Raw genomic sequence first — 131,688 nt, 5'->3', positions numbered from 1 at the left:
GGCAGAATCCAGAACTGTAACCTCTACGTGTCCCTGTTCCTGTCTTCATTTATGGAAAAACTTCCTGATGGCTCTCTGGAACTTGCCCTGCCGCAGGCGTTTTCCAAACGGATGTGGTTCACACTGCAGGTCGCGGACAAAGTCGTGCTGCAGAAGCTCCTCTGCAGTTGGCCTCATCGTAGGGTCCTTAGTCAGAGTCGTGGAATGGTCCAGACCACTTCTACTTCTTCTTCTTAATTGTTGGGGGCTCACTGGTGGCCCAGTGCTCAGAAGTATGTTTTTGAAAGTCAGGTTATTATCATCATTCCCAGGGACCATATGTCAACTTTATGATCGTAGGCTTCCTCTCGATCTACCTTCACCATCTCAGGCGCCATGTAGCCATATGTGCCGTAATTTTCAGTCACTAGACTTTCATGGGTGACGTCACCCAAGTCGGCCAAATCTTCACTTCAGCAGCATCACTGATCAAAATATTTTTGGGTCTGATGTCAGAGTGGAAATACCCGTTACTGTGAATGTGGTGAAGACCTTGAAGCACATTTTTGGCCACATATGCAATTTCAGTTTCTTTATAGGCCCCTGTCTTAGTCCGGATGGTGCATAAATCACCTTGTCCACAGAGTTCTGTGAATATGTACAGCTGGTTCTCCCAGTGGCATTTCCCCACCATTCTGATGACATTTTGGTGCTCGAAGAACTACAAGAAGTTAGACTATTATGGCTCCTTCCCGGGTTCTCAAGTGTGCACGCCTGGATCTTCACTGCAACCAGCTGTCCCGTCTACCGGTTCCTGGCCTTAAAAATCTTGCCATAGTATCCCTTACCAATGCATTTCAGAAACACATAGTCCTCAAGGGGGTCTTTGACTGGCATATCATACATTTTAAGAATATTAACCAATCGTTGGTCAGCAGCTGATAGCTCAGCCGTCTGGCTTTGCTGCTGCAGTACAGCATCAGCCTTATTTTCTGGTTTCTCCATTTCTCCACGTAAAGCCTGAACGGTATAAGCAAGAATGATCAACTTCTGTCTTCTGTCTTCTGAATGATCCTTCCACAATTTGCTGGAGCTCTTTGAATCGCCTGCATCAACTCAGCCAACACTTCAAGTTGTAAGTATACTATTCAGTTGATGATGTCATCAGATCACATCCATTTTATTGGTCGAATCTGATTTATGGACTACACTGTTTGTTCAAACTCTCTTGGTCGCATGATTGGTCGCATTTAACTGATTGAATCACATCAGGACCAAGATGGCGGCCCGGCGCTAACTGAAGTTTAAATGGTGTTATTTTGTACGGTTTTGTCTCAGAACGGCAAGTCCATGTCTGCAATGGGATAAAATTCCTCCAGCGTTGCCATCTTACTAACCTCCATGATGATCTGCGAAACAAACTACAAGCGGACTGCTGCGGAGAGCAGGCCTCCAGGCCCCGGTGTCACCTGGTGCCTGTGCCTGAGGAAACTGTCGCTCTGTATAGGAAACCTAGGGTCACAGCCGCAGGGTTGTGCATTCTAGTAGTTGCCACATAATCATGCTCTGTGGAGCAATTAATCAATATTTGGCCAACTGTAGTTTACACAACAGACTTTACCACATATCAAATCGTGCCATCTGGCTTTGGGCAAAGCAGAGATCATGGAACCACTGTCCACAAATGTCACATTTGGGCTGTAATGAAATAAAATCCAAGGTTCAATACTCTTTGTTACATAACAGAAAACTTCTAACTTTATCTCATGTAACATGTAACATGTATATCTGTGCCGTGCCACAATTCTGTCTCTGAGCTCTTTAGGCGGTTCCTTTGACCTCTTGATTCTCATTTGCTCTGACGTGCATTGTGAGCTGTAAGGCCTTATATAGACAGGGGCGTGGCTTCCTAATCATGTCCAACCAGTATAATCAAACACAGCTGGACTCTAATGAAGGTGTAGAACCATCTCAAGGACGATCAGAAGAAAGGGACAGAACCGGAGTTAAATATATGAGTGTCAGGGTCTGAATACTTAGGACCGTGTGATATTTCAGTTTTTCTTTGTTAATAAATCTGCAAAAATGTCAACAATTCTGCATTTTTCTGGCAATATGGGGTGCTGTGTGAAAAATGGACAAATGATTTTAGTAAATTGCTGCAATATAACACAGTGAAAAATTGAAGTGGGTCTGAATACTTTCCGTACTGGACAGTATATAAGTATTAGGAATGTGCGAATTGATCCTAAATATCCATACTATCGATACCAAGTTGGTATCAGTATTGGATCGTTATTTTCATGTTTGGAAGCAGAAACAAATAGAACAAAGCAAAATGGTATCTGTGGAGATCAAGGGATTTAACAATGTTGGGGCAGAAGTCCTATCAGCTCTATCCTTCCTGGCAGCTACATTCCCATTTACAGCAGCATTTATCAGAAGCTCTTATCCAGAGTGATTTACAGTCAGTAGTTACAGGGACAGTCCCCCCTTGGGGACACTCAGGGTTAAGTGTCTTGCTCAGGGACATGATGGTAGTAAGTGGGGTTTGAACCTGGGTCTTCTGGTTCATAGGCGAGTGTGTTAACCACTAGGCTACTACAACCCACTGTTCCCGATACCAAGAAGATCTGTGGAGAACATTCAGAGGGAAATGTTCTGGTTTATATGGGGAGGGTAAAGAGAGGGTACGGAGAGATGTTATGTATAAAGCAGAATATTTGGGAGGCAGGGCCGTCCCTAATATAGGGAACATGTTCAAGGCCACAGATTCTGAATGAATGGAGAAGAAAGACGAGTGTTAATCATGATAAGAGAATATTTTACAAGGGAAAGGAAAGAATATGAGGTTGAGGAAATGGAGGAAAAATGGAAATTGCTTCATGAAGATCATTTAAAAAAAAAACTAATGTACGTTAGATATGGTTGGTTCTTTATGTGCATTTTGTCAGTTGTTTTATGTTCTTCGTTTGAAAATATTTTTGCCTAATTGTTGTTTTTCTAAATTGATTTTGATTTATGATATTTACGTGGAAAGGTTCTTTTCTTTTGCTGCGACCTTCTGTGAAAAGGTTAAATGTTTTGGTCGTTCCCTACTTTGTCACAATCACCACACAATGTTGTCTGCTGCAGGTGATTTTAGAGCCTTTTTGATATGAGATTTTAACTTTGAATGCTCTACATGCAGTTGTATTTGTATTATCAATTTAAACCCGTTAATGGAAATGGAAACCCGTTTCCAGTCGCCACTCATTTTGTTGCACACGTCTTCTTCTTCTTCTGCTTCCAATGCGCTCATATTGTTCATGTAGTGTGAGCTACACAGAGTGCGCACATAAATCCTGAGATTTTTTTTATCTTGCAATTTATTTGTACAGTTTGAGCTGACCAGAAACTGTACAAATTTCTTGATCTTGATCCCACAAGCACCACTGTCAGCCTGTCTGCTGGACTGGAGGACCCAGACCCAAAGTAAAGCTTATTCACTTTCCACCCCAGCAGCTCACAAAGTGAAAGTTAATGCTGTGAGATACATCCCTTTTTCCAACGAGACATCAGACATAAAACATTAGACATGAGACATAAAACATCAGACATAAAACAAATCAGATCTGCAGAAGAAGGGCTTTTTTCCAACCATGCCATCCTTATGCCAGTGTTGTTAATATTGGCACCTCACCCATTTCCCACCTTCGATGCCACCATGTGCCCCCTTCACATTTCTGTCTGCTCCCTCATATTTGCCTGTCTAGAACTGGCCCTGATCAACAAAGATGGTCCAAATATATACTTTAATCCCCAGAGTAGATGGAAATGGAGGAGTGCAGATACCGACTAAGCACCAAATTAACCTGATTTTAACCTGTCTTTGTAAAAGGTCTAAGCTCGGGCTCATCAACATTCAGAACAAACCATAATGCAGACTCAGTTGCTGATTCTTGTAATTATTCTATGTTTTTTATGAAATATTCTGTTAAAATAAGCGAAACATTACAATAATACTAATTATGCTTTTAATAAACCCCCTTGCAGACTCTGACCGTTAATAGAATGGAGACTGTGCAGCTTCTCAGTCCAGGGGTTTGGGACCAAGACTGAAATATCTACATCTCTTGGCCTTTCCTAATGATAAATAAGATAATTAAGGTCTGGAAACTTGATAGACCCTTACCTGTGAAGACCAGCAAAATAGCCAGGTTATTTGCAATGTCAAATATGACACATTATAGAGTAAATCATAATAAAAAAAAAAATAAAAAAAAAACAATTTTTGTGAATGCAATAAAACTTTAATAAACTTCAAACATAAGGCATTCAAAACATCAGAACTTAAACATAAGATAAGAGACATCAGTCATAAAACATTAGACATCAGACATAAAACATTAGACATCAGACATAAAACATTAGACATAAAACATTAGACATGACACATATAAGGTCTGCAGAAGAAGGGCTACTCCTGATTGTGTCCACTTGGATGGGCTTTCTTTGGTCTTCAGGTTGAAAGTCCAGACGTAGGTGGGCCCACGCTGTCTGGACTTGTAGACAGGACATGGGTAGACATTGCGGTTGTCTTGCTTATCTGCAGGGATATTTCATGATGGACCACAGGTTCTCAATGGGGTTCAGATCAGGTGAACCAGGAGGCCATGTCATTAGTTTTTCTTCTTTTATACCCTTTCTTGCCAGCCACGCTGTGGAGTACTTGGACGCGTGTGATGGAGCATTGTCCTGCATGAAAATCATGTTTTTCTTGAAGGATGCAGACTTCTTCCTGTACCACTGCTTGAAGAAGGTGTCTTCCAGAAACTGGCAGTAGGACTGGGAGTTGAGCTTGACTCCATCCTCAACCCGAAAAGGCCCCACTAGCTCATCTTTGATGATACCAGCCAAAACCAGTACTCCACCTCCACCTTGCTGGCGTCTGAGTCGGACTGGAGCTCCTGCCCTTACCAATCCAGCCACGGGCCCATCCATCTGGCTCATCAAGACTCACTCTCATTTCATCAGTCCATAAAACCTTAGAAAAATCAGTCTTGAGATATTTCTTGGCCCAGTCTAGACCTTTCAGCTTGTGTGTCTTGTTCAGTGGTGGTCTTCTTTCAGCCTTTCTTACCTTGGCCATGTCTCTGAGTATTGCACACCTTGTGCTTTTGGGCACTCCAGTGATGTTGCAGCTCTGAAATATGGCCAAACTGGTGGCAAGTGGCATCTTGGCAGCTGCACGCTTGACTTTTCTCAGTTCATGGGCAGTTATTTTGCGCCTTGGTTTTTCCACACGCTTCTTGCGACCCTGTTGACTATTTTGAATGAAACGCTTGATTGTTCGATGATCACGCTTCAGAAGCTTTGCAATTTTAAGAGTGCTGCATCCCTCTGCAAGATATCTCACTATTTTTGACTTTTCTGAGCCTGTCAAGTCCTTCTTTTGACCCATTTTGCCAAAGGAAAGGAAGTTGCCTAATAATTATGCACACCTGATATAGGGTGTTGATGTCATTAGACCACACCCCTTCTCAGATGATGTGTCAAGTACAGCGGCTTGTAGTGTGGTGTTGTTGGTTGTAATGTGTTTTGGTTTTTGCTGACTGGTGCTCGTTTTGTGGGTCCTGGACTAAATGAACACTAATAATAACTGGCTATGTTCCTACCAGGGTCTGGTGTGTTGAATCAGCCTGGTTTTCAATGACTCTGGTGGACTAATTGATGGAGACTGGGTATTGGTTGTGGGTAGGTTTGTATGCCTTATAAATAGGGCCCACCTTGCATCGTGAGGGGGGCGGGAGAGAACGGTGACGAGGAACTGGAACCGGGACTCGTGACGTCACCAGCGGCGTGAACGGCGGCGACGCGACCAGACGCCGGACGGTGACCGCCGGCGAAGTGGAGGGCGGAGCGGCCAGCGGCACTACAGCCAGTAACCGACAACGCGAGCTAAGTACCCCGCAAAGGGACGTCGGAGTTGTAATTTCCGGTTAACGCGTTATTGTATGTGGACCTGAATCATTCCATCGAACAGCCCGACGGTGTTTGTGTTGCAGCGGGATCGGCATATAGCGACGGCGGCCGACGGAAGAAGGAAGCGTGGACTTCGTGGAACGGCGCCTACTCTTGTCACGTTTTCAGTCATACGGCCTGGCCGGGAACTGGGCGGAGCTTGTCGCCTGGCCGGGAACTGGGCGGAGCTTGTCGCCTGGCCGGGAACTGGGCGGAGCTTGTCGCCTGGCCGGGAACTGGGCGGAGCTTGTCGCCTGGCCGGGAACTGGGCGGAGCTTGTCGCCTGGCCGGGAACTGGGCGGAGCTTGTCGCCTGGCCGGGAACTGGGCGGAGCTTGTCGCCGAGCATTCCGGAGGGCGACGTGGGCGTGTTCGCGGGGTCCTGGACTGCGTGATCCGGCGCAGCTGCGGAGTGGAGCGCTTGGAGACCGACGTGCGAACACTTCTGGTTTGACAAGTCGTGCGACCATTCGTTTCGTGGGTTTGGGTAGACTAGTTTTCATACTGGTCGGGGGGTGCCGACCAGTATTTTTAAGATCTTTTTCTTATTGGATAGGTATTTTTATATAGGTATATGTTATTAGATCACCATATAAGATAAGATAACCAGCCTGGATTGTCACCATACTGATTTTATTACCCACCCAACCCTCTTAAAATGTGCATTTGTGGTGCTTCACTTGCGGTTTGAAAACATGTGTTTGGTGCGATCTCCGATTTCTGATGAATTGTGGGTTTGTACATGTGCTCTGAATTGTCACGATTTGCGGTGTGTACCGGGGAGGGTGGCATTAACCCTGCAGTACTAGTGAGGTGTAACCGTTCCTGGCAGTGTTATTCTCATACGCCCCCAACATGCATCTTGTTTGATTTTATTTAAACAACAAATAGTGTACGGTTTGAATTATACTTTGCATGTTGCCTGTGTCTGGGGTGGACAAAGTGGGAGCAATAAGTAACCTTACGGTCACGACAGATGCACATCACCTAATATGCTTAATTGGTAGTAGGCTCTTGAGCCTACACAGCTTGGAGTAAGACAACATGCATGAAGAGGATGATGTGGACAAAATACTCATTTGCCTAATAATTCTGCACTCCCTGTAATGATGCAAGCTAATGGTTTGCACTCACCTCAAAAAACTGTTTCACCATTTCTGCCTGTAGCTTGTCAAAGGTGGAGAAGTCCTTCTCTTCAACCATCTTATCTTGGTATACCCTGTTAGACTCATGCAGGTAAATTTTCAGCAGATCCTGCGGGGTCTTCAGACACTCGTGGGTGCAAAAAAGGATGCCAAAAGAAGCCAAAGAAATCAGACAATGGTCATGATCAAATTTAAGGTAAGCCTAAGCCAAAAGGTTCTCTAGAACAATCACATGAACCTACAAAACTACGTATCCAATGTCAAATCATGCAAACATTCACATCTGTCAACAAACTTCTGCTTTCAAGTACACTAATACTGGGACACATGTTATGTTCCATTCAAACCCATTTGTATAAAACTAAGCACTAGCTATAAAGTATGTATAAAGAGCTATGAAGCGCTTAGTGAATTCAGGCATGGTGCTGACATAGGATCGGACCTTTTGCACTACACCAGATTATAAAATTTCACTGTGTAATTATTGCAGAGTCCAGTACCTGGCATAACCAAACACATAGAATTTTTTATCATGTCATTTGCATAAATAAAAACTAACCCTAACCTGAGACAAAGGTTAATATCCAGAGTGACTTACACTCAGTAGTTAAAGGGACCGTCCCCCTGGAGATACTCGGGGTTAAGTGTCCCGCTCAGAGACACAATGGTACTAGATTGTGACAGACTATGACAGACTTGCCTGTGCCAGCGGTGCCCACAAGCATGACTGGCCGCCCCCAGTCCAGCAGTCGGTCCATCAGGTAGCTCAAGCGCACTGTTTCTGTGGTGGGCACTAAACAGGCCTGGACAACAATTAGCAGAAAAACCCATTACCATCAGATATTCACACATTTTGTCAAGGTAATTTCTTGTGCGTAAACTAAAATGCTCGAACAAACAGTGGATGCATACAGTACTGACAGTGTTTGTGGGTCTAGGCTCCAGTTCCATGTGTTAATTATATGTAATTACATTACAGTAGTCCATGGTGCTGATGTATGTTGTGTTTAGGGATTATACTATGGTCTGACTAAATACCAGGTTTTGATTGCTTGATACCTGGGAACAAATGCGCAGTGAAATGAAATGTAATGAAATGAAGAAAGTGAAAATGCAAATACCAACCTGCATCGGAACATTTGGGTCCAGCTTAAATTTAGGGACCATTTTTGACCAGGGTTCAAACGTCTTGGTAACAGGGTCAATGCCCTCTGATGGGAACTTGATGGTGTCGAACTCAGTCACCCACCACTTACTGAACTCAACTCTGTAGTCAACCAACTGAAAAGAAAAACAGCAGATTAGAGTATAATGGTAACGAATCATATAAATGTAAACCTATATCCATCCATCCCACGTGGTCCTAGAAACATTTCTCACCTGGTCCTGGAACATGGTTCCACCGAATGCCCAGATAGCGGCAAAGACAAAATAGAGCTCGTACAGCTCCTTGGGGGAACCAGGCGGCGCCTGCTCTGGGGTGAGCAGACTCTCCAGCAGATAGCAGAGCGTCTGCACCATGCTCTGCTCTGGGACTGGAATGATCTTCTTAAACCTGCACATCACATAAGCAGTGATTAAAGCAATAATTGTAGATGTTTTTATCTGAAATTGAACATCCTCATGTGGCTACTCATGTGCTTATAGAAATCCAACATTGTGAAAGAAGAACAGAAAAGAATAAAAAGGATCATTGGTCTGTTTTGTCTTAACATGATAATCTGCTAATTTGTAATTGTATGGATGATTGTAACCTTCACATGTACGATCTTATCTGGTTCTAGTCATAGTATAGTGTGTCTGAGCAACACACAGGAAAGTCAGAATGTGTGGAGTTTGCTTTGCAAAGGAAGTGTTAGTGACAGAGGAAACATGGTTGAAGATAATGTGAAAATACAATAAGATTGCATAGTACTACTATTAATTCATATTATTTATAGTTACTTCTACATTTATGGCATTTATCAAACGCATTACCCTACAGGTCGTTACCTTAATCTAAGTGTCTCCAGGCATGGAGGTAGGTATTTGTCAAACAGAACGGTCAGGTTATCCTTCTCTGACTGGACTTCTCTGCTGTTAATCCAGCTGGAGACTGGGGGATTCCACCCCAAATCTGCTGGATTGATGTACAGAATTCCTGTGGAACACCAATAAAAGCAGTGATTCTTAGTCTTGTCGAAAATAGAATTCACAATATATCCACATTGAGTCGCGCCCAACTCAACCTTTTCCATGCAAATTTTCAGTCATTCTGTGAGATTATGATGTTATTAGGTATTATTGTGCATACATGTATTATGTTTTGGATACTGAGTGTATGTATGTTTGTGGGTTGCCTGTGCAATTTGTCAAAAAGTCAGTGGTTGTTGAAAAATGAGTTAGAAATGAGAATTAAAATTTTGTGTGAGACAGACAGGCCAATAGTAATTTGTTTAATGAAAAGTAACTTATTAAATGAAAGTCTTTACTATACCCTTAAATTAAAACAGCTAATTAGGAGCACTGATCTACTATGTTTGGATCTATAGGTGTGTATGTGGTGTGTGTGTGTGTGTGTGTGCGCGTTCAATACTGACCTGCGCGGGACACTGTGGCGGGACACAACATCTCAAAAACCAGCCGCATTGTGGGGTTCAGTGGAATTCGCTCATTACTGGCTAAGGTGAGAATCTAAATGTGTACACACACACACACACACACACACACACAGCATTAACAGACCGAATAGATACATGCACATGCTGAATACAACAGTCCTACATTAAACAGACACACAAACACAATCTTAAAATACCAAAGTAAAAAAAAACTGCACACATGTATCTGTACCTTGTTATCATCCATGACTGTGTTCAGAGACTCAATCCACATGGGATCAATATCACCATCCAGCACAATCCACTTTGGCCCAGCATGTCTGACGTTAGACAGTTCACGCATGATGCACGAGAAGAGACCTGCCACAACAGACACAGGGTAGAAGTCAGACAACATTTTCCTTACCTGTTTATGCCATGTTTTAGAGAACTTAAGTTAAAAGCAAAGTTATCATACACATTACATCATACACATTTTCAAAGAGTTATCAGAAGAAATGCACACCATCTTTCCACTCGCGCGTGGCCGGGTTTATGATGCCGAACAGCTCGTCGTTGGTGACAGCTTTGGGGTTCAGGTCAGCCCACACTGGTCGGCGCTTCATGTTGTGGTAGGTCTTATTCAGAGACTTTAGCACTTGTGACTTCCCAGTGCCAGCGTTGCCAATAATAAACACTGAGTGGCGGACGGCCAGCAACTCCTCCAGTTGAACTACCTGAAAGAAAGATCGAAACAAAGAGAAAAGATGAAGGAATTTCCTAAACGTTCACAGGTACAGTTTTCACTGACAGACTCATTGATTGCAGGGTCAGTATAATTTGAATAAGCTTTTAAACACTTTTGAGATGATGACCACTACATAGAGACAAATTACAGGACCGCAGGAATTTAGGGGACCCACAGTCCTGCAGTTTCTGGAATTGACTGCCCCTTTACCCCTTTATCAATCTTTACTGAAAAAAGGTGACTGGCTGACAACAAGACTGGTGGCAGAAACCACAGGATACCTTCATATATCTTATGGAATTAACTGATTATTGGACATAAAAAATACTATGCAGGTGGTTTCTATTGCGGACTATTGGTGTAGATGTTAGAAAAAGACAAAAACCACCAACACTGTAAACTATCAAAATCTCTAATGTCAATTCAAAATAATTTATATTTACGGCATTTATCAGACGTCCTTATCCAGAGCAACTTACTATCAGTCCACCTGAATAGTTACATATTGAAACTACCATCGGTTCAAGACTTACCTTCGCCAGCACTTTCTCCATGGCCATCTCCTGCACGGCTCGTTCCACAATGGTCCGTAATTCATCGTCATAGTTATGCAACTCCAGACGCATGATATCCGCCAGCGTGGTGTTCTCATCTGTAGTCAGATGAACTCGGACGGCAGGTTTCTGCATCTCTGCCACAGCCGAGAGGGAGGTGAGCGTGTTCCGCACTGTTCCTTCCAGTCCAGCGTACGTGTCCCAAGTACGAACCTCTTTGACCAGTGCAAGCAATTCTTTGAGCATCTTCTTGAACTCTGTCTCTATCTGTTCCAAGTCCACTTCCTTATAGCGACTGCTAGTCCAATCCTTCAAGCTAGTCTGTACCACAGTAACCAGGTCCCACAGGCCCTTGAGCAGTGCCAACTCTTTCCGGCACTGCCGCAGTTGCTGAAAGTCTTGGATGTTCACATCAAACAAGTAGTTCGGAGTTCTCATCACCAAAAAGAACATAAAGAAAAAAAATAATCATACCTGTGTTTTTGATGAAGAACATCATTGAACACTCAATGCTGCAGGAGAATCCATAGACAAGCATTTCATCTATATAATCCACGTACGACTTCCACTCCGGCGATGTGCTGTCAGCTTTGAATAGCTCCAAATTACTCTGAAATACCACGTTGAAACATGTCCATTACAAACAGAAAGCAATTTCTAAAAAAATGTAGGAGAACAGCATGTTTTTATGATACTAAATGTTTGGGTCCTGACCTCAAGCAGACTCTGGATCTGGGCACCATCGTTCCGAATGCCATCATAGAGCTTCTCCAGTCTTTCCCTCCTGTCCTCCAGACACAACAAAGTACCTGCCCAGCTCTCCATTCTCTCAAACACAGGGCTGACCCACTTCTTCATGATCTCCTGGATCTGCTCTACATTGTCCTTGGCGCTTTGCAGGTTCTCCTCCAGCTACTGAACATGGTCACGGATATTCTCGATATACTCCCCAATTCCTGTCAAATTCAAAGGCAGGTCTCAATAGGACTATAGGATTTTATGTGTTTCACTAAACTGATAATAATTTCAGAAGGCTTAACAGCATTTCTTTTAGATTTTTCAAGAGTATATCTGTGATTGAAAGTAAAATGCAAACACGTTGCAGCTAGTAGGCAAAGAAACATTTTTCTGAAATGGCATTAGATAAGGACACAAAACAAAGGCTCACCATCACTGGTCCAGACGATTGACTTCTCAGCTTTGCAGAGCTCATTATTGATGTAGCTGAACTGAACCCGGATCAATGGGCGTTCTACCTCCAGTACGGAGCGAACAATCTTGTTGTACCATTTGGTCACCTGCTCCAGGTCGGTCACATAGTTCCAGAACACTTCCTTTTTGGAGAAGACCTCTGCTGCAAAATCTGGGATGTCCATTTGCTGCTCCTTTAGGTACTTGATCTCCACCAGAACTGAAACCAACTACAGCAAAAGCACCAATATTAGTGTACGTTACAGCTAATTTAAGTATGTGTCCAGATTTGTCGGGAAAATGAACAGACAAATGACTTATTTGTACATCTGACCCACACCTCTGCTGACAGAATCTTAACACTGTTGCTCACCTGTGGACTGAAGTTGACTGAGATGAGCTGCGTTCTCTGGTCTCTCTGTATGAGCGGTTGACTGAGGTTGTACTCCGATATCATGTCTGTTCTCCGTTGTTGTCCCTGGCTGGTGGAACAACCTGCCCTCCTCCACACGACTAGCCGAGACTATCACCACTTTTAAGAAGAAGGTGAAAACCCTCTTATTCCAAAAATATTACAGACAAATTTAACACATACACATGCATACACATTGAACAAACAAATACAAAATGTATAAATACATTATAATTTTTCTTAGTCTAGCACCCAACACTCTCCGAGCATGTTCTTCAATGACAAGTCTAAGCCTTATCAGGGCTCTTAGTTTGTATACTTGATATTCTATAGAAATCGAACGAGAATTGCTGGTGTCTTCCCATTGTAAGTCGCTTTGGATAAAAGCGTCTGCCAAATAAAGTAAAGTAAAGTAAAGTAAAGTATATCTCCCTGACGGACGTGGTCCACGTCTCGTACAGTTTACCTGAGTAACTGTGAGAAACAATTCAGCAGCACCAAATTAAAAACCATAATGTCAACTCCACAAACCAGTGATTAATACATATGCATTTAAAGTTGATCCAGGGTATTGAAAGGAAAATTTGTATCATGGAAATATTGATTTAACATCAGTATGTTAACTGCAGCAGCTAATGTACATTTACAATTGCTCTGTGAAATATGACATTTCATTTCCAATTACTCTCTGTCTTTATGGAATAATTCATTTAAAACATGTGGCTGTGGTTGGTGATTGTTGTCTTGTGTTTGGCTCGCTCTTATGCTGGTAACTGGAAGTTCAACATGTCAAAAACTGGGGTAGTTCAATGAGGGAACCATGAATACCATCAACCATCAATACACGTACTGTGTCACGTCTTCGGTGTTGCCTTCCCAGGGAGGTACTGCATATATGTGACTATTATTTTCGACTGTATTATACACGCGTATACTACTCACCTTTTAAGAAGATTCTCAATTTCCTCATACTTCTGGAATGTTTCCTTTGCTTCACCTGCCTCCATACACCTAATCATATTAGAGCAAAAGAGAGTCAGTCAGTACTACTGTTAACAGTCAGCACAGAAACTCTAGTGAATCCTACTGCATCATCAACTTACGGGTCCGAGACGAATCGGAAGTTGTTGAAGGAAATGTGAATACGCTCCTGCAACTGCTGGGCCCATTTTAAACCTCCAGAGACAGCTGGCATGTTCTTACTCACAGCTGCATAACCTACGTGAACAAAAATTGAGGAAAAATATTAAATTTGATGAAATTTCCGCTCTCCAATGGATAATTCTTTAACACTGTAGGTTGTCCCAAATTCCATTATTCTGACATTATCTTAGGCTTGTGATTAATTTATAGAATTGATGGCAGTGTGATGGTGGTTTGGTGTGTTTGTGGTTCGATCTATAATTTGGTTCTGGTTTTAGAGGATGAATTTAAACAAAAAGCTTATAAAGTTTTCAACACAATTCATATGTGAAATGACTACTTGATCATTTAGAATTGAAGTCTCCTCACCAGGTTGCTCCTCCAGCTGCATGCGTTCTCTGAAAAGCTGTAGGCAGGTGTCCATCTCAGCACTGAACATGCGAATCAGAATGGGGTATTTCTCCCGAGCTTTGCAAGCCACCATAGGCCGGGCGAGCAAGGTGCCAAACATTTCCAACACCTGGAAAATGCAAATTCAACTTAAAAACGTTACCAACATGTCCACAATGTTTTAAATGTTCTGTTTCTTCCATTCAAAAATCTTATAAATACATTTACAGTGCGTGTAACAAGACAGACCAAACACCACAGACATGGCAGCCTGCACTTACCTTGAAGGCCTGCTCAAGGCCTGAAGCAAGATTAAAGGCCTGTTCAAACACTGCGCCAAGAGACCGCTCTGCATTCTCCACTTTTTGGAGGAAACAACAAGCATCCACTTCAAAATCCTGCAAAACAGTGAAAGAGTTACATTTCGTTAGAGAAGAGTTCACTCGGCACCACGTACAACTCCTACAAACATTCAAGTACCTTGTTTGAAACGTCCAGGCAGTCAGATGTCTTCTCACAGAAAACACTGAACGTCTCTGTGAAGTCCTGGTGTAGCAACTGCGCTATTTGTGTGTGGGTCCTCCCCTTGACGCCCGAAAACTCCATCTTCTTCAGTCTCTTCAGTTCCACCACAGTCTGCAGTATTCTCTGCAACAGGACAGGATTTAACGCGTGAACAATTAGTAACAAAAATCAAAAATGAACCAAGATACAGACCATGCGATCATAAAGCCTCACCTCAACAGTCTGCAGTCTTTGAACGAAGCGGTCCAGTTCAGCAAATACCATTTTGGTGGGAAAGGCCCAGGGCTTGACCTGCCTGTCGCCAGTCTGGTACTGACTGAGGCAGCCCCTGTGCTCCTCAAACACCATCTTGATGTGCTCCAGGTAGTCCAGGGCTGTCCTGACCTGAGTTAGATTTTCTAGAGTATCGCCTCTGAGGATATCCTGAGAGTTCAGCTGTTTTATAGCCTATCAAGAGGGCAACATTAGATAAATGTAAGCAATCATATTTTTTTAAAAATCATTCACAAAATGTTCATTTATCAGTGCTTTTTTAGGTATTAATGTCTGATTATTTAAATAACATAACACTTGGTTCAAATTTACTGGTCAAAATTTTACACGAATTCAATTCAAATTCAACAAACGCTATTTATCCAAGAGGGACCCTTAAAGGCACACAGGGCAGTTGAACAAGGCACGGATGAAGAAGATTCTTTAAGAACGGAATCAAGCAATTTTTTGACTGTATCGTTGTACCATACAGATAAAAGATTTATTTATTTTATATAATAAGAGAAGCTCTTGTCACGTATTACTTTACAGACAGAGGAGAATAAACCATCGTAAAAGACAACTGGATTGTGCTCCTTTGAATTCATCAACACATCAAAAAAGGGTCTGTATACCTTTGAATACACGGATAAGAAAGCCAAGGTTGTTAAGCCATTACAGGCCACTTTAATCTGATTTAAGACCCTTCATTACTGAGATCAATACTGCGATATGCGATATGATAAATGCCACTTGCTTTAGTCAATAAGAACTCACATCAGGACCAAGGTGGTGGTGCGGAGCTAGCTCGCGGCGGTCTCTCCGAATTTTAAATGGTGCTATTCTGTACGGTTTTATCTCAGAACCATCTCAGAAGTCCATGTCTACAGTCGGAAAAATTCCTCCAGCTTTGCCATCCTACTGACTTCCACGATGATCTGCGAAACAAACTATGAGCGGACTTGTGCGGTCCATGCTATGCTAAGTGCTAATCCTAGCTGGTCAAGACCTTCCTCTTTAAAGAATATTTAGATTAAATTGTAATTTTCTTGTCGAACTTGTGTACAGAATCTACAACAGAGTGAATAAAATAGATTTATTCATAGTTGGGGTCCTAGTGAACCAGAATTGATCTCTTCATCGATGGTAACTTAAGCACGTTGTAATTCGCTCTGGATAAGGGCGTCTGCCAAATGCCATAAATGTAAATGTAAATGTAAATGTCGTCTCTCCCGTACCGTGAATTGAAATAATGTTTCACACAGACCCCCCCAAAGTGAAAAATATATACGTATATACACACTAAACTAAACTATACTAACAAAAGATAAAACTTAAATACTGTACAGTATCTCTATAGGAGAAAAGTAAAACTTTTCTGTACAAAACAGGTAGAACAGGACATAACTGGACAACATCTGGGGCAGTGGTGGCCTAGTGGTTAAGGAAGCGGCCCCATAATCAGAAGGTTGCCGGTTCGAATCCCGATCCGCCAAGGTGCCACTGAGGTGCCACTGAGCAAAGCACCGTCCCCACACACTGCTCCCCGGGCGCCTGTCATGGCTGTCCACTGCTCACTCAGGGTGATGGGTTAAATGCAGAGGACAAAGTTCACTGTGTGCACCGTGTGCTGTGTATCACATGTGACAATCATTTCACTTTAACTTTAACGAAGCTGAAGCAGTGGCTACCTCACTGTTTGCTAGGATAGTTGTGCATGGTCAGTATGTCGCCAGGATGTTATGGAAAAACATTATATGTATGTTTTCTGTGTAATTGTCGGTGGGAACGAAAATTTTGGTTCCACCATGCTTGTGTGTTCAGAGAGGGGTGAGACGCGCGCAGTGTTCTTCATATTATCTGTTGTGTATATTGGTGTATTAAGGTTATTAGTTTTATGTTATGTGGTTGGTATTATGATTTGTTGTGCCGCACACACGGTTCAGAAAAGAAAGAAGAAACTTTACTCGCTGCCACATGTTAGAAGAAGCATGTGTCTTGTAGGATGAGAGGAAAGCCGCGACGCGTGTGAACGTTAGCCATTGATTGTACCCTGCTGTGTTCCCACAGAAATAAAATCTCCCTTTTTGACACCAACTGATGTGCATAGGTCATTTACAAATAAATGAAACTTTAGGAAGGCTAAGCTAATGACGGCCACGTGTGATGTGTAGTCAGTGTAAGTGATGTGTAGTTTGTACCTGTGCACATGACAGACACTTTTTAAACCAACTCGGTGTGTCTGTTTTAATCACGCTGCAATGTGGTGTAGCCTGTAGGCTAAGAAATAGTACTAAAAGTTATGTAGCTCTAATCCTCCTTTGTCCTTGCTTCTTTGCAGCGTTTATAGGCTAATACGCTAATATCTTTCTCTGGGAACTTTCTCTGCCCACTGTTCACTCAGGGTGATGGGATAAATGCAGAGGACAAATTTCACTGTGTGCACCGTGTGCTGTGTGACATTCACTTCACTTTACTTTACTTACTTTAATTGTTGTCCCCTTTTGTCAAGGATCCATATTATAAATAACTTTTTTTTGAGAACCATGACCTTAATGACTGAGAACCATCACACAAATTCATGATGTGGTTAATTTTCTTTTATTAGCTGCTCTGTTAGCACTTTTACTTGACATTTTTATTTCGCATTTCTGTGTCTGTGTATGTTCGTTGCTGACTGGCCTTCTGTGTTTCCTCAGAAAACAACTCGACTAACCGATCCGCTACTCATCCCGCACTTCCTTTTGGCTTCTCGCTCTCGCATTTGGCTATTTGCCTGTCTTTCATTTTGGAGCTCATGTTCAAGCGCTTCTCTTAGCTGTTGCTCTTTGCTTAATTGCTCCTCAAAATTGACCCACACTTCGTCCAGTCTATTCTCGTAATCCGTAAGCATCTTTTGCAGCCGAGTAATTTCTCCAAGGCACCTTTTGGCTTCTTGCTCTTGCTTTTGGGTATTTGCCTGTTTTTCATTTTGGAGCTCATGTTTAAGCGATTCTCTTAACTGTCGCTCTTCCTATAATTGGTCCTTAAGATTGTTATTGAAATTTCTGAGCATTTCTAGTTTAGCCACTGTAATTTCATAGTCCACCGGGGTTTTTTGATTCTGCTCATCAAGGCCTTTTTTAAGATGAGCAGTATAGGCCTGCTGTTCCTCCAGTATAAGCCTACAATCCCCAAGCTCCTTGTGCAGCCAAATTATTTCTTCCTCAAGGCACCTTTTGGCTTCTTTCTCTTTCTTTTTGGTGGTTGCATTTCTTTCACTTCGGACCTCATGTTCAAGCATTTCTCTTAACTCTTGCTCTTCCTTTAATCGATCCTTAAGATTGTGATTGAGATCTCTGAGCTTTTCTAGTTTGGCCAATGTGAGTTCATGGTCCACCATTTTTTTTTTATACTGCTCATCAAGACCTTTTTTAATACGAGCAGTATAGGCCTGCTGTTCCTCCAGTCTATGCCTACAATCCTCAAGCTCCTTGTGCAGCAGAGTATTTTCTTCCTCAAGGCACCTTTTGGCTTCTTTCTCTTGCTTTTGGGTATTTGCATGTCTTTCATTTTGGAGCTCATATTCAAGCGCTTCTCTTAGCTGTTGCTCTCCCTTTAATTGACCCTTAAGATTGTGATTGAGATCTCTGAGCTTTTCTATTTTGGCAAACGTGAGTTCATGGTCCACCAGTTTTTTTTGATACTGCACATCAAGGGCCTTTTTAATACGAACAGTATAGTCCTGCTGTTCCTCCAGTCTATGCATACAATCCTCAAGCTCCTTGTGCAGCAGAATAATATCTTGTTCGTGGCACCTTTCGGCTTCTTGCTCTCGTTCTCGCATTTGGCTATTTGCCTGTCTTTCATTTTGGAGCTCATGTTCAAGCGCTTCTCTTAGCTGTTGCTCTTCAGTTAATTGATCCTTCAAATCCACAATATTCTTGTGCAGCATTCTTTTTCTGAGGGACCTTTTGGCTTCCAGCTCTACATCCAGCATTTGGGTATTTGCCTGTCTTTCATTTTGGAGCTCATGTTCAAGGCCTTCTCTTAGCTGTTGCTCTTCCTTTAATCGATCTTTAAGATTGTGATTGAGATCTCTGAGCTTTTCTAGTTTGGCCAATGTGAGTTCATGGTCCACCAGTTTTTTTTGATACTGCTCATTAAGGCCTGTAAGACTAGCAGTACAGTCCTGCTGTTCCTCCAGTCTATGCCTACAATCCTCAAGCTCCTTGTGCAGCAGAATAATATCTTGTTGGCGGCACCTTTCGGCTTCTTGCTCTCGTTCTCGCATTTGGCTATTTGCCTGTCTTTCATTTTGGAGCTCATATTCAAGCTCTTCTCTTCGCTGTTGCTCTTTAAGATCGACCTGAACTTCCGGTCTATGCTCGAAATTTTCCTCTTGGATGCACCTTTTGTCTTCCAGCTCTCTTTGGAGCTCTTCTCTTTTAGGAATCTCATTGTCTTCTGTGTCTTTTTGGGTGCGCAATTTTTTTTTTATTTTGGCTGAAAATTTACTCAAGCTACTGAACTTGAGCGGCCGTTTGTCTTTCAGTACAGCTTTGGGTTTTTTTCTCTTTGACTCATTCATTTCTGTATTTAACATACTGCTATCGGTTTGGGACATATTGAAGAATCTCCACCCATCAAAGGTTTTGTGTTCTTAAATATGCAACATTGTTAAAGAAGTTACTTCATAATGATGAGGTCAGAGTAATAAGAACATTCCTTCTCCATTCATTGGCCAAAATTAGTCTCACCACTTCTTCAGCATTCCAATAACTTCTTTATGAAGTAAAAAACAAAAGTACTAAGATTGGAACCACTGCTTACAGTAAAGCTCTCCAAAGGAAGAGTTCTGAGAATCTTCCAAATGCTTTAAACAACTATTATGTGTTACTGGAATACAGCACCCTTAGTGTATCCATTGCCATTTGCACTGCACATTGTCTTGTCTTGTTGAGTTGTTTCTGTTTGCACTTGTCTGCTCTGACCTGTCCATTAGCATTTACATTGTCAGCAGTAGCATTAATCTGAGTAATAAACTGATGATTGATGAATTTGGTGAGCAAGAAGTTAACCCTGCTTAATTACAGATTAATTACATTGGATTTTAAACAATGATTCTGCTGCCTTTTGGTAAGTAAATCCTCGAAAGGTTAAAAAATGATTTCACCTCTAATGTCACAGAGACATCAAAAGTGTTGTTATAGGATCGACATATGACGATTGATCAGCCCACAGAAAAGAGAATATACTTTTTAACAAATAAATTTAATGCAGTTGTGGATAGCAGTATAAATCGAATGGACTTGTCAGACCATGCACCAGTCGAAATCTGTGTACATATACAGAGGAAGATGGAGAACGAATGCTTCTCTATTAAAAGACAAAATATTTTAAAATGATTTGGCATAGGATCTATCATCATTCTTTGAGATTAATCTGGGATAATCACAGATAATCTGGGAGTGGTCTGGGTGGCATCAAAGGCATATATTAGGGTCAAAATGATTGCACATAATTTTCCTCGAAAAGGAAAAAAGAACACGCCCATGTTATAAGAAAATTGGAAGCAGAATTTGACGAAATGGAACATTATTCTGATTATTTATTCAATCATATTTGCAAATGTAAATGTAAAATACCTTAAATATTTAATAAGAAAGCTGACTATGCTCTGTTTAGACTTAAAAAAACATTTTATGAGTCGGTAAACGGTAGACTCTTGGCAAGGCAGATAAAAGAACAAAGTTCTGCTCATTTAATTCCTGCAATAAGAACAGGAAGCTCATTGGAAGCATCCTGCAATACAATCTTTAATAAAGAACTTCTTCTTTATGAATATAACTCTTCCAACTCTATGACCTGAACAGATAGCAATTCCTGATAGGCCAGTGTCCCAGAGGTGAGAAAGGCCATACAATCTCTGAAAACAGGAAAATCACCTGGACCAGATGGGTTCCAAGATGAATATTATAAAGATTACATAGACATAATTACTGGTAGAATTTTACCCAATGTATATAAAGAGGCTTTTCAGACTGGTGCAATGCCACTCTCAATGAATGAGGCCCTTTTTTCATTGATACCTAATACAGGCAGGGACCTCACAGATACTGCTAATTACAGACCAATTACTTTAATTAATGTAGATAGCAAGATACTGGCCAAAGTGTTATCCCTACTGTAATCAGAAGGTTGCCGGTTTGAATCCCGAGGTGCCACCTACATACCGATGTGTGTTTTTCACATTGCTGAACCCAGAGCTTTGAACAGCTGGGGTCTGTAGGCGTCTACGTTTATGATTGAAAGACTCAGAGGATCTACTGCTCTTAGCATAAAGAACTATTGCAGAGATGAGAAGCTCTATGTCTACATTCCTTCTGAAAATGCTATTAAAAGAGAAAAGACACTTTTCACCAATAACAGTAAGTACTTTTAATGTTTAATTCCTAAAATTCAACAGAAATAAACATATAAACTTGTATATCACTGCTAGGTACATAGAATGTTCGTCTAAGTTTTATTTTCTCTGTAGTTTGATCATTGGAGCACTTCGAGGAACAATGCTATATTGACAATCCAGCGTAGTTTATGTAGCTGCGGGAAAACGCCGATTAATGCTCTGTCGGGTTTGTGAGGGAAAATGTATGGTCTGATCTTTAGTCATGGAACAGTTAGAAGACAGCTGTATCTTTTGACCTTGTTGACGTACAAAGCTGGACATAAGCTGATAAAAGGAAGTTGATCACTCTGACATCTGGTGGTGGTGTGGTGGTAAAACACTGCGCTCCATTTCACCTAGGAACTGGTCAGGTGTCTGCACTCCGTCTACTCTTACGGAAGTCCCGGCCTCTTTCTCCTATGTTCACTCTCCTATATTGACAGAATCAATTACATTCATTACAACATGCAGCGCTTATCAAACTTCACAAGAGACGGGTTTGAAGCTGTACATGAACAACTTGAAGCCACCTCACTTCCAGAACCGCATCACTGTTGATATGCTCTTAGCAGAGAAAAGTGGAATTTGCTCAATTTTCGCTGACCAATGCTGCTCCCTTATCCCCAATAACTGGGCTCCCCTGGGGAAGCTGACCTCAGAACCCTCAGTGCTAAATTGAAAGAACTCTACAATATGTTTGGGAAATATAAAGCTGTCTAGCCCTTGCTGTATTCTCCTCTGTTTTAATTCTCTGTGGATGTTGTTGCATCCCCTGTCTTAGAGAATTGTTAGTCAGGATTACTGATAACGTCATAGATGAAAAAGTTCCTCACCTATTCTTAACAGAACCCCAACAGACCCCAGACCCCTGATCCACGCTAAGAACGAAGGCCTGATCTCTCCGCACAATATGACATATTGTTTCATTTGATAGGTCGTACGGTCCGCCAACAAATCGGGTTCAAAGTGTAAAAAGTACGGCTTACTATTGTGCAGAGAAAGAGGGGTTCAGATCCCTGTGACCAGCCGTAAAAGCTAGTGACACGGGAGTCGAGGTGAGGCCACACAATCTGACATATTCAATGTGTCGCTACCCCCAACAGGGGTTTTTCAGGTCAGAAAAACCTGAAAATTTAGGAAAAAAGCAAACAAGGCCATGTCATGCATTTGTGACTGCAACGCTAAGACCTTGAAATGCACAAAAAAAAGAGAGGGACGCCCCTCTCTGCTAATTTTTAAACATGTTCCAAACGTCTCCAAATTTAACATGACACATCTTGGCCACGACCTGTTTGCATTTTTGATATTAGCATGCTAACATTAGCATGCTAACATGCAAATTTTTAAACATGCTCCAAACGTCACCAAATTTAACGTGAGGCATCTTGGCCATGCGCTGTTAGCATTTTTCATATTAGCATGCTAGCATTTGCATGCTAACATGCAAATTTTTAAACATGCTCCAAACATCACCAAATTTAATGTCACGCATGTTGGCCACGCCCTGTTAGCATTTTTAATGTTAACATGCTAGCATTAACATTCTCTATTACAACACAACATACTTCTCTAATGATAATCGTAGCTGAACACAGGCATAGCTGACAATAATTAACATAGGCCAAAATAGGTCAAACAAAGTGTGACAGTAACCACAAAAACATGACCTTGTGATATGTGAAAACATTTGAATAACTTAATAAATTTACAGATTCACAACTTATTATATTATAAAGTTTTAATATTTTATATTCAGAAATACAATTAGAAAAATATAGAAAGTCCACAAAACTGCAAACTGTTCTTTATTTCAAGTAGAAAACAGTAAATTAGAGTAAAGTTTTTGGGGGGTTTTCACAGACTGGGTCACATTTTTAAGATAATTTTTTTATAGATGAATTAATATTGTTTTCACGTCCCCGTCTAGGGTTTGGGAAACATGACAACAAAAGAGGAGAATATGTGCGGTGGGAATACACAGGTACCTGGCCCAAGTGAGCGGTGAACAACAATCTAAACCTGAAGTGCTATATACAACAACACAACAATCCACAGGAGGACAACACACCTTGAAAGGAGAGACTATACAAATACACAACAAAGCCACAACTAACCACACTAATGAGCCTGGACTGGTGGTTGGAATGGTCCTTAAGAGCTCCCTCCCTGTGCCTGATTGGATGCCAGTTGACGAGGGAATCGGTGGGCGGAACCATAATCCCAATCTCCGCCCAGCAGACAGAATAAAAGGGAAACGCACATATACAAAGCACATTCTATGGCCCAGCTGTAATAGAACTATAATATAGACTGGAAAATATTTTCTGAACATAAGAGGTTGTGTGTATGTGTGCGTCAGTTTAAAGTGGAAAGTCCCTGAGTGTTCAGGTGTCTGATGGTCTGAGGGATGAAGCTGTTGGACAGTCTGGCAGTGAGGGCCTAAATGCTTCCATACTTTTTTTCCAATAGTAGGAGGATGAAGAGTGCATGTGAGGGGTGTTTAGAGTCCTTCACAAGGCTGCTGGCTTTCCTGATGCAGTGTCTTGCTCAGGGACACGGTGGTAGTAAGTGGGGTTTGAACCTGTTACAGTTTGTGGTCTTCTGGTTTATATGCGAGTGTGTTATCCACTAGGCTACTTACACCCTCTGTTTCATCTGAACTGGAGGACTTAACATCAAGAGAATAATACAGAATTTGGAAAAAGTGACATTGCTGACTAATGACGTCATCATGACGATAATCATGACACCACTCTGATATTTTATTTGATATTAATCACTGTAATATAAATAAGAATTATTCTAATTACAAAAACAGTTATGAAAAGTGAATGAAAATTAAAAGTGGATGTTTTTAATTCATCATGAAACACGTTTTAATCTCCAGGAGAAAAACAACTTCCAAACAACAATATAAGCATAAATACATAATGACTGTAATATTCTGATGTATCATCATGTTTCTTCCAGTCTGCAGTGCTGTAAACTCTCAGCTGGTTGCTGTTCAGTTCTGTCTTCAGCTCTCAGATCAAACTCCTCACGTCTGAGACTCCTGGACCTGAGTAGCAATAATCTGCAGGATTCAGGAGTGGAACTTCTCTCTACAGCACTGGAGGATCCACACTGTAAACTGGAGGATCTACAGTGAGTGTTGATATCAGGACTGAAGAATAATTACAGGTGTTTATGTGTGTGTGTGTGTGTGTGTTTAATATTTACTAATAAATTCATATTATTAAACCAAGTATTATGTCCTGATCAGTAGAGAGCAACAAAGATCCGGTCTAACTGGAACACATTTAGATGTAATGTAGCCCTTTTATATTTAATTTAGATTTAGTATAGTAGCAACACTGACTATACAGTAACAACGAAGACGGCTTCGCTGCAGCGAACTGACACAGATACGAACGGAAACAAGAACATCTTCACACTTCAAGCAGCAAACATACAGCAATGTCTTCAGCCTCGGATTAAGATCAGTTATAACATTTTCTCTTTTTGTACAAAATTAATATTTTGGGTTAGTTGTTCAAGTTGTTTGTAAGTTGTCTTTGCATTTTAACACACTAAACTATTGGACACCAAAAGCTTGAAAATAAGATATTAATGTGCCCAGTCAGTTATTGTCACGTCCCTGTCTAGGGGTCAGGAGACGCGACAACAAACGAGGGGAATGTGTGCAGTGGCAAGACACAGATACCAAACCCAAGTGAAATATTGTGCTTTTATTTACAGTGAGTAGTGAACAACCAACCAAACCTAAAGTGCTATATATAACAACAACTCAACAATCCACAGGAGGACAACACACCATGAAAGGAGAGACAAAACAACTACACAACAAAGCCACAACTAAGGCTGGTGTGGTGCTTGTAGAGGACTGAGCTGAAATGTAACTATATATGAAAAATAAAGTCCATATACGCACAGACGCTTGTTATCATCTCTGAATACTGTGAAAATTAAAGAAAATAAAATGTTGAAAATAAAAAATGTTGTAAATGATCTCAAATATTATTTGCATGTAACCACATTACCCCCCTACACAGTACCTGAAAGTGAAGATGGTACACACACACACTCACAACAAAATGTGTCACTGACAGACACCGGGGAGCATTGTGTGGGGTCAGTACTTTGCTCAGTTACACCTCAGTTACATCTCAGTGGCCCCACGGCAGATAAAGTGAAGTGATTGTCACATGTGATACACAGCAGCACAGCACACACAGTGAAATTTGTCCTCTGCATTTAAAAAATCTTCCTGAATGAACAGTGGGCAGCCATGACAGGCACCTGGAGAGCAGTGTGTGGGGACAGTGCTTTGCTCAGTGGCACTTTGGCAGGTCGGGATTCGAACCAGCAACCTTCTAACTACGGGGCCACTTCCTTAACCGCTAGGCCACCACTGCCCCAGTTAGCTTATCATTCACCACTAGACAATTCAAACCGCATTCAACAATAAGAAATATGTACCTGTCTTCCATCTAATGAAGTTAAACTACTGAAAATGGTGACGGTGAAACCGCACCTGATTCCACTCAAGAACTGGGTGGTAACGGGTTGAGTGGTGGAACCAGCTGTGCTAAATGAGGGTAAAACCAAAAACATGCAGGATTATTTTACTCCAGAACCGGTTTTGTAGACCTCAATCTAGTCTTTGTACAACTGGTACTAGTTATCTAATGAGTGCCAGACTTGGCAGGTCTAGAAGGTCATTAATGGTAATTATGTGTCCTATAAAAGTGGAAGCCATAGATGATGCTGACTGTAATGTGGCATCATGGGTTGGTGGTCAGTGGCAGTGTTGCTGTGGGGAGGTCTTGTAGGGGTTTGTATGGGAGCAGTGCTGCTGGATGTTAAAGGTGTACCAGGACCTGCTCCAGCTTCTGGTCAACCATTTCCAAGACCTGCAATGAATCCGCCTCGGGTGCCTGCCGGTCCCCCCTTTGTCCCTGGGGTGCTGCCGCCGCCTCGGGTGCCTGCCGGTCCCCCCTTTGTCCCTGGGGTGCTGCCGCCGCCTCGGGTGCCTGCCGGTCCCCCCTTTGTCCCTGGGGTGCTGCCGCCGCCTCGGGTGCCTGCCGGTCCCCCCTTTGTCCCTGGGGTGCTGCCGCCGCCTCGGGTGCCTGCCGGCCCCCCCTTTGTCCCCGGGTTTGTGCCACCTCAGGTGCCTGCCGGCCCCCCCTTTGTCCCTGGGTTTGTGCCACCACCGCTGCCGCAGGTGCCCGCCCGCCCCCCGTTTGTCCCCGGCATGCCGCCTCAGGTGCCCGCCCGCCCCCCGTTTGTCCCCGGCATGCCGCCTCAGGTGCCCGCCCGCCCCCCGTTTGTCCCCGGCATGCCGCCTCAGGTGCCCGCCCGCCCCCCGTTTGTCCCCGGCATGCCGCCTCAGGTGCCCGCCCGCCCCCCGTTTGTCCCCGGCATGCCGCCTCAGGTGCCCGCCAGTCCCCCGTTTGTCCCCGGGTTTGTGCCACCACCGCTGCCGCAGGTGCCCGCCAGTCCCCCCTTTGTCCCCGGGATGCCTCAGGTTCCTGCACGTCCCCCATTTGTCCCTGGGTTTGTGCCACCACCACTGCCTCAGGTGCCTGCCAGTCCCCCCTTTGTCCCTGGGATGCCTCAGGTTCCTGCACGTCCCCCATTTGCTCCTTCGCCTCAGGGAACAGGGGGGCAGCTTCAAGATCCTGGAAGTGTCCAGCAGCAGCTGCTTGGCCCAGTAAAGGAGCTGACCTGGAAGTTTCCTCAGATGCCAGTAGAACCCACGTCCCCACCAGTGCAGTTCCAGCTGAGGGAGCCGGTATCGGTCAGCAGTGTGGCAGCTACCTGTGACGAGAATATGGTGCACGTGCAGGTTAAGAAGGACCTGTTTGGTTCTGGAGAGCTCATCCAGGCATCAGACATCTCACTAGGAGGCTGTGGGGTGACTGGAGAAGATTCTGTGGCTCAGCTGCTGTATTTTCAGTCCTATTTGCAGGCCTGTGGCAGCCAAGTAGTGGTGAGTTCTGGTTCCTCTTCGGTCAGGAATCTGTTGGACTTTCTCCAGTAACTCTGGCTTTTCCCCCTTCAAACACAGATGACCAACGATTCCCTGGTTTATTCCTTTTCTCTGACCTACATCCCAAGAGCCATTTCTGACTCTTCTGCTCCAATAGTCAGAACCAGTGGTGCTGTAATTAGGATTGAATGCCACTATTTGAGGTGAGCTCTAGCTGATCTGCTCTCCCATGTCTCTCTGTATTTAGATGCTTTTTGATATCGGTTTCTTCTTGCATGTGACCAGGCTTCACAATGTGAGTAGCAATGCCCTGCAGCCTGCCTGGGTCCCATATGCTGCTACTAAAACTGCAGAGGAGCTGCTGGTCTTCTCTCTCAAGCTCATGACTGGTAGGTACAGTTGTGGTCCACTGTTCCACTGTGTTGGCTGTTCCTAACATTTGCGTTTCTCTTCAGATGATTGGAAGTTTGAGAGGCCTTCCAACGTCTATTACATGGGAGATCTGATCCATTTTGAGGCTTCTGTCAAGCAGTACAACCATGTCCCCCTCCGGGTGTTTGTTGATACCTGTGTGGTCACCGCTGTCCCTGATGCAGCTGCTGCTCCCAGTTATCTCTTCATTCAGAACCATGGGTGAGGAGCAGCTTCGTTTCTTTATGGCTTTGTTTACGATGTGCTGTAGTCTCATGTTGCTCTCCTTTTTATTATAGATGTCTGGTTGATTCCAAGCTCACTGGCTCATCTTCTCGCTTCCTGCCCCGTACACAGGATTTCAAGCTCCAGTTCCAGCTGGAGGCTTTCAGGTTTCAGCAGGGGGACACTGGCTCTGTACGTGTCTCAAGCTAGCCCTTCGCTCTCATGGTTCCACCACCTTGGTATGGTGGCTGATAGTCCGTATCTCTCTTGTTCCAGCTGTTCATCACTTGTTTGCTGAAGGCAACAGCGGCTGCTTCCCCGACTGATGCTGAGCACAAGGCCTGTTCTTTTGTAGGACACAAGTAGGTCTGGACTAGACGGCTACATTACAAACATCCACATGTACTTTTTATTCAGGCCCTGATCTTTCTATGAAGGTGGGCTGGTGCAGGTGGAGAGGACCAACTGTGTAGCTGCTGTGATGGTTCTTGTGGGTCGAGGAAGGCAAGAGAGCTGACCTCTGTCTCAGGTATGTGGACATTTTTAGGCTCTTTATCTGTTTGTGCTGATTTTATAAATTTTTTTTAATCCTGTTCCTTTTCCTTTCAGATTCTGGATGGGAGAAAGAAATATCTTTGGGACCGTTGTTCATCCGGGGTTGACCAGCCTGTGTCTCTTTATGACGTTCTCTTTTTAATGGCAAAATAAATGCTGAAATGGATTGTCGTGTGTAAAGAAGTCCTGTCTCTCCTTTTCAAGCATGCACCATTTACAACTACAGGTCCTCTTTACTAAATACACTTCAGATTGGGGGGGGGTCTGAGGAACCAGGCATCTGTAACAATTTATTCTAATACATGTTTGGAGATGGCGTTCTGATTCATGAAGTGGTCATTTTTAGTTAATTGGTCTTACGCCCCCTCCCCAGAGGTTCCTATTCCTGTGTCCACAGTACATATCTGAACTGTCCCTCACATGGACCCCCTTCATGTGTAAGTGCCACTGAGCAAAGCACAGTCCCCACACACTGCTCCCCCGGCGCCTGTCATGGCTGCCCAATTGCTCACTCTGGGTGATGGGTTAAATGCAGAGGACAAATTTCACTGTGTGCATTGTGTGCTGTGCTACTGTGTAACATGTGACAATCAATACACATTAAGTGGCGCTATAACTCTGGTCTCACCCAGAATGCTTCTTGTCTAGTTCTGTATTAAACCAAGCAAACACGTTCTCTTGTATTGTGACTAGAAGTGTTGCTTTATGATATTCTACTTTTTTTTTTTTTTTTTTTTTTTGTAGAATCTCATATTACTATTACTAAATAGTATTACTAAAAATCCCATTTGCTGTACACGTGGTACAAAAAAAAAAATCAGTTCTGGACTAGTTGTAGAAAGTAACCACTGGGTTTCCGTGTGGATACAAGGCCAGATTTAATAGAAATTTAACCATGTAAAGACTAACATTTTGTCTAGATGGGCCTTTGTGATGCCCATACTCATTTTAGTCTGAACATTTTAGTCAGGATTATCTGTGACTTTTTGTCAATGAAAATAGTCTTTTAGTCTCATAGACTCAAGAATACTTTATATCTTTTCGTGTGGTCGCGTTTTGTGTAGGAAAGAATGTGTAGGCCTGGACACTCCACGTGTTTCACCTTAGGTCTAGGAACAGTCAGAAAGCAACGGTATCTCACGTTAAACTTTGAATGTACAAGGCTGAGACGTTTTCCAAACATAGCGTGTTATGTTGGACACAAGAGAGATTCTGGTGTCCTTGTCCAGGCGCCCATGACGAAGTTGGCATGATTCTGCTGTCCTGCGTTATAAATATGCTTTTGAACTTACTAACAGTGAGACTTCTCTTGCGAGTCCCCCCGTGTACGGTAAATTAAACTTGGAAAATCAACTCAGTTGACATTCCCAAAAAAAATTCTACTTGTGTCATTCAACACATTCTGTTTTCTGCTCCACTTCATTTTAGTCTTATTGTCTCAACCATCTGTTAACCCACCACCATCAATCTATGACCCACCATAAGCATTCTGAAATCGGGGAAGTGACGTCATCTGTTCGACCGGATGGGAGACACGGGAAACAGAAAAATTGCATTTAAATTAATGCAATTAAACAAGAGGAAATAACATCTAATTTACATTTACTCTTGTTTTTATTCATCAGACAATATTACATGATATATTTTGTTATAAATGGCAGCCTTCTGATTTCTCTCATACTTTCTTTGTTGTTGTTTCTTTTCTGTGTCTTTGGTCACTGGGACCACACAACTTTTTCCAGCCATGAACTGCTTGTCATCAGGCAGTCGTCTCAAAATACTTTCTACAGGCAAAACATGGATGACTGCATCAAGAACAACATCCCTGAAGAAATCAAGCAACTGTGAGAGGAACCACTACTCTTCAGGTCAGCACCGGATCACCCGTAGTCAGGCCTCAGTCATAGCCTTAAATACACCCAGGAATTGTCGTGGTAGTGTGGTCACTGCAGAGAACATTATTTGGAGTCTCATGATGTTACATGGCTTCAGGTGAGATGTCCCATCCATATCCAAGTGGTGTGTACAGAATTAATAAGTGAAGGCTGTACACATAGGACAATATGAATTATTGCAGTGTTGTATATAACACTTGTCCTCTTCAGCACACAAGGATAAACTCCACCAAAAATTTCTGGAGAAAAGACCTCGGGAAAGAGTGGGTCCAAGGGTGGTACTAGGGTGGTAGTAGCCTAGTGGGTAACACACTCGCCTATGAACCAGAAGACCCAGGTTCAAATCCCACTTACTACCATTGTCTCCCTGAGCAAGACACTTAACCCTGAGTTGCTCCAGGGGGGGACTGTAACTACTGATTGTAAGTCGCCCTGGATAAGGGCGTCTGATAAATGCTGTAAATGTCCGAGACGGACCCCCTTCCAGGATAGAATGAGGGTGCATTAGTTGTCAGAGCAGGCTTGACATTAATTTGGTCAAGATAGCAGTGCAATAGGTGTAAAGACAACGTTGGTATTAAAATAGTCAAAAAGTGTCCATTAGAAAGTCCATGTTTGAGGTAACTGCAACCAGTCCAAATATGGTCCACAGTGTACGTCCATTATGACGAACCTGGTCCAGCTGAAGATCCCTCTAGTGTACACAGTTATGGTGTTGGTGGGCTGTGGTGGCACTCTGGTACATTTCATGCTGGTACGTCTCAGCAGCAGCTGAGTGTCAAGAACCAGGATCTAGAGTTGCTCTGAGAAATACAGAATAAACTCAGCTGGATGGATCTGAGTGGTTATGGTAGATGCCTGGGTACATCTCAAGAGCAACAAGGACCCCAATGGTCTATCTAAGACAGCCTAGGTGAGATGATTGGTCATAGTGTATGTGAGTTTAACTGATATTGAATGGTTGGTGAAAAAAACATTTTATTTACCTCTATATTTTGGAGGAATTTCCTATATAATAATAAGAATGGTGAAAACCAGAAACCAGAGAGAGAAGTGGGATTGGAACAAAAATGAATTTGAGCTGGAACTGCATATTGTTAGAAAGTAGAAAGTGAAAAAAACCCTAACACATATAGTCACTGCTTGGGCTGATTTTTCACTAGTAAGTTTTATTATTGCCTTTTCCTGAATACTAACTACCATTTACTTGTCACACAAAGCTTATTTAAGGCCTCTCAAATGTTCATTTTCACACAGTTGGGTTGGTGAATGTGAAGTGATTCTGCTCTGTGACACCTCAGAGGATCCAGAGTCAAACCTGCAACCTCCTGATTACGAGGCTGCTTCCTTAACCGCAAAGCCACCACTACCCCACTTGGTTTGTTATTCATTCACAACAAGACAATTTAACCATGTGAAACATGTACCTGTCTGCCATCTAATGAAGTTAAACTACTGAAAATGGTGACGGTGAAACCGCACCTGATTCAACTCAAGAACTGGGTGGTAACGGGTTGAGTGGTGGAACCAGCTGTGCTAAATGAGGGTAAAACCAAAAACATGCAGGATCATTTTACTCCAGAACCGGTTTTGTAGACCTCAATCTAGTCTTTGTACAACTGGTACTAGTTATCTAATGAGTGCCAGACTTGGCAGGTCTAGAAGGTCATTAATGGTAATTATGTGTCCTATAAAAGTGGAAGCCATAGATGATGCTGACTGTAATGTGGCATCATGGGTTGGTGGTCAGTGGCAGTGTTGCTGTGGGGAGGTCTTGTAGGAGTTTGTATGGGAGCAGTGCTGCTGGATGTTAAAGGTGTACCAGGACCTGCTCCAGCTTCTGGTCAACCTCTTCCAAGACCTGCAATGAATCCACCTCGGGTGCCTGCCGGTCCCCCCTTTGTCCCTGGGGTGCTGCCACCGCCTCAGGTGCCTGCCGGTCCCCCCTTTGTCCCTGGGGTGCTGCCACCGCCTCAGGTGCCTGCCGGTCCCCCCTTTGTCCCTGGGGTGCTCCCGCCGCCTCAGGTGCCCGCCAGTCCCCCGTTTGTCCCCGGCATGCCGCCTCAGGTGCCTGCCAGTCCCCCGTTTGTCCCCGGCATGCCGCCTCAGGTGCCCGCCAGTCCCCCGTTTGTCCCCGGCATGCCGCCTCAGGTGCCCGCCAGTCCCCCGCTTGTCCCCGGGTTTGTGCCACCACCGCTGCCGCAGGTGCCCGCCAGTCCCCCCTTTGTCCCCGGGTTTGTGCCACCACCGCTGCCGCAGGTGCCCGCCAGTCCCCCCTTTGTCCCCGGGTTTGTGCCACCACCGCTGCCTCAGGTTCCTGCACGTCCCCCATTTGTCCCCGGGATGCCTCAGGTTCCTGCACGTCCCCCATTTGTCCCCGGGATGCCTCAGGTTCCTGCACGTCCCCCATTTGTCCCTGGGTTTGTGCCACCACCGCTGCCTCAGGTGCCTGCCGGTCCCCCCTTTGTCCCTGGGGTGCTGCCACCGCCTCAGGTGCCTGCCCGCCCCCCGTTTGTCCCCGGCATGCCGCCTCATGTGCCTGCCAGTCCCCCCTTTGTCCCTGGGATGCCTCAGGTTCCTGCACGTCCCCCATTTGCTCCTTCGCCTCAGGGAACAGGTGGGCAGCTTCAAGATCCTGGAAGTGTCCAGCAGCAGCTGCTTGGCCCAGTAAAGGAGCTGACCTGGAAGTTTCCTCAGATGCCAGTAGAACCCACGTCCCCCCCAGTGCAGTTCCAGCTGAGGGAGCCGGTATCGGTCAGCAGTGTGGCAGCTACCTGTGACGAGAATATGGTGCACGTGCAGGTTAAGAAGGACCTGTTTGGTTCTGGAGAGCTCATCCAGGCATCAGACATCTCACTAGGAGGCTGTGGGGTGACTGGAGAAGATTCTGTGGCTCAGCTGCTGTATTTTCAGTCCTATTTGCAGGCCTGTGGGAGCCAAGTAGTGGTGAGTTCTGGTTCCTCTTCGGTCAGGAATCTGTTGGACTTTCTCCAGTAACTCTGGCTTTTTCCCCCTTCAAACACAGATGACCAACGATTCCCTGGTTTATTCCTTTTCTCTGACCTACATCCCAAGAGCCATTTCTGACTCTTCTGCTCCAATAGTCAGAACCAGTGGTGCTGTAATTAGGATTGAATGCCACTATTTGAGGTGAGCTCTAGCTGATCTGCTCTCCCATGTCTCTCTGTATTTAGATGCTTTTTGATATCGGTTTCTTCTTGCACGTGACCAGGCTTCACAATGTGAGTAGCAATGCCCTGCAGCCTGCCTGGATCCCATATGCTGCTACTAAAACTGCAGAGGAGCTGCTGGTCTTCTCTCTCAAGCTCATGACTGGTAGGTACAGTTGTGGTCCACTGTTTCACTGTGTTGGCTGTTCCTAACATTTGCTTTTGTCTTCAGATGATTGGAAGTTTGAGAGGCCTTCCAACGTCTATTACATGGGAGATCTGATCCATTTTGAGGCTTCTGTCAAGCAGTACAACCATGTCCCCCTCCGGGTGTTTGTTGATACCTGTGTGGTCACCGCTGTCCCTGATGCAGCTGCTGCTCCCAGTTATCTCTTCATTCAGAACCATGGGTGAGGAGCAGCTTCATTTCTTTATGGCTTTGTTTTACGATGTGCTGTAGTCTCATGTTGCTCTCCTTTTTATTATAGATGTCTGGTTGATTCCAAGCTCACTGGCTCATCTTCTCGCTTCCTGCCCCGTACACAGGATTTCAAGCTCCAGTTCCAGCTGGAGGCTTTCAGGTTTCAGCAGGGGGACACCGGCTCTGTACGTGTCTCAAGCTAGCCCTTCGCTCTCATGGTTCCACCTTGGCATGGTGGCTGACCGTCCGTATCTCTCTTGTTCCAGCTGTTCATCACTTGCTTGCTGAAGGCAACAGCGGCTGCTTCCCCGACTGATGCTGAGCACAAAGCCTGTTCTTTTGTAGGACACAAGTAGGTCTGGACTAGACGGCTGCATTACAAACATCCACATGTACTTTTTATTCAGGCCCTGATCTTTCTATGAAGGTGGGCTGGTGCAGGTGGAGAGGACCAACTGTGTAGCTGCTGTGATGGTTCTTGTGGGTCGAGGAAGGCAAGAGAGCTGACCTCTGTCTCAGGTATGTGGACATTTTTAGGCTCTTTATCTGTTTGCGCTGATTTTATACATTTTTAATCCTTTTCCTCTTCCTTTCAGATTCTGGATGGGAGAAAGAAATCTCTTTGGGACCGTTGTTCATCCGGGGTTGACCAGCCTGTGTCTCTTTATGACGTTCTCTTTTTAATGGCAAAATAAATGCTGAAATGGATTGTCGTGTGTAAAGAAGTCCTGTCTCTCCTTTTCAAGCATGCACCATTTACAACTACAGGTCCTCTTTACTAAATACACTTCAGATTGGGGGGGGGTCTGAGGAACCAGGCATCTGTAACAGTTTATTCTAATACATGTTTGGAGATGGCGTTCTGATTCATGAAGTGGTCATTTTTAGTTAATTGGTCTTACGCCCCCTCCCCAGAGGTTCCTATTCCTGTGTCCACAGTACATATCTGAACTGTCCCTCACATGGACCCCCTTCATGTGTAAGTGCCACTGAGCAAAGCACAGTCCCCACACACTGCTCCCCGGGCGCCTGTCATGGCTGCCCAATTGCTCACTCTGGGTGATGGGTTAAATGCAGAGGACAAATTTCACTGTGTGCATTGTGTGCTGTGCTACTGTGTAACATGTGACAATCAATACACATTAAGTGGCGCTATAACTCTGGTCTCACCCAGAATGCTTCTTGTCTAGTTCTGTATTAAACCAAGCAAACACGTTCTCTTGTATTGTGACTAGAAGTGTTGCTTTATGAGATTCTACTTTTTTTTTTTTTTTTTTTTTTTTTTTTTTTTTTTTTTTTGTAGAATCTCATATTACTATTACTAAATAGTATTACTAAAAATCCCATTTGCTGTACACGTGGTTTAAAAAAAAAAAAATCAGTTCTGGACTAGTTGTAGAAAGTAACCACTGGGTTTCCGTGTGGATACAAGGCCAGATTTAATAGAAATTTAACCATTTAAAGACTAACATTTTGTCTAGATGGGCCTTTGTGATGCCCATACTCATTTTAGTCTGAACATTTTAGTCAGGATTATCTGTGACTTTTTGTCAATGAAAATAGTCTTTTAGTCTCATAGACTCAAGAATACTTTATATCTTTTCGTGTGGTCGCGTTTTGTGAAGAATGTGTAGGCCTGGACACTCCACGTGTTTCACCTTAGGTCTAGGAACAGTCAGAAAGCAACGGTATCTCATGTTAAACCTTGAATGTACAAGGCTGAGACGTTTTCCAAACATAGCGTGTTATGTTGGACACAAGAGAGATTCTGGTGTCCTTGTCCAGGCGCCCATGACGAAGTTGGCATGATTCTGCTGTCCTGCGTTACCCACATATAAATATGCTTTTGAACTTACTAACAGTGAGAGTTCTCTTGCGAGTCCCCCCGTGTACGGTAAATAAACTTGGAAAATCAACTCAGTTGACATTCCCAAAAAAAATTCTACTTGTGTCATTCAACACATTCTGTTTTCTGCTCCACTTCATTTTAGTCTTATTGTCTCAACCATCTGTTAACCCACCACCATCAATCTATGACCCACCATAAGCATTCTGAAATCGGAATAGTGACGTCATCTGTTCGACCGGATGGGAGACACGGGAAACAGAAAAATTGTGAAATAATGCAATAAACAAGAGGAAATAACGTCTAATTTACATTTAGTCTTGTTTTTATTCATCAGACAATATTACATGATATATTTTGTTATAAATGGCAGCCTTCTGATTTCTCTCATACTTTCTTTGTTGTTGTTTCTTTTCTGTGTCTTTGGTCACTGGGACCACACAACTTTTTCCAGCCATGAACTGCTTGTCATCAGGCAGTCGTCTCAAAATGAATACAATCTTTTTTTTCACTCTGTTGTCTCTAAAGAGGAAGATCTTGAGCTGCCGTTTGAAAATAGTCAGTGACTGAGCTGATTTGACCTCGAGGGAAAGTTCATTCCACCACTGAGGGGCCAAGACAGAGAAGAGTCTAGATGATTGATAAGAACACTTTATTGCTATATATACCATGTCAAAAGTTCAAGTTCTACTGAAAAGTCTGGCCATCAACCTGACCATACCTACTTAAAAACAATTCAGTACATTCAGAAGGGTGGACAGATCAGGAGGAAAGATAGATAAGAAAATCAGGCGGGGGTTATATGAGGAGAAAAAAGAGAATTTAAAAAAAAACAACCCCCAGACGGTGCTCTAATGGGGAGTACGTTGTGGGGAGGGAACTGGGGACGGAAACAGGACCGGGGACGAGCATCAGTCTGGTTCCGATGCCAAATGGCGCTCACACAGACCAACCAGTTCACGCCCAGGGGTTCGAAGTGGGCGGAGGCGTGGGGTGGGGGTGAGTATATATGTGTGAAAGTGAAGTGATTGTCATTGTGAAACACAGCACAGCGCACAGTGACACATTGAAATGTGTCCTCTGTATTTAACCATCACCCTTGATGAGCAGTGGGCAGCCATGACAGGCACCCGGGGAGCAGTGTGCAGGGACGGTGCTTTTTCAGTGGCACCTCAGTGGCACTTTGGTGGTTCAGTGAGTCCAACCGGCAACCTTCTCATTGTCGATATTATACTGCATGAGCAGACTCCAGGAAAACATGGATGACTGCATCAAGAACAACATCCCTGAAGAAATCAAGCATCCGTGAGAGGAACCACTTCTCTTCAGGTCAGCACCGGATCACCCGTAGTCAGGCCTAAGTCATAGCGTTTTTTTTACACCCAGGAATTGTCGTGGTAGTGACATTTTATTTACCTCTATATTTTGGAGGAATTTCCTATATAATAATAAGAATGGTGAAAACCAGAAACCAGAGAGAGAAGTGGGATTGGAACAAAAATGAATTTGAGCTGGAACTGCATATTGTTAGAAAGTAGAAAGTGAAAAAAACCCTAACACATATAGTCACTGCTTGGGCTAATTTTTCACTAGTAAGTTTTATTATCGCCTTTTCCTGAATACTAACTACCATTTACTTGTCACACAAAGCTTATTTAAGGCCTCTCAAATGTTCATTTTCACACAGTTGGGTTGGTGAATGTGAAGTGATTCTGCTCTGTGACACCTCAGAGGATCCAGAGTCAAACCTGCAACCTCCTGATTACGAGGCTGCTTCCTTAACCGCAAAGCCACCACTACCCCACTTGGTTTGTTATTCATTCACAACAAGACAATTTAACCATGTGAAACATGTACCTGTCTGCCATCTAATGAAGTTAAACTACTGAAAATGGTGACGGTGAAACCGCACCTGATTCAACTCAAGAACTGGGTGGTAACGGGTTGAGTGGTGGAACCAGCTGTGCTAAATGAGGGTAAAACCAAAAACATGCAGGATTATTTTACTCCAGAACCGGTTTTGTAGACCTCAATCTAGTCTTTGTACAACTGGTACTAGTTATCTAACGAGTGCCAGACTTGGCAGGTCTAGAAGGTCATTAATGGTAATTATGTGTCCTATAAAAGTGGAAGCCATAGATGATGCTGACTGTAATGTGGCATCATGGGTTGGTGGTCAGTGGCAGTGTTGCTGTGGGGAGGTGTTGTAGGAGTTTGTATGGGAGCAGTGCTGCTGGATGTTAAAGGTGTACCAGGACCTGCTCCAGCTTCTGGTCAAGCATTTCCAAGACCTGCAATGAATCCACCTCGGGTGCCTGCCGGTCCCCCCTTTGTCCCTGGGGTGCTGCCACCGCCTCAGGTGCCTGCCGGTCCCCCCTTTGTCCCTGGGGTGCTGCCACCGCCTCAGGTGCCCGCCCGCCCCCCGTTTGTCCCCGGCATGCCGCCTCAGGTGCCCGCCAGTCCCCCGTTTGTCCCCGGCGTGCCGCCTCAGGTGCCCGCCAGTCCCCCCTTTGTCCCTGGGTTTGTGCCACCACCGCTGCCGCAGGTGCCCGCCAGTCCCCCCTTTGTCCCCGGGATGCCTCAGGTTCCTGCACGTCCCCCCTTTGTCCCCGGGTTTGTGCCGCCTCAGGTGCCTGCCGCCCCCCCCCTTTGTCCCCGCGGTGCTGCCGCTGCCTCAGACGCCTGGCCATCCTCCCTTTGTCCCTGGGTTTGTGCCGCCACTGCCGCCTCAGGTGCCCGCCAGTCCCCCGTTTGTCCCCGGCATGCGTCCTCAGGTGCCCGCCAGTCCCCCGTTTGTCCCCGGCATGCGTCCTCAGGTGCCCGCCAGTCCCCCGTTTGTCCCCGGCATGCGTCCTCAGGTGCCCGCCAGTCCCCCGTTTGTCCCCGGGTTTGTGCCACCACCGCTGCCGCAGGTGCCTGCCAGTCCCCCCTTTGTCCCTGGGATGCCTCAGGTTCCTGCACGTCCCCCATTTGTCCCTGGGTTTGTGCCACCACCACTGCCTCAGGTGCCTGCCAGTCCCCCCTTTGTCCCTGGGATGCCTCAGGTTCCTGCACGTCCCCCATTTGCTCCTTTGCCTCAGGGAACAGGGGGGCAGCTTCAAGATCCTGGAAGCATCCAGCAGCAGCTGCTTGGCCCAGTAAAGGAGCTGACCTGGAAGTTTCCTCAGATGCCAGTAGAGCCCACGTCCCCCCCAGTGCAGTTCCAGCTGAGGGAGCCGGTATCGGTCAGCAGTGTGGCAGCTACCTGTGACGAGAATATGGTGCACGTGGAGGTTAAGAAGGACCTGTTTGGTTCTGGAGAGCTCATCCAGGCATCAGACATCTCACTAGGAGGCTGTGGGGTGACTGGAGAAGATTCTGTGGCTCAGCTGCTGTATTTTCAGTCCTATTTGCAGGCCTGTGGCAGCCAAGTAGTGGTGAGTTCTGGTTCCTCTTCGGTCAGGAATCTGTTGGACTTTCTCCAGTAACTCTGGCTTTTTCCCCCTTCAAACACAGATGACCAACGATTCCCTGGTTTATTCCTTTTCTCTGACCTACATCCCAAGAGCCATTTCTAACGCTTCTGCTCCAATAGTCAGAACCAGTGGTGCTGTAATTGGGATTGAATGCCACTATTTGAGGTGAGCTCTAGCTGATCTGCTCTCCCATGTCTCTCTGTATTTAGAGATGCTTTTTGATATCGGTTTCTTCTTGCATGTGACCAGGCTTCACAATGTGAGCAGCAATGCCCTGCAGCCTGCCTGGATCCCATATGCTGCTACTAAAACTGCAGAGGAGCTGCTGGTCTTCTCTCTCAAGCTCATGACTGGTAGGTACAGTTGTGGTCCACTGTTCCACTGTGTTGGCTGTTCCTAACATTTGCTTTTGTCTTCAGATGATTGGAAGTTTGAGAGGCCTTCCAACATCTTTTACATGGGAGATCTGATCCATTTTGAGGCTTCTGTCAAGCAGTACAACCATGTCCCCCTCCGGGTGTTTGTTGATACCTGTGTGGTCACCGCTGTCCCTGATGCAGCTGCTGCTCCCAGTTATCTCTTCATTCAGAACCATGGGTGAGGAGCAGCTTCATTTCTTTATGGCTTTGTTTTATGATGTGCTGTAGTCTCATGTTGCTCTCCTTTTTATTATAGATGTCTGGTTGATTCCAAGCTCACTGGCTCATCTTCTCGCTTCCTGCCCCGTACACAGGATTTCAAGCTCCAGTTCCAGCTGGAGGCTTTCAGGTTTCAGCAGGGGGACACCGGCTCTGTACGTGTCTCAAGCTAGCCCTTCGCTCTCATGGTTCCACCTTGGCATGGTGGCTGACCGTCCGTATCTCTCTTGTTCCAGCTGTTCATCACTTGCTTGCTGAAGGCAACAGCGGCTGCTTCCCCGACTGATGCTGAGCACAAAGCCTGTTCTTTTGTAGGACACAAGTAGGTCTGGACTAGATGCTGCATTACAAACATCCACATGTACTTTTTATTCAGGCCCTGATCTTTCTATGAAGGTGGGCTGGTGCGGGTGGAGAGGACCAACTGTGTAGCTGCTGTGATGGTTCTTGTGGGTCCAGGAAGGCAAGAGAGCTGACCTCTGTCTCAGGTATGTGGACATTTTTAGGCTCTATCTGTTTGCGCTGATTTTATACATTTTTAATCCTGTTCCTTTTCCTTTCTTTCAGATTCTGGATGGGAGAAAGAAATATCTTTGGGACCGTTGTTCATCCGGGGATGACCAGCCTGTGTCTCTTTATGACGTTCTCTTTTAATGGCAAAATAAATGCTGAAATGGATTGTTGTGTGTAAAGAAGTCCTGTCTCTCCTTTTCAAGCATGCACCATTTACAACTACAGGTCCTCTTTACTAAATACACTTCAGATTGGGGGGGGGTCTGAGGAACCAGGCATCTGTAACTGTTTATTCTAATACATGTTTGGAGATGGCGTTCTGATTCATGAAGTGGTCATTTTTAGTTAATTGGTCTTATGCCCCCTCCAGAGGTTCCTATTGCTATGTCCACAGGACATATCTGAACTGTCCCTCACATGGAGACTCTCCTATGCTCTTAACTCCCTCCACGTGTAAGTGCCACAGTCCCCACCCACTACTTCCCGGGTGCCTGTCATGGCTGCCCACTGCTCGCTCTGGGTGATGGGTTAAATGCAGAGGACAAATTTCACTGTGTGCATCGTGTGCTGTGCAAGACGTGACAATCAATTCACATTAAGTGGCGCTATAACTCTGGTATCACTCAGCATGCTTCTTGTCTCATGTCTAGTTCTGTATTAAACAGCGAACACATCGCTCTCTTGTATAGTCATTAGAAATGTTGCTTTATGAGATTCTGCATCTGAACCATGAATGTTAATTCCCCATTGTTGTATGTGTGAAATGTTTAAGGTTCTAGGTCAGGTTTGAATAAGTCAGCATTATTACAAAAATCCCATTTGCTGTACACGTGGTACAAAAAAAAAATTCATTTCTGGACTAGTTGTAGAAAGTAACCGCTTTGGGTTTCCGTGTGGATACAAGGCCAGATTTATTAGAAATGTAACCATTTAAACACTAACATTTTGTCTAGCTGGGCCTTTGTCATGCCCATAATCATTTTAGTCTAGTTAGATTTCAGTCAACAAAGTCTGAACATTTTAGTCAGGATTATCTGTGACTTTTTGTCAATGAAAATAGTCTTTTAGTCTCATAGGAAAGAATGTGTAGGCCTGGACGCTCCATGTGTTTGCCTGTGTTTGAATGTACAAGGCTAAGACGTTTTCCAAACATAGGGTGTTATGCTGGACACAAGACAGATTCTGGTGTCCTTGTCCCGGCCTATGATGAAGCTGATTCTGCTTTCCTACCTTGCGTTACCCACAGTGGAATAAATATGCTTTTGAATTTACTAACGGTGAGAGTTCTCTTGCCAGTCCCCCCGTGTACGGTAAATTAAACTTGGAAAATCAACTCAGTTGACATTATTTATTGCAGAAAATTCCCACAATAATTTCTACTTGTGTCATTCAACACATTCTGTATTCTGCTCGCTGCTGCAGTGTGTACAATGTGCAATCATTCTGAATATTGTTAATAATTTAACATAATCTGCCCAATTCACCCAAACTGCCACGGTTTATCCCTCCCACATCACCTCCTCCTCTTTCCCCCAAACCTGTCCAGACTCATGGTGTTCGGACAATGGTGTCATGTCCAGGTGTCTCCCACGTGACGTGATCTGAGGGCTTGGGACAGAGCTGAAGAGGCTACAGCCGTAAGTACATTTCAGACACGATAATACAGACAGGTAACAAACTGAAGAAGAAATCTGAAGAACCAAAATGTAGAGCATTCTACCTCAATGATCCCTCACTGTTGCAGCTGTAATAGTTTTTTGTATCATAAATACATGAGAAACGTGTATTTCATTTCATGGATATATGTGCATTTGGTTGAATTTGGTTAGAGCAGTTTCAAAACCAGTCACCCCATTTCCATCAAATACTAATAGGAATAAAAAGGTCAAATAACTGAGCCGATCAGAAAAGATGTTTATTTGACAGTGTTGTGTCGAGCTTCTAAATCCTGTTGGGTATGATATGAATTTGTAAAACATGTTAAAAATCGTATCGTATGTGTTAACGCTACGTAAAAAACAGTCTCTGTAATCCCTGGGACAGAAGCGCTATTTTAGTGTCTCCCAGGTTACGTTTGTGTAGGCGTGGCGTAGAGCAGCACGCCGCTGAATGAAGAAAGGATCTCACTGGACGCCGCCAACATGCCGGACCTCAGCTGCAGCCCCACCCTGTTGGACCGCTTGAGCTCCAGAACCAGGCTGAAGGAGGCGGAGCCGCCACAGACGCAGCTGTCTGTGGCCCCTCCTCCAGGGACGGCCGTGTCCAGCTTATGCACGCTCCGATTGGACACCATCAGCACCACTTCCACTCGCTCCACCCTCTGGGCTGTTACCACAGCGCTGAGCAGGTACCGCCCATCGATGGGTGCAGTGAAAAGACCTTAAAAATCGCACATGCTTAAAAAAATTACCATCATGCACCACGCATGCGCTGTAGTAGCACGCCGTCTTGTTACCTGTATGGGGATCGTAATGTCCTCCGTCGTTCAGCAGGACCTTGTTGAAGCAGATCGTCCCCACGGCATCAGAAAATGGCCGCATGGTCAGACCTGCTGAGAACGAGGCCGTATCCGATGCACGCCGCGCCCCGCCTGGACACACATGCAAACAAGGCCATTTGATTGCAATACTTTATGTGCAAACAGTGCTGTTGAGGTGTTGTTAAAACCATGACCTAATGCTAGCAGTGGAATCCGAACCGTCGTCTGAGGATCCCCTGCTGCGGAGAAGGGCGGAGAAAGGGCGTGTGTTAGTACAGTCTAATAAAATATAACATTTCAACAAGCTTGCTGACCTGAAGGAACCTCGTGGGCGAAGGACACAGGAACAACGGGAGGGTAACCTGTGGAATGAAATAGAGTTCAGCGTTCAGACAGCTTTGACCACCAGGTGGCGCTGCAGGCCAGAGTGCGGGAGAGGTGCGATGTGTCCACCTGGAGCGCCAGCGTAGCCCTTGACCAAGGTCGTGCTGCCATTTTCACCTTGTGGAAGGCGGGACGCCAGCTTGGTGCCCGGAGGCCCCGCCTCTCCCGTCTCCATCACGGCAGGCAGGGGGCGGGCGGAGCCAGAAGACACTGCGGTGCCAGGGTCTGAAAAGGAAAGGGGAGGAGTGGGAGTGGCCCGAGGCTCGTAAAAGAGACGCTTCAGGGGTCCGGCCGACAGATGTTTCGCCTCCTCACACCCCCGACAGCTGGAGCAGAAGCTCCACAGCCCGCGGCAAACCACCGCAGCTTCACATGCGCGTCTCCTTCAGCTTCATAACAGGAAGGGGAATGAAATATCGCTTTAACCAGACAGACAGAAAAGGGCTTTTCCCCCAAACACCAGTAAAACACCAGATTATCATATAATATTGTAATTTTTAGATAAATATGTACCGAGTACTGAGAGTTTTCTCCTTTTCTCTCATTAGTTTGGCTTGGGAAGGCGAAGTCTTCTTCTTTTATTTTTTAGTCCTACAGTTGTCATCACACATCCTCGAAACTTTACATGTTTTCCGGCCCACACCGCAGAAGTGTGCTTTATAACCAATCTGCAACTCCGCCAACGTGCCACACCCATTTTTCAGACCGTTTTCCCATTGACTTAAAATGGGACCAAGTGCTCACGTCCACAATTTTTATTGTAGACACCCGTAAATCAACATAGCGATTCTCCATGACCCCTCTTTGAGTTTATTCGCCTTTTTCCCAGGTGGCCATGCCCTAACACCTCTTTTTCATCCCTTGCTTTTTTCCCATTCACTTACAATGGGAAAATGAACCTGTTCTTGGTTCCTCACATTTCAACATATTGACATGAAACTTGGTACACACATCCATCTAAGGCCAACTTAATTTCCTCTTTCACTTTTCACCCACACTCCTTGTTTATCACTCTTTGGTTTTATCCCTCCTTCCTTCCATTCACCACCATGAATTTTATAGAGCAACAGTGGTCACATTTTCAGCCTTTCAACCACCACACATTTCACCCATTCAACAAACTTAACATGTTCAACCACATTCAACCTCTTACCACTCATACCCCTAACCTCTTCTTCTCTTTTTTATCCCTCCATCCTCCCATTAAAGCCCATTTATTTTACAGAGGTACAATGGTAACATTTTCAGCCTTCCAAATAAATGTCCCAAATGTCAGTAAATTTAACGTGACGCATCGTGGCCATGCCCTTTTAGATTTTTTTATGTTAGCATGCTAGCACTTGCATTGCTTACATGCTAATTTTCAACATGGTCTAAACATCACCAAATTTCACGTGATGCAATGTGGCCTCGCCCTGTTAGCATTTTAATGCTAGCATGCTAACTGTTGTTGTTAGTAGCTTTGTTAGTAGTAACTAACATGCTACTTTTTCATCTCGCTCCAAACGTCACAAAAGTGACACATTGTGGCCATGCCCCGTTAGCATTTTTTATGTTAGCATGCTAACATTATTAGCATGCTAATTTTTAAACCTTCCAAATGTCACCAAATTTCACATGACTCATTGTGACCACACCCTCTTAGCATTTTGACGTTAGTATGCTAACACGCTAATTTTTAAACATGCTCCAAAATTTCACGTGTTACCTGATTTCACTTTCTCTTTCTTCCTTTTTTTAAAAATTTTACCAATTCAACAATAATTTCACTCTTCCCCTTCATCCTTTCATCCTCTTGTCTTTTAACCTTTCATTTTTTTCCATGCCAAAATTGAAGCTTGTTCACAAACCTCCCTTTTCCAGTTTCTAATTTATGTCAGTGTAAAAGAAGGTGTGTTGGAAATTAATTCTGGGAAACGGCTGCATTTTTTGTTAACAATCTTCGTTTTACATCAGTTTAACCAGAGACCCTCTGGTAAGTCGCTTTGGATAAAAGCGTCTGCTAAATAAAGAAAGAGTAAAGTAAAGTAAAGACCCTCTTTTAACAGAGTATGTGTGAATTCTGAGAATTCTTTCTAAAGACTTTATACTAAACTATGGACTTATTCCACGAGACATTGCCTCCAGAATATTAAATCATGTGATAAACTCACAGCACCGTTCTTTTTATTGCTTCACACCGACCAACTGGCATATAATTGAAATGTTTTCCAGAAATGTCTGGCTGTTCATGCCCTGAATGTCCTGTCCTTTTATATAGCCACGCCCCACGTAGGTGCTTTTCAAATAATTACAATCCACCAACAAACTAAATTGTGGTTTCTGCTCAACTCTCCTCATAAATCAGATGTTTCCAGGTGTCCTAACTGCTGCTGTCCCGCCATAAATGTGGACATGTTGGTTTCTCCACCATCTGGCCGAGTTCCGGGAGGGGCCTGATATGGACTAAGTGGTTGTGGACAGAGAGTGGGTGAGAGGGCCGTTAAAAACCCCTCTCTAGCTCTGACTGGTTCATTTACTGTTAGCTGTCTGTCTGTGTGTCATTACCTGATAACATTTAAGCATTTCTGTGAAGCCTAAATAATTCGTCTACAAACTGTTCTTGTAGAGGGGGCCACAGACACTTTTCCTCCGGGGCCATTACCGGGTTTTTTTGGTGAGTGTGTGTGTGTGTGTGTGTGTGTGGGTTTATAAGGGGGAGGGCTGCGTGGTACTGAAATGGACTCCACATGTGCCGCTGATCACAGTTGATCCCGCTGTTATGATTAAAGGACGCGGTTGAACCCCCTGTAGCGGCTGCCCTCCCCTCTGTGTGTGTGTGTGTGTGTGTGTGTGGGAAGTGAAAGTCTCCTAAACGCCGTTAAACAGACGAGCGAAACGTGCTGAGGAACACGAGACCGTGGACCAGCGTCCCTTCACGTCTAAAAAGAGATGAATCCACAGTTCTGCTGGGTGCCTGTGAATTGGTCAGGGTTCCAGCACGGCCACCCCAACAAAAGTCCTGCCTCACACGATAAAGTTCCGCCGATGGTGTCAGAGTCTAACCAAGGTGACGTTTCTCATGAAACGTTGAATGATAAGAGAACAAAACTCTTCAAAGTAGAAAGAACAAAGACAGACAGAAGATAGGCGAGATGAATGAACACAAGACAATGGTTCTAAAGGTTTCCACCTCAGTCAGATAGTTATCAGTTATCCACTCCCTACGGCATTGAGGACGAGAGGACGACAAATTTCAACCAGTTGAAGGTACAGCTCCTCCAAATCCAAGTCTGCATTAGAACCTGCAGTGGCCATCATGTGGCCAGAGGACACGAATTTCTGCAGACGAGTCCCCCAGGGCAAGGCGGTGGTCATGAAAAGTCACCGTCGGAGACGTGTAGCGGGTAAGGACGAGGACCTGTAATAGGAATGTTGTCCTCCAAGGTGCCACTGAGGTCCCCTTGATGAAGGTCCCGTCCACACACGCTGCTCACCGGGAGCCTGTCATGGCTGCCCACTGTCACCAAGGGTGATGGTTAAAAGGGACACAGAGGACACATTTATCTGTTTTATCTGTTCCTAAACAAAGTCATTCGGCAGCAGCTGGTCACATGACCTTTTGACCATAAAACCAGTGCGTAGAGTTTTTTTTTTTTCTTTGGTGTAGTGATTGTCACATGTGATACACAGCAGCACAGCACACGGTGCACACAGTGAAATTTGTCCTCTGCATTTAACCCATCACCCTTGGTGAGCAGTGGGCACCATGACAGGCGCCCGGGGAGCAGTGTGTGGGGACGCTTACGGGGCCGCTTCCTTAACCGCTAGGCCACCACCGGTGTGTGTGTAACTGGGCAACGTTTTCCTTGAAGTGACCAGCTTCCCCAGCCAGACCTCCACAAGCTTCTCCATGACCTCATGTGCCTGAGCTCAGCACCTGGTGCCGAAAAAGGTCCGAGTCAGTCGTTCCCAGGGAAAATCGGCCCCTTTATTGGCTCTTTATCTTCAGGAGGTTTTGATAAGCCGCTGGCCGCGCCGCCTCTGCCGGTTTCAGCCGAATCGACACTCTCGCCTCACTCCAGATAGCGTGTGTATATTTAACCAATCACGTGACGGGTCAGTCGCTGCAACTGGCCACAGGTCAAATGTCAACGTGGAGAGGAGAGCTGGCAAAGCAGACATGTCCCCCTGTTTTCATCAGGCATGAACACACACACACACACACACACACACACACTGACCAGTTTGGGTTGATCTCTGGCTCTGTTATGACATGTTATTGAGAAATTTCTGGAAACTCAAGTAGGACGTCAACTCAATAAATTCACAGGGTGTGTGTCCCGGGCCTGGCCGCGAATGTGTGTTTCATTGTGTGGGTGTGTGTGTGTGGGGAGGGGACGGTACTAATCCAGAAGGCCCATGGGAGGGTCTTCTCAAAAACAAACAGCAACAACAAGAAAAACCTCCAGAAAAAACAGGCAAATAAAGACCACTGACTCGCACACACACACACACACACTCACACACACACACACACATCCCCATGAAATCAGAGCTCACATTTCCCCAACAGACATGTGTGTCCAATCAGAGAACACAGGGAGCCAGAGAGCAGTTGTCCCCTGGGACACAAATCACCGCGCGCACAGGAAGTCCCGCTTTAAACAGGGTGGCCGAGAGGCAGACCTGCAGACACGGCTGGACGCTAAACAGGCAACCTGAATCTGTGGAGTCACATAACTTCACATATTCTTAAATATTGCTCTCGTGTAGTCATAATCAGTCAGAACATATTTTAGTTCATATTTTTCTGAACCTAACCTACAACTCAAATTTTGTGCAATTATTTCTGACGTTTTTATGAACACAGACTGGAAAGGGGAGGAGCCCGTAGGCATGATTGACGGCTCTTGCACACCCTACTTCCTTTAAACCCCTCCAGCCAGTTCGTCACAGATGCGAGTGTTGCCAGATATCTGATGGTTTCTGCCAAAAATGCCCCAGAACCAGCTGAAACTTCCATATAAGTATTTGACTCCCTATTTCCTCTCTAAACGGTCCAATCTGGCAACACTGAGCCCTTCTTTCTCTGTTTAGCTCCGGCTTCTCTCCCCGTCTGTTCTTTTCGCCTCGTACCTGTGCGCCCGGGTACACCGGTGTCCTCCAGGCGAGCGGCGATCTCGCCGAGGTCTCGTGAGTGGGCGCGGAGGGTGCCGTTCAGCTGCTTGACGCAGGTCCACAAGCTGGTGACGTGTCTGTTGAGGCCGTCCCTGATCCTCAGCAGACTGTCCGACATCGGCTCCAGCCTGCCGCAGACACCTTCGACCCTCGCAACCCGTCCGCCCACGCCCAGCAATGTCCCCTCCAAAATGGCCAACCGTTCCACCAAGTCCTCCTCCCCAGCTGCTCTGCTGCTACAGTTCTGATGGCAGGTGACATTCGGGCGGCCAGAAATGAAGGTCTCCAAGGAACCTACCCGCTGCATGAGAGACCTCACCTCCCCCTGGGGACTCCAGGGACCTTTGCTGTCGTTCCATGTCCTGAAGCTGTCAGTTAGCATCTCCAGGGCTGCGAGACGTCCATCCTGAGAGTCCAGCCCTCTACTGCAGCGTTCCACCTGCTTCCTTGTGTTCTCCAAGCTTGTGTTTAATGCATCCTCCAAGTCCTCCATAGCGGACCTGTTCCCAACCACTCGGCTCCAAGCCGATGCCTCCTCCTGCCTGTCCTTCTCTATCTCTCCACGTATCTTCTGCTCCAGGGAGAGGCAGTTTTCCTCCACGCTCTTCTCTACAAGACCTAAGCGCTCCTCCAGAGCGGTCCTCCTGTCCGCCTCCTGCTTTAGGGTGTGGTTCTGCCGCTCCAGAGTTAGCAGGAAGCCTTGTTGTGCCTCCTGTAGTATTCGGAGCTCTTCTCGCGCCTGGTCGTTCTCAGACACGGGGCTGTGGCCTGAGTCTGGAGGCGAAACGCGGAGATCCTGGATCTCCTTGCGGAGGTCAGCCTCCTTGGTGTCCAGTAGCTCGAGCAGACTGAGGTAGGAGGAGTCCTGCTCCTCGCAGTGCTCCTGAACAGACATCATCTTATACTCACAAGAGTTCTTCAGGTCGGCCATCTTGATCTCCAGGCCCTCCAGCATCTCCGAGCGGACGGCTGCGATTTGCTCGTCCACGTACGCCTTGAGCGAGGTCCGACTGGGCCAATCAGGTGCATGGGGCGGGGCTGACGTGCCTCGACTCACTTCGGTCAGCAGGCGCAGCTGTCCTTCATGCTGCTGGACCTGCTCCTGCAGCTCCTGGAGGATTTGCGCGTTGGAGGTGACCGAGTTTGCGAGGTGTGCAAGCTGGCTGTGGAACTGGCCTGTAATGGGGTCACCAGATATCACCGGGAGCACGAAGCTTTCGGTGGCGCCGGCCAGGGCGCTGTCGGGCTGCCGCTGGTTCCCCAGCATGCCCAGGAAGATCCTGCTGGCCTCTTCCTGCAGATCCTGCCGCAGGTTGACATTCACGCCCGTCATGGCGGCCTGCATGTCCAGCAGGCCCTGGGACAAGCGCTGGACTTCCCGCTCCAGCTGCTGGACCTTGGGAGTTTCCACCTGAGCCCTCTGAGGGCCGCCGCTCTGCAGCCATGGGTGGCTGTGTTGTCCCCAACTGGGAAGACGAGTCTCCGCCTGTCCTCCCCGGGGGCCTGAGATAAGATCCATCTGCTCTGGGCCTGAGAGGATCGAGAACATCAACTCAAAAAAAAAGCGTCCAATGGCAGTGCATCAACTAAATGAAAGACCTTACCCAGCATGCTTTGCTCCTGTCCGGGAACGGGCGCTGCGTGTGGATACGGCCACTGGGACGCGGGTGGGGAATCTTTGCGCTCCAAGCAGTCGTGGCCCTTAAACCCGGGACAGCACCTCCACTCCAGCTCCGTCACCTGCTTGTATCCGACTCTATAGACGGTCCGGTGGACGGTCCGATACCTGCGCCAATCACAGCCGTCACTACGGTGATAGTGCACTACTGTTACCCCGCGGTTCCGGAATTCCACTCTATTACGGAAAACTGGACAGTGTGAGCTGCTTTAAAAAGAAAAAAGAGAAAAAAGAAGAAAAAAAAGAGGTGGTGGCCTAGCGGTTAAGGAAGCGGCCCCGTAATCAGAAGGTTGCCGGTTCGAATCCCGATCCGCCAAGGTGCCACTGAAAAAAGCACCGTCTCCACACACTGCTGGACACGTTTCACCGTGTGCACCGTGTGCTGTGCTGCAGTGTATCACAATGACAATCACGTCACTTTCACTTTAAAATGTTGGTTTGGTTTTACAGTAGAAAGAACTGTGTACCTCAAGCATAGACAACATAGATAATACTTCCACATAAGAACAGTCGTAATTACACATGATTTGGGGAAAAACTCACGGCCCGGGTTCCAGCTCCGGTTCCAGCACGGCGCAGCTCACGTTCCTGTGCACGACGAAGGCGCACCAGTTCCTGCGGAGCACAGCACAGACACGCACCTCACCAGGACGCGGGGGAAGCGGGGCCGGAGACGCGCATCGGCCGCACCACGCCGCTACTCACCGGCTCCTCGCACGCTGCGCGGCCCCGGAGGAGGCAGAGCCGCGGGAGGACGGGGTGGCGCAGGCCAGGCGCAGCAGCGCGGCGAGGCGCAGCAGCGCGGCGAGGCGCAGCAGCGCTCCGGCGGAGGAGACCCTCATGGCTGGCCGCCCGAGCCGCTGCGGAGGGCCGGATAAGGAGGTCCGGCGGCGGGGGGCGGGCTGCAGGGGGCGTCCGTGGCCCCGAGCATCACCCGTCACACGCCTTTCACGATGACGACATCGCGCTTTAAGTCAAGTGATTCACATGTGGATTATGGATGCCAAGGTCTGTGTGTGCCTAGTGGTAATCAGGGGGTTGCTGGTTCGAATCCCGATCCGCCACTGAGGTCCCCTTGTCGCCACACACTGATCACCAAGGGTGATGGTTAAATACAGAGGACAAATTAAGTGTTTGTCACTTGTGGTAGATACACAGCAGCACAGCACACGGTGCACACAGTGAAATGTGTCCTCTGTATTTAACCATCACCCTTGGTGAGCAGTGGGCACCATGACAGGCGCCCGGGGAGCAGTGTGTGGGGACGGTGCTTTTCACCTCAGTGGCACCCTGGCGGATCGGGATTCGAACCGACAACCTTCTGATTACCTTAACTGCTAGGCCACCACTGTCCCAAGAGGTCTGTTTCTGCTCGGCATTGAACCAAGGACCTTTCACGTGTAACCACTACACCACAGAAACTTTAAACTTGTGGAGATGCCGGGGATTGAACCCGGTACCTCATACATGCGATGCATGCACTCTACCACTGAGCTACATCAGTTTCATGTTCAAGTGTTAACACCTGTGGATTATGGATACCAAGGCTATTCTCCTTGCCAGGTTAGAGAATGTTATTGGGATTAAGGGAACAGCCCTTGAATGGTTCAGATCATATTTGACCAACCGATATCAGTTTGTGGACATCAATGGTGTTTCGTCTTCACATAGTAAAGTAGAGTGTGGTGTTCCACAAGGTTCTGTCCTAGGTCCGTTACTTTTTTCTCTATACATGTTACCTTTAGGCGACGTCATCCGCAAACACGGTATTAGCTTTCATTGCTACGCTGACGACACACAGCTGTATCTGTCAGCAATGCCAGATCAGAGGCAGCAGCTGAACAATATAGAGAATTGTCTGAAGGACATTAGACAGTGGATGCTCACCAACTTTCTCCTGTTAAACCCTGACAAGACAGAAGCGCTCGTAATCGGGCCTCAAGCAGCCAGGCATAAACTGGCTGACTACACAATAACCCTGGATAGCCTTTGTATCTCACCGAGTATTGAAGTGAAGGATCTAGGTGTCATAATTGATGCAGGTCTCTCATTCAGTTCGCACGTAGATAATGTAACTAGAATAGCATTCTTTCACCTTAGAAATATTGCGAAAATAAGAAATATCATTTCAATGCATGATGCAGAAAAGTTGGTCCATGCATTTATTACATCAAGGTTAGATTACTGCAATGCATTATTGTCTGGATGCTCTAGTAGGTGCATGAGTAAACTCCAGCTAGTACAGAATGCTGCAGCCAGAGTTCTAACTAGAACCAGGAAATTTGACCACATCACCCCAGTCTTACAATCACTGCACTGGTTACCCATCAAATTTAGGATTGACTACAAAATCCTACTTTTAACCTATAAAGCTCTAAATGGTCTCGCCCCACAGTACCTGAGTGAACTTTTGGTTCTTTACGAACCGCCACGCCCCCTTCGATCAATGGGTGCGGGGTCACTACTGGTACCAAAGGTGCAGAAGGTCACAGCTGGGAGCAGATCCTTCTCCTATAGAGCTCCGCAGTTGTGGAACAGCTTGCCTGTCTCTGTCCGGGATTCAGACACAGTCTCAGTGTTTAAATACAATCTCAAAACCTATCTGTTTTCTCTGGCTTTTTGCTAAAGTCCTAGACCCTCATTTCACTTCATCTTGACGCAGTGTCAATTATAAAGTCCAGTTTATCACAGAGTCCCCCTGTTACACAGACAGTGTTAAATTCACCCTAGTTAGGCTGTCCTAGTTAGGGTACCAGGCCACTGTAGCACCAATATACAATTATAACCACAGATTTCAGTATCGGTCGTACAGTGCAACCGTCTGCCGCTGCTTCTGTTTGTTTTTCTCCGAGACACGGAATCAAGCACCCAGACTACGACCCCAGTGAAGAGACCAGCAAATACATCCTGGTTCCTGACAACTGCTAAACGAGGACATACCATGAAGCAAACCAGAGGGTCACCACAGCCACCACCACCGTTACAACTACAGCTTCAGGGATCTTCAAATGGACCAGTAACATCATTATGGACACGTAATCTAGACCATGACACTGAATACATCCTGGACTTCTCCAACCCTACAACTGTAGGAATTATCATTATATCATATCCAACCCTGCACTGACACCACTTGCAGGCTCACTCTACCCTGGAAGGGGGTCTCTGTATCACTCCTTCCCAACATTTCTTCCTTTCCTTTTTTTTCTCTCTCCTAGTTTTTTTGTGTGGAGTTTTTCCTTGTGTGCAGAAGGGTCAAGTGTGGGGGGTGTCAACTGTAGGGCCTGTCAAAGCCCATTGAGACATATAAGAAATATATAATAAATAAATGTTGTTGTTGTCTGTGTGTCCATGCATCGTGCTTCAGACTAGTGGTAATCAGGGGGTTGCCGGTTCGAATCCCAATCTGCCACTGAGGTCCCCTTGTCCCCACACACCGATCACCAAGGGTGATGGTTAAATACAGAGGACACGTCACCGGGTCACCACGTGCTGTGCTACACAATGACACAATCACTTCACTCTTACTTTTTAAAAATCTGACATGTCACTTTTCACATACGCTCATTTACTTTTTAATATGCCCCGAATTGCAGTGATTTCCGACACAGTTTTTGTGATAAATGGGTCAAATGGAGATTATGAAACCACATAAATGCTTGGTTTTATTCTACAGAAAGATACAAAAATAGATCAAAGCAAACATTTTTGGCAGCGGCGGCGAGCATCGCCATGACAGTTCATAAAGTTTACAGCACTGAATGAATCTTTATTCTCAAAAGAACAGAACAAAAGAAGCAACGCTGTTATACATTCTGTGTATATTTCGTAAAAAAAATAATAAAAATGTATAAACAAAGTAAAACACTGGAAAACAGGAAAATCGGATGTGCATACAAACAAATGGATTTCTAATACTGCCAGTTTCTGTCGATTCCCACCGGTGGATGCAGCCTTCAATCTGTAAAATGGAAAATTAACAATAAAAATCAATGTATACAATACAAATCAATACAATTCCGTAACTGCTGTTACCCAGGAGTTTCCTGGACTTCATGCGAATTCGCTTGGCCGGGTGACCGGAAGGCTCCCCCTCGTCTGGTGGGACCCGTTTCACAGACGAGGCCGGAGACGGTCGCACCGGGGTGCTTGCTGCAACAGAACACAGCGTGGGTCTCAAACACCGAATCAATCCCACATTTAGCAAATAAATAAATGAACACCATTCGCCAGAGCTGGGACTGTCCCTTCATCCCACCAACCTGCCTAGAAATCGGCGGCGTAAATGGGAGAATTCCAGGCTCTCCAGAACCAGGTGTGGTTGTCCACTGGGTGGGTATAGCTGTTTTTGGCGGCCAGTATTAATTTTAGTTTTAGTCTAGTCTTTGAGTCCAGCTGTCATTTTAGTCTTAGTCATGTCCAGACTCATTTCGGTCCAGTCAAGTTTCAGTCGACTAAAAATCTGAGCATCTTAGTCTTATTTTAGTCAGAATTATCCATGACAATTTGAGTCTAGTTTTAGTCAATGAAAATTGTATTTAATTGTATCTCTTTTTTTCTTAGTAATGGAATTGTATTATGCAATTTTTACTAAAATATGGATCTTGTTGGTCCCCTAATACGGTATCTGAAGTCTTTCCGAAATTCAGCATTGGTGCAGAATTACAGCCACTTTGATCCAGTCCCACAATGAGATTTCCCGGGACGCACCGGTGCGTTTCGGTGTCTGCAGCTTTAAACGCTATTGAGGAGGAGAGAGGCGGGATGAGGAGGAGAGCGGCCTATAGGAGTTGAGGGAGCATTCGCAGAAATGACATCAACACCATCCACAAATGTTTGGTACAGACAGGAAGTCGTGTTGACGTTTTTTCAGATCAAATAATACGAGCTGGTTCTTCAGAGTCTCGCATGACGGAAGTAAAAAAAAAATAAAAAAATACGTGTGCTCATTTTTACATCAAATCACCGATGCTTCACACGTTGCCATGACGGGCCGAAGACGTAATGTTTTAGGGGAGGGGCGGGAAATTCTCTGGGCGGAAAAACGGGAGGTAACCTTTCCCCTTACGATGTCATAAGGGGACAAATTCCAGATCTGACCGTCTGAGCTGCCGCTCTGTGAATGGTGAAGCAGAATGAACTAAAACACTCTTTACACCGACCACCATTTCTAGCCCCTGCAGGACCATAGACAGGCCAGGGGGACACGTATGATAAATCATCTCACAAACTCACAAAGACACGTGCACAAGCGCCCTTGCACCTGGTGGGCTACAGCCGCTTTTAGATCGCACATGTGAAGTGCGGCACTTTTCTCTGAAACTCATTTTTACGGATTGCGTCGCTCAAGAGACGCCAGAAAACAATAATGTTTTTTGTCAACCAAAATGTAGACATTTTAGTATGTTTTTTTTATCTTGGTAGACATACTTAGTCATATTTTTTTTTTTATTTATCAACAATATTACATGATATATTTTGTCACGACCAGTATTTAGTCATTAATTTCATTGACAAAAATCACTACTAGTGGATAAGCAGCCAGATGACTTGCAAAGTCACAGGTTCAAGACTCCACCTACTACTAGCACCAGGGCGACGACCCTGTAATTACCAAACGCACGTTCTTCATATAGAAACGTAATGTGGCGAACAGAAAGAACCAGAGGACATTGCGCACGTCCTACCCAAACTGTTCTCAATGTCTTGCAGCTCCTTCTCCTGCTCTCGGAGCTCGTCCTCCTTCTTTCCTACTTCAGGGCTCTGCATGTGCTGCAGGTGAGATTCGTAGTCGGCCTGCACCTCCTGGCTCTTCTTTAACGCCAAACCATACTGCTGCAGCAACGCTAGACACACAAAGACACACGCGCCACAGACGCCAACGCGCAACACGTTAATAAAAGCATGCACAATGTCAATGTGGAGACCATAAACCACGCCCCCACGAGGGACTCACCAACGTCCGCCTGCGTCTTGTGGAACTGCTGGGGCAGTGGAGCCCCAAACACCTGACCCCTCAGCTTTTCAATGGGCGGGGCTTTGTTTTGCAGACCCCCAAATTTACCATTGCTGCGGATACGGTCGCCCCCCCGCGTCAGCAGTGTGGGACACTGAATTTTATTTTGGACAACCTGTCAAAAAAGAAGGACAGTGATTTTTACAATGCAAAACCACAAAAGACTGAGTATTAATATGATAAAGTTAGATTCAAAACTTTCCTAGTAGCAAGATGTTTTACGGCAAAAAACTATTTGACAAAATGTCATAAAACGGGACAGTTGTAAGAAATATGCCACACCACATGAGACACACCAGTAATGTTTACACATTTATTTTCAACTGCAAATGAACTTGTGGCTCCGGTTTCTAGTTCCTGCTAGTGATTGATCCCATTGCACAATATCAAGATGAAGAGCTGAAACACACACTCACCCCTTTGCGATAGAGGTTGGCCGAGTCAAGGTCATCCACTAGAATGGTGTCCCCCAGGAGGTTCCTGAACACTAAAAGAAAACAGGGGATACGAGAGGAGATAAGCAACTTCCTCTGGCTTTAAAAACTCTGATCAATATGAGCATGAGTGGTTTAATAGTAATATGCACAGAAATACGAGTACTATGTATAATTAAGTCTAAACTATTCGACTCTGGGTGCTCGTTTTCCAAAGCTGTAGGCTCCTACCATGAAAACAGCCTCATCTAAAACCATAAAATCATTCCTTCCTGATTCTTACAGTGCACGGACACGACAGCCATAAGAAGAGTGAATGGACCCATCTTACAGCGTTGTGAAAGAAACGTGAATAAAACAAAATAGCCATGTTGGTCCTAGTGCGTAAGGAAGCGGCCACGTAATCTGAAGGTGGTAGTAGCCTAGTGGGTAACACACTCGCCTATGAACCAGAAGACCCAGGTTCAAATCCCACTTCCGCAGTGTATCACATTCACATTTCGCCCTCCAGAAAAACATTATCCAGCTTGTTGTGTGTGTGTGTTGGTCTGAGTAGTTACGGATGCGGCTGAATGGCTGGACTCAGGCCAGATTCCGCAGTAGCACTGACCGCCCCTGTACCCCCCCCAAATAACTGTTACTGCATCCCAGACACACCCCGGCCGCATCTGGAAGTGTTTACTGACTACACTGAACAGACCAGAATGAGGGAAGGAAAGAAAACTTGCGAGGGAAAGATGCATGACACACACACACACACACACACACACACACACACACACACACACACACACACACACACACACACACACACACACACACACACACACACACACACACACACACACACACACACACACACACACACTCTCAGAAAAAAGGAAGCTGTGTACATGCACGTGTCCACAGCAGAGCTCTCTACAGACGTACTTCATCTGAGGACAGCTGTTGGTTACAGTTGGGATGCCACCGGGTGATTTACTGCCATGTGATATAGTTGCTAGCATGGCTTCTTTTTTCACAATTCAATAACTAATCTTAAAATTTTATATATATAAATTTTTTTATATATATATAGTTAATTTTTTGTGATTAAGCTAACTACGAATCTTCTTTTCCGATATCTCATAGGGGTTTTAAGCATTTCTGAAGCACATACCAATCTGGCATCTCTCTGCATGTTGGGGAAATATGAGGAGGTCACGCGCAAACACCGGATTTCCCACCGGTTTGAAGATGTTCATTCCATTCCTGATGTGGGGCAGCGGTCTGGAATGACACAGGCGAAATCAAGTCGAGCAGAGTGGAGTAATTATTTCCAATGTGAATATAATAGAAGTCAGTCATGCTAAAAAGCTAGCAACAGCCTCGCCTGTCCCATGAAACCTCAAGTAGGGGGTAAAATACTAAAGTTTCAAATCGCAAGATATCCAAGTCATGGAATTGCCACACCTTTGAAGAATTGAATCCAGACCAGGCTCATAAAATTCATAATTGCCATAAAATAGTTTGCAAAAGTAAAGATGCACTAACATTAAGATTTCCTACAAGTCTATCATACTTATCGCTGCTTTTCCAGAACGCCGTCTCTAAGGGCATCACTTGCTGTCGGCCCTGCGTGTCATCGTAGATCTTCCGCGCGGCAGCGGTCGTCACGGTTACGACACAATCCATGTCCCCAAGTAAATGCCAGGAAATGACCTTCGCTGCGTCGTCATCCTCCACCAGAGCAAGATGCGCGATCTGCAACGATCGCCATAGAGAGTAGGAGAGTACAACAATGTAATATTCAGATCAAGCCTAAAATAAATTAATTCAAATAGAAATAAAGTACAGCTAAAGAGGACTCTACTGCAGTAACTAAAAATCTTCAGCAATGTCGGACGTTAAAATGAGAGGAAAATTTTAGTTTTTAGCATTAATAAGTATGCATTATTATGCATGCGTGGATGAAGACATTTAATATAACAGAAAGTTAGCTGATGTTTCATTATGATAAAATATTGTTTTTTGTTAATGAGTGCAGTGGGTTGGCCTAGCGGGCAAGGAAGCGGTTCCCGGTTTGAATTCTGAACCACTGACAATCACAATCACTTCTCTGCATTTGGTTATATTATTACATTTGGGCAGAATTTCTTTAAAATCATTATTCTTTGGGCAAAAAGCATTTAAACCAGAGATGACTCAAGAAAGGTTGCTCTATACAGTACAGGCCAAAAGTTGACAACTTCTCATTATTTGTCTCTTTATTTGGTAGATTGTTGGTTGATTCTCACTGAAGGCATCAAAACTATGAATGAACACATATGGAGTTACGTACTTAACAAAAAGTGGAGACCTGGTCTCCACAGTCACCGGACCTGAACCCAATCCAGATGGTTTGGGGTGAGCTGGACCAACAAGTGCTAAACGCCTCTGGGAACTCCTTCAAGACTGTTGGAGAAGCATTTCAGGTGACGACCTCTTGAAGCTCATCGAGAGAATGCCAAGAGTGTGTAAAGCAGTAATCAGAGCAAAGAAACTAGAATATAAAACATGTTTTCACTTATTTCACCCTTTTTTGTTAAGTCCAGAACTCCACATGTGTTCATTCATAGTATTGATGCCTTCAGTGAGAATCTACCAACGTAAATGGTCATGAAAATAAATAAAACACATTGAATGAGAAGGCGTGTCCAAACTTTTGGCCTGTACTGTAGTAAGAAAATATCAGGTGTGTAATGTCCAGCTGTTACAGGCCTGCAATTACACAGTTTAAAGGGTTTCCCTTGACCCACAGCCATCTGAAGAGCCTCATCAATCAAAGCGGCTTCTCATTAGTGCGAGAGGGAAAAACGAAAAACGCATTTAGATTAGATTACAGGTCACTTTCTCAGCCCCTCGTCATCCTCACCCTTCAAGCAGAGGCCATTAAATGTGTTTAAACATGAAGAGGCTCCCACACACACCTTTCCCAGGACGTCTGGGCTGTTTCTATAGGGGGTCATGGTGCAGGTCCGCCGGACCTGAGTCCTGAGCCGCTCCATCTCCACGGACTTCTGTTGGACCACGGCGTCGATGGCGGCCATCTGAAATCACACCCCTGCTCAGTCAGTCTTCACGTCTCTTCCACGAGAGCGAACCTCTGCACGTGAACTCACAGTGCTCAGCGGAGTGACGTCCATGCCGGACTTCCTCAGGTCGAACTGAACTTGCTTCTGCTTGTTCTCCGCATCTTTAACCTGCTCTGGAATGAAGAGCAGACGGGGGATCTTACAGAGCCGAGCGACGCCATGGCATCAGACCCCATGAGCCTGGAGAGGAACACACTGTACCTTTGAGCTCGACAATGAGCTGCTGATTTGTCTCAAACCACCCTCTGTAGATAACTATCGACTGAGAGAGGCGGTCCTTCTTCTTTGTCAGAGTGGACATTTTCTTCTGATTCTCCACATCTACAATTTAGAAAATATTAATAGCCATTTTTTGGGTGATTTTTGCGACAGATTTTGTGACGTGCTCTCAAAATTCAACTAATGTTCAGGCAGCTCAAAAACGCGGACAATTCCGGGGACATCTGGTCACTGTAGGCACATGGGAGGGTGCCACGGTGACCTCAGTGTTCCTGTGTACAGGAAGTACTGCCACCAGAAGGTGGTGTTGCACAGTTGTGACTTTACATGAAGGATTCTGGGGTGATTTCTGTGAAAAGTATGCAGCGGGGTTGAAAAGTATGAGTGGGATATGAAACATGCGGTAAATTGCTAATTTAGCGAGATTTGACGCGCTCAACAGGAGGGACCGTAAAAAAAACGGGAATCCATGACAGTTGTGCATGTCTGGTGGCCCCTACCGTTGTAGAACCTGAAGGGAAGCTCGAACGGGACCAAGCCTGAAACATCAGGCTGGAAGTGCAGAATGTACTCTGCACCATCTAGACCAGGACTGTTCTCCACGAGAGCCAGGTTCTACAGAACACACGAGCACATACGGCTTGCAGTGCCGGCAGGTCCACAAGGTCGCACACTACCTAACAAACACTCGACATAAAAACTCACCTCAATTAGTGCCCGCCCCTTTTTTAAAGGAAATATCAATGTCTTGTCTCGTCCCTCAAACAGAGGCATGTCCTGCTGTCTGTGCTGCGACGAACTCTTCACTGAGACACACACTTTCCCATCACACCCTTCACCTGTAGGGTTGTTGTATTCATCCTGCAAGTTCACACAGACACAAGAGTCACACACATTTACGCCCATGTTAACAGAGACTTACAATCACACATAGGCACTGAACAGCAGTTATCACATAACTAGTATGTAATGGTTCAAAACCTTTATGATTAATTTAATGAATTTTTATTATGACCCACAGGTCAGTAGATGAAGATGGAAGGACGGTCTTTTATCTTGTGACTGTAGAAGCAGTAAAAGCAGGCCTTTCTAAGATGGGTTCGCAAGTGAATTTCGCTGACTTAACATCCCAACTTCCAACCTGACCTTTAACCCCAATCGCGTCCTACATACAACAATGGCGGATGTGCTGCAGCAGCTAGAAGAAATCCACTCTACGGTGCATATTTCTAAAAGGACATGGCTGGAGAACACCGCGGGGGAGAACTAGACACCGAATAAGGAGAGTGTAGAGCGCCACCTACATATGTGGAGGGGGTTTAAAACAGCGTTTGGGACGTTCTCTGTATCTCCATGTGGACGACAATGTTTCAGACAACGTTCCAGAAACCAAAAACCCGAAAAGTGAAGACAGTTCTTGTGTAGACAGGGCCTAAAGCAAGTCTCCCCAACCATCCAGGGTCCTGATGTCATGTTCAATAAAGTACAGACTGGAAAAACATTAGCCACTCAATCTCATCCAAAATACACAAACTCACCCTGATCTTCAGACATAAGCTCTTCACCAACGTCCGATTGGCCAGAACGTCGTTATTGGAGACGACGGGGGTGTTGGGTGGTGTGTCTGGGACCAGTTTAACAGGTGTATTGGGAACAACGTCTAAAACATACTGTATTAAAAAAAAAAAAAAAAAAAAAAAAACAGAAGACAGGGTGGGTGATGGAGGGTCTACATCAGGGGTCAACAATTATAAAGCCTGTATAAAGCCTAACGGAGACCTGCCTGCTGACTCGCCAGCCCCTTAGTCTTGTGTATCTGGAGAAGAAACTGAACGGTGTACTTCCCCACACGCTCTGGGATCACCTTATCTCTGTGGGCAGATGAACAATGACGAAGAAAATGAACACATTAACGCGCACGCAGAGTTTAAATAATCTCTTTAAGGCGGCCAGTACCTGAAATAAAAACATTCCTCCTTTTCTGTCTCAGTGGGTTTACTGCACTTTAGTGTAGACGCCTGAAACACCAGGTAACAGTGATCTGCACAGCGGGCCTCCCGAAATAACTACTCACCACCTCAGAACCGTACGAAGCAAACACGTTACTCACCTCGGCAGGCGGGTGTGGCCTCTTGTCATCACCTTTCCACAGCAGCATGGACATGTGGGCGGGGTTTATATTTCTCATGGCGCCGCCTTCTTCAGACAGCACCGTAACGACAAAAACTGCAGACACAGACGGAGTGTCAGTAAGAACCGAAGGACGGCGGTTCACCACAACACGCCTACCTGTGAAAATCCCGCCTGCAGGAAACACAGCTTTCGTATCGTACTGCACGGTCAGCTCGACAGGTTTGCCAGGATTGGGAAGGACCGTGATCGGCACAGTCAGGGCGGAGATTCTCCTGCTGACGGTGAAAGCCAGCTCGTACTTTCCCCTGAATGAAACAGCAGGGGAAGGAAATAGAAAGGATGGAAGGATGATTTTTGACATCGACGGGTTCATGCATTGCGCTCAGCATTTACATACTTGGGTGCCACGACCTGCTGGAGAACAAAAACCGCTTTGGCTTCAAGGTCAAAAGGCTGCGAAACGACCGAAAACTTCGTCTGCAGTCAGCACAAGAGAACATGTCAGCACTTTTAAGCAATAACGCGCTTGACGTTGGTTTGGTAAACAGACGGGTCACCTTCATGCAAGCAGACAAGCTATTGGCTGCTACGGTGACACGGGGGTCCGGGCTGGGGTTCCCCCACTCATCACACAGCTGCAGGAAGAACCGGACATCCACGTTCTCTTCATTCAGGATCTGCAGAGGCTATTAAACATGTAAAAAGGGTCTGAATATCTGTGTCCTATAACTTCAAACCAGTAATGACTAACAGGAGCATTTTATTTTTCTACATATTCAAACGTTCTAAAAAAAAAAAACATTTTCTTTCCTTCCTCAAATCAACTTGACCATCATATAGGTAGACAGGCATTCAGAGAAAAACAACTATTTTTATATTTTTGTCACTGTTTCAATTCATATATATGTGTGTGTGTGAGTGAGTGAGTGAGAGAGAGACAGAGAGAGAGACAGACAGACACACGGTGGTAGTAGCCTAGTGGGTAACACACTCGCCTATGAACCAGAAGACCCTGGTTCAAATCTACTTACTACCATCGTGTCCCTGAGCAAGACACTTAACCCTGAGTGTCTCCAGGGGGGACTGTCCCTGTAACTACTGATTGTAAGTCGCTCTGGATAAGGGCGTCTGGTAAATGCAGTAAATGTAAATATATGACTGTGATTTTCTTCCATTGTCAAATGAGAAATTCCAAAATCTACGGAAGTGTTGGAGTAACACGATCGATATGGTCACCTGTGTAGTAATAGTAACTCCGCTCGTACTTCACTAGGCACCAGACACGGTGCGTTTCTCACCATCTCTGGGCAATCCTCAAAGACTATTTTGGCCGGTGGTCCTGCAGTCACCCGGATGCGAGCAAACTCCTGGAATTCGTTCCAGGTGATGCGCACGTCCCTCTGGCCGAGCGGGCCTGACAGAAACCGCACGCCGCTCACGCTCACACAGCGCTTGCTTTCCTGCGGAGGAACGAACAAATCTTTTCGGGTCTTTTCAGATGAGGAAGCAGACACGGCATGAATGGAACAAGGTTTTACCAGCCACTCAGTCACCAGAGAGGACTCATCCAGGCCGTCTGCAGACACGCTCATGTCCTTGACGCTGTCGGGACCCAGGCCCTCTGCCTTGTTGCTGTACTGATCGTTCAGCTCTACATCTAAGTGTAGAAATAAACGAGATTTGCTAGAATCCCCGCCAGACGAAACTTCAGTAATAAAATTAAAAGTGTGAAAACAGCTGCTCACATATTTTTCCTGAGAGCGACTCTCCGAGGCTCACCGCTGTTTCCAACAGTGTTAATTTTAATCTATCCGGTTCATCCGGGCGTGGCCTAAAGGACAAACATACAGACAGAATTGGTTCCGTTAATAAATTGTAATAATAAACGCCACACGGTTCTTTGCATGGACGAGGAAACCTACACTATCACAAAGGACGTCTCGACGCCTGGATTGCCTTTAAATACCACCTGGTAGAACTGCTCTCCCTGGGCCAACTTGGTCACATTCACCGGGGGCAGCTGGCCCTGTCCAACACTACTCATGTCTGTGGTCCAGTTCACCTGGACAGAGCCATGGACCAATGTTTAAACAGACTCTCCCGCACCATGCAAATTGTGACCACAAACATGTACTTTTAAAACTCGTACCGCAATCTTCTGTGACAGCTGAGGTGTAACGGCGATGGGCCGGTCACCCTCGTCATACAATCTGTAGTAAAGGTTCCCCAAGACGTCGCCCACCGTCCAATCAATGCGCTCCATATCCTGAAGGATCATGGGAGGCTCGTCGGCACAGTCACTCCGGTACACCTCCAGCCGGCAAACCGACTTGCTGGGTAGAACGCGCAGCGTCCGGACCACGCTCGGCACCGCGCTGTGACTCTGCGACACAGAGCGGGTACAATAAAAAAAAAACACAGAACCACAAGCGCCGATCAACGGGTTTTTGTGCATAAAAAGCCCCAGAAAAACGGCAAAAAGTCTGCGAGAAGGAAAGTAATAATAATTAATCTTTGCAAAAACAGTAGGGCTTTGTACCTACAATGCCCGGGCCCTAAAAACAGTGGATTTACTGTCTTGGGTGGACTGACATCCAATAATCAAAGTGCGATAATGGGTCCTAGTCCCCTCCTTCGGGGACATGTCTGCTATTTTGTTAAAACCACTGCATCCATACGCCATGGCATGTCCAGGTGTCAGCTCTGCAGTGACCTTGCGTGGAAGGAGACTCACGGGAATATCAAACTTGGCTGTGATGAGCTGCTCCGTCCTCACGTTCTTCAGCTTAATGGGTTTCCCCAGGATCTGGCCGAAGCCGGTGCTGCTGCAGTCCACAGCGTCCACCGAGAAATCAGGCACGTCCTGCAGCTGCTCTCACACACACACACACACACACACACACACACACACACACACACACACACACTTAATTGAGCAGAACAGAGTTTCATCAGCAATACGGAAAACATGAAGGGAGTCGGTTATGGGAGACACCCAGTTAAAGGGTTTCCAAGCTATGTCCTGAGAAGGACTGTGTGTGACCGGTTTTAAGTGCCAAGTACGACGTAAAAGAAAATGTTTTTTTCTTCTTGCAAATGAAATTACCCTCCAGGGGCCGTAATGATGTGCAGGAGCATAAATCTTCTGTGTTCATACATTTTATTCAGTTAGAGCAGGACCCAGGACCAAGCTGCTCCGTGAACTGAATTCAGAGGAGGTTTCTCGGCTCTCGTTAATTTAACACGTCCTTATAAAGTTGAATATAAACTGAATTTCTTCCCCTACTGTCCCTATAATCAGCTAAAACACAACTTGGAAGCGAAACAAATTCTGTCAGGCCTGGTCCTTCACACTCCAACCAGGAATAAACACAGAACAGGTCAAGATATCAGGAGAGAGAACACACACACACACACACACACACACACACACACACACACACACACACACACACACACACACACACACACACACACACACACACTTCAGTGCAGGAGAAATCCAAACTGAACAAATGCCACATTACACATGTCTCACTTCAAAAGAGGAATGTAATGACTTCAGTTTTATACACACAGCCAACACGTGACATCACAGCTTCGGTCCAGGAGACCTCTCCGTTTGAGCTGAAAATGACTGACTGGGCCACTGGGGTGTGTGTGTGTGTGTGTGTGTGTGTGTGGGAGATACCTGGCAGCGCACTATGAGCTTGGAGTGCGTTGTCGTGTTTCGGGCCTCGTCATGCACTTCCACCCTGAACACTGATGCTGTTCTGTTCTCCACTGTGACCACATCTTCCTCGGGCAGCACCAGCAGAGAGTGAGGGGGACCTGAGGCAACCATGGACCCAGAACAGGGTGTGTGAGCACGTGTGTGAAGGCCAGCAAAAACACTTTATCTAAGCTGCAAGCAATTTTGTTACAAAACCCTGCGTGTCAAACTTGATTTACCTTAAGAATTTATTACAGACACAGCGACATGATGTGAGACTCTGTTCTCCTACTGTTTTAATATTGTACAATATCCTACAAGACTTTTGCTTGTAGGAGATCATTCATTAGTTTACAGAGTTGGGAGAGACCAACCCTCAATTTTGGATATGTCTACATATCAACATGAACATAACCACAGGGTTTCTGCTGACTTAAAGAAGCCAAATTAAAGACTTTATTCTGGCCGCCTGAGCAGCATGTGATAACCAGCTGGACGCCAAACAGTCCTGGACCGGTGTTTTATCAGATCACCACACTTTTGAGTTATGAACATGCGCCACGCGGCCATGGTTGCGTTTGAGTCACGTCAATCATTCTATCATACCAAATAAAGGTAAGAAACTCTACGGCGGATTACTGACAGATTGAAGGCTTCTTTCATTTGATTTATCTGGCTTGCAGTATTTTTAAGACCTTTAAAATCTAATTCAAGGATTGCAAGTCATTTTTAATTATACTTAATTTTGGAATATCAAATGTAACCATAAAGGCTTTTATTATTATTTACATATTTCATACGTACGTACCGGTGCATGTGTGTGTGTGTATGTGAGGCAGGTTCTACCAACCTGGTATTACAGCGATGGGCAAAGACTGGGTATCCTGCTTCAGTCCAGGCAGCACCACATTCAATGTGTGGACCTGTGAATAGTGTTTTTGTCAAAGAAATTATGGAGAAAATATCTTAGTCAATTAACCTTTATGACGTGATACAAATGCTGGTCACGTGGCTATAACTATAACAAAATATATCATGTAACATTGAATATATCATGTAACAAGAATTTCCATAACTTTTCAATTACTCTAAGGCAAATTTTCATGCTCTTAAGTTTTAAACGTTGTAGTTGTAAATGTAGAAAAACTGTTCCTGTAAGACTGTGCGAGAAACATGCACTTCGTTACACATTCATGTCTCAATCCAATATCAATTACTTTTCCATAAGTGAAGATGTTTTATTTGTTAAAAAAACTAAAACAGACTAAAATGGTCAGTCGACTGAAATAAAGACAGGCCGCCAAAAACAACGATACCGGTGAACACACACAGAATGTTAAAACACTTTTTGCCAGTTTACTCATATGGACCTGGGAAGTGGCTCACCTTGCTCTTCAGTTCCCCCTTCACTTGCACACCGATGATGGTGAAAATGGTTCCTTCGATGGCTGTTCCCTGATAAGTCACATCTAAAGTACTAAATCATGTAAAGAACATGTAAATAATTCAATAAATAAATGGCTAGCTGTGACATCACATAAAAAAGAAAAGGTAAGTGGAATTTCACATACAGACCTGCACTCTAACGTAGGTTTTAGGTCTGGAGATGGTTGGGACAGATGACCAAATGAATCCTTCAATTCTAGAGGGATGGAAAACGGCACCCCCACCTGGACAGGAGACGCTACTGCACGCACCAAAAAATTCTCAGCATCCCCCTCTGATGGAGAAAACAGGAGGTGCATACAATTCACTTTATTGTAATGAGACTGTATTCCTGCATCATTCTGATTGACCAGGCAATTTTGCTTCTCATTTGCATAGAGCCAAGCAGGGTCCAATCATAAACAGAAATGCTCAGTATTGTAAAATACCTGTTATGCTGAAGTTCAGTGTGTAGCTTGGCAGCTGCCTGCCCGCCCAGCTGCTGCAGTTGCTCTCGTTCAGAATGGTCTGCAGGTGGAGCGTGTACTTGCCAATCTTATTCAGGTTTTCTGGAAGGGCCACAATTAGCCACATAATCGCATACATTGCACAACTTTAATTCCATAAACAACTACAGCCAACGGCATTTTGTCAGGTTTCCTCTACTTTGGGAAAGGAGTTGTATTTACCCATGGCTCGGAACCAGTAGTCCCATTTGGATGAGTGCACCCCGACGTGAGAATTAGTCTGAGTGTCACCTTTAGGAGCTACAAAGAGGCAGAAAATTGACAACGTGGAGTTGCAGTTATACGCAGACAATCACGCGGCGGAGACTCACAGTTCAAGACGACTTTCAGGTCAATGCGGAATTTCCGGGTGGAAAGGTTCCCACCCACTGGCAACCTGGAAATGGACTCTCCTTTCTTATTCAGGATCTCCACCTGGATTGGACCTGGGGTGAGGACACCACTGACAATTAATGCCTCTGAGGTCAGAGTTCAGCTTGTGAGTTGGAGGGAGAAATTACCCAACGGTGTCCCAGCTGGCTTTGAGTCCTTGTTAAACCATGGATTTCCTTCAGGCCACCTGACCTTCAACTCAACGGGGAGCCTGGAAAGAGTAAAGAGGGAGGAGGACTTTTCTAAAATACGCAGAACTGCCCAGCTTCAGCGCTTTTCCTCTCATCTGCTGCTGTGAATTTGAATAAAAGCCTACAAGGCCAAAAAAAAACAACATACTTAGCCAATTCATCTTCAACATGACTCTTAATGACTGCCGTAGGAGCTTGCCGGTCAATTTTGGTTATTGGTATCGTTCGCACCTCATCATACAGCTCCTTGGGTTGCTGTGGAAACATATCCAGGGGGAAAAATTTCAGTTTGGTTCATGAATGGTTCAAGTAGGTGTTGTGTAAATGAACCCCAAAAGCCTGTTAACATTCGACTCAATTCCCACTGCGGGGCTAAAATGTTTTTTTGGATTATTTCCTTTTCAAATTTGAAAAATATATTTTAGGAAAGTGAAAGGGAAGTGATTGTCACTTGTGACACCCCGCAGCATAGCACACTGTGAAATTTGTCCTCTGCTTTTAACCAATCACCCTGAGTGAGCAGTGTGTGGGGACAGTGCTTTGCTCAGTGGCACCTAATTCGAACCGGCAACCTTCTGATTACGGGGCCACTTCCTTAACCACTAGGTCACCAGGAGTAAACTGCAGATTACATTCCAGTGGAATAGTATAACATCTGCCTAAACCTGCAATCCCACTTGACCACTTCACCACTATAGAACGTTTACATTCTAACATGAACCCTTTAGCACCACCTCTTTTGTTAACTGGAAAAATGTGCATGTGCCAGTAGTTTCCGAGGTGGGCGGGGCAGCTCCTCCAACTGCTTCCTACAGAAGTTCCCTGACGAGGCTGCAATTGTCTGGACTCTGATGTCCTCTACAGTAAAGGGCAGAACAGGCTGGACCTGCTGCTGAGGCTCAGGTCTTTTGGAGTTAAGTGCCTACTCTTGAAGACCTTTCATGACTGTGGTGGCCTCAGCCGTCTTTTACGGTGTGGTCTGCTGGGGAGGCAGCATCTCTGCTGGGGACAGGAAGAGACTGAACAGGCTCATCCAGAGGGCCAGCTCTGTTCTAGGATGCCCTCTGGACCCAGTGGAGGTGAGGAGTGACAGGATAATCTCCCACCCCATGCAGGAGACCCTGACAACACTGAGCAGCTCTTTAAGTGGCAGGCTGCAACACCCATGATGTGGGGGGACGGAAATTCAGAAGGTCTTTCTTGCCAACAGTTGTCAGACTCTAATAGCTGACCACACATCCAGTACACCATTTCCATTTTTCTTATGTGCAATATGCTCTGTACATATGTACACTTACTTATTACATGAATACAGGCATTCAGAAAATATTTTTCTATGTATATACTGATATTTTTAAAACTCACATGCATAGTTTTTCCCCCCAGAACATTAATTTGTATATTTTTATATTGATTGGTAACTTTTTATATTATACAGTCGACATATTGTATATCATATTATTTTTTGCTGCCCTCATTTTGCACTTTCCACCATGACAATGTTAATTTCCAACTTGTGGGACTAATAAAGAACCATCTCATCTCATCTTATCTTACAGTGCTTTGCTTGGCATTATAAACCACAAACCCATCTTACTAGGGTGATTTGCACGTGACCACCCGTGGCGTAGACATCTCCCTCATGGTTCCCATAAAGCAGGAACTGATCAATGGTGCCAAACAACACAGGTTGAGTCTTAATGGATTTCACCTTAGAGAGAGGGAGAGAGAGACAGACAATAGAAGAGCGTATTTTAAAAAAAAAAAAAAACAGCAACAAGGCACCATTGCAGAAAATGACAGTAGGGAACAAGGCACCAAAACACATATTATTGGATAATTATGGTGGAATGCTGATGCTCACGTATTGTCCACTTGTGTACTTTTTGCCATCCCACTGGATGGCACTGTACCGAGCCCAGGGAGACTGAAGCCTCTTTACACTGACGTCCTGACGTGATGTCAGACCGTGGAAACCGATGAATTTCACCTGCAACACGCACACATGGATTTAAGATCAGAATAAAACAACATCGAAGGGATTGCTATTCAGATTTATTGGTGACGCACGTACCTGCTTGTCAAAGCACTCGTGGCATTCCTTCAACCATGCAGCGAACTCGCGGTGTATCTTAACTCTCTGTTCCTGAACGAGGAGAAAGACAGGTCGAGCCAAGACGTTGGGTAGGACTGCATAGTTCTGCACGGATGGAAAAAGTGCCCAGGAGGTACCTGGCCGTTGAGGAGTCGGGTGAAGATGGTTTCTTTGTTGCGAAGCTGCAGCTCCAGGTCCATGAAGGTGAGTTTGTTGGTGGTGATGGGGAAGCGGTCGTTGGCGAACAGCACCCCTGAGAGCCGGTTGTAGCACTCCAGCGGTACAGCACCGGCCTTCTTCGGCCGAGCACACCAGTCAAATCTACACACGCGAAAGAGGAACGCGGCCTAAATGAAGCAGCAGAGGATGCGGCGAGGCGGAGCGGACCTAACAGACTTACTCAGAAACAGTGGTGTAGGGGATGAGTCTGCCGTTCCAGAAGCATTCAAAGAGGGGCCTCTTGGCCCGACCCTCTGAGGCCGTTAAAATGCAGTCATCATCATCTTCCTCCTGAACAGGGCCTAGAATACAAACATGGGTCACAAACTCGGTCCACAATACAAAAAAATAAATCAACATTACAATGAACATTACGCCACCTGGGTCTGCATACGGGTCGTCCGGGTAGGTTTCTTTGTCGTACAGGAAGGGGTGGTACCTCACAAGCCCCTCCACCATGGCATCGCCCTCAGCACAGGCCTTGAACTCAAAGCTGGCCACGCTGGAGTTGATGTAGAGGGTCTGCATGTCGCTGTCCACGTCTCGAAGATTCACCGTCCGCGGCGGCCTGGGGGCTTTATCAACCAGAGTGATCTGCAGGACAATGATTAAGCGGTTAAGGAAGTTGCCCCGTAATCAGAAGGTTGCTGGTTCGAATCCCGATCTGCTAAGGTACCACTGAGGTGCCACTGAGCAAAGCACCGTCCCCACACACTGCTCCCCGGGCGCTTGTCATGGCTGCCCACTGCTCACTCAGGGTGATGGGTTAAATGCAGAGGACAGGTTTCACTGTGTGCACTGTGTGCTGTGCTGCTGTGTATCACGTGTGACAATCACTTCACTTTAAAAACTTTTAAAGCCCATTAAAATATGAATCAACCATCTGGCCATGGATTAAAATCTCCAAATGAATTATCCAAACATGACTCCACATGTGGGAAAAGAATGTTAAATGTGCGGCAATGCAGGTAGTGTAATAAAAATATATGGATTTAAAAGCGACATACCTGAATATCAATATTGGACTGATTTTTCTTGCTGGACCTCATGTCGTTTCCATGGATACCATGTACATAATAATGATATATGTGTCTGCAGCAAATCAGAACAGGGCATCAGTCATGGGAATGGCAGACGGGAGCCCGGGCCGACACTGAGAACAGACACTCACGCCAGCTCTCTCGTCCATAGACTAAAGTGCTGTTTGAGGTAGGTAATGTGTTCTGGCTGCACTCCAGTAATGACCACGACGGTGAAACTCTCCTGCCCTTCCTCTTCTGCGATTATAGAGTGCAGAAAACGCTCCTCTTCGCTGGTTACGTGAGACCCATCGCCAGGCTAAGATCAGAAAGAGGCAATACGCCTTAAAACATTGGCACTGTGGATCATCTTTATTATCCTCATCATACGTTTTACAAAGTCGTCCTCTGATTTGAGTGGATAAAATCAAATGGATTTGGTACAGAGAGGTGCAAGAGTCTCGCCTTTCGGTTTCTGATGAAGCCACAGTAAATCTCCTCCTTGTTCCTCTCCTTGCGCTCGAAATCCTCCTTTGACATGACGAACTCATGCACGTCGGGTGACCCAATGGGCTTGGTGATAATCTACAAGACGGAGCCGTACGTTCACACGTAGAACAAAAAAAAAAAAAAAAAAAGCCTAGAGCTATAAGAACAGTTGTTGCTACTGCACTACATGTGGGTCACATGTGGGTTTACACACTCGCTTAGGGCTCAATGTCATTGATTTTGTCAACATAAAAAATACAAAAGCAAAATGTGCACGTCGTAAAAGGAAGCGAGTCTGGAATTTGTACTTTACACTTGATGTAGGAGTATAAAGAGGACGATAAGAGCTATCGGTACAAAATCGATATCTATCCATCTATCTCTGTGTATTATATGACTGTATATGGTCACCCACCTAAATTAATCATAAAGAATAACGACTTCCGGCTTCCATTACTGCTGTTTACTTTAATAAAAGCAATAAACCTCTTTCCGTATTCAAGCACCCCGGTTTAAATCCGAGAAAACTATTTTGCAATTACTTTACTTTTGAGTTTAAGAGTAATTAAACATGCATTCGCATGTGAAAAAACGTAAGAAATAAGAAGTTTTCATTCAGACAGGTAATTCCCTAAATTGCTCAATTTTGCTCACATGAGTAGTCAATTCATGTGGAAATAATAGAGACTGAAATCTAAGAGATGAAAATGAATCTTTAGATAAATAAACGCATTGTTAAAACAAAAATCCGTTTTTAAAAATGACGCTTTTGCCCAGGCAACAACCAGGACGGAAGCAGTAACCATAGTGCTGGTTCCAAAACTAGAGAAATGTCCCTTACCCTAACAGACTGGCCGATGTAGAACACAGCCTGTTTACCTCCAACCCCGAAGTAGGAGATGTCACTGTTCAGGCTTCGGGGTACAGGATCGGGCCGCACGTAGCCAGAATGATCACTGCGTACACACACAGGCACGGGAACGCCGCGATAGAACACGCAACTCCGCGGCAATACTGGCCAATAATTCATAATTCACCGCGGTGGCAGTCACCTGTGGAAGATGCTGTTCTCGCGGGTGAACTTGGACATCCGGTACACAGCCCAGTTGTTCAGCTGCTTGGAGGTCATCCCGTGGCCATTATCCGTCACCACGATGGCGTGTTTCCCCTGGCTCTCGTCAAACAGCTGCGCACGGAACGGGACAAGACCTCGCGTCAAATCGCGAGTCACAAAGAATGAGGGAATCGAGAGAAATCGCGAGAGCCGGCGCCTCACCAGTCTGATTCTGAGGGTTCTGGTTCCTGCGTTCCTCGCAGTGGCCGAGAGGGCGTTGTCAATCAGCTCAGCGAAGGCGTACGCTGGAACATGTTACATGCATCGTTCACATTTCTGATTCAGCTTCATCTGCTCCACAGGAGAGTCGGATAGAAGTGCGTAACGCACTCATCTACGAACCAGAAGGTTCAAACCCCACTTCCTACCATCGTATCTCCGAGCAGGTTGGACGGCTGGACAAGGGCGCCTTACAGGATCCAGAATTCTTATTGCAATATTAATCTCTTCAAAATATCAACGCAGTAGTATCTTACGCAGAGACTTCTGTCCCTCGCTGGCGTAATACTCGTACATGCCGCTCTGCACCAGGGTGTGGTAATGCGGCAGGTACTCGATGCGCTCCTGCGTCGCCACGGGCAACACCTGGTCCACCGAGCGCAGCACGTGCAGCGTGTTCCCATCGCAGAGTTCGTCTGGAGAGTAAAATATACAATAATAACGGTTATAGCAGTTTTTCAGCCGCAGCGCTTTTTACGACGCAGTTTTACGGATTCACTTTCCCCCCCCCCCGCGTCTTTTTAAATCATTGACCTTAAAGGCAATATTAAATCTGGTTAAAAAAGTTCTTCATTTGAAGCACAATTCTTCAAGAACGGTAACTTATTGAAAATGTGTTGGTGCTTAAAGTGCCGGAAGCAGAGGGAGAAAAGTTCTTTTGATTGTGATTCAAGTCAAGTCAAGTCAAGTCAACTTTATTGTCAATTCTGCCACATGTACAGGACATGCAGAGAATTGAAATTACGTTACTCTCTGACCCATAAGAATAACATTAAATACAAAAACAGTAACAGATACGCCCTTTTCAAGGTTTCACCATACAATTTTTATTTGTATTAGGGTGGTAGTAGCCCAGTGGGTAACACACTCGCCTATGAACCAGAAGACCCGGGTTCGAATCCCACTTACTACCATTGTGTCCCTGAGCAAGACACTTAACCCTAAGTTGCTCGAGGGAGACTGTCCCTGTAAATACTGATTGTAAGTCGCTCTGGATAAGGGCGTCTGATAAATGCTGTAAATGTAAATGTCTATGTTGTAAATGTACAGTCGGCGGGGGACTAGTCCATCGTGTTTCTTCCCTCCCAGTTTCAGTTCAGTGACCGCTTGTCTGCTGCCCAGAACCAACTGGAGGACATGGACACAATTAAGCAGCGAGGGACAGTTGGTGCTGTGAGATGCATGCCAGGCCTTTTATAGTTTTCTTAATATATTTGATATAGGCCATCCAATTAAGGGGAAATTCCATGTTATTAGTTATGATCTGATGAGGAATATTTTGTTCAGGGTGTATTCCCAAGTTGGACAGGTCCGTTACACGACAAGAGCACCCCAGCCCCTCCGCTGCCACATGCCGGTCTTCTGCACCGTACGGGGTAAACTGGTACTTACTAAATCTGTCGCCATCGATTATCCTCCTGTCTGTTGTGGTCAACACAAAGGCTTCGTTGCGAGGAATAGAGAACACCTAAAAGGAAGGGTCACAAAGACAGCCATTCAGACCAGTGTTGCCAGAGGGACCCTCCGTCCGATCAATAATTCCCACGTTCATTACATGGCTGAGTTAGGCCAGGTACAGATCTCTGAAAGTCGATCAACGCACACCGTGAACAACGAGCAGCGGTTAGAGAACGTGCAGTTACGGAAGGCGCAGAGAGTAAAGGCAGAAAGACATTTGCTGTTACCAACGTACAAATGTTCTTTTCAGAATGTACGTATACCGATACGGATGCGATTATAGGGGCAGTGTTGCAAGATCTGCACTCAGATGAATCATTAATTTTTTGCTTTGCAGCCTCGACACTGACCCCTGGTGGTATGGAGTACACACTACAGATCACAACTCACAGTAAGGTCCAGGGGCGGAAATCCCTCATCGTTGTTGACATTAGACAGTAAAATTTCAGGACAAATTCCAGAGGGGGACATTAAATGTGCTGCTGACACTTTCTTAAATGTCTCATATAATATTAAATATTATCAACAGATGCTTAGTTTCTTTTTGCTTTATTCAAAGTTCTTGAGAACCTGTGAAAACTACATTAAAAAACAGAAACATACACAAAATCATACATTTTACACAAAAATTAAAAATACACATCATGAAAATAAACACACCTCGCTGCGCTCACCAAGCAATGCAAACATACAGCATGACAATCGATTCCTCTGTTATCCTACAAGTGGCCAAGACCAACTTCACCAATACACACGCAGCTCAGACTGGGCGACAAACTGATCCAGAGAACAACCGAACATGAACAGCTCACTTAACAACCAACACCTGAGGGCCACATTAATCAAACTCCTCAGCGCCACCCACAGGACAAAACACACCATCACAAATACATAAACAACCAACATTATAGAAAAATATTCATTAATACAATAATTATATTCATATTAATGTTTATTTCAAGAAAAGGTGAAACCCATAATAGGACATTTGTGGTCTTTTACACACCCACCAATCATGTCATGTCCCAACCATACATGATTCCCAAATTCTAAGGACCATCTACAACACCACAAAAATGTGCAAATAAGCACAAAACAATGTGGATTATATTTGTTCATCTTTCCGTATATTTGTACGAGTGTATACGTCATAGCAATTCATTGCTATTCGATCGCTTCTCTGCCTTTTGGCTAAGATCAAGTGTAGTATCTGTTCTTATCAGTAGGGTGCTAGTAGCCTAGCGGGTAACACACTCGCCTATTGAACCAGAAGACCCAGGTTCAAACCCCACTTACTACCATCATGTCCCTGAGCAAGACACTTAACCCTGAGTGTCTCCAGGGGGGACTGTCCCTGTAACTACTGATTGGAAGTCGCTCTGGATAAGGGCGTCTGGTAAATGCCATAAATGTAAAATATTAACTTTCAAGTAGCAGGACTAGCTTTCTATTGGTCTTTCTATAATCGAGGGTTTAAATTCTGTTTAAGTGATTTCTGTTCCCCCACTCGTACTCTAAACTCTTCGAACCAGACGTCACTGTCCACGGCCATTTCCACCACTCGCCCCAACTGCCACTGGTCCCGTTGAAGGAGTTCTCCTGTAATAATGACAGTCGAGCTGCCATCACGTCATCTGAAAGTTCTGAGCGAGGAATACTCGTGACCTTCGGGGGTGCATCCCTTGCCCCAGCCATGACGAAACTGCAATGCACTTTGTTGTGGTCATTCTTGTATCGAAGGTAGGAACAGGCGTCTGAAAAATGGCATAATGCGAAGTGTGATGGATAGTGGCATCTAGGGACTAAAACTTCCATTCCTCCCAACGTTGACGCAAGTCCCCGGGAAGATGCTCCTGCGTTCCCTCTTGATCCAGCGTTAATATAAAAACCATCACGCTGCTTAAGATAACGACATATGTCGTCTACCAGAAACACGCCAGACTCACAGCGAGTGTATTTATGGATTTACAGGCGCGAAGGTCCAGTTTTACGGGGTGGTTGAAGCCTGTAGCGGCGACAGTGTTGGGACTCACGCTGCTTTTTAATAAACGCTCTGTTGGGAAAAGTTGCATTATTTAATACAACATGCGCAGACTATGACGACATGCAGATTTTCTGCGCAACGTCGGAATGGAAAAAAAACGAGCGCTTTATCCCGCCTTTACGACACGTTCGTGTACCGGAGACCCGGAGAAGACGAGCGCGGGCTTCACCTCAGAAACGGCCTGCAGAAAGTGCCGCAGGTCCGGGCTCGACGCGGCCACCAGCGCCTCCTTCACCTCGGCGCACTCGTGGCGGCAGTCGAACACCCGCATCGCCCTCTGGCTCCGAGGCGCGGCCCCGTCCGCCGCCATGTTCGCCGCTGGCCCCGGCGGGAGATGCCCTACCCGTCCCCCGAGTGACCAGGCGGCCGCGGGACGGAGGAGAACCGGAGCATCGCTCGGACACAGGCGCCCTTTTATACCCCGGAAGTAAACGCGTGTTTTTCCTCCTCACGCGCTTGGTGGACGCGTGCGTCGGTTGCCAGGTATTCGGCGTTCATTTAACCCAATTCCCTTCCACATCATGTTGTAATAAACACTATTCTTCACTCTTGCACATATTTTTGGTTGATTGCAAAAAATTCGAAAAAACTAAATCAAGTTAGTGTCGTTGTCTGTCCGTAATACGATTTGGAATTTACGATTTAGCATAAAAAGTGCACAGTCGCAATCCTACCAGGTAACACGGTTTTATAACAGTATTAAAATGTGTTTTTGAGTAAATTATTCTTTTTCTATTTGAAATAGCCTTAATGTAAATGCTGGTAGATACAGTTTGCAATTTATAATCCGACTAGTCGATGACTAGTTGACTCTTAAAACAATCTTTTGGTGGTTGAATGTTTTTTTTGAATGGGGCAGTGGTGGCCTAGCAGGTAAGGAAGCTGCCCCGTAATAAGAAGGTCGCCGTTTCGAATCCCGATCCGCCAAGGTGCTACTGAGGTGCCACTGAGCAAAGCACCGTCCCCACACACTGCTCCCCGGGAGCCTGTCATGGTGCCCACTGTTCACTCAGGGTGATGGGTTAAATGCAGAGGACAAATTTCACTGTGTGCACCATGTGCTGTGCTGCCATGTATCACAAGTAACAATCACATCACTTCATTTCAAAAATGCCTTTTAACTTTATTTTTCATTTACTTTTAAGTCAGTTAAGTCAGAAAGAACGTCGTTCATTGAATTGCATATATAATTTTTAAATAAACACCACTATTCCATGAAAGGAATATTTATTTTATGTATTTGTTGATGTGTGGTTCTTGTTCTGTAGTATATATCTGTTTGCTTATTTTTATTTCAACCTTTCCTAATTTATCATGATTTATGAAAATAAAATTCTGATAAAAAAAAAGGTTTATGAAGATTTTACGGCAGAGTTTGTGCGTCTACATTTTTGTGCACGAGTATGCATGACATATAAATGTTTGGCTAAAAAGAACATATCTTGCAAAAAAACACGGCCAAACTGATAAAAAAAGACCGAGTAGGAGCGCTCTGAGTCCACGCTGGTAATGACGGTAGTAGCCTAGTTGGTAACTAGGTGGTATAGAGGGTGGTAGTAGCCTAGTTGGTAACACACTCGCCTATGAACCAGAAGACCCAGGTTCAAATCCCACTTACTACCATTGTGTCCCTGAGCAAGACACTTAACCCTACGTTGCTCCAGGGGGGGACTGTCCCTGTAACTACTGATTGTAAGTCGCTCTGGATAAGGGCGTCTGATAAATGCTGTAAATGTAAATATATGACGCTGCACCGTTAAATGCCTATTAAGTCGAAGGAGGATTTTAATTCACACTGTCTGGCAACCCCGACGCCGCCGTCTTCTGTCGCGGCCTTTTTAATAAAAACGTCGCCAGTGACTCAAGTGTCCCCGGCGCGGCCGCAGTGGTCGGCGGGTCTCCCCACGATGTCGGTCCTCCATGCGAACGCCCACGGCTGGCTGCTGGACGCCTGCGCCCTCATTGATCGCGGCGTGGAGCGCTGCGTCGGCGACCGCGCCGCCGCGGGTTCGAGTTACGCGTGTCGCTTTAAAAAGTGCTACTTCGACGTCGCCGGGCCACACGTCGGCACGACACCCGCCGAGGGACCCGCTGCGAGCGCGTCGCATCCGAGGCCACCAAGGGTAAAACTGCGCACTTGACCGACGAGCTTTGGTTCTCTGGACAAAAACCCGGAAACCTCCAGAAACGTCTCAACTCACACACGCACGTTGTTTTTTTATATATATTAATAATTTTATGTGTAAATGTGAAATAATTGAGCCGCTTCGCTGCGCTTTTGGCGGTATGCGACGTTTCAAAATAAAAGTTCCGAACGGAAAGTCGGGGAATAATGAAATTTCCACAAATATAGCGCCTTTCAGCTGGGGGTAAAACTACACGTGTAACTCCGTGTACATCATGCACTTTTATACTTCTGGAAGACATGGATAATAGCATTTCCAGCATTTACCAGACGCCCTTATCCAGAGCGACTTACAGTCAGTAGTTACAGGGACTTTCCCCCCCTGGAGATACTCAGGGTTAAGTGTCCTGCTCAGGGAGACAATGGTAGTAAGTGGGGTTTGAACCTGGGTCTTCTGGTTCACAGGTGAGTGTGTTACCCCACTAGGCTACTACCGCACTTTTATTTTGAAACGTATGAAGCCCAAGCGGAAGTGAAAGAGCGGCTGAGTTAATTAACCTTTTTACAATTTATCGGCTGCAGCGATTCAGAAAGCAACGGGCTTGAAAGTGTTGATTTCCGGGTTTTTGAGTAACGAGTACGAGAAAAGTTCTATGGAACTCGCTGTGAACCCAACTCCCCTGCTGCCAAGTGGCAGGTTTTATTCACGAGTGGCCTTGTTTACATTAATAAAATGTGTTTTCAACCTAGAAAAGGAAACGCAAGCGAAGCGCTCTCAACCAAGGAGAAGTGGACGCCCAGGCCTACCACGGCAAGGTGACTCCGCCCCTCAGTCACGTGTGGAACGCGATGGTTTGATGCGTTATTGATGTGCCATGTGCCTCAGATCCGGGCGGCGGTGCAGGAGGGCAGCAGGTCGCTGGTGGACGCCGGGCGTGGCTGCGGGCACCTGGCCGCCTCCCGCCCGGAGGGCCGGGGCCCGGCGGCGTCGCCTCAGGAGTGCCGCCTGGCAGCCCTGTGCGACCTGGCCAAGCTGCTCCCGCCCGACGAGCACGGCGACAGCGGCCCGGCGCAGTGCGTCGTGGGCGGCGGCCGGCCCGCCGCGGAGCTGGACCTGTTCTCGCGCGTCACCGAGAACCCCGGGGACCGCGCTGTGGAGGTGACGCTGATGGGGGAGCGGTACCTGGTCCCGGCGCGCTGCCGCTTCCTGCTGTCGGACGTGACGCGCCTGCAGCCGCTCGTCAGCTGTGAGTTACGACCTCGTCCGCTGCGTTACGTAAGAACCGGCTTCTGACTGACGGCTCCTCCGCAGGCGGGGAACGATTCGACCTCATCGTTCTGGATCCTCCGTGGGAGAACAAGTCGGTGAAGCGGAGCAGCAGGTACGCGTGTGGCGTTCCGCGCCTTGCCTGGGGTTAATCAGGGGTCGTGACCTCCCGCTGCGAATCCGGCAGGTACGGCTGCCTGCCTTCCTCCCAGCTCAAGCAGCTTCCTGTCCGTCAGCTGAGCGCGCCCGGATGCCTGGTGGTTACCTGGGTTACCAACCGAGCCTGTCACATGCGCTTCGTCAAGGAGGAGCTGTACCCTCACTGGGGGGTGGAGCTTAAAGCGGAGTGGCTCTGGGTCAAGGTGATTCCTCTCTCTCCCTCACTCTCTCTCTCCCTCTCCTCCAAAATTAAACGCAAGAGCCTCCTCCCTCAAGGCTCTCCCCCCCACCACTCCAGAAAAGAAATCCTCTCCCCCCTCTTCCCCCCCACCTCCATTTCCTCTCTCTCCTCCCTCACTCCATCCTCCCCCAAGCCTCACCTCCATTTCCCTCATCTCTACTCCCCCCTCCCTCCTCTCCATTTCTCTCTCTCTCTCCCTCCCTCACTCTCCTCTCTCACTCTCCATTTCTCTCTCTCTCTCTCCCTCCCTCTCTCCCTCTCCTCCAAATTAAACGCACTCTCTCTCCCTCCCTCACTCTCCCTCTCTCTCCCTCCCTCACTCACTCTCCCTCTCTTTCTCCCCCCCTCTCTCTCTTTCTCTCTCTCTCGGTGAGTGTTGATTTCCCTGCTGCGGTTACAGGTGACTCGGGGCGGAGAGTTCGTCTTTCCGCTGGACTCGCTGCACAAAAAGCCTTATGAGGTCCTGCTCCTGGGTTACCGCGGCAGCCGAGACGGGTACGTCCCCTCGCGGCGTCCTGGGACGACTGGCGCGTGTTTCCCGCGTGTCATTTTTTCTTCTCTCGTCCAGCGTCCCCGTTGGAGCGGAAACTCCGCTTCCGGACAAGCGGCTGATCGTCAGCGTTCCCTCGGCCCTGCACTCCCAGAAGCCCCCGCTCTCCGGTGCGCCACGTGCCCAGATTTACCCCCGTCCCTTCAGCACCCCTCTCCTAAAGTGACCTCTGACCTCTCGTCCCCCCGCAGACGTCCTGAAGCCTTACGTTCGCCGTGACCCCAAGTGCCTGGAGATGTTCGCTCGGAGCCTCCAGCCCGACTGGAGCAGCTGGGGAAACGAGGTCCTCCGGTTCCAGCACGTCAGCTACTACACCAAAGAGAACCCCGCGGCGTCCACCTGAACCTCCAACTGGACGCGTCTCCTCCTTTTTACAGACGCCGGAACGCCTTTTAATCTCAATAAATTAATAAATGGTCCATTTTTTTACAAATGAACTTTGAGCCTTTTTGTTAATGTCGTGCGGCGGATTAAAAATGAGTTGGATGTTCTGGTGACAGTCAGTATTTACGGGGACAGTCCCCCCGGACACACTCGGGGATCGGTGTCTCACTCAGGGACACGGCGGTATTACGCGTTGAACCGACCTCGTTCCTCATACGAACATTTACAGCAGAAGGTGCCTGATGACGAGCGACTTTTATTGATCCCGCTGTGGTTTCACGGTGCACCGGAGAGGGTGCTGGTAGCCTGGCGGGTGACACACTCGTCTACGAACCAGAAGACCCGGGTTCAAACCCCACTTACTACCATCGTGTCCCTGAGCAGGACACTTAACCCTGAGTGTCTCCAGGGGGGGACTGTCCCCGTAACTACTGACTAAGTCGCTCTGGATAAGGGCGTCTGGTAAATGCCGTAAATGTAAACGGTGCCACCGGCCTCAGCATTGAACGCAGCCTTTTTATGCCGATTCGTGAGCCACGCCCGCGTGCTTCTGGGACAGCAACACGTAGTTTATCTTATTTGACCAAAATCTCCAGCAGCTTGGCAGGATGCGTATATATATCTTGCGTCCGTATTATGAGCACTTTGGCCACGTGTGAGACGGGGTGAGACGCCGGGCATTTTGGACCAGTAGGAGGTTTATGGATGCGCAGGTGTCTGGAGGGGAGATGGAGATGGCGCTGTTAACAGGCTGTTAACATGTCCACGTTGCCTTTTGAAAAGTTCCAGAGACAATTGGAATCGTGTGACGTTTGGATTTAGAGGAGGTGCAAAGGCGCCTCGCCGCCAGCAGGCGGCAGCATCGCTGCAGGAGTAAAGGTGGGCGGATGAGCGTGAGTAAATGTGCACCACGGTTACACAGCCACCCCGTAACTCTCTGTTCCTTCAGCGGCGTGGTACGTGCAACGCTGTAGTACACCAGGCGAGTGGGAGTGGGAGATGTTTCCTGCTCCAGTGTACCCACCTGCTCCTTCCCTCTCCATTGTCCTCGCAGCTCTCCTGGCAAACGCACATATAACACCGCGTTATGTGCCATGCACGCCGCCCCCACTTCCAGCTTACAAGGGTGATATTAATAGACACCCTTCTGGGAGATCTCCCCCAGCCTGCACACACACACACACACACACACACACACACACGCTTCAAGGGACCCCCTACCATCACCGTGCCAGTCACGACTCAACTTGTTCCTTGCCCTTGGCAAACAAGCGCAGCACAGACTGCAGAATACCAGCTTGGAGTCATTACGTCTGGAGCCCGGCAGAAGACCGCTCCACCGTACAACGGCAGATTCTGGCCACTTCCTGTGGCGGTATGAGCATGCATGGCCGTGCAATGTAGCTGTAAAAAATGCACACAACACACACACACACACACAGAACAAATACTCTCTGCAGGGGTTGCTGGTGGCAGCCATGCTTGACGTATACTTGTTTTTAACGGCCTGTCTTAATTTTAGTTCTAGTCGAATCTTTGCGTCAAGCTGTCATTTTAGTCTTTATTAGTCTTAGTCACATCCAGACTCATTTTAGTCTGGTCAAGTTTCAGTTGACCAAAAGTCGAATTTTAGTGTCTTTTTTTAGTAATGCAATTCTATTTAACCCAGTCAATATTGTACAAGTTCCTAGTAAAACAGACAAAAACAAAATTTTCTTTTAGTCAAACCCACATCATAATTAAAACAAGGTTATCTTATTATTACATTATTGTTATAGACTCGAGAATTCTTGACACAGAAGACGCTCTGGTTTGTTCCATGGTTTTTGACACACGTTCTGTTTTCTCTTCTGCTTCATTGTAAAGAACGTGTCAAAAGATGAATTTGTCATTTTCTCCCAGACATCTTCTCATCCATCAGAAGGATCCTGAAATCTAAGTAATGCTGCAAATGCGTATTGAAGATATGACATCATCTGTATGACTGGATGGGAGATACAGGAAACAGAAACTGTGATATAATAACGAGACGCGAGGAATTAACATATCGTCTCATTTTCGTCAGTGAAAATAAAGAGACTTTTTAGTATAGTTTATCTTATGAACCATATTTAGTCTCGTTTTTTTATTAATCAACAATATATATTCTCCCTAATAAAGAATAATAAAGACTTATAAAGGATCATCTTATCTTATTTCATACCAGCATGTACATTTCGGCTCATCTCAATCACTTCAAAAAGGTCCGTTGTCAAAGATATTTCGTCCTAAATTTTGTTTGCAGAAAACATCGCTGCTGTGATGATGTAACCACCCTAATGCACATTATGACCGAAGGCATTTCGAATTGGACACATACGGCGAGGTGGAGGAGGCGGAAACCGGCTAACTGTATTAATTATCAGGCCTTAATTGGACCAAATTGACATACGCTGTGCATGCTTGATGATGGATGGCTTTTGAACCGAGCTTCTGTGCTCCAGAGTGAGCAGAACCCCCAAGTCTACCCACGACCAACAAACTCGCACCGCTGATCGATTGACTGCTTTATCCAAAGTGAGAAAGTGGCTGCCGCCCACTAATTGTGTTTCCCCAGGCAATTGTACAGCTGATTAAGATATGCAAATGACCTCGAATAGTAATAACGCGAGCAGCGAGACCTGACCGCCTCGGGCTCCGAGGTAAAATGGAAACAGTACATAAGAACATGACACGGCGGCCTAAACTGGGAGCATGAAAAAAAAATAAAGCTCTCTCATTAACAGGAAATGCAACACATCTTATAATGTTTCCACGAGTCTCGAACAGAGCAATAAAAAACTGCACAGGATATAGAAAAGCGGATATAGATAAGTGCTTTCTAGCACCAGCAGCTATAGACTAGCATAGTGGGGTCAGTATACCGGACCTTTCGTCATGCATCACATTACCTGCGGTGATTTAGTGGCAACAGACCCTACGAAAACGGAGCAGATATAAAACCTGCCGCTGGTCCACTCAGGCCCCCAGGGAACCTCCTGTGGAGTTCTGTGCCGAGAAGATCCCATTTAACGGGTGGGAGTGTTCAGAGGCGTGCAAAATCCTCCATGCTAGAGGGGGATTGACCTCTGGGGCTAATAAGTCTTAAAGCAACGTATTAGCTCAGAATTATTGCTAATGCGTTTGCATGAACTTCTAATGGACGTGCATTAGATATTCTTTCTCCTAAAGAAAAAAGTCTTTCTGTTTGCAACAGCCATCATATATTTTACATTTAATCCAACTTGTATAACAAAGGTAAAATCTAATTTGTATTTACATCAGCTCACCGTGCATGGTGACGCTAATGAACTTCGATGATGAAATCTTTTTTTATTTCAGGGCACTAAATGATGCAGCCACCTTCTTCACAAATGATCAAAATGCGTTCGTATGTGCATGACGTGTGTGACTGAACATGAATCCTACGCTAGAAAGGCGAGCGGCTGTGGGACCTCCTCTCTCGCCTGACACATTTACGAAGGAAATTCTTTTGACAGCAGAAGTCTCCTAAGTAGTTCGGGGAATTCTCTGCACTTTGAGGTATTTCTGGATAATAAAGCATTTCCTCTCAGCCGTGCGACGCGCTTTGTGTTCCCCTGCAGCCCGATCCTTTAAACCATAAAGGAGACTTTTCATTTTCCAATCTTATGCTTAATTGTTCCGCAAAGTGTTATTGCCGATGCCTCCGTTGGCGGCGTGCGTGCCTGAAAGGTCCTTCGTTTGCTTGACTTGTTCTGTTTTGAAGCAACTGGGGTTTAATGTTGATTAAAATCTCATTTGCCGCGTTGCCGTTCGCCACCTAAAGGCCCAGCCGTGCGTCAGGGAGCGCGGTCTTCGCGCCTCTTATTCTAATGAGCAGCGGGAGCCTTTTAAACACAGTTTATCGTTATTTATCCAACTCAGAGCTCAGGAAACCCTATCAGACAGAAACAGCATGGAATTTTAAATGCTGTATAGTACATGAATAGCTTCAAGGATTCCGAAGGAAATAAACGGCCATAAGGGAGCCTTACGGTAACAGTGCCCAGAAATGGCACTTAACATTTATTCACATTTTGAATGATTTTTGTTTTATAGGCTCCACACATTCAGATACTTGGTGGCACCTGAACATGTTACAATCACAATCCTGACTTCGAGGTGCTCTGAGCGGAAACGTTCCTAATTTCCTGATTGTGTGCACCTGAGTATAAATTTATCCTTATTGTGCCTAGTCCGCAACTAGTTATAGTATTTTATGGTGTCGTTATTTTCCCTGCCCTGACAGATTCATGACAGTTACCCCATTTAATAGTGTTAACTCAGAACTTTCACTCAGAAAAGCACCAAAACGTGTTCCTGCAGACAGAAAAAAAGTGAAGCGAGACGTCAGACGAAATAATAAGACAAAAAAGGAATAGAAATTGTACCAGGTGTAAATGAATCAGCGGCGCAATCAGGGCGGCGGCCGCCGGACTCGCCTACCCGCCGGGCGGCATTCAGGGGTGAAATTGGGCTGCAGATGTAAATACTGTAGAATATATACAGATATTACTGGCTGCGCGGTGCGTGAAGAGCAGAGGGTCGCCCCGACCGTCTGGGAAAGGAAAGATTTCTCTGTTCTTTCTGTTTCTCTATTAAATACCATAAAATGAGCACAAAACCACACCTGTTGAGTGGTTCCTAGTGTAAATTGCTCTTATTCCAGGTCGGTGACCTTCACGGGAATCTGCTCTTTAATTTATGCAGACGGGGGAGTTCACGTGGCCTTTTTAAATGTATTTATTTAGTCTGATCTTGACCTCTGGGTGGTAGAAGAAGTTCAGAGAAATGTTAATGAGGTGCTCTGGTGAGGCCGTTAGGGTACGTAGGGTACGTAGGGTACGGAGGGTACGGGCCTCAGTGTCCTGATGCGTTTCGCTGACTCTCCGGTCCTTTCATTTCGCAACACGCGTGGCCGTCACTCTCATCCGTTAATCTTTCATCTCTCCTTTCATCTTCTGATAAAAGGAGGAGGAGCATGGAGAGGAGAGCCGGAGACGGCCGCTGCCGGGCGGGGCCGGTGAAATAGATATCTTCGCCCGCAGCCGGCCCGCTGAGAATGACCATCCTGCCCTACATGTGTCCCACCTGCCAGGAAGGCAGCCGAAGCGGCATGATAACGTAAAACAGCGGCTGACAAATTGGACCCGGCGTCCCAGTGTATTACCCACAATCCTTAGAGAGCGAGAGAGAGAGACAGTGAGTGCTTGTACCAGGATAGGGAAAAGGTGCACCTGCTGGGGTTATGAGGTCTTATCTGCAGCACCGCTGGCTTAAGATAATGTTGGCACGGACTCGGCGCGCGGGCGTGTGATAACAGGGCTGCCACTGAGCCGCCGATGGAATCAGGGCCTCACTGAGGCAGTTATTTATCATTTATAACTCAATTAAAATCCATAAATGAAAATGCATAAACGAAAGACTGGGAGACACCAAGGAAACTCTGCATTTCTTCGGTAGAAATCGGCAATGTTCTTTTTGAAGGAATCCGAAGGACAGATGCCACCATTTGCCACCTCCTGGTTTCGATTCGGTCACTCACTGCAGCTGGAGGAGGAGTCTCGCTTACGGTTTTTGGATGCACTTTCTCTGCAATTCTCTACCTTTGTAAGCGCTCTGTAAATAAAGGGGATTATTACTATTCTCATGTGACCAAGTCTTCAGTGCCGTTATGTTGCAGCCTGTGTTACATGCAAAACCATATTAAAACCATCCAAAAAGACCTGTGTGTATTTTTCTATATAAGACTTAGCTGCATTTTGTATTTTTAACATTGTATTATATATTGTATTGCAGCTGGAACCAAATTCTGTGGCGAAACTGCAAATGTTTAAAATATTCTGAAAATGGACTGGCCACCATAGCATTAATATGATAAAACGGTTCAAATGAAAAATGAAAACATGAAGGACCTTGGCTCTAATGCGTTTAGAGTTTCCGCCATGGTCTAATACGTGGAAGGGCGCCCTTGAGAAAGTTCCCATGTTTGCCGGGGTCTGTTGACAGGAGACTCGGCGCCGCTGGCTGTAAACAGCCTGAAGACTTCAATAATATCTGACGGTGAGCTGGAGCCGCTTCCCTGCGCACGGCGCTTCCTCTCCAGCCTCCAGCGGCTTCCGATAAGGAATTACACATCGGATCAGTGAAAACTAGTGAATATGTATTGGTGGTACAATTATGTCAGGCTCTGCGCGCTGGTTGTACCTGTGCCACACTTCCGACCGCCTGTATTTAACCCTCCGGTGGCCAGTTTCAGAGTGCAAGTCTGGGTAAAAGAGCGGTGCCATTTCTGGCTGGCCATGCTCCGGTTTCCCTGTGACCCTGAACTGGGTGAGCGAGTTTAGAATATGTTAATAGACTGGCGACTAGTGTCTGGCTGTGCAAAGCAGAGGACACATTTCGCTGTGTCACCGTGTGCTGTGCTGCAGGGTTTCACAATGACAATCACTTCCACTTTCATGATGACAATGGTGAACAAAGCCGCCATGAAGGTAAAAAGAGGAAAAATATGATTCATCGAACATACTTCACTTCCTCCTCATACAACAAACATTCAATATGATTCTTGGATTTGGTTCTTCAAAATGGCTCCATCTTCGTCTCCATAAACTTCCCATTACGGCCTGAGCATCCTTTCCACAATAGTCTCTGTTGTAGTTTTATATATTAGAGCAAGCATAAGTCTTGACGGCTCAACTTTTAAAAGGTTTTAAACAGACAGACAGCCCTAACGTTGACATTACAAAATGGAAATAATGTCTGATGTTGGCAGGCCGGAATTTTGCACTAGCCATTATCGGAATGTTGTCTCTACGTATCAGGCCGCAGTTTCTCCTGAAGCAGGCTAAAGTAGGAGCCACCGTGCATTTTTCCCAGACTTATTATGAACCTGACCTCCTTAAATCCGGGGAGTCTCGCTGCCGGCGCCCCCTGAGCATTCGTTATGAGCCTGCGCGGCGTAAACAGATCGATGGCGTCTCTGCAGGTACGCGGTAAAACGGATGAACGGCCGACATCCGCAGACGAGGAAGGCCGGGGAATCGGCGACCTGCTGCTGCTGGACAGTGGGGACGCCTTCCTGCTTCTGCTCTAATGCTGTCTCGCTCGTCTACTTTACCCAGAATTCCCACAACCACTTGTCTTCCTGGTTTTTTTTGCCGCTCTGGAGAGCTGTGGGAAGCCGGACTGCCCTACATACGAGTTCCCATTTACGTACACCAGGAGCAAGCAGTCCAACACGCGGCCAGACAGGGGACTAGCAAGGTCTCTCTGTCTCGGTCTCTCTGTGTGTGTGTGAGACCCTCATTAGACCATCTGAGGGCATTTTGTAAAGTAATAAACAATGAGGGCAGTCAGGAAATTCGGGAAGGCTCGCTCCCTGGATTCCCGGCAGAACGGGTGTCCACCCAGCATCCGAGCTGGAGCTGAAACACATTTCACAGATCCTCTCTGCAATCAGCACTAAGCTGACGTGTGTGTGTGTGTGTGTGTGGGTGTTTCTAAGCTGAGGCGGTGGGAAAGCTGGTTGAAGTGTCTGATGATTGGGATTTAAAAGAGAAAAAAACAGGAAGGAGAAAAATCCTCCGCTTGCCATTTCTGCACAGCTGATGGATTAGACATGCGAAAGTGAGGTGATTGACATTGTGAGACACTGCAGCGCAGCACACGGTGACGCAGTGACACGTGTCCTCTGTATTTAACCATCACCCTTGGTGAGCAGTGGGCAGCCATGACAGGTGCCTAGGGAGCAGTGTGTGGGGACGGTACCTTCATCAAGGGGACCTCAGTGGCACCTTGGTGGATCGGCATTCGAACCGGCAACCTTCTGATTATGGGGCTACATCCTTAACCGCTAGTGTGGAAAGGTCTACAAGATGTCACTAACTACAGATGCTACCTGTTTACATTTACAGCATTTACCAGACGCCCTTATCCAGAGTGACTTACAATCAGTAGTTACAGGGACAGTCCCCCCCTGGAGACACTCAGGGTTAAGTGTCCTGCTCAGGGACACGATGGTAGTACGTGCCATTTGAACCTGGGTCTTCTGGTTCATAGGTGAGTGTGTTACACACTAGGCCTCCATTGCCCCCACTGATTGTCATTGTGAAACGCTGCAGCAACGAAATGTGTCCTCTGCATTGAACCATCACCCTTGGTGAGCAGTGGGTGGCCATGACAGGCGCCCGGGGAGCAGTGTGTGGGGACGGTGCTTCGCGGGATTCGAACCAGCAACTTCCTTACCTGCTAGGCCACCACTGCCCCAATGCGGTGGCGAGACTGAAATAAATAAATACTCTACAAAAGGAAGCGTGCATTAGCGTACACACTCACACAGTGTTTGTCTGCATTATGAAAAATGCACCCACAGCAGAAACGAGCCGCCTTTTGTGATGGTGGCAGAATAAAAGCGAGCCTGTCGATACCTCGCGCCGGCCCCGTATAATTTCCTTATAACACGCGCCGCGGCGGGTGGCGAGATCAATCGCCCGGGTAAATAAATACAGTGGCTGATTGGAGAGTGTGTAATTCAGGCGGCTGATGCGTTTGGAGAGCCTGAACGTGGACACGCCGGGTGTCCCCGCACCTGCTGCGTCCTCGCCATGTCGCCATCTCCTTTCTGTCTCTCAATAACTTTAAACCACGCAGCCGCAGTGCAGGCCAGCACCGCAGCAGGGTAGGGGTAGGGGTAGAGGTAGGTTTAGGGGTAGGGTTAGGGGCAGGGGTAGGGTTAGGTGTAGGGTTAGGGTTTAATAGAGGTGTGAACCTTCACTGGACTCGCGATTCAATTTGATTATGATTATCAACGCCTCGATTATCGATGTGTCCCATCAATTCTTTCATACGCCAGTTAACACCTCATTTACACAGACGTTCATGGAGTCAGGCGAGCGCAGACTGAACCGTTTTTCTAAGCGTTCGGCACCAAACGCATTTTTGCCGGAATACCGACTAACGTTAAACGCCGACATGCGTTAAACAACCTCAACATCAGTGTGGGCGGGGCTGAACTCCGACCCGGAGCGGCGCTGTACTCAGGTCAGGCCTCCACCGTTTTAACAAGAACATCACCAAGCAACATTATGATGTACTCGATTATGTTCTGCACGCAATCTATGCAGAATCGGCCACGTATGCCTCATGATGCATCGATTATGAGATTATATTTTGCATGAATTAGGTATTTGTTCATCTTTTCATCCACTCATTAACTGTTAATTGGAAGTGTTTGGACTTGCTTATCCTAAAACTGCAGCCACAAAACTGCAGCGCTGCATATAGGATCTGGTCCAGAAGGGGTGGTAATCCAGAAGACCCAGGTTCAAATCCCACTTACTACCATTGTGTCCCTGAGCAAGACACTTAACCCTGATCGTCTCCAGTGGGGGGACTGTCCCTGTAACTACTGATTGTAAGTCGCTCTGGATAAGGGCGTCTGGTAAATACTGTAAATGTAAATATACATTTTGGACCGGCGTTTCGCTTCGTTATTATGTTTGTATAAAGATGCCCTATTCACGGCGGGTAAGGAAATGCGCCCGTAATCAGAAGGTTGCTGGTTCGAATCCCAAACCGCCTGTCATGGTGCATGAGCAGTGGGCTCACCAAGGGTGATGGACACATTTCACCGTGTCACCATGTACCGTCTGCAGTGTTGCACAATGACAATCCCTTCACTTTAATTTTCCGTTCGCCATCGGGTCGTTATTACGTGCTCCCTGTAATAAATCCCCTGTCTCGTCACGTCGTGCGTACGCGTCCTCCTTGTCCACGTCCAGCCATCATGACATAGTACTTCAAATTTGTATTCACTGTCATAAACTCTACCGCAACATATGAGCAGATGGTGTAACACTGCAGCACTGTCCAGATGTTGAGTTGTTCCTTTCCAGCTGTTTATAAATCTTCCAAATATTGACTAGAATGAAATGAAGTATAATGTCTTCATTGTCATTGTGAAGTTATAGAACGAAATATAATGTCCTTTGAGACCAAATTAGGAACAGTATGAGTTTTGTATATGTGGACCTTTCCGTCCTCCATTTCTAGTCAGGTCTCTCATTTTTCCACTTGCACAGTTTCCCATTTGTTTATCCATTTGTCATGTTTCTCATTTCCGTCCCTTCATCTTCGATCTCCGTACCTGGAGTCCTTCTTCCTGTGCGATAATGAGAAACTCATTATCGCATGGTGACCCGTCAGGCAGCTGACCTACTGCTCCCACTGTTGCTGTAATTAGCGGGTGGAGGCAGCGCTGGACGTGAGCGTCAGATAAACGAACGAATGAATGTGTCGGTGAAGATCGGATGTGGGACAGCGAGACAGAGAGAGAGAGAGAGAGAGAGACTGAATGTAAATGTATGATAATGCAGAGTCGTGCAGCCAGTCTACAGATTATTCCACCACCAGGTTATAGCCTCCATCAGCTAAAAGGTAAAAAGGAGAGGGGTTTACACTCGAGGAGGAGTCAGTCGAACGTGAATTAAAGAGCAGTGTCATACCGTGGCCTTGTTTTATGGCTCATTAAATTCACCCAGCATTGCCAAATTTAACACCCAGCAGAGCATTGGTCTTGCCTAACATTTTACTTTCCATTTCAAAGCAGGAAGTTAAATTTAGAAGGGCGCAAAGAACCTGAATGGGTCCAATGTCCATATTTCTTTTAATGGAAATGCAATATAGATATGACCATAAAGTGAAAATATTCAGTCTTGTAGAGTCAGGTGACCAATGATACTTCATCTAACTTACCTTCATCTTAATCATCATAAAACCTGTAATGCTATAGCACACCCTGCCACTAGTGGCCACCACTCACCATTAAGTGTACATATTTGGTGTTTCCTGGGTCGTGGCCTTCAGAGATTAAGCAAGACTCCTTCCTAAATTCCAGCTGAACTGGAATTCCAGCAGAACTACCTGCCCAAAAGTGTTTTTTATGAACAAAGCCAGTAGGCATGACTGACTGCTCTGGGTGATTTACACCCTCTTCTGACAATACGTCTCACACCCAGGTGGGGTGCAGCATTCATTTTATTTGCCCTCAACACACCGGCAAATAAAATGCAATCTCTGTTGCAGGAGACATAAGACGTAAGGCCGTAAGACATTGTAGAAACTCCCAGTGCCCTACATCATATAGAGGACCAGCGGCCGTCATTGTAGGGATTCCTAGCAGCATGCAACATGCACTATAACTGAACCTGAATTAGATAATTGAGTTGCTTTGCACTAGAGGGTAGAGACACGGCGCCTCCTCTGATCAACCGCTTCGGACAGGTCGGGTGTTTCTGCTGCCAGACCGGCTGCCCTCTTGCTGCAAGAGATAAGAATGGAGCTGACATAGGAAGGAGGGGGGAGCACAAAGTGCAAGGATCGGACCCGTCTGGAACAGGCCAGTCAGACAGGCCTGCGAGGGGTCAGGCCAGGACAAGCACCAATCAAAACAGCACTTGAGGGGCTTGGCGAGGATGACTGACAGCTCAAACGTGTGTCAGGGTCTCCGAGGAGACACAATGCTGCGACTGCTGACAGCTGGAGGAGTAGATTTTTGAGAGGGCGGGGCCTGGAAAGGGTGACAAGACGGTCGCTCCCTTAAGCTCATGCCTGCTGACATTTGCTTTTATTTTTATTCTGATCATTTTAGGAAGAGACATGAGAACGCATGATTCATCAAAGACTTTTTGGACCACCGTTGCAGCCCTTCCTCTACCCCCGTACGTCTTATTTATTCTCGACAGTGCAGAATGGTCGTTGCCCGGGAAACACTCCAACCAAACCTGCCGCGTTCCGGCGCTTATCTTTCATCCGCAGGGCCAGCTTTCCATAGCAAAGCATCACTTCATTCAGCTGAACTACATAAGTGCTACTCACAGGACTGCCAAGGACAAGGCGGCCATTAAGCCAGACAGATGTGCTACGCTGGGTGAGCCGGGCAGGACGCGCACAGCCCGGGAGGTTCCCCCCGCGAGGCTCGCCGTGACACGCCACGTGCTGCCAAGGCTTCCGCCGCGTTAAATTTATGTGGCCCGTCGGTGACGAACAGCGTGTCAGCTTTCCTTTCTGCGGGGTTTAGCATGCATGTCCGCGGGCTGGGGGTCATCGCTCACGTCCCCCGCACGGACGCGCATGTTTCAGTGCGAGAGCCGCGTGTTTGGATATTGCTGCTGCTGCTGCTGCTGCTGCTGCTGCTGCTGCGGTGGGCTTTTCAGCTCCGGCGTTTCCAACATCGCAACCTTGGCTGAGGTTAGTGCCAGCAGCAGGGACGTCAAAGCAGAATAAATCTGGTGACCTGCTACTCTGTCCAGTCCTGCTCCAGTGGCTCTGGTTGCCAGTCCATTAACCCCTGGAGAAAAAGATAACATAAATCTGCAAGCAGCTAGGACGCTGGTATTAAACACACTGCAGCCCTGGCAATGGCAGTTAATAAGGTGCTCATATTTATATTCCGCACCAATGCATGCATTAGCACAGCCTTACGTCTGCTTTAGTACGTAGCTACTGAGAAGGAGGAGGAATTCCTGTTTTTTCGGTCATTCGTTATTAGGCATTAAAAGGTCACCCGTGATGCACCATAACTTATATGTGCTTCAGTGTAATGGATTATGCACATGTGAGAGGATGTAATACATTATCAATATGTGCAAGAAATTCACTTTTGATATATTATGCATGAGGTGCATGTGTCATTAGATGCATCAGGCAGAGCGACACTATCCAGCGCGACCAAGGACAATGGGAGGCGTCCACCTGCTCTTCATGGTCAGCGGGGCTACAGTATGAATCCATCATGGTTCCGCACATGCGGGACGAGTTTCCTCATAACGATTACATATAATGCAATTAAAGATCCTCTGCTGAGTGTGTAAACATGATCACTGTGTGAGCGTTCTGTCAATAGACCAAGCTGGCAGTTTCCTTTGTCCACGAAGAAGGCGTGTGTCCTCAAGACGCGCTCACTATCTGCTCGCTGCCATTATCTGTCCTTTTACCGTGCGCAGCACTTGCCCTCGTTCTTATCATCGGCTGAGAACCCTTGGTGCAATAAATGCATTATTGACCCACAGGCACAGAGGCTCCGCCTCAGAAAGCTCCATCAGCTGCGGCCTCCATAACACTTCCTCCACAGCGGCATAATTACTGTTTTTCACGTGCACGTGGCAAATGAACTATCACTGCACTCATCTCGCAGATTCTCCGACACATGAACAGTATTCATTTTCAATGCAAATCATGGTTAAAGGTCAACTATTATGGAAATGTGACTTTGTGAGATGGTTGAAGATTAATACGAGTCCCCCAGCCGGTCTATGGTCCTGCAGTGGCTAGAAATGGCGATAGGTGTAAAGAGTGTTTTGGTCATTCTGCTTCTCCGTTCAGAGGGTGGCAGGATCTGGAATTTGTCCCCTTATGACGAATTTCCTGCCCCTCCCCTAAAACATTATCTCCACCGTCATGGCTTCCAGACGTGTGAAGCATTGCAGTTGCCTGGTGATTGGATGTAAAAATGAGCACAAATGTATTTTTTTTTGTTGTTCTGTGTGAAAACCGGAGACACGACTTCCTGTCTGTGCTGAACATTGGGGTTGGTGAACGTAATTCTGCACCACGGCTGAATACAGTAGTAGGGGACCACTAACACTGATATAAAATAAAAAAGCACTGACTCAAGCGCATAGAAATGCATGTGTGCAACCTTGATTTGGGGCAATCTTATAAAATTTTGCTACAGTTTTTCAACCCCACCTTTAAGGACCGTATTCCATCATTCATGTTAGATTTAACACACACTTTGTGTGTGTATGTGTGTGTGTTTACCTTTCTTACGAAGTTTATCTCTAACAGCCAGCATGACTCCCAGGCGGCTTCATGAAGCTGCGTTAACTTATCTCGGGAAAAATTCTGTTGCACAGGTGACCAGGAGACCTGGAGCCCCTCCCTGCGGAGATGATCTCTTTCGTAAGTGTTTTCTATTCGCGAAAAAAAAAACTGCCATGGTCAAACCGTGGTGGGGGGGTCGGCACTCCGGTTCTGCGGTCCGGTCCGGACTTTGTATGTTGTCGATGTTCCTGATTTCCCTGATTGTTTGAAAGTGAAGCTGAAGTGAAGGTTGGTTATAGGTGTATGCCAGTTCATGTCCTTGTCGGGTGGTGGATTGTTGTCTTGTGTGATTGTGTTTCATGTATTAAACTCCTTGTTTGTTCCAAGTTGTGCAAAAGAGAGCCATTTTCACCAGGCAGAAGATGGAAGCGGGGGGTCAAATAAAGATGTGACCAGTGTCATGTCGTGACTTTTTGGGGTGCTCCAGTTTCACGTTCTGGAATTATGAAATAAGGAGGGAAAAACAGAATAAACCAAATGCCCAGTCTTTGCCATGTGTGGTTCTGTAAAGAAATACGTTGTCCCTTTCCGCCATCTCCCTGATTAAAAAGTATTTCAGCAGCAGAACCCCCCTTTTCCCAGGGTAATTGCAGGATAATCACACACGCCTGCAGATGCTCCACAAGGGAAAGGAAGTGCTTTGGCTTGCATTAGTTATAAATTATCGCGGCAGTAAATTATCTGGGCAGAAAAAAATGGTGTAATCGTAATTTACACTGACAAGAAAGTTCTCTCTACCACCTTCAGTCAGACATAAGTCCTGGAAGGGCTCTCATCTCATGCATCCGAATCAGAAGAATCAGATTATCTGCACTGTCATTGCAACGAGATTCGGAGGAGTCCTTGAGCCGGAGAGATATCTTAGAGCCGGAGAGGTATCTTGAAACGGCTTGAGGTGATTACATGATACGTGTAGCAATCACAGTTTCCATCTGTCTACAAAAACAGGTTTCCTCCAAAGTCTCCATAATATCTTCCACAGAGAAGGCGTGTCTAAACTTTGGACCCCGCCTCCAAATCCATGCCTGGTTTTCGTCCTGCCAGACTCATCATTACTGGTTCTTTATGGTCTGGCACTTGTGGCCGCACCACAGGCTCCTGACTCACAGGTAAAGGTTAAAGCATCATATGGACCTTCAGGACAATGCAATTCCATAACAATAACAATAACATTGATAATGAAGGTAACTAGATTATCAGGGGTTTTATTATTATCATTTTTTTACAGAGAGGATATGCCTATATAGGAAAGGTGCATAATAATTATACTAATCAGAATGTTTTTGTAGCCAAATTTAATCCCACACACAAACACACACACATCCTGCAGAGCGACTGGCTCGGAATAGTCTTTCTTTTGTCTAGAAGAACACCTGCCTGTCATACTGATGAATATTCTCCCCTCACCCCAGGTCACTCCCGGTACAGAACACTATTCATCGCATCAAAACGGAACTGTTCCACCGGCTCCGGGTCCCCGCGGTGATTTACATGCGTGGCCGTCCTGCGGTGCAGCCATCTTTGCCTTGTCATGGTGTAAAAATGCAATTAATTGGGTTTTCGGGAAGAATCGCGCTGTTCCCAGGCTGCAGCCACCCCGTTACCGTGGTGACAACATCACTGCCACAATCTGAATGCAAATCAAAAAAGAACAAAAACAACAACAAGCACGTAAATAAATAAACAAACAAATAAATACAATGGCAGTCTCCCATGTAAACAGAAGCAAAAAAAAGTGCAAACATTAAAGAATAATAATATATAAAAAAATCCAATTTCATGCACTAACCCTTTGGTTCTGCATTACTTTTTATTCATGGTACATTTGGAGCTCAGGAATAATATTTTTGCTGCTTTTTGGGGTGGATGGGATCAGAAGAGGAATATAAATAGACAATCACAGCTGGTAAACCGCCTGCAAATTGGGCCTTGACCTTTTCCTACAAAAGCACTACAGCAGAGCACCAGGAACGGCAGCGGGCAAACCTTCCATTGCCGGAATTGATTGGTATTCGGAGGCAAAGCAGGTGCTGTCAAAATATAAATGCCGTTTCCTCCTGGTAGCCCATAGCAACCGGACCACCTCACAGCTGTGCGGCGAATCCAGAAAGCAGGAGGACATGGGGCCTGGCGGGTGAGGACGCTTCATTAGACGTAGGGAGACGCCCAGTCCTCCAAAATACCAGCAAGAGGAAATGATCACTTCAGGCCACGCCTTGTTGAATGCACAAAAGACAACACCATTAAAATGACAATGAGCTGAAATTGGTGTGAGGTGAACATGCCAGACTCGGTGGTAGTAGCCTAAAACACCCACCTATGAACCAGGAGTCCCAGGTTCAAGCCCAATTTATTACCATTGTGTGTCAGAGCAAGACACTTCACCCTGAGACTGTCCCTGTCACTACTGATTGTAAGGCGAGTCTGATAAATGCCGCAAATGTAAATAGCTGCTGGACTGCAGTGCAAATGAATCTGATGAAAAATTCGTTTACCAAAACAGAAGCCATTTTTGTCACAATTCTCTTAATCTATTTTTGTTTCATCTGCTTTGACTGCAGTGACAATTAAGCATGTTTAAATTTGGAATCATCTGCTATTCATTTATTAAATGAATAAATGCATTTTTGGTGTTCAGATGCTCTGCAGATGCATTTGGACCTTGGACAGGAATCAACTCACCAGATTGCTCCTCTCCATAATTCAGTAGTTAGAACATGTGATTAGAACACCAACTACATGGAACAAATCTTCTTGACCGGGGAAGGGTGTCAACACACCTGCTCTGTGGAAGCTATGGAGACTGTCACAGGCTACTACTACACACTCACTTATGAACCAGAAGACTCACTTACTACCATTGTGTCCCTGAGTAAGACACTTAACCGTGAGTGTCTCCAGGGGGCGACTGTCCCTGTAACTACTGATTGTAAGTCACTCTGGATAAGGGTATCTGCTAAATGCTGTAAATGTCAGGGGCAGTGGTGGCCTAGTGGTTAAGGAAGTAAACAGAAGGTTGCTGGTTCAAATCCAGATCCAAGGTGCTACTGAGGTGCCACTGAGCAAAGCGCCGTCCCCACACGCTGCTCCCCGGGCGACTGTCATGGCTGCCCACTGCTCACCAAGGGTGATGGTTAAATGCAGAGGAAAAATTTCACTGTGTGCACCGTGTGCTGTGCTGCTGTGTATCAGTTCACTTTCACTTTCACAGACCTATTACAGGAAACATATTTAGAATTAGAAGAGACAAAATGATGGATCAGCATAAGCAGCTTCATGATAAAAGTGAAGAAGTTCTTAACACAGGAACTCTTTCTATTGGAAGACCTTCGCCATCGTCTGACTTGAGGTGGTTGAGAGAAGCCAAGAGAGTGAAATGTTGCAATCACAGCAAAGTGTTGCTTGTTTGCTGACCTTTTGTAGTTCACTTTTGTTCAACAATATAAAAATTCAGAACAAGGAAGAGCCATAAATGAGAAGGATTGTTTAAATGTATAACCTGGATGGTTTTACGCATGCTGTATATTTAGCATAAAGCATAAGATGCTTGTATTTCACCAAAAGGTAGAAGATGATGTAGAGATTTAGATGCATTTCTAGTTGAACGCCCATGGCGGTGTTCTGTTGAGAACAGCCAGAACCGTTAATTCCGTCTCACCTTCATGTTAAATTCAGAAAGGAAACCCAGGTTTGATGGCATCAAACTGGCAAGTACCGGCGAACTTGAGTCACCTTAAATATAATACACCCGTCCCCTCCCGAAAACACTGAAGTGGAATCAGCGGGGACGTGCTCTTTAAATGATTGATACTGCTTTTATGCGGCTCATTGGGCAGCAATACCAAACACTTGGGAATGTGACCACCAAAGTCTTGGTGTCACACCGGAGACATGGTGACAAATGTCCTGTTGAGATTTGAAAAATGCATTTGAATAAACTGAGGTCACAGTGTGAAGGTCGGCTGGTTAAAGTCTAATTTTGTCAGTTGAGGCTCATCACCCTTGGTGAGTAGTGGGCAGCCATGACAGGCGCCCGGGGAGCAGTGTGTGGGGATGGTGCTTTGCTCAGTGGCACCTCAGTGGCACCTTGGCGGATCGGGATTCAAACTGGCAACCTTCTGATTACGGGGCTGCTTCCTTAACCGCTAGGCCACCACTTATCCAGAGTGACTTACAATCAGTAGTTACAGGGACAATCCCCTTCCTGGAGACACTCAGGGACACGATGGTAGTAAGTGGGATTTGAACCTGGGTCTTCTGGTTTATAGGCGAGTGTGTTACCCACTAGGCTACTGCCACCCAATAACCTGCATGTTGGTGTTGGTAGTGGGCGTGGTCACCTCATTTACAGCATTTACCAGATGCCCTTATCCACAGGGACTTACAATCAGTAGTTACAGGGGCAGTCCCCCCCTGGAGACACTCAGGGTTAAGTGTCTTGCTCGGGGACACGATGGTAGTATGTGGGATTTGAACCTGGGTCTCCTGGTTCTTAGGCGAGTGTGTTACCCACTAGGCTACTACCACCCTATAACCTGCATGTTGGTGTTGGTAGTGGGCGTGGTCAAGGGGTATGAGGAGTGTAGAGAACGGAGGGACACGGAGGAGAAAGGGAGGAGATGGATGCCAGAATGAGGAAGTAGGGCATGTGACAGCTGTCAATCATTCATACAGGCTCCTCCCCCTTTTATGCTTTGTTCATAAAAACACCTTGATAATTTCACACCACAAAAGGGCACACATGTATACACTCAATCATTGGGTGTCCTTTGTTTTCGTCCTACCCAGCATGCTCTCTGTCTTGTGCTTTAGACCTGTCACAGGCTTGGTGGCGCAGACGTGGTAACAACGGTTTCAGACGCTGCGCCTCACTCGGCTGTGAAAGTGACATTATGGAAGCACTCAGACAGGAAGTGTGTGTGTGTGTGTGTGTGTGTTTAGAATACCATTTTTACATATAAGAGAAAAGTGTAAATTTGTGCCCATATTTTGGATAATATTTATTTAGAACAGACACCCACACCACCCCGGTCACATGACTCGCTTTAAGACATTCAGCGTTTCCGGTATAACCAATACATTTTCTATTACTTTATTTCTTGTTCTTTTTCTGTAGGGACATACAAGTATGTCATCACTTTTATTATATGATAAGTACTTATTATTAGCTTTTTTATTTAGTGTCATGGGACGTTGATTTGCACACTGAGGGACAGGAGACATATTTGCTGGCTATTATTCGACATTATTCATTAATAACAATGATCATTTTGTATGCTACATACACCAATGCCCATATTTATATATGGCTTATAATGGAATATTCTTGTCACATGACTGCAGCAGGCCGGTGGGTAATTAATGCAGAACAGACACAGTTCTAATGTGTGGCCGCCTCGGATCTCCAACACCAGCAGCATGAGCGATGGCATGGTGCCTCATTCCAGAAAAATAAAAAGCCACGCGGTCGAGGTTCAAGATGCACAAATGAGACAGACTGTGACCATTTAATTGACTGCAGTAATTAAAGCAGGAAGGAGCGTCCCACGGAGATAATGGTAATGCCTCGTCTAATGGCTGGATGGTTACATAACCTTCTCATACCAGTTTATTCAGCTGAGGACGAAAAAGGAGGGGACAACCAAATAAAGTGAAACTGAGGCAATGCTGACTATTAAAATACAAAGTTTTTTACAACTTATATATTCTGTCGTACATTGTTGAATACAAAGATTCATAGTTATTTATGACCCTTGTGTGGGTTTAAAAGTCAGTAGTACGTGATCGTCGGCTGTTATAATAGTCACGTTATGAATGTTAAGTAGATTTCGGTGGACAGGGCTGCTGGTGCGTCAGCCTCTGGACTCTGGACAGGGCGGTGGAGAGTGAGCACACTCACACACACACACACACACACACACACACACACGCACATTATGGCAAATTTAACCACACAGTGTCAGCAGAAAGTCAAATAAAATAAAGAGCACAACAGCAATGAGCGATATAGTTATTGTTTTAATATGGACATAAAAAAAGAGCTGCCCACATCCTCTCTGGATATGAGCAGGTACTACAGAGACTCTACAGCACTGACAATAAACACACACACACACACACACACACACACACACACACACGCGCGCGATCAGGCACCGGCCTGATGTCGTGTGTCGTATGTCCCGCATTTCTCTCCGGGCTGACGACCAGAGCGATGAGAGGCTCGCTGATGGAGGTCAGACATCGTTCTTCTCATCGTCCAGATGCCTCCACCCCTCCTCCCATCACAAACCAAGTCACGAAATCACAAAGCCGCCACCGCGGGGCAGAGGTCACGGAGATGCGGGCGGGCGGATGTGGGGTTTCTAACAGTCGCTTCTGGTATTGCCACAGTCGGCACGTCGGTGACCCGCCCCTCACACCGCACTGAATAGGCTGGATTTCTACCGCGAAGTAAAAAAATGTCGGTACCACCGCCTCCTCCCCGAACCGGCGGTGTGTTCGCACTGCGGCGAGGTCGAGCGTTCACCACGAGGCCGTCTTTTCTCAGAACAGGAAACACTCGGGGCGTCCTTGGAGGCGGAACAGGAACCTGGATTAAAGTTTTAAAAGGCTCCGAAACGTACAAAACAATACGACCCGTCTGAACAATTCATCTTCAAACGGCACGAGAACGAAACACAACGTCGGCACTAAAGAAGCCATTCGCCCGGCTTTTCTATATAATGACGGTAAACGGCTTCTACAGACGAACCACGGCATAGAAATGAAACGAGGTTTTTTACGCGGTGACCTTTACACCGGAACGGACCGGGAAACGTCCCCACAGTCGATGAGCGTTGAAAAAAGGTTGTTATTACTCTGTACACGGTCGTGTGCTTCCTGTCGGAACGTTGCTGGTCGGATATCGTGAGTTCACGTCTTCTGGTCCGCGCCGGGAACGCCGAGAGACGGGATTATATTGCATTTCATGCTCCGTCAGCGTCGCCGGAACCAAACAATCAAGTTCAGTTAAAATCCAGCAGCAACACTGATGGTCCGGTCCAAAGCGGCACGCAGTCCCACAATGCAATGCGAGCGTCTTGTCTCTCAGAGCCTGAATTTGGCCCATTCGTGTCCAAATGGGGGATGTGTGCGTTTTGTGTGTAAGGAAAGGTGAACGACCACAGGCTGTTCTACAAACACATGTGTGTGTGTGCGTGCGTGCATGTCTGTGTTGTACTTGTGCTTGAGTGCATGTGAGGACGTTTGAGTGCTTGTGTGTGTTCTTGTGATTGAGTGTGTGTGAGGATGTGTGTGTGTTCTTGTGATTGAGTGCATGTGAGTACGTGTGAGGACGTGTGTGTGAGTGTGTTTGTTCTTGTGATTGAGTGTGTGTGAGGACGTGTGTGTGTTCTTGTGATTGAGTGTGTGTGAGGACGTGTGTGTGTTCTTGTGATTGAGTGTGTGTGAGGACGTGTTAGGATGTATGTGTGTTCTTGTGATTGAGTGTGTGTGAGGACGTGTTAGGATGTATGTGTGTTCTTGTGATTGAGTACACGTGTGAGGATGTCAAGGATGTGTGTGTGAGTGTGTTTGTTCTTGTGATTGAGTGCGTGTAAGGACGTGTGTGTGTTCTTGTGATTGAGTGCGTGTGAGGACGTGTGTGTGTTCTTGTGATTGAGTGCGTGTGAGGACATGTGAGGACGTGTGGGTGTTCTTGTGATTGAGTGTGTGTGAGGACGTGTGGGTGTTCTTGTGATTGAGTGCGTGTGAGGACTTCTGTATGCGTGTGTGTTCTTGTGATTGAGTGCGTGTGAGGACGTGTGAGTGTTCTTGTGATTGAGTGTCTGTGAGGACGTGTGAGGACTTGTGTATGCGTGCTTGTTCTTGTGATTGAGTGCGTGTGAGGACGTGTGAGGACGTGTGTGTGAGTGTGTGTGTTCTTGTGATTGAGTGCGTGTGAGGATGTGTGTGTGTTCTTGTGATTGAGTGCGTGTAAGGACGTGTGAGGACGTGTGTGTTCTTGTGATTGAGTGCGTGTGAGGACGTGTGTGTTCTTGTGATTGAGTACGTGTGAGGATGTGTGTGTGAGGATGTGTGTTTGTTCTTGTGATTGAGTGCGTGTGAGGATGTGTGTGTGTTCTTGTGATTGAGTGCGTGTAAGGACATGTGAGGACGTGTGTGTTCTTGTGATTGAGTACGTGTGAGGACGTGTGAGGACGTGTGTGAGTGTGTTTGTTCTTGTGATTGAGTGCGTGTGAGGACGTGTGTGTGTTGTTGTGATTGAGTGCGTGTGAGGACGTGTGTGTTCTTATGATTGAGTACGTGTGAGGATGTGTGTGTGAGTGTGTTTGTTCTTGTGATTGAGTGCGTGTAAGGACGTGTGAGGACGTGTGTGTTCTTGTGATTGAGTGCGTGTGAGGACGTGTGTGTGTTGTTGTGATTGAGTGCGTGTGAGGACGTGTGTGTTCTTGTGATTGAGTACGTGTGAGGATGTGTGTGAGTGTGTTTGTTCTTGTGATTGAGTGCGTGTAAGGACGTGTGAGGACGTGTGTGTTCTTGTGATTGAGTGCGTGTGAGGACGTGTGTGTGTTGTTGTGATTGAGTGCGTGTGAGGACGTGTGTGTTCTTGTGATTGAGTGCGTGTGAGGACGTGTGTGTTCTTGTGATGGAGTACGTGTGAGGATGTGTGTGTGAGTGTGTTTGTTCTTGTGATTGAGTGCGTGTGAGGATGTGTGTGTGTTCTTGTGATTGAGTGCGTGTAAGGACATGTGAGGACGTGTGTGTTCTTGTGATTGAGTACGTGTGAGGATGTGTGTGTGAGGATGTGTGTGTGTTCTTGTGATTGAGTGCGTGTAAGGACATGTGAGGACGTGTGTGTTCTTGTGATTGAGTGCGTGTGAGGATGTGTGTGTGAGGATGTGTGTGTGTTCTTGTGATTGAGTGCGTGTAAGGACATGTGAGGACGTGTGTGTTCTTGTGATTGAGTGCGTGTGAGGACGTGTGTGTGTTGTTGTGATTGAGTGCGTGTGAGGACGTGTGTGTTCTTGTGATGGAGTACGTGTGAGGATGTGTGTGTGAGTGTGTTTGTTCTTGTGATTGAGTGCGTGTGAGGACGTGTGGCCGGTCAGCCGCAGGAGATGACGGTGAAGCGTTTGGAGATGCAGGACATGTTGTGCAGGACGATGCCCAGCAGGAAGAGCAGCACGCAGGCCACCAGGATGACGGTGCAGACCCCCGACCACGTGGAGCCCTTCCCCCCGAGACCCCCGGCGCCTCGCCGCTCCGCCTCCAGCCCCTCCAGCCCCTCCAGGCCCAGCCCCAGGTGCTCCTGCTCGGGCATGGCCACCACCGCCACGCCCCCCTTCTGCCCCGCGGCCACGGCGCTGCCGGGCAGCAGCCGGCAGCCCAGTTCGCTGGGCAGCAGCGCCCGCTCCTTGGCGACGGGGAGGGGCAGCATGTAGCAGCCGTTGCTGGGCAGGCGGATGAAGACGGGCGTGTGCTCGGAGGCGTGCGGGATGGCGATGACGGTGATGAGGTCGGGGTCGTCCGGCAGCTGGGAGACCGACAGGCCGGCGGGCAGCTTGGTGACGCCGCGGCACCACGGGCAGCGGATCTCCCTCTGCCCGCTGCGCATCTGCGTCAGGCACACCGAGCAGCACGTGTGGCGGCAGTCCAGCATCTTGGGCCGCCGGCGCGGGCTGTAGTAGTTGAAGCAGATCTGGCACTCCAGGATGGAGTCCTGGGACAGCGTCTCCATGTCTTTATCCTCGGTTCCTCCGCCGGTCAGGGCAAAAACCGGCTGAAATAATCCAGCCGGGGACAGTCAACTCCCGCCTGTGAAGAACAGACGAGAAAAAAACTTTAATTGGGGAGTTCATGACTCAAAAACTGTCCAAAACATCATCACAATTTAAATAACAATCCTGATCATTTGCAGGAGGCCTTCATCTGAAGGTGCTTTAAAAAGCTCCACGTCCTCCTGACTATCGTCGCTCCGGGCCGAGTGATGCATCCACAGCCGGCACCAGCCTTCAGAGGCGGGTGACCCACTTTAGTTTGGAAAGGGAGGAAGAACCCCGCCGTAGCCACGCTGGGGTGGAGAAAATAAAAGCAGGAACGGAGGAGGGCGGAGGGAGTCGGATTGGATTTCTGATATTACCGTTTCTTTATTCCTCCCGTTTCTGAACGTTCCACACGTACCAACACAGAATTAGCGTTAAAATACTGAACTCTTCAGGTTCCACTTACCAAGGTTTCTGCAGGTTTAAGGAAGCCACATTTAAGAGTTTGTAAGAATGATACAATTTGAATTCGATTTGATCTGAAGTAATATATTATTATTCGATATATACATTTTTTTTTTAAAGCCTTTGGGAGTTTTTTTCTTGTCCTATTGCCCTCCCCATATTGGAGGGGGGACAGGTGCTCTCTGCATGCACTGCTGGAGCGGCCACCTCACACATGGCACCAAACAGCAACCGGCAGATTACTGGCAGATTGAAGGCTGGTTTTGTTTGATTTACTGTATTTTTAAGACCTTTAAACTCTGGATTTAAGGATTACTAGTCGTTTTTAATGATATTTCAGGCCTTCATTTTTGGAAAATCAAATATAAGACTTATATAAGACTAATGATCCGTTAACAAGGAACTATGGGTAGAAACGGATGAGAAAGAAATACGAGAAAGAAGTGGAATGGACTCACAAAACACTTAACTCAAAACAGACAGGTGGAGAACAGTCACAGAACAGAACACAGACATAGATCTAACAGATGCAGAACATACAAGCCGGAACGACACGCCTAGAACCGACAGACGTAGAACTCAGAACTTACAGATGCAGAACACACACACACACACTTGGCAAAACTGAATTAAATCCAAATTAAGATGTTCTTCTGCATTACAGAAGCACAGGGTCTGACCTTGAAAGCTGTGTGTGTGTGTGTGTGTATGTTTGAGAAAGTGTGTGTGCGTGTGTGTGCATGTGAGTGTGTGTGTATGTTTGAGAAAGTGTGTGTGTGTGTGTGTGCGTATGTGCATGTGTGCATGTGCGTGTGAGTGTGGGCGTGTATGTTTGAGAAAGTGTGTGTGAGTGTGTGTGTGCGTATGTGTGTGTGTGTGTATGCATTTGTGGCTTAATGAACAACAGAACATTGCAGGCGCGCCACCACCCAGCTGGAGTTCATAAGGGTGTTGACCACACTCACACACACACACACACACACACACACACACACTTTATCCCCGAGAGCTGTGTGTCCACCAGCGCGATGAGAACACACCTGGTGGGGGACGGGGGGGGATACTGTGGTCCCTCCTCCTCTGCACTCCTTTAAATCAATAAAAATGGAATTTCGTCCCCGTCTTGCAGCAGGTGGAGTCGGTACGAGGGGCGGGGGACAGAATAACGGACTCGTCCTAATCGGAGTAGACTGGGAGACACAAGGATGCAGATGTGGGGGGTGAGAGTTTCCCGAAGATGCAGGAAAACAGAAGACGGGGGACACAGGCGGCAGAGAAAGAAATTTCATTGTTGCATTCATAGCCAAAGATGAATTTTGGATTTTAATAAAAATGGAACGCCAGTTACAGGAATTAGATCCGTGTGGATTCCAGTCAACGTAAAACCGGATCACGTACACGCCGGCGCGTTTTAGTCGGAGGAAACTGGGCTCGATTCGGGGACGTCGCAGGACGACTCCAGAGACCGTCAGTGTAGCAGGAGTGTAAATTGTACGGCAGATGGGAGCGTTCCAATTAAAAACGTTCCATTAAACGACTTTCACTGGTCAGACAGAAAGTGACGTGATTGTCATTGTGAGACACTGCAGCGCAGCATGCGCTCACGCGGTCAAATGTGTCCTCTGTATTTAACCATCACCCTTGGTGAGCATTGGGCACCATGACAGCCGCCCGGGGACCTTCATCAAGTGGTACCTTGGCGGTTCGGGGACCTTCTGATTACGGGGCCGCTTCCTTAACCGCTAGGCCACCACTGCCTCGTGTGTTTCTGTCCGGGTTCGAACCGAGGACCTCTCGAGTGTAAAGCGAATGTGCTCAGAAGCTCAGAACACCAGTCCTGAGTGTCCAGATTCTTCAAGAATTCACAAATTCTTTCTATGATAACTGGTTGTATCAGAGATGAAAAATCATTTTAAAATCACCAGTGAGGTGTTTTCCGCCGCAGGACAAGGCGAACTTTAATTTTAATCCCCACAAAAGACCATCTGTGTGTTGGGATAAAAGAGATTATGGAAGTCGATCATCTCAGAGGGATGTTCTCACTACCTGCAAGGAAATCGCATCTTCTTATCAGCAGAACAGTCCAGTGGCCGGGCACGGTTATGCCATTTGTCCAGAGCGCCTTACAGTCAGTAGTTACAGGGACAGTCGCCCCCTGGACACACTCAGGACTGCTCATCGTGTCTTGCTCAGAGACACAATGGGAGTAAGTGGGCTTCGAACCTGGGACTTCTGCTCGGCTACTACCACCCCTTCAGATCAGCGTGATGTTCCACTGCTGCTTATGGTTTGGTGGGTTCCACAGCATTCCTTCCGAGGACCCGTGGAGGCCATGTTGTGGGGCCCTAATGGTATTTAATGTTATGGTGGATTGACAAGCCTTCACGGTAACTCGGCCACGGGGTTCGGCTGCTAAGAGCAGCTTGGCGTTGGCGTGAAGGTTCCTCTGATGAAGGAGCGGCGGCGTCTCCAGATCATCCAGAGAGACGCATTTCTCAACGTGTCTGTGAGCGAGGAGCCGCCAGGGACAAGCTGCCCAGCCAGCTGCTGTAATCACAAACTGTGCAGGGAGAACGACGCACACACAACCACACACACACACGTATATATAACACACACACACACACCCACACATATATACACCCACACACATACACACGCACGCACACACACAACCACACACACACACATATATACACCCACACACACGCACGCACACACACACACACACACACACATATATAACACACACACACACACACATATATACACCCACACACACGCACGCACACACACAACCACACACACACACACATATATACACACACACACACACACACACACACACACACACACACACACATATATACACCCACACACAAACACGCACACACACATATATAACACACACACCCACACATATATACACCCACACACATACACACGCACGTGATGAAATGGTGCTAGACAGCGTAAAAAATGAAAAATGAAATCATGCACAAATACCAGACACCGATGAACAGAAGGGACAAGACGTGGTCCAATTATCTCAAATTGCATCGTCTCCTCCGGACGGGCGGCGCGGCGGCCCTGGATGTGTGTCGCCGATGAGTCCCCGGTGGCGCCGGCGGGTACAGACCTCGGTTTCATCGCCGGCGTCTGCTCAGTGAGGACTTCTGTCCCATCTCAACTGCACTCAACAGCACCTCATTCAACGTACGCGGCTCCCCGAGATCATCTCATCCGCATGTTTAGTCTAGAACCGTTCCAGATAGCCACAACAGAACCGTGGAGACGGTGAGAAAATAAACACAACTCAAGATGTGGATCCACGGCGAGCCATCTTCTCCTCAAATACCAGCTCGGCTTCAGCCACGCCTCCTTTCAGAACCTCAAACCACTTTTAAAACGTGGAGCGTTATAACTTTCCGAAGATAAAAAACCGAGGGGGAGCGCAGGACCATGTCCCCAGTCATAACTGGTCGGCTTTACGGTACATTTTTTGGATGATTGTGGCCCAAATCAGGTCTCTGTAAATAAATACACACTGAACACAGCTCCATTAGCAACGCATCGCGGTGTTATTGTGGCATAAGGTACCATTTCCCTGGCAAAAACCAGGAGCTGTACAATATAGACAAGAGATGGAGTCGGTACGAGGGGCGGGGGACAGAATAACGGTCTCGTCCTAATCGGAGTAGACTGGGAGACGCAAGGACGCAGATGTGGGGGGTGAGAGTTTCCCGAAGGTGCAGGAAAACAGAAGACGGGGGACACAGGCGGCAGAGAAAGAAATTTCATTGTTGCATTCAATTCCAATCCTGCAACGTGATTGGTTGAGAGGAATCCAGTCTGACCACGCCTCTTTAAATGTCACATAGGTTCAAATGCTGTCAAGGGCCTGCATCCAGCCGCACTTTTAACAAATATTGTACACGGTCCTCTTCCTGAGTACAGCTGACCAACAGGATTCCAGTCAACGTAAAACCAGATCACGTACACGCCTGGGCTTGGAACCCTAAAGGGATCAATCGGCCACGCCCGTGGTACAAGGCGTTTCGTCGAACTGTCGGAATACGAACTCTCCGTTACGGCGAGACAACAAGTCTCCTTCCCTCCAACTTCGCAAAGTTGAGGAGTGAAATGGCGGTCGATGGGAGGGATTAGAACCGCAGGATGAGGTTTATAATGAATCCACCTTTGTTTTGCGCGGCGCCGCTTGCGCTGCTGGTCTTTAAATGATGTCCGGAGGAGCTCGAGTGTGTTTCGGGGGGAGGGGGGCCCCGTTCCGGGCCTGCGTACGATCCGGGGCTTTCCGGGAGGCGTGAAAGGTCAGGGCGGGCGCCGGGGGGGGGGTGAAGGTTAATGCATGCGTCTCTAGCTCATGACACGCACTTAGGAAGCAGATAAATGTCTCAGCTCCGGCCTGCCCACCTTCTGCCTGGTGTCAGGGGGAGCCACTCATGTCATTCCAAGTGTGCACTCCTGCCGATCTAAAATCAATCAAACCAAATCAATCAATCAATTGTTCGTCCAGCGCCTGCACGGTGCTTAGAAATGCAGCCTTGAGGACTCAAACGGGGACACAAACGAATAAACCAACAACGTTGGCGATAATATTCGCATGCGTACACATATTTAACGTAAATATGACGTATAGAAAAGACTGTGCAGTATTGTTGTACAAAGAAGAGTTGGGAATAATAATATCAGTAAATATAAGATGCAGCTATGAGGCGCCAACTCGAATTTTGATAATCGAGCGGCAGAAACGCGAGGACGGGACGCCGCTCCTGACAGACGGGCGCGGAGATAACGCGCTGCGACGGGCGTGGCCGCGACAACCGCTCGATGGTAAAAACACAAGCCGATCGATGGGCTGATTGGCGGGACAGGCAGGAGGGCGACAGACACGAATCGACGGGGATTTAACGTCACACGTCAACCCACGACCATAGACATCCATGCAGGAAACAGCCAGCAAGCGCGTGTGTAAGTGAGGTGATTGTCACGCGGTGTCCCCTGTATTTAACCATCACCAGCCATGATGGTTTGTCACGCGGTGTCCCCTGTATTTAACCATCACCAGCCATGACAGGCGCCCGGGGACCAGTGTGTGGGGACGGTGCTTTGCTCAGTGGCACCTCGGCGGATCGGGATTCGAACCGGCAACCTTCTGTTTACGGGGCCGCTTCCTTAACCGCTAGGCTACCACTGGCCCCCCAAATAAGTGTATATTTATCCACGGAACAAACGAACTGTCGTTGGAGAGTAAGCAGAGCGGCGTTTACACGTACACGTCTACCTTCAGTTCGGCCATGAAGATAACCACCGCAGCTAAAAGCCATGAAGTGGCCCTGACTTCATACGTCCTGTCCCCGGCGTCCACAAAGCCAAATCAGTTTCCCCGAGATGTTTCCTGAGAGCCCGGCACCCAGCATCCTCCGGCAATTAGAGGCATTCCGCGAGGCCCCCTTCAAACGCCCCCATCCCTCCATTTCGCCTCAAAATGTCTCCCACGTGTTGCCAAATCCGCAGCCTTTGATGTGTGATTGCGCACCCCCCCCCCGTCCCCCGTCCCCCGTCCCCGCGCCTCAGATGCAGTCGGAACGAGACGAGAGGCTGCCGCTCGCAGGGCCTGAAACGACAAAACAAATGACAAGAGCGGAACATCAAAGGGCGGCCCTGATGCGCGCCGGGCTGGGTGGGGGGTGCGCCAAAAGCCAAATGCTTTTAAAGGCGTATTCTGCCGAGCGCTGTTCACGAGATTACAGAGAGCACACACACACACACACACACACACACAGAGCAAGATCAAAATGTTCTCCCACACACAGAACTCTCAAAGTGCGGAAATGCGGGCTATTACAGCGCCGTAAATGAGACCCTACAAGCGAAATTACATCTCAAGGAGGGCGAGCGGCATGCCGAGCGGCCGCGGGGAGTCGGGGGCGGGCGAGGGCTTACGAAAGGAACGCTGGCTCTGGAATGGACAGGCCGTCCTCTGATTGGCCTTCCCGTTCCGATTAGACGGCTTTTCCTGGAGATTCCGCCTCCCCCCCACGACACGAGGCGTGTGACCCTACAAGCGGGCGTGGTCTCGCCAGTCCATTTCCACCATGACTCAAATGAATATGCATGATCAAAGGGCCGCGCCGTCCAGAAGCCCTAATTTCCTAGCATGCGGGGCAGTGGTGGCCTAGCGGTTCAGGAAGCGGCCCCGTAATCAGAAGGTTGCCGGTTCGAATCCCGACCCGCCAAGATACCACTGAGCAAAGCACCGTCCCCACACACTGCTCCCCGGGCGCCTGTCATGGTGCCCACTGCTCACTCAGGGTGATGGGTTAAATACAGAGGACAAATTTCACTGTGTGCTGTGCTGCTGTGTATCACATGTGACAATCACTTCACTGTCACGCTACGTCTGACACGTTGGGGATTTATTCAGCGTCGTCTGAAATGACAACTGCGAGAGACCGCAAGACAGCGATATTAAAGCTACATTACGCTGATCGCTCGAGCCCAGCCGACAAGTGGAGCTTTTAAAAGCCCCGCTGCAAGCAGTGTACTAAGAGGGAAAGGAAATGTGTGGGTTTAAAACATAATCGCTAGAGGCTAGCATCTGATTCCGCAGTAATTAAAATGCATCAATTAACATTTCATTAAAGATTAACATTTGATAAAACTAATTTACAACCTGCAAAACGCTTTTTACAAACACCAATATGCAAGCAGCTGATCATACAGAAAGGACAGGTACTGTAGACCATAACCGGGCAGCGCCATCTAGTGGTGCTTCCTCACATGACCCTGAACATCGTAGACCCTGTAGAAAACGTGTCGGTGTATATTAAGCGGACATATCACGTGGAAATGTTTCTGATTATCGGCATGAGAAGAGCCACGGCGTGTCAGTCAGATGACAGAGGTGCGAGGGGCAGGTGGGAGGGGAAGGGGAGGTCAGGACATACTGGGTGGTAGTAGCCTAGCGGGTAACACTCAGAGACCCAGGTTCAAATCCCACTTACTACCATCGTGTCCCTGAGCAAGACACTTAACCCTGAGTGTCTCCAGGGGGACTGTCCCTGTAACTACTGACTGTAAGTCGCTCTGGATAAGGGCGTCTGGTAAATGCTGGAAATGTAAAATGTAAACGTGCGTCGAGAAAAAGAAAAAAGCAAAGGAAGGGAAACGGGGGAAGTAAAGCCTTCAGAATCTCACATTAATTCACTCCCGGCACATCAAACAATGAAGCGCCATTAAAAGCTGCTTGAGCCCAAAACACAAGCTACTTAACATTCGCCGAGCCACCGGGGGGAACGGACGTGAAGGCGCTTCTTATTTACCTCTTCCTCAACGGTGTCTGCATTCACCATCAGCATCTTTAAAGCCAGTGATTTAATCATGACAGCGAAGTGTGACAAGGTCACTTTAACCTGCCAAAAATGCAGATTCTGTCACCCCCCCACCGACCCATGCGCTGGTCACTGAGGTGACCAGGTAGTCACAGAAACCTTGAAGCCCCAGTGTGACATCCAAACACACACCAGGCGTGGAACAGTTGTTCACACAGCGATGACCTCCACAGCAGATATAGCACACAGCAGGGAGCCGGGGACTGATCCAGGATCAGTCTGAACTGACTTCTTCTAAACGACTGTGAACGGGCGAGGTCAGTGGGGGCCGTGAAAAGAGAGTCCATTATGGCCCGTTCTGGACAGGACTGGACCGCCACAAATGAGGCCGTTAATGGTATTAGCCTGATTAATAGAAGAATAGAACCTGAACTTCTGAGAGGCTCTGAGAGCTTAATAAAATTCTTACTGCTTTCTGAACAGCTAAGAAAAAAAAAGCTCAGCAACATAACTTCACAAGCCACCAGCAGTGTTTTATGGTCACCTTGACATGACAATAAGAACAGGACCTTGAAAATGGCCCGTGAGATACCAGCTAGGAAACAAAAGCAATTCTCTTAACAGTGGCATTGTCAGAAAAACACATCCCTCGCGGCAATATTTCATCCTGTTGAGGCCTCTCTGAATGAAACAGAACAAAATGAGGAACCTCAACCTGAACCTGTAGCTGCCAGAAGGTTCAGAACACATCTCAGGGCGTCCCCTTATATGCCCATATTAAACTCTCACACATGCAGCAATAATCCAGTTGAATTTTATGCACATTTTTGCCTGGGCCCAACCTAGGAGGGTCTAGGAGGGTTTCTAAACGAAGTCAGGCTGAACTCAACTTGTTGAACGCATGAATCAACGCAAACAGAACATGATGAGAGACAATCGTGTATAGATACACCTCAGCATTGTCTGTAGGGGTGGAAATTATTCGTATAATCGTCGCATTGCGTTAAACCCTGAGTCGGTATAAAAATTCCAGTTAGAAAGTAGTGCCGGGAGTGACTGTGGCGGCCTGATCCGAGTACAGTGCCGCTCCGTGTCGGAGATCGGCCTCGTCCACGTGGACATAAACGAACGCCCTCTGAACGTTCATCAGGATTTTGGTTGAAATTGACACCAAGAAAACCCGCAGCCGATCAGAACGGCAGAAAAACGGGGCCTTAACTCTCGTCTGACTGATGTATTTGAAAACATGATGTGAAGTCGCGATGCATCGATATTCAAGGCACTGATAATCGGAATTGTAATCGAATCGAAGGCTCACACGTGACCTTTCCATCTCACGTATAATCGGCCCATGTCAGAAGCTCTGACCGGTGAATGAAGCTGGAAGCACTCAGAAGGTCTGGCAGGCTGTGTACCCAGAATAAAGGCCTGGTTTCTGTAAAAAGATCTGAAGTGGTTCATGTAACCAGAACTAATGATCCTGCGTGTGAGATTGGTTCATGTCACGAGGTGGTGTTCACAATCACTCGTAATCACTCGAAGACAGATGGAGAAAAAACGTTTCTACTGAAATTCAGTCGAATTTAACGTCTGTTTTGGGGGATACCGAGCGGGAGAGGCTGAGGCTGTAAGTAAAATCAGTTTTTAAAAATGAGAAGCAGCTCTCTGTAAGGGTGTAAACGATGCCACCAACATGATTACTGACACTCGACACAGGTCACACTGCCAGGCGGTAGCCAACCAAATTGCCTGCGGTCAGGACAACAAAATCCCCTTCGCCACAATTGCAGAAGTAACATCAGCCTAACAATTATCTTATTTTTAGAGCTGCAATGAATTTTAAATATTTAAGACGAACCCTGCGCAGCATGACGTCAGCCCATCCAAAGTGGATGTAGATGCAAGCACAACATTACGACCTGAGGCTCTTTCACACACTGGTCTCTGTAATAGTTTTAAATATTATAATAAGCTTTAGTCTTAAAAATTCTACGCGATTAATCACGATTACTTCATTGCAAAATATGCTTTAGAATTGTTTTTTATTATTATCAATTGACAGCCCTGCTTGTTTTGTATGTATTTTTTAGTGCTGCACGATTAATCTAATCGCAATCGTAATCGTGAACGTAAAAAGCTGTGATTTAAATGATTAGTACATGGATTGGATCGGCAAAATATCACTCATTCTCTCAAAGTTTGCGAGCTGACTGAAGTCTCACTTCAGTCGAATGTGACGTGTTTGGTCACATGACTTTCGATTTGGTTCAATGGAGACCCCAGATCCCGGGGGGCTTACATTTCATAGGTAAGGCTGGACCATTGTTCTGAATATATTTGCCCATTATAAAATCCCGTTTTATAAGTCTTAACCTTAGCTAAGCTAGGCTAAGCTAGTGAAGCTATGCATTCCTGTGGTCAAGTCAGCCTCCAAACAACGTTTTGGCTAAATGTAGGCATTAACTATTTAGACTGTTCTTAGCTGTTTAGTTAAATTTTCTCAAACTTTGAAGGTTTCCTAAAGCATCCCTGTGTTCAAGTCAGCCTCCAAACAACGTTTTGGTTAAACATAAGAACTATAATACGGGATTTTATAATGGCCAAATATAATCAAAACAGATGTTTAGCCTTACCAGGGTTTGTCGTTCGACAGTAATGTAAAGAGTTTTTTTGTGATTTATTTAATTTTGTAGAATATTGTATTTTGAAAGCACTGGGCATTTCAAGTTGTTATAAGTAGTTTGTATGTTTCACTTTGAAATTCACTATTAGTAATTTGTATGCGACTTTTCATTGATATACAAGCAAGTGTCCATTATCATATCGCAATCGCATATCACAATATTGATCCAATTAAAATTCCAGATTTTATAAAGCCAATCAAAGCCTGATCAAAATAGACTTTCTGCCAGGCAGATATGTAAGCCACTATATATACACAGCATATAAATAATATATTTCACCATATTCTACTGTACTTATTTTTTGTACAATCCGCAGTTTATATAATATTCGTCTTCAGTTTTGCACATTTGACATTTACAATAATTGACATTTTACCAGGAAAAATATATGTGCTGGATGTTCATTGACTGGCCCAGAACACTGATGGGACCATCCCTAGACATAAGTGTCGCATGAATGAGTCTTAATTATTAAAGTTATATTATGATGACTTCAGGCAGAGGCAGATCATGACAGAGCAGGAGATGACAAATCATGTTTCAGCATTATCGAGAAGAACGACTGGTCTGAGCAACACACTTCTTGAAGGTTGCACAACAGGGCCACTTTATAATGACACCACACTCACGTCCTGCTGCCAGCGATGAGACTCGGCCTCCTAATGAGGGAGATTCACTCCAGTCCTGCGCCTCGTTTCTGACAATCTTCCTAAATATTACCTTTATTAACCACACGGACCTGCCGGGGGGGAAGCAAACCTCTTCTCCCGCCGTATTTTCATGTCTTTCAGAACACTTCCAGCCTCAGTGACCTGCTCCTCATCCCCTATTATCACATCCCCCACTCCTGTCAGCTCATTTGCACAGGAGCAGTGGTGGCCTAGTGGGTAAGGAATCGGACCCGTCCCCACACACTGCTCCCCAGGCGCCGGTCATGGCTGCCCACTGATCGCCAAGGGTGGCGTTTAAATACAGAGGACACGTGCTGGGCTGTGTATGTAGTGAAGTGAAGTGAAGTGATACACAGCAGCACAGCACACAGTGCACACAGTGAAATTTGTCCTCTGCATTTAACCCATCACCCTGAGTGAGCAGTGTGTGGGGACGGTGCTTTGCTCAGTGACACCTTGGCGGATCGGGATTCGAACCGGCAACCTTCTGATTAATAGGCCACCACTTCATAGGTGAGTGTGTTACCCACTAGGCTACTACCACCTATCATTTATGTCTCATATAACACACAATGTCCTCAATGAAGAGTTTAAGACTCCGGTACTGTACATGAAGAAAGGGATACTGCTTGGCAGTTACCCGCAAGTCAAAAGGCAAGAGACTAACCAGCCGATTAGTCGATGAGTAATTATTTCTGTCGCCCAGACCACGCCCGCTAATGATGTTTGTTCAGGGGTTCGAGAAGATCCCCTGGCGCAGGTGTAGCCCCGGGTGGTGCCTCAAGATCGGCCGACTGCAGGAGCACGACTGTTGAAGGGTCTACAGAGGCGTGGAAGATTAATGAGGCTGAGAGCATGTCTTCCACCGAGACCCGCTTTAAGACGACTAAAAGACAGCCAGGACAGGACCTGTGTGTGGCAGTCGGGAGGTAACGGCGTGTGTGTGAAATAGAGAAGCGGGCCGCTGTCACCCTTACTCCCGTCGCTGGGGGAAATCAGCACTTTCTAAACTAATTAGCCCGGCGGAAAACTGCTGAGGCTTAAATGCTTAATTACATCACGTTAAAAACGAATTACGGGCAGACAGACGCCGCTGAACGCAATAACTAACACACACACGTCTCTCGCTGCGGGACTCGTTCTCGCCTCGTCTCGCCTTGATGCGTCTCCTCCGCTTGTCACCGGTCTGTCATCCGTTTGTCTGTCCGCAACGCCCAGATGTACGTGTGGACGGCGGGAACCTTCACCGGTCTCGCGGTTCGACTACGGTCACCGATGCATCCCATCGATTTTTCAATATTACTTCATGCATAGGTGGCCTAGCGGTTAAGGAAGCGCCCCCGTAAACAGAAGGTTGCCGGTTCGAATCCCGATCTGCCAAGGTGCCACTGAGGTGCCACCGAGCAAAGCACCGTCCCCACACACTGCTCCCCGGGCGCCTGTCACTGCTCACTCAGGGTGATGGTTAAATACAGAGGACAAAATTCACTGTGTGCACCGTGTGCTGTGCTGCTGTGTATCACACGTTCACACGTTTTTCGCCGCGTTCGGTCGGCTGTGCGTTTGGTCGCCAGTTTCTACTTTAAACCGAGTCGAGCAAGTGCCAGAGAAACGCAGACGCAACGCGTCCATGTGGACGTGGACGAACTCGGAGCGGCGCTGCGCTCAGATCAGGCCGTCACGGCCACTACCGGCGCCGCTTATTAACTAGAGACTTTAAAGCAAGCAGAATCGTCCACCAGCGCGTCATTTCAACACCCCGAGTAACAGTCACCAGCAGACTGGGCGCGGCTACATTTATCGGGGGACGCACACAGCCCTCCTTCACCGGACAGAGCGTGAAACCCGGAGCGAAGCCGGCGTGGGAGGCGGGCCCAGGTTAAAACCTCCGCACCAGCCAGCTCGTTTCCGATTCAAATTAATTAGTCCCCAAATGCAGCGGGGGGTTGAGGGGTGTCACCGCTAAAGCGGCGCGGTCGCGCTACACACACACACACAGGTGACAATCCACCCCCTCTCTGTTCAATCGCTGCCATGGTGACAACCAGCACCACGGCGCGATTGCCGGTGGACGTCCCTGCCCCGCACAGGTCTTTATTACCGCTCTCATGCGGAACCATTTCATACCAGGGGACCCGCGAGGCTCCGCTCCAAAAAGGAAAAGAGATTCCCAATAATTATGGCATAATTATGGAAAAACTAATCGCCTTTTGAGGCCCAACAGCAGTGGACATACGATGCAGAATGCGAGCTGTCTCACATTCGTCTCTATAAACACCCCAACATCCGGCCTGTCTTGATCCTTATCGAGACGAATTTCGCAAAGCGATCCTAAAAAGGTGTTTGCACAGGCTGTAAGCGGGCAATGCGACTTTCCCAGACGCTGGGGTAAATAACCGGGGCGTGGCGTGGCGTGGGAGGAGCTCCAGATCCACAGGTGGGGTGGTGGCGACCTGCCCAGGAAATCCTCCTCCCTTCTTCTCCAGCGACAGCGCTGCAAGCCTCCATTTGTCTGCTGTGAGTGTGGGAAACATCTCACTTTTTCTTCCTCTTTTGCCTTCTCTCTTTGTCTCCTTCATTCATATCTTGTTCCGACAGCGATATGCTCCAAAACATACTCACAACAGATAGTGGCACCTACCTGCACAGCCTGACTGATCAAGCCACTGATACCAGAAGAAACATGGTCCACATGTGATACACAGCAGCACAGCACACGATGCACACAGTGAAATTTGTCCTCTGCATTTAACCCATCACCCTGAGTGAGCAGTGGGCAGCCATGACAGGCGCCCGGGGAGCAGTGTGTGGGGACGGTGCTTTGTTCAGTGGCACCTCAGTGGTACCTTGGCGGATCAGGAATCAAACCGGCAACCTTCTGATTACAGGGCCGCTTCCTTAACCGCTAGGCCACCACTGCCCCATGTGAAGGCACCTTGAAATATTCACACTTTCACAGCGGAGTAGCTTTGCCACAACCTGAGGCGGCAAAACAAACTTATTCCATAATTTGTGCAGGGACCATGCTAATGATGCTCTTTCTGGGTTTCATTTAGTTTAGTTGTAGAACATACAATACAGGCCAAAAGTCTGGCCACCTTCTCATTCAACGTGTGTTCTTTATCTTCATGACCATTTACGTTGGTAGATTCTCACTGAAGGCATCAAAACTGTGAATGAACACATGTGGAGTTCTGTACTTAACAAAAAGTGGAGACCTGACCTCTACAGTCACCGGACCTGAACCCAATCCAGATGGTTTGGGGTGAGCTGGACCAACAAGTGCTAAACACCTCTGGGAACTCCTTCAAGACTGTTGGAGAAGCATTTCAGGTGACGACCTCTTGAAGCTCATCGAGAGAATGCCAAGAGTGTGTAAAGCAGTAATCAGAGCAAAGAAACTAGAATATAAAACATGTTTTCACTTATTTCACCTTTTTTTGTTAAGTACATAACCCCACATGTGTTCATTCATAGTTTTGACACACTCACACACACACACACACACACACACACACACACTGTGACAGTTTGTTGCTGGTGACACCCTGAGAAAAATCCTCCCGCTCCTGGGAGAAGACCTCTATTAGCTCCTCCCACGCCCGCCCCACCGTACTCCTGACCTCCGAGAGAGCGCGGCGGCGCCACGGAGAACTCCGCGGAGGGCCACCGGCTTTCAAATTCCATCCCCGAATCGAATCTGAAAGTATAATGAGACGGATGCCAGGAGCAAAAACAGAGAAGGTGAGAGCGGACGAGCGGACCCGGCTGGACGAAGACCTGGGGGACGCGGACAGCATCCTACTTACATACCAATTTCACCGGCAGGAACTTATCAGGCCACCTCAAGGCTACGGCCGGCCACTTCAAAACAGTGACATTCGAAAACCGGCCCGCGCCGACCGTGGCCGTTAATGGCGGCATGAGTGGCGTGTCTGTGTCCCGGCTGAGGACATGTTGCAGGGACATGATTTGAACGGCTGGCGCTCGGACCCGGGTCCTCAGTTCTGCCGGAAGTTTGTAGTGAATCACCAGATACTAGCGAGACTCGCTTTATTCGTCTGGAAGAGGCGGGAGGAACTAGACTTAGTGGAATAATGAATAATTGATGGGGCCGAAAGTTAATACGGGCTGGATTGACGGCAGCACGGCGGGAACGCCATCTTAGCCCGACCTGGAAGAGCCCGCTTGGCGTAATAAAGATGAACGTCGGGCTGAGCGGGAGGTGGAAGTCGGCGGGTGAGTAATGCCTTTTCCAGGGCACGGTGTTATCAGGGCGAAGACATGTGGGAAGATCTACAGACGAGGAGACACAAGGCTGGCCGAGCGGAGGCGGAACAGGGAAGGTCACGTCTGGTTAGATCCACCAGAGATAACTGTGCACTGCGTTCCAAACGATCCGGATTTCAGCCAGAACGGCTTCAAGCATGAGATTGGATCCGTATCTGAGCTGTAATAACGGATGTGAATCAGGTTTATTGGTCAAGTACCCCCACACACCAGGAACCGGACAAGTGACAAGTTTCAAGGACGGGATGTCCTTGCAGCTGAACAACAGCGCTTCATCCAAATCCGAGACGGGAACGTCCTCAAACCAGGATGAGAGAACATGGAGCGTCGGGCTCTGTCCATTAAAACAAAATTTCGAAATTCATCAAGCTACATCGACTGATGCAAGTGGGCGGCCATGACAGGCACCCAGGGACCAGTGTGTGGGGACGGTACCTTCATCAAGGGGACCTCAGTGGCACCTTGGTGGATCAGAATTCGAACCGACAACCTTTTTGAGGCAGTGGTGGCCTAGCGGTTAAGGAAGCGGCCCCGTAATCAGAAGGTTGCCGAATCCCGATCCGCCAAGGTGCCACTGAGCAAAGCACCGTCCCCACACACTGCTCCCCGGGCGCCTGTCATGGCTGCCCACTGCTCACTCAGGGTGATGGGTTAAATGCAGAGGACAAATTTCACCATGTGCACCTTGTGCTGTGCTGCTGTGTATCACATGTGACAATCACTTCATTTTATCTTTATCTTCTGATTACGGGTCCACTCCCTGAACCGCTAGGCCACCACTGCCCCATAAACTCATAAAACGTGTGAAGAAAACAGCAAACCCCCAGTCATCAGACTCCACCATCTACCATACATCTTTGTCTGAGAGCCTACAGGTAGACAATAGTAGCCGGCCGTGCCAGCAGAATAGCTCGCTCTCATTGTCTTCCTTGTCCGCCCTCTAAAGGGAATAAAATGGCTTTTATCTGCCAACAATGGGCGGCTCAGATTAGTGCCTGCCTTAAGTCAGCGTGTTGGCATCACAAGGGCATCACAAGCCCAGGAACAAACAAAGCACCCCCCCTTCTCCACAGTGTCCATATAGGGAAAAAAAGAATGCAACTGTTTTATTACAGATTGCATATTGAAATGCTGACTGTGTTGCATGAATGTGAAGAACCAATATCAGCATCCTACTGACCCGAACTTCTCGCCAGCAAATCATAAAAAAAAAAGAAGATGATCCTGCAGGTCACAACTCCAGTCAAAATTCAGTGAAGCGTTCGTGGTTCTTTTACAGCCAATGCATCGAACCGGCGTCCTTACCCGCTAGGCCACCACCACTAAGGGGGAAATAGGGAAGTATGACAATCTTTTTGGATTTCATCAATGCTACTATTGATGATTCCCATTAGGTCCAGTACCTTATTATTAGGCACTTTTGCAGAAACACACTCAAGAACACGGAACTACTGAATTACAATTATTATCACCATTACGTCTCAGCCAAAAAAAAAGTCCTCCTTTCTGCACCCATTACTTTTCAAAGGTGATGAATATTTTTGCATATGAAGGGTTCCATTTATGAAATCTGAAAGTCATTTGTTCTTCATTGATAACAGAATAAAGACAGTTGGACCTTTTCCTGGCACTCGGATTTTTGTACTAGTCCAAGAAAAAGGCCCAAAATTTCCATCATGGAGGAGGAACGTTTCCAACATCAGAGGTCGTCTCCAGCCTGCAGCTCTTCCGTACCTCCTCGCGCTGTCCTTCCATAAAGGCCTTTTCACGGTCCACTCAGCGGGTCCACAGTCCCATTTAATGTCGTCCTATCAGTTTTTTACGCTTCTGACGGCTGTCAAAGAACCCACTGGTATGAAGGTCACGTTGAAAGGCTTTGATACAGTTTGCCATCTCCAGCCATGAAATAAGAGCGTGTTCAACCTCCTTCTGCCATCTGAATGCACGGCCTTCCTGTTTGCACCAGATCTGCCAATCAGGACAAAGTCCCGGGTCGTGCGTCAGATGACATCCTGTGTACTGCGGGTTTCCACTTCCTGTTTTCAAGGGCAAGCAGGGGCCTTTGGGCCTGGAGAAACACGAACAGAAACCGAAACGGTACGGGTTGGGGGTACGGAGCAGTGAGCCACGGCGCGGGCCTGGCGGATCGATGGACTCAACAGCAGAGACACGAGCTATCCGCCTTTCCGCGGATTCGGCACCGGCACCCGTCCCCACGGATGGGAGTCAATTAACCAACCGACTCCGGAAAAACCGGTCGTTCGAGCGCGCGGAGCCGCCATGCAAATGAAGACGCGGGGCGGATGTAGTACAGCCGGAAAAAAAGACAGGCAGAGACAAGCGGGGCAAAAAAATATAAAATACGGTAAAATGGCAGCTTGGTGCTTAATGATGCCGTTACCTTCTCATTCCCCTGAGAAGGTAACCACGAGGGTAAAAAAAATAATAAAAAAACTATTTTAACAGTCGCTGGACAGACTGTGCGGTTACAGTCTAACAAATAGGCCCTTCGTGCAACGGAATTAATAAAGTTCCTCACACGGGCCACAAAATGGATAACTTGCCTTCAACAACGCCAACTACATTTTTTTTTTTTTTTTTTTAACCTGGGTCTTCTGGTTCATAGGCGAGTGTGTTATCCGCTAGGCTACTACCACCCTACAATCAGTAGTTACAGGGACAGTCCCCCCCCTGGAGACACTCAGGGTTAAGTGTCCTGCTCAGGGACACGATGGTAGTAAGTGGGGTTTGAACCTGGGTCTTCTGGTTCATAGGCGAGTGTGTTATCCGCTAGGCTACTACCACCCTACAATCAGTAGTTACAGGGACAGTCCCCCCCCGCGGAGACACTCAGGGTTAAGTGTCCTGCTCAGGGACACGATGGTAGTAAGAGGGGTTTTTACCGTGCACAAATGCAAAGGACTTTGTTACATTTCTGATGTGCGAAGTGCGTCCTCTGCGTTTCTAAAAAGCAACGCGAGAGAGGAGAGGAAAAAAATTACCCGTCACCGACAACATCGCCTCCACCGGTTTCTTCTTCGGCTCCTGATGCAAAAGTCCCGGCCTTCAGATATGCCGTGCGGAGAACCTTTAAGGTTCCTCAACAGCCGCCGGAAAGACGTTGCGTTCCGTAAAAACGAGGACACGACAACAGGCAGCTTCAGCTGTCAGAGCTTCAAACGGAGACGAGCTGCAGACCTTCCACCAGACGGGGGGTTTATTATTATTATTCGTCATTCTGACATTTCTCTACATATTCCCATTCATTCCAAATAAGGTTGGAGGATTTGTCCAACAAAAAAAAAATAATCGACCTCAACTCAATAACAGTATTTAACATGACGTCCACAATTAATAATCAGATGAAAGGCATCCAGCGCTGGTTCTGGGTTGAACAAATGATAATTATTACAATACATCACCAACAAAAGCCTGAAAAGCAGCCAACATTTCAAAAGGAACCTACACGGGACCGAATGCGGTTTAATTTCCAACAAACCTTCACTGTATGTATGAATGTGTATGATTATGGCTGATAACTCAAATTATCAGAATATTTACTACGATTAATAGAGGATTTACATTCCAGAAATGTCCAAATTTTGATCATTTTCTTCATTTGTACATGGGCGGGGAAGAAGGGACGAACGTTCCAACAATCTTTAGAAATCGAGCAGTTAACGAGAAATGAAAAAGAGCTGCGATGGATCGTGTGAGCTGAAAGCGGGGAGTCTCCCTCAGAACACGCTCTTTATCTCCTGATGGACCTAAATCTTGACCTTCGGCTCAGATGGTCCCGCTGAATGATTAATTCTGGCTCCGTGGAGAACAAAGCCCTCCACATCTGATAAAGGCGGCAGCTCGGCGAGCTGCGGGCTCTGATAAGCCTGGCCTGGGCTGACTGGGTCCCGCCGCGCTCTCATTTTGCCCGTCGGGGGGCATGGAGACGTTGAGACGGACATCTTTTGCAAGGTGAAAAAACAGCTTCCGGCTGTTCTCAGACGCGGAGGACGCATTTCAGTTCTCCATCAGGTCCATCAGGGAGACGCGGGACGAGAGCCAAGTTCCATGGAGGTCCATCATTAATAAATGCCTGCGGCCGCATGGTTTGTCCGTGTCAAGCGGCGTCTTCGCCAGAGACGGGTCTGGTCAGGTCAGTGGCCACAGACGACCGTGACCTCCTGACCTGGGATGCGTCTCCATGGTGACAGGGGGGCGACACGCTGGCGGCATCAGACTGTCTGGTCCGCGCCGATCAGCTGGTGCATCAAGGTGACGCCCTCCCTGCGTAGCGGGCAGGTTTATAGTCCCTTAATAAAGAAAAGCCACGAAGTGACCCCTCTGACGTACACCACGGGGTTAAAGGTTACCTTCGTTTTCGTTGTCGTGTTTTGTTTTTTTTAACAAAAGACGCGCGAACCAGCCCGGAGACAAGGACGGTGATGATGATGAGGATGATGATGATAACGACGCGTCGAGCTCAGGAAGTAAATAGGAAAGGGAGCGCGCAGCGTGGCGTGGGAAAGTCGGGTCCGGAGCGTTTCTGGTCGCCACTCACCGTATCTGTTGATCAGCCGCGACCCATGATTCCGTGCGGCTGCGGTTCGTGTCGGGCAGCTCCGGTGTGGCGGCGCGGCAGCCTCGCCTTCGAAGGCAGCTGCGCCTGGCTCCGCCCCCCCGCGCCGGAGCGTCCAGTTGCGGACGAGGACACGCCCACGCAGCCCTGGCCCCTCCCACTCGGCCGCCGCGACGTGTGACGTTTAATTGTTGCTTCGCTTGTTTGTCTGTAACACTAGAACCGCATCAACGTCCACCCATGCCTACTGAAAGCACAGACAATAACCTAATCAATAATCAATACGAGAAGCCACCCATCCGTCAGCAAACTGAGCAACAGAGAGATTTATTAACCTCACGCTGCTCAGGTATCAGAAGCGTGAATAATTTACAGCAGCGCCTCCACCTGATGTTGGTCCTACAGAGATTTCCAACAACCTCCAGGCAGTCTACTAATATCCCGTCATCATATTGACCGTTCCTCACCATAAACTGTAATTATCATGTTATAACCGGTGTATAACGCAGGCATGTTCCGGAGGAACCGTAATATATGACCATCTGTAATCTCGTATCCACATACGTTCAGGGTTTACATTTTTAATGAGTCAGTACACCGCTGTTTTGTTTCTCTTGATAAATGTGAATGCTCCTTATATTTACATAAAAAAAAGAACTAAAAAAAAAAATCTAACATTTTTGGCAAATCTTGCTGTATTATTTACCGCTATAAGAGAGAGAAGTGCGGGCAAAAGACTCAAACCTGTTTCACGCAGGGCGGGCATGCCCATACGGTGAAGATATATTTTGGACACATTTTAAATATTTCGGACTGTTTCGTAGCACCGTTCAGCTGATATTTTATTTACAGTTTACGCTGCGAAGTGCCCGCGCTAATTTCCGTTAGCGTAAGACCGGCGTCGGAGCGTAATTATAATAGACAGTGATGAGTGGAAACGCTATAATATTGGCGCTGCCCTCCGAGCGCATTGCTGGCTAATGCAGCAGTGGAAGCAGGGCATTATGGGAGGGATCTTGCGCCGGATAGGATTTATGAGGGCGGATAGGTCAGTGCGAGGAGGAAGGCCCGACCGGGAGCGTGCCACCTCTACACACATGCCAGTGTGACGTTTCTCCTGGCGGTGTTGGCGGAGGGATCACCCGTCTGCGCCGGTGCAGACCAGAGGCGACGGGACGGATTTAGGAGCTCACGAGACGAACCGAGAAGTCCCGCTGTGGCTGCAAATGAGGAAATGATTGAGGAACACTGAACCCCGCAACGAGCAAAACCATCCCGCCGCCGCGCAGCCAGCTTATCTTCAAGGTGGCGCCAGGGTTCTCGCTGTGTTCCTGGACCTGGGAGCCCAGGTTCATCTCAGGGATCATTTAACCTGCATTCGGAAACAAAGGGGGGATCCGGTGTTCTCCACGTTCTCCGGCGCCTCGTCTTCACGCGCAGATGAGCTGTGAAAATCATTCAGCATCCAAGGACAATCGCATTACGAGTCGTAAATCTGCCTTTTATCACGAGCGTTTTATGCGATTATGTGGACGACGCCGTAAAACAGCCCCTGCACCACCGCGTGGCGCGTAATTAATGAAGTGCGGCCGCGAATGAGCATCTAACGCGGGACACTGGAGCTTCTTTGGCATAAAGGAATGAGCTTTGGGACACGGTGAGTTTGGGGACGGGGGACGGAACAGGGGCAGTGGTGGCCTAGCGGTTAAGGAAGTGCATCCTGGCACAAATCGTTAATCCCGACAAGCGGGGGGTTATCTATGTCGGAGAGGAAAGCCCTGTTTATTATTCTCGACAACCAGGAGATGAACTTTAATGACGTTTTAGAAACAAAGTGGTAAAAGGGGAGGGGCCTGTATGCATGATTGACAGCTTTCACCCAACCTACTTCCTCATTCTGTCGATAGGTCTCCTTCGTTCCAAGTTTAAATTCAAATCTGCCCTCAGTGTCCACAGAAGGTGCTTTGCCAAAACCCCTTCTCAGGAGTGAATGCGGCGAGCCTCAGCGGGGGTCGTGAGGGTGGTGCATGCCAGTCATGCTGTTAACCACACCTACTTGGGCGTGGTTCAGGTTTATTTATTGGTCACAGCGGTGTTCCCCCGACTACTCGCATGTACTTCCCATAATTCCCATAATGAATTATTTCGGGGCAGTGGTGGCCTAGCGGTTAAGGAACGTTAAGGAATACAGAGGACACGTTTCACTGTGTCACTGTGTGGCGTGTATCACAATGACAATCACTTTTTATTTTTGTGAGATTTTCAGTGTTATTTTTATATGCCAAGTATTTTATATTTGCATTTTTTCCGGACTTCTCTTTAACTTATAATGGTGGATGCTAAGCAATTTAAATATCATCGCATATATGTAACTGATGGCTTTTAATGGCAGGGCACAGCACAAGGACAGTCCAGCTCCGACATCTGAACAGACAAGTTTGAGGTCAGGACCGGCGACTCGTCACATCCGACCAACAACGTCCACTTCACGGAGATTTCAGTATAGTCAGCAGGCGAAGATCGCCGATGATCTGACTCGAATACGACTCCCGCGATTTTTCACTCGCCACCTTCGTCATTCACGCCACCAGTTCAGCGCTATCTGGCCGCCTTCTTCGTTGTCTGCACGTTTCGTTTGCCTTAATGTTACTCTTGACCACCAGGTTTCACGATGTACTGTCTAAATGACAATAAAGCACAACTTCATATTACAATAAATTACATTATTAAGATGTAATTAAAATTGTAGTCATGAATCTTTACAACTTTTCTTCCAGTAAGTGTAACGGATTACGGATACAATTCTCCCCGAGCCTGCCGATCACGTACAGAACAGCACGCCAGGCGGAGAATAAAGTTGGCGAAGTTTAACTTGGTGCCGTGTGCATCACAGCCCGGCGTCAGATGAGAAGATGAGAAGAGACACGCCGAGTTCTCAGAAATAAAAATAGGCGCAGATTTCCGCGGGGAGCCGCGTACGGAGCCGGTTCAGGTCGGTGTGTTTCCCTCGCCGCGCATCAGTAAAACGTGGACCCACCACAACCCCCCCGAACCGCCATTTATCAGCCGAGGCCGCAATTTGGTGCCGCTGGCAGATTTACGGGGAGCCGGCAGTTTAGTGTGTGTTACTGGCCTTTCTGTGGGCAGCGGCGCTGTCAGCTGTGGGTCAAGCGAAGAAAAGCCGGAATGAATCATGGAGGGACGGAGAGGGACGGAGAGGGACGGAGAGGGACGGAGGCAGGACTGCGTTACTTCCCTAGACGCCACGTGGTGCCAGCTCGACTGTGTTTTCCATGTAAACCAGCACTGATGGAGCCAATCTACATCTCACACAACGTCCATAAAAACTGTGCGCTGCTCCAGGCTTATTAACAACAGATGGTGGACGAAGACTCTTTCAGGCCTCCTTAAACCACTCGGGTTTTATATACCGCTTATTCTACGTCCCTGTGGACCTCATCCCACGACCAACGTGCAGGTTCTGTCATGGATCCTTCCCTGATAGCAGAATTTTTGACAAAATATCAACAGACCTTTGTGTCGTAACGAAGATGATGACGTAAATGCCGCTCACGCGATGATATCTATTACAAAATATATCATGTAATATTGCTGATGAATAAACATGAGGTTGAATGTGGCTTGCAAAATAAAACCGTAGAGGAAACAGAGACGCGACGTTATTTCCTCTCATTTAATCGCGTCTCCCATCAGGTCACACAGATGAAGTCGCTGCCTCAGTCCCCGTTTGTGCGTTATTTCGATTTCAGAATGCTTGTGGTGGGCCATAGATTTACGGTGGTGTGTTAACAGATGTCTGGGAGGAAATGACGGAACTACCTTCTGACACGTTCTTCACAACGAAGTGGAAAAGAAATCAGAACGCCACTGGAATGGCTGAACAGTAGGGGTGTTCGAATTAATCTTATAATCGCGATGCAGACGTGTACGATTCTGCACGTATGCATTGCAGAAGATTAAATGACACTGCTTGGTAATTTTCTGGCGGCAGCATAAAATTTTTCGCTATAGTGTTGGTAGGTGACTGTGGCTGCCTGATCTGACTCAGGGTGGGACTCGCTGCCGCTGCCTTGCTCACCTGATGCCACAGACGTCTGAACCAGGCGTTTTTCTAGAATCTTCCTGTGAGGTGAGCGCGGAATCAACACAGACAGTCAGTTGTTCTGCTCGTTGTAGCAAATGAAATTGTCCACTCGGATGAGACTCGGGTCTTAACTCTTCTATTTAAGTAATGGACATAATTTATGGGAGGCATCGTGAATCATCGATAATCGAGGCATTGATAATCGTAATCAAATTGTGAGTGCCAGATCCCACCACACCGCTATAGTCTATAAGGTAACAATAATATAATATTAAGATATCCTTGTTTTAATTATGAAATGGGATTAACTAAAAGAAAATGTTTTTTTGTTTTATTTTCGGTACTATACTTGGTACTATATTGAATAGAATTCTAACAAAACAAAGAGACTAAAATCCAATTTTCATTGACTAAAACTAGACAAAACTAGTCAGGGATAATTGTGACTAAAATAGGACTAAAATGCTCAGACTTTTAGTCGACTGAAACTTGGCCAGTCTAAAATGAGTGTACACGTGACTAAGACTAATAAAAGTTTAAATTACAGCTTGAAGCAAAGTCTCGATTGAAACAAAAATTAAGATAAAAACTACTATACCTGATAAGATGGCTCAGGAACATAGAATGGAATAATCCAGAATAAGTTTCTCCGCCCTGCAGCCAGAGTAAGATCTACAGAGGTGAGGTGTTTCATAATGGCCTAACAAGACGCATCATTGACAAAAAGTCTTTATGAAAGGGATGTGCCACCCTTTCATAAATAGCCAATGTGTCCGGCATTGGTGTCCATCTGGACTTTGTAGCAGAACATTCTAAATCCAGTCCAGACATCCCACTGCGGAACATTGGTGCTTTAGCTCCAGTTAGTCACGGACATCACCGTGGGGTTTGTAAAAAATGCATGAATTTTTAGGAACATTAAAGAGTGTTTCCTGCTCAGCACCATCGTACTTTGACCTAGATGTGAAGTCAGCTGAACAAAGCAAGAAAAACCAAGAGAAGGAGAGAAACGTTCATCACATCAGATCACATCTCAGATCGGTTCAATACCATGAGAGAGTTCTGAAGCCTGGGACATTCGCGAAACGGTGAAATATTCATTCACCTGGCGGTTACGGAGACCAGGAGGAGCCTTGAGAAATGCCCAGAGCACGGCACGCCAGGACCTTCGCCTTCAGGCTGTTTTTCCTACAAAACCAAGCTGCTTAATTGCAAAAGGAATTAATGAGTCTCCGCCTTTTAGGACGTTAAAGTAGTGTCTAGAGGGCATCTGTTCAGACCAAGGCTGATGGATGCCTGAAGACTCCAGACCAAATATCAGCAGAGCACCAATAAAACAGCCAAATGGAGCAATGAGCAGCACTTACCAACAGATAGTACCTCATGTTTATTCATTTTTACTCATTTATACTTCTCTATAATTATACTTCTCATTAAGGGAGGTTTAATTAGCTTTTCCTGCCTTACTTGCCTTGCTGATGTCGATGTAAACTAGTCTATTGCTCTTGAACCTAAACCGCTCGAGGTGTTTTTAACTGTCCGACAGCTACATGGAGCTTCAGCAGGAAAAGCGTTCCAGAACTTTCCGCTGTTACGCTCTCATCGCCTTAAAAGAAAACAGAAAATAATGCATGAGCCCCATTAAGGCTGAATGAATTTATGGCAAAACCTAATCGTGATCTATTTGACAGACCTTGCGATTTAATTTGTCGGTTAAGTATTAAAAAGCGTTCAAATGACCACGGCGAGCCACGCCCCTATTACCTCGTCTCCTGCCTGCCTCCCGAACGCCCCAGCGGGTCACCAACGCTCCGATCTCTCGCTCACTGACCATGAACCGATTTTACTAATCGCAACGTTCTGCCCCACGGCACCTCTCATGTGGACCAAGCGATGGAGACCAGAGTTTTGGAATACTACTCGATTGCAGAACCTTGACCAGCTCTGTCCTCCCACCTGAATCTCCTTCTACTCCTGACACATTTTTATTAAGAGAGGATAAAGAAAAAAAAAAGATCCCCAATCGAGCCGAGATCCTGGCGATATGGAGCGAAGGTGACCCAGCTGCATAATTGGATGTATTGTGGGGGGAAATGAGGTTTATTTGCGGGTGACGGAGAGGTGGCCCTGAGCGAGCCGGTGAAAGGAAGAACTTCGC

The 131,688-nt window shown here is 46.7% G+C and overlaps 6 protein-coding genes and 1 pseudogene across 9 annotated transcripts; 4 read left to right on the top strand and 3 right to left on the bottom strand.

The window, feature by feature from the left end:
• The first annotated feature begins 26,958 nt into the window (after positions 1-26,958).
• Positions 26,959-34,665, top strand: LOC114774909 (uncharacterized). The gene is made up of 16 exons (XM_028966432.1): positions 26,959-27,339; positions 27,418-27,542; positions 27,625-27,728; positions 27,795-27,972; positions 28,050-28,167; positions 28,252-28,337; positions 28,413-28,504; positions 28,904-28,926; positions 33,036-33,371; positions 33,451-33,575; positions 33,658-33,761; positions 33,828-34,005; positions 34,084-34,201; positions 34,283-34,368; positions 34,444-34,535; positions 34,613-34,665. The coding sequence occupies exons 1-16, from the start codon at positions 26,959-26,961 to the stop codon at positions 34,663-34,665; spliced, it is 2,199 nt and encodes a 732-aa protein (XP_028822265.1).
• A 2,455-nt stretch (positions 34,666-37,120) lies between these two features.
• Positions 37,121-40,575, top strand: LOC114774893 (zona pellucida sperm-binding protein 3-like). Its single transcript, XM_028966431.1, has 10 exons — positions 37,121-37,167; positions 38,492-38,594; positions 38,943-39,278; positions 39,358-39,482; positions 39,567-39,670; positions 39,737-39,914; positions 39,993-40,110; positions 40,192-40,277; positions 40,352-40,443; positions 40,523-40,575. Exons 1-10 carry the CDS (start codon positions 37,121-37,123, stop codon positions 40,573-40,575), a joined length of 1,242 nt encoding a protein of 413 aa, XP_028822264.1.
• A 1,787-nt stretch (positions 40,576-42,362) lies between these two features.
• emilin2b (elastin microfibril interfacer 2b) lies at positions 42,363-51,061 on the bottom strand. Of its 2 annotated transcripts, none has more exons than XM_028970650.1 (9): positions 50,875-51,061; positions 50,713-50,784; positions 50,096-50,277; positions 48,450-50,021; positions 43,401-43,556; positions 43,262-43,309; positions 43,142-43,186; positions 42,924-43,058; positions 42,363-42,847 (listed from the first exon to the last, which is right to left on the bottom strand). In XM_028970650.1, exons 1-9 carry the CDS (start codon positions 51,009-51,011, stop codon positions 42,537-42,539), a joined length of 2,658 nt encoding a protein of 885 aa, XP_028826483.1. In that variant the 5' UTR covers positions 51,012-51,061; the 3' UTR covers positions 42,363-42,536. The 2 variants fall into 2 exon arrangements, with proteins under 2 accessions (XP_028826483.1, XP_028826484.1); XM_028970651.1 differs by having other exon boundaries at positions 43,142-43,183.
• Positions 51,062-53,813: 2,752 nt separating this feature from the next.
• smchd1 (structural maintenance of chromosomes flexible hinge domain containing 1) lies at positions 53,814-77,409 on the bottom strand. Of its 2 annotated transcripts, XM_028969788.1 has the most exons (49): positions 77,138-77,408; positions 74,859-74,934; positions 73,724-73,882; positions 73,410-73,492; positions 73,186-73,319; positions 72,975-73,089; positions 72,110-72,229; positions 71,797-71,963; positions 71,633-71,717; positions 71,006-71,219; positions 70,807-70,927; positions 70,544-70,727; positions 70,386-70,457; positions 70,176-70,301; positions 69,909-70,022; positions 68,460-68,566; positions 68,249-68,331; positions 68,060-68,173; positions 67,911-67,988; positions 67,671-67,790; positions 67,372-67,516; positions 67,183-67,273; positions 66,647-66,719; positions 65,776-65,915; positions 64,819-64,953; positions 64,234-64,467; positions 64,007-64,146; positions 63,830-63,915; positions 63,623-63,741; positions 63,383-63,544; positions 62,642-62,770; positions 62,482-62,561; positions 62,241-62,389; positions 62,062-62,177; positions 61,908-61,969; positions 61,735-61,822; positions 61,490-61,621; positions 60,657-60,812; positions 60,452-60,566; positions 59,934-60,053; positions 59,760-59,845; positions 59,568-59,687; positions 58,181-58,362; positions 57,779-57,888; positions 56,602-56,672; positions 56,126-56,300; positions 55,857-56,015; positions 54,205-54,321; positions 53,814-54,130 (listed from the first exon to the last, which is right to left on the bottom strand). In XM_028969788.1, exons 1-49 carry the CDS (start codon positions 77,276-77,278, stop codon positions 54,126-54,128), a joined length of 5,910 nt encoding a protein of 1,969 aa, XP_028825621.1. In that variant the 5' UTR covers positions 77,279-77,408; the 3' UTR covers positions 53,814-54,125. The 2 variants fall into 2 exon arrangements, 1 of the variants encoding a protein (XP_028825621.1); XR_003748858.1 differs by lacking the exons at positions 53,814-54,130; positions 54,205-54,321; positions 55,857-56,015; ... (2 more) ...; positions 57,779-57,888; positions 58,181-58,362 and having other exon boundaries at positions 59,666-59,687; positions 59,760-59,840; positions 77,138-77,409.
• Positions 76,096-76,216, top strand: LOC114784995 (uncharacterized; annotated as a pseudogene).
• Positions 77,410-78,754: 1,345 nt separating the features above from the next.
• mettl4 (methyltransferase 4, N6-adenosine) lies at positions 78,755-81,747 on the top strand. 2 transcript variants are annotated; one of them, XR_003748863.1, is made up of 8 exons: positions 78,755-79,091; positions 79,844-79,909; positions 79,980-80,340; positions 80,406-80,475; positions 80,548-80,767; positions 81,028-81,255; positions 81,329-81,420; positions 81,502-81,550. XR_003748863.1 is itself a non-coding variant. In XM_028969847.1 (8 exons), the coding sequence occupies exons 1-8, from the start codon at positions 78,876-78,878 to the stop codon at positions 81,651-81,653; spliced, it is 1,227 nt and encodes a 408-aa protein (XP_028825680.1). In that variant the 5' UTR covers positions 78,755-78,875; the 3' UTR covers positions 81,654-81,747. The 2 variants fall into 2 exon arrangements, 1 of the variants encoding a protein (XP_028825680.1); XM_028969847.1 differs by having other exon boundaries at positions 80,548-80,722; positions 81,161-81,255; positions 81,502-81,747.
• A 22,849-nt stretch (positions 81,748-104,596) lies between these two features.
• Positions 104,597-125,495, bottom strand: LOC114784361 (E3 ubiquitin-protein ligase RNF152-like). Its single transcript, XM_028969695.1, has 2 exons — positions 125,408-125,495; positions 104,597-105,436 (listed from the first exon to the last, which is right to left on the bottom strand). Exon 2 carries the CDS (start codon positions 105,357-105,359, stop codon positions 104,727-104,729), a length of 633 nt encoding a protein of 210 aa, XP_028825528.1. The 5' UTR covers positions 105,360-105,436; positions 125,408-125,495; the 3' UTR covers positions 104,597-104,726.
• Between the last annotated feature and the right edge of the window lie 6,193 nt (positions 125,496-131,688).

This window comes from Denticeps clupeoides, chromosome 2 (assembly GCF_900700375.1).
Source record: "Denticeps clupeoides chromosome 2, fDenClu1.1, whole genome shotgun sequence".
Taxonomy (NCBI): Eukaryota; Metazoa; Chordata; class Actinopteri; order Clupeiformes; family Denticipitidae; genus Denticeps; species Denticeps clupeoides.
This window is presented reverse-complemented; position numbering and strand designations above follow the sequence as displayed.

Bases quoted from the DNA above. Each gene is read 5' to 3' on its own strand.
- LOC114774909 (XM_028966432.1), top strand. From the start codon at position 26,959: ATGCCTCAGGTTCCTGCACGTCCCCCATTTGCTCCTTCGCCTCAGGGA. The intron at 27,543-27,624 runs GTGAGCTCTAGC...GCATGTGACCAG, and splicing joins ATTGAATGCCACTATTTGAG to GCTTCACAATGTGAGTAGCA. The intron at 34,006-34,083 runs GTGAGGAGCAGC...TTTTTATTATAG, and splicing joins CTCTTCATTCAGAACCATGG to ATGTCTGGTTGATTCCAAGC.
- LOC114774893 (XM_028966431.1), top strand. From the start codon at position 37,121: ATGGATGACTGCATCAAGAACAACATCCCTGAAGAAATCAAGCATCC. The intron at 39,671-39,736 runs GTAGGTACAGTT...TTTTGTCTTCAG, and splicing joins CTCTCTCAAGCTCATGACTG to ATGATTGGAAGTTTGAGAGG. The intron at 39,915-39,992 runs GTGAGGAGCAGC...TTTTTATTATAG, and splicing joins CTCTTCATTCAGAACCATGG to ATGTCTGGTTGATTCCAAGC.
- emilin2b (XM_028970650.1), bottom strand. From the start codon at position 51,011: ATGAGGGTCTCCTCCGCCGGAGCGCTGCTGCGCCTCGCCGCGCTGCTG. The intron at 43,059-43,141 runs GTCATGGTTTTA...ATGTGTGTCCAG, and splicing joins GATTCCACTGCTAGCATTAG to GCGGGGCGCGGCGTGCATCG. The intron at 42,848-42,923 runs GTAACAAGACGG...GCGATTTTTAAG, and splicing joins ACATTACGATCCCCATACAG to GTCTTTTCACTGCACCCATC.
- smchd1 (XM_028969788.1), bottom strand. From the start codon at position 77,278: ATGGCGGCGGACGGGGCCGCGCCTCGGAGCCAGAGGGCGATGCGGGTG. The intron at 71,964-72,109 runs GCGAGACTCTTG...TTCTGATCTTAG, and splicing joins GCTTCATCAGAAACCGAAAG to CCTGGCGATGGGTCTCACGT. The intron at 54,322-55,856 runs GTAGGACGTGCG...GTTCTGTTGCAG, and splicing joins AGACATTGAGAACAGTTTGG to CAAGCACCCCGGTGCGACCG.
- mettl4 (XM_028969847.1), top strand. From the start codon at position 78,876: ATGTCGGTCCTCCATGCGAACGCCCACGGCTGGCTGCTGGACGCCTGC. The intron at 79,910-79,979 runs GTGACTCCGCCC...CATGTGCCTCAG, and splicing joins CCCAGGCCTACCACGGCAAG to ATCCGGGCGGCGGTGCAGGA. The intron at 80,723-81,160 runs GTGATTCCTCTC...CTGCGGTTACAG, and splicing joins CGGAGTGGCTCTGGGTCAAG to GTGACTCGGGGCGGAGAGTT.
- LOC114784361 (XM_028969695.1), bottom strand. From the start codon at position 105,359: ATGGAGACGCTGTCCCAGGACTCCATCCTGGAGTGCCAGATCTGCTTC.